Source organism: Diaphorina citri, unplaced genomic scaffold (genome assembly GCF_000475195.1).
Source record: "Diaphorina citri unplaced genomic scaffold, Diaci psyllid genome assembly version 1.1 scaffold536, whole genome shotgun sequence".
Classification (NCBI taxonomy): domain Eukaryota; kingdom Metazoa; phylum Arthropoda; class Insecta; order Hemiptera; family Psyllidae; genus Diaphorina; species Diaphorina citri.
Genome location: NW_007377970.1, coordinates 1 through 136,454, shown reverse-complemented (window position 1 = coordinate 136,454; position 136,454 = coordinate 1). Strand labels below are relative to the sequence as shown.

General features: G+C 35.3%; 6 protein-coding genes across 11 annotated transcripts in view; 5 read left to right on the top strand and 1 right to left on the bottom strand.

The window, feature by feature from the left end:
* LOC103509853 (protein vein) overlaps positions 1 to 15,810 on the top strand; it is a 28,075-nt gene extending 12,265 nt beyond the window's left edge. Inside the window, exons 2-5 of the mRNA XM_008474485.3 lie at positions 10,577 to 10,739; positions 11,228 to 11,361; positions 12,011 to 12,116; positions 13,207 to 15,810. Of these exons, the coding sequence (XP_008472707.1) occupies positions 10,577 to 10,739; positions 11,228 to 11,361; positions 12,011 to 12,116; positions 13,207 to 13,321 (518 nt within the window). The 3' untranslated portion in view covers positions 13,322 to 15,810. The remainder of the gene's footprint in view (positions 1 to 10,576; positions 10,740 to 11,227; positions 11,362 to 12,010; positions 12,117 to 13,206) is intronic.
* A 3,501-nt stretch (positions 15,811 to 19,311) lies between these two features.
* LOC103509849 (histone-lysine N-methyltransferase Suv4-20) lies at positions 19,312 to 25,612 on the top strand. Of its 3 annotated transcripts, none has more exons than XR_003391692.1 (2): positions 19,312 to 19,546; positions 25,456 to 25,612. XR_003391692.1 is itself a non-coding variant. In XM_008474482.3 (2 exons), the coding sequence occupies exon 2, from the start codon at positions 22,284 to 22,286 to the stop codon at positions 23,223 to 23,225; it is 942 nt and encodes a 313-aa protein (XP_008472704.1). In that variant the 5' UTR covers positions 19,312 to 19,546; positions 22,252 to 22,283; the 3' UTR covers positions 23,226 to 24,891. The 3 variants fall into 3 exon arrangements, 2 of the variants coding, with proteins under 2 accessions (XP_008472704.1, XP_017299827.1); XM_008474482.3 differs by lacking the exon at positions 25,456 to 25,612 and adding an exon at positions 22,252 to 24,891; XM_017444338.2 differs by lacking the exons at positions 19,312 to 19,546; positions 25,456 to 25,612 and adding exons at positions 21,543 to 21,625; positions 22,252 to 24,891.
* Positions 25,613 to 32,772: 7,160 nt separating this feature from the next.
* Positions 32,773 to 84,517, top strand: LOC113467724. Its single transcript, XM_026824071.1, has 2 exons — positions 32,773 to 33,590; positions 83,908 to 84,517. Exon 2 carries the CDS (start codon positions 83,939 to 83,941, stop codon positions 84,515 to 84,517), a length of 579 nt encoding a protein of 192 aa, XP_026679872.1. The 5' UTR covers positions 32,773 to 33,590; positions 83,908 to 83,938.
* A 2,386-nt stretch (positions 84,518 to 86,903) lies between these two features.
* On the top strand, positions 86,904 to 106,038 carry LOC103509851. Its single transcript, XM_017444336.2, has 2 exons — positions 86,904 to 87,398; positions 103,216 to 106,038. Exons 1-2 carry the CDS (start codon positions 86,909 to 86,911, stop codon positions 105,759 to 105,761), a joined length of 3,036 nt encoding a protein of 1,011 aa, XP_017299825.2. The 5' UTR covers positions 86,904 to 86,908; the 3' UTR covers positions 105,762 to 106,038.
* A 6,306-nt stretch (positions 106,039 to 112,344) lies between these two features.
* On the top strand, positions 112,345 to 119,987 carry LOC103509850 (epoxide hydrolase 4-like). The gene is made up of 8 exons (XM_008474483.3): positions 112,345 to 112,868; positions 113,569 to 113,693; positions 113,904 to 114,182; positions 114,409 to 114,560; positions 114,800 to 114,990; positions 115,111 to 115,166; positions 119,177 to 119,199; positions 119,842 to 119,987. The coding sequence occupies exons 1-8, from the start codon at positions 112,647 to 112,649 to the stop codon at positions 119,985 to 119,987; spliced, it is 1,194 nt and encodes a 397-aa protein (XP_008472705.2). The 5' UTR covers positions 112,345 to 112,646.
* A 70-nt stretch (positions 119,988 to 120,057) lies between these two features.
* LOC103509848 (serine/threonine-protein kinase hal4-like) lies at positions 120,058 to 130,680 on the bottom strand. 4 transcript variants are annotated; one of them, XM_026824073.1, is made up of 7 exons: positions 130,436 to 130,680; positions 126,868 to 127,033; positions 126,150 to 126,251; positions 125,009 to 125,156; positions 122,398 to 122,454; positions 121,410 to 121,466; positions 120,058 to 120,565 (listed from the first exon to the last, which is right to left on the bottom strand). In XM_026824073.1, the coding sequence occupies exons 1-7, from the start codon at positions 130,520 to 130,522 to the stop codon at positions 120,412 to 120,414; spliced, it is 771 nt and encodes a 256-aa protein (XP_026679874.1). In that variant the 5' UTR covers positions 130,523 to 130,680; the 3' UTR covers positions 120,058 to 120,411. The 4 variants fall into 4 exon arrangements, with proteins under 4 accessions (XP_026679874.1, XP_026679873.1, XP_017299823.1 ...); XM_026824072.1 differs by lacking the exon at positions 130,436 to 130,680 and adding an exon at positions 129,573 to 129,713; XM_017444334.2 differs by lacking the exons at positions 121,410 to 121,466; positions 130,436 to 130,680 and adding an exon at positions 129,573 to 129,711.
* Positions 130,681 to 136,454: the final 5,774 nt, after the last annotated feature.

Sequence of the window (136,454 nt, the reverse complement as noted above, 5' to 3'; positions counted from 1 at the left end):
TCGAAAGTTCTTTAGCAGCTTTTACCTGCTTTTAGGGTTGGTTTTCCCTTCTAAATGGACCGCTCTATAGAACTTAAAGCGCCCTTTTTGACATCTAAGTCCCTCTGCTCTCAAATAACCCAAGGTGTTATAAACGTTTCTTCGTGAACTAAAACGCCGAATCCCTTTTTGGTCTCTCCGATGGAAAAAAAGAAAAAAAAAAAAAAAAAAAAAAAAAAAAAAGTTAGTACATTTTTTTATTGTTAGTTTCCTAATAACGGTTCCGTTAGAGGGTAAAGTTTCGGTTATGTCCGTTACGTTGTAACTCTTCTTCTTTTCTTTTACCATTGGGACATATTACATCAAAGGATTTAGAAAATATATGAAAATCAAAGAAAATATATCAACGTGGCGAGACTATTCGCAATGCCCGTATACACATATACAGGGTGTCCCAGTGCTCGCCTGTCTCATCGTCATTATCATTACAAATAACGGCGTCATGCATGAGTAACGACCGCTCTCTTCTACATGTCTCAGCAGAAACGAGAAGAGATGGCAAAACAGATTGCCATGGTCTCGGGTCAATGTTCCGTAATTAAGTGTGAAAAACAAATTTCCAAGAAAAACTCGTCTTAAATAATTAAAGAAAATCATTGGGTTTTTTTGTTGTTGTTTTTCTATTTTTTGTTTCTCTTGTACCAGGACGGTGCCCTAGAATAGAAAGATGTCAGTTGCTAACTGTGCTTCTGGAGAGATTAATATTGAAGGAAATCCATTTCCCTGTTGCATCTCGAAGACAGTTTCTTTTCTCTCATATCTTGCTATCTATGAGTGGGTACTACCGAAAATGGATAGGTCCATTTTAAGTAGGCATGAAAAAAAGTAATGCAGTGTTTTTCTAGACGACATGTGTCATGAAGGCACGAAATTCTCAAAATAACAGCAAGAACAGAAAAATCGCCTTTTAAAAAAATGTGAATTCGAAATATTTTTCTTCTTGAATGCTATTTTTATACGACGTGGGTGCTGGTGAAAGCTGTCTTCTAGACTTGAACTCTGTAGACAGAGACATAGTTTTATTTCTCAGTTGCAAGTCCGTTCGACGCCGCTTTATCGATTTCGTTTCGTCTCAATGCTGATAACCGACAATAAAATGATACAAGTTTCAGCAATGTGCCAAAAAAATATTCGAGAATTGATTGTTCATCATTTCTTCTTATCATAACGTAGTAATGAGTAGTATTTATGAAATATATTTCGTTCTGGCGATGGCGTTATATCCATTGACCTTTGTGATGGGGGTGATGAGTAAACTTTTGAGCTTTACAAGGAAGGTCCTGGATTTGCTTTGGTTGTCTGACAAACAATCTGAAAGCCTTCAAAGCCAATCCTCAACTTGTTGGTAATACGTGTATTTGAGACTCTCGATAGGAAGGTCGTAGTCTGAGTTTGGCAGATGGTATTCGAATTGAATCTGCTTTCTTTGGATTTGAAGTATAAGTTAGCTAATACACTTAATACACTTCGCCAATTATAGTAACAACCTTATTTTTGTAAGCATCCTGATTGTAGACCTCAACTATGCTAATAGAATTGTAGACCTCAACACGCACACGAAGTACACACATACCAAATCTAAACAAATCGTTACCATTTCGCGAAATATTGTCAATGTTTCGTAACCAGGACAATACGCACGTTTTCAAATGTGCAATATTGCTTTTTCCAATGTTTGCACACATTTAGCAGTTCGAAGTGTACAAATTAATCCATTATCCCTAAATTTCATTATCTTCTCTACCTAACAAAAGTGTTATTCTATTACAAAGGGGTGACAATTTATTGGTAAATAATGTTTACTTATTCGGATTAGAAAAGATTTCTATAAAGTAAATAGTACCAACCTACCCCGGTGTATATCTTTATTTCGGTCTCTATATGAAAACATTACTAAATTGATAGATTTATCACCAGTGACATTTTTATTAGACAATTTTTGGAAAATAATAACATTAAGTTGAGTTGAAAAGTTGTCACAGAATTTGACCCAGACATGTTTTGTATGATCAACATCAAGTCCCCTTTATTTTGGTTATTTAGATCTGGATTACTTGCTCACTCTAAAAACTAGAAGCAGTTGCAAAACATTAATATTCCTACAAAAAACCTTCGCCACATTATTATGCTCACTGGTTTTGGTAAATATTTACCTTGCTTTGTTTTAACCTAGGAGCGGGTTTGACAACCTTCTTGTTGAACCTTCAGTAGACGGCATTTGATAAAAAGAAAATCAGCGAGAGAAAAAAATACCTACAAAATGTTCATGAATAGATAAATAAGACATCTTAATAATATACATGATTTTTACGTTTAAAACAAGAACGCTCTGTGCGTTAGACAACGCCCCCAAACTATTTTTTTCTTCAAGTTAATATCTCAATTTTAATTTTTAAAATTTATACTTTACCCCTTTCACTACCAGAGCTTCATTAATCATGATCTCTTTTGCTGACTGACTACCTTTGACCACAATAGTAAACGCACACAAGACAAACAAAGAGAAAAGTCAACTCGAAAATTTTACAGACGATTTCGGTAATATTGTCCAAGTTTCGTTGATAAAGTCAGCCGGATGTTACAATTTATTTTCATCCAAAGTACAATTGTTTTAGCCTTTAAATGTTATCTCTGACAGTAGGTATCTAGCTGTCCACCTAAGTACCTGCTCATTATACTTGTATTTACAACTTTTGAGCTACAAAAAAGCCACGATTTAATCATAGAAAAAAGAACTCAAGCTTTGAAAAGTGGTCAAGAGGGAGTTAAAGAGTTAACCATCCACTTACATTGAACAATTTTAAAGTATTTTGATGTACAATAAAGCAGGAGTAATAAATCACTTGTGTGTACAGGAAAATCACTTTGCTTTATCTTCTTTTTTGCCTGATTTTTGCCCGGTGAAAGTGCACAAATGATAGTTTTCTACACTGAAGTGGTTGAATTTGCTAATCTGTGGAAATGAGAGGACTTGGAACGTTTTCTTCTTTCATCAAAATATGGATGAAATTCATACTTACCTATAGTTATAAATGCTTCATCAATAGAAAGCCTCAAAAAAGAGATGGGTTTTCCCTACGAAGATGGGCATACTCGTATTAATCTCTTTTTCATGGGTGCCTCAAAATTTGATTTTTCTAATTACTCACCAAAGATCCCATATCTGTACAATAGGTACTAGCACAGATCAATACATAGCAAGTTATCGTTGCAAAGTACTCTATGACAAGTGATATAAATGCTCCACACATTTGCATTATAAGGAGGATACCTACTAAAACTTACTAACAAGTAGTCTACCAACCGAATTGCCGAACTTCATTTTACAGGTACTGAAATCTGCAGAACGTTATAAGAAAACCTGTTGGTAGCTCCATAAACTTTTAAAGCCCATCATAAATTTGACAAATAGGTGTCTTCCACATCCTATTTTTGATGGTAATCGTAGAAACATGTTCTTCCATTCTGCATGCAAAGTCCCACTTTGCAAGTTCCACTGTCAGAATCTGTTCCCAGTTCCGCAATTTTTTTTTTTTTTTTTTTTTAGTATCACTAGCGTTCTGTTTGTTTAGTATCTTAATTAGAATCTTGCGTAATATTTATACATTTCTGCTCATTATTCCATTGTTTTCAAAGATATTATGATTGAGACCTCAGCTGCTTCTAGTCTCTCTGCTCAAATATTAACGGTTAGGTTAAACAAATTTGAAAAAGGAAGATAGTCTTCTTATCTTATCTTCGCTTTATGTCTTGTCTTGGCTTGTCAGCTTGGAGGACTTGGACTTTTGTTCTACTTTCTCTTTGTTTCTTTTTCTCTCCTTTTAGCTAAATTCCCTTTTTTTCTGGAATGTGTGCGAAGCACATCTGAAAAACAAATCCGATCTTTCGCTCATTTTCCAAGTGGCGCAGACTTGTCATTTATGGTAATTGTTCTTTCTCATATCTCTTACTTGTCTGTATAATTTCTTCTGTAAGGTCGAGGTCAAAGGTTAGGGTTATAGTATTTTGTAGATAGATAGGTCTGCGTCTTTTGGCTTCTCCTAATGGGCCAATCAGAAATTCAATATGATTCTGAATATCCCTTGAATATTATATTGGAGGAATTCGGATTGTACATCTATGTGCAATTTTTCAGATACATCGTATCTTGTTTTGGTATTTTTCTGGTTTATAAGCTTTCATTTTGCATAGTAACGTCTATGATATATCTAGAGATTGTTTTCCCGTATGTCTATACCGATGGCCTCTGTTTCTATAGCGTTGATATGCAGGTAGGAAAACTGTTGCAGTCTTTGCTATTAGTCTCAATGAAGAAGATGTCGGTGATTTTTTCTACTTTTTTTACTACAATGCTGGGGCCACGTCTATGTAGAGTACTATTGTCATCATCATTACAACAATTTCTATTTCATTGACTACTGTTAAGTGAACAAGAGTGTGAATTTCCTCAATTTCCCCGAATCAAAAAAAAAAAAAAAAAAAAAAAACAATCTGTCACAGGAACTAAAACATTCCAGCTACATAATGCTAAAAAAAAAAAAAAAAAAAATACAATCTGTCCGATATACAAAGCTGGTATACCGGCTAACTTGTTCCATGTAGAAGAAACTTCCACGGTAATACCAACCTCATTATCAATTGGTTCTGGCGTACGGGTTTTTCGTCGATACAGGATGTATGAAAAATGATGAATGGATGACACAGAAAGGTTAATGTGTCTATAGGGTGGATAATTAGATTCTTCGTGGTGGTAAATGAGGTTGTCTTTAAGGTTGGGTTTTGGGGTTTAGCATCCTCTTATTTTATATTCATTTACCTACTTGAACGTTTCTTGTTTTGGGTGCTCTCGGTGAATTCATGAAATCTTTTTCATCATTACAGCGTAAGAGTTATTCTTGATTCCTGATATTGTTGCATCACAAAAAATAAATATTAAATAAAAATAAAATCATCAAGTAAACTGGGACTGGGCTAATAAGTCAGACGGGTCGGACCCTAAAAGTGCCTCCAGATCAAAACCAGATCAAATTTCATTGAACTTTACAATAAGTTTGCCTAGAGTTGACTTATTTTTTCAGGTAGACTAGACTTGCAAAGAACCGAAACTCCCCGCAAACTCGAATGGGTTCTAATTTAATGGGCACGGTGCAATCAAACAAAATGGTAATAATGATTCTCGGTAATCCTTATATTGAAAACATCATAATTTAACAGTTTGCCAAATTATGATATGGTTGCCTGGGGGCATGCAGGTACCATTGGGATAATCAAACACATGTGGTAATTACTTTTCAACTATAGGTAGTTTCTACAATCTGTAAATACGAGAAAACATCTCAAGAGCTCTTCCACATGTAACAAGGTTGTAATAATTAAGTCTCATTACGACTCATTAGAAATGGAAGTGGTAGGAATAAGTATCTGTGATTGTTTGTACCTATGCAACTCTTACTACGGAGGCGCTTTCTTTCAATCTACATAGCCTAATCATTTGAATTGTAAACGTACTTGTCTCGACAGTATGTTTTCAATAATTTTGTTAATAAAAGCACCTATTCTACTCATTTCTCTGCGCCTCTTAAACATATATTTGTCAAGTGATAATCCTACTTTTAGAAAAATTATAGCTACTTCACTGAAAATAAAGTAAAACGATCAATTTTCAATAACCTAACGGGTCTCCCTCGAAACCTCCCGCACAGCAAATACAAAATACGACACTGTGATTGCACTTGTACCGTGTTTATTTATGAGTAAACAAAGAAAATATTTATTTATTTTAATAAAAACCTAATTAACTATATGATCATTAGTAAAAATGATTAAATACATATCTATAGGGTGTAGCCAATGTATTCTGGAACACCCTGAAATTTTACTGTGGAATAAAGTTTGGAGAGAAGAGGGTGCTTAATACAATAGGAAAAAAAACTAGCTTAGATATTTATGATTTCAGTTTTTTTTAGTTTGTTATTAAGTTATTATGTATAATGGGCATTTGCAGAAAGAATTTTCCGAACTTTTGGTGCTCAAAAAGAGAGCATTTTTGGCTGTGAAACTATAACTTTATAATTCTCTTTGTATTTTAACCCCCTTCGGAAAGGGCTTCTGAAGCCGTTCTAATTAGTTTGGCCCCAATCTGTTACCCCCTGTATGGTCTTCTAGTAAAAGCTGTGTTTTATGTACAGTAATGATAGAGTGGCCTATAGTGAACCCTCTGGCAAGTGCGACTTGTGGCTTGTTTACATAATGTTAACCCATTTAAACCCAATGAACCTTTTGAGCCACGAGCTTTTCAGACCAATGGACCCGCCGAAGTACCAGGGCTAATCAGTCATTAAGGAGTAGAATTTTTTTTTTTTTTTTTTTTTTTTTTTAGCTGAGTCCCCTTTAGGGATGAGATATTCATTTCTCAGCAAAGTCACAACTTTGGTTCGGGGTGTGTTTTTTGGGTCACAAGGAAGCTCTTCCCTATCTATGAAAACTCATTTTTGATCATCTGGCTTGAGTTACCGTCTTATCAGTTGCTCTCGTTTCTCCATCAAACCATCTCTTATCATTTTTTTTTCCCCGATCAAACTATATCTGAACATCAAACCATTTCACTTGATATCTATTAACTAATCCATCAAATACCTAGTTCAGTTGAAAAATCCCTTCTTCAAGTTCCTGAGCTTTTACACGTCAACATCATGATTTTCTTAACGATCACTTCCATTCTTGTGATATTGTCTTTTCTTCGTAGTTTTGGACGTGTTTAGCTTTAGTTAGTGGAATTGTAGACTTAGCAAAAGGATCGCTGAGACCTTCTCTTGAGCTGGGTTTCGAAGGTACCAGCAAAATAAGAATAAAATAATTGAAAACTGAATAAATTGAATGCTTAGTCACAAATTTAGTTCCCCACCTGATAAACCTCGGTAATTTACCGAGGTGTGACTTGACTTGGACTCGAACCACCAACCTCGAGATTCGTATTCCCACCGCGTTAACCACTACACCACTGAGGTCGGGAAGTCTGCCGAATAGAATAGAATATACCTTGTTAATCCTGCTGGAATAGGACTGAAAAGTCCCTTTACCCCCGCAGTCTAACCAAGGTATTTTGACATATTATGGGGAACACATTTTTCATTTTTATTACGCCGAAGGTACCAGTAAGTAGACTAATAAGTGAAATTTCGCTCGGACCAAAAATGCCGAACAAAATATGGGTTAAAGTCGAATTTCTCACGGCCTCCCGTCCTTGTTATGGCTCTCGTCACTTGGGACCACACACATCTCTCTTATGAAGATATTAAAAAATATAGAAGACTTCGGGCTGCCCCGATCTAAATAACGTATTATTTTTTAAAAGTATTTCATATAATATACGTAAAGTATAGCTGGTAGTACTCTGGGTACTTTGTGGCGGCTCAGGGATAAATTGGAAAATGGCCCTCCCACTCTTCCTCACTGTGTCTTTGATGTTGAGCCGGTCAAAGGTCGATCAATCTTCAGAGCGATCTGTAAAATGATTTATTTTCAAGTTTGCTCGAAATTATTAGGTAGGTATCTTTTAATCCAAGGGATATTGGAAAAGGAGCTTCAGTGAACGCTTTCTTTGTGGTTGGAATGTAGCAACAATTTTCCCTCTTTCTGGTGTGCAAATGCAAAACTTTATCTACCATGGCTCTTATTCGAGACAGTTGAGATACCCATAATTTTATTATTAAAATCCATTTTACTCAGAGGGAAAACTGGTTTTCATCCTAGAGAAAAATGGGTTCAAAATGAGCGTCCAAAATGTGGTGGGACACGAGCCCCCTTGACTGATTACTATTACTATACCTACATATCGATAACGTTAGAGGTAGTGCAAAGTTTTACCATACTAGGGATATAAAATGTACATGTGTAGAATATTTATATGAAATCCTCTATCTATGTATTTGTGTACTTTCAGGCCTTTTACTACTCGCCAATTTTCGGGGTTTCTTCAATCTACGAAAACTGTCTCTCTGGTGATCTTCTTTGAGAAGAAAAAAAGCCCTTGAAACCCTTGGTTCTGTGCAAAGTTAGGCCATAGTGAAGACATGTTTATTTTAATACATTTTTGACGAAATAATGTGGTGATAGTTGACGCGATAGTTGCTATCGTAAGCGTAACTAACTTCACTATCACCGAAATCGCGGTCTAAACTACCATTATGATAGTTCCTTTTGTAAACCATAATATGTTGTAGGTGTTTAATTTTGGGAGAAAACAGCAGAGATGTTACAGGTCAAATGTAAGTTTGGACTGATTTTATTCAATTAACACTAACTGACCTTATACAAAGTTGGTAAGCTAGCAACTATTAAACAGTAAGTACCTACCGTCATACTCTCGGACAATCGTGACAGTAAGTCAGTAACTATTGATTCGGAGGTTGCGGGTTCGAGTCTTGGTCAACTACTAAATATTTTTTGCCAAAATGGGATCTTGGTAGGAAAAGGGTCTTGCAGAGATGCAAGTATTGATGGACACTGAAGATCCTGATGCGCTTATCCTAATACTAAAACAAAACAAATACCTACTTGAAGCCTTTCGCTACTGCGACTTTAAATTTATTTGCAATACCTACTTTTCTAGGTTATTTTATTGATGGGATAGCTTTCTTTGTGGTTCTAGTTTGAAATTGGTGGAGATGTCATTTTTACTGCAAGGATTTACTACTACATTAGTGGAGATGTCATATTTCCTTCAATGAGAAAATTGAGATATTCACCAGTATCAGAAAATTGTAATGAAATTTGATCTTGAGAACTGCTTCACACTTATTAGTCCCCGTCTTACAATTTAGAGCGGTACGGACCAAGGCTGGGGATTTTTGAAAAGAGGAGACTTTACTAGGAGCCTGAATCCAAAACCAACTTCACACTTTGCATTTTGCAAATCACTAATAGCTGCATGGAAGATTTCTCCTATATTATTACGTTAAAGTTATAACTTTTGCAAAATGTAAGGTGCAAATTCTTTGTGGAATAGCACCCAGGTCCGTTGAAAAGCTGATTTTTCCTTATTCTGAAAATTTATTCAAGGTTTGTTCTGGTATAGAAAGGATTCCGTTCAGACAGATGATTGTCATTTCTCCTCAAGTCCTGAGCTCTGTATAATGGACACACACAATTCATAATACAAAATTAAACTTTTATATTATTAGTCGGAATTGTTGATCCAGTCGGTCCTTTGTGTATCCTCAGTTATGAACAACTTTGCCAAGTCTAGGCCAGTCATTTCTGATCTTTATCAGTTAAGGTCAGTATTACATTATCCAAGATCTTCAGTTTAGTACATCTGCTTGGACAGTGGAATAATTCCTTCGCTCTCGTCAATACTTACCTGATAAAATCTATTGACTTTGAAAATGAAATAATAATGTCTATCTAATGAATAAATAGAATAGAATAAGTACCTAAAATCATAATAACAGAATCTCGCTATTTTGATAATAAAAGCTAATGTATAGGTACTCCTTCACTATTAGTATCAAAATTGAAAGTATTTTTGTACCCTTTGCTAATTCAGTAATTACCTAAATTAGGGGTTACCCCTTACGAGGGAGATCTTAATCCTTAACCCTAATTGTTTTTGCTTTGTTTACAGTCTGAGTCTAGACATTATATATTTTTTCCTCATTGTTAGGGCTAAGCGGATACCTATTTTTGAATCTAGCACATGTCTTTTACTATCCTTATGCCTTCTGTCGTATTATGAAACCAAGTTTTCAAGGTTCAGCCCATAGAACAGTATGAATTTAATGTATTGAAACTTGGGTAGTTGGGTACTGTATTTTCTCTTCTTCGGTAGACGTAAAAACCTCTGATAAAAATATAACTTACAAGTAGGTTCTTGTTGATATGCTCCCATCAATGTTAGTTACAATGTACTTTTTTTTTCGTACATCAATCGTTCGATCAATTTTTTTTTTTTAGTTTTTATTTGAAGTCGCCTACAATTTACTTTGTTGCTTTGCACATACGTACATAATTGAAGTCCAATCTTTAATGTATTACCTCTGAGTAGTAGCCGTACCTATATTTCTCTATACTTGTTCATTCCTCATAATTAATACATACTGAGCTTTCATCTGCTGACTAAAATATTGCAAACCAGAACAAAAACATGTCAAAATAAATTTAGATCAAATGTGTACCTTGATGGCCTCACAGACCACCCAGTTACATTATGTCAAAGGGCTTGAGGGCTACAAGTTGGTGGGCCTAAGATTGTTCTCTTCCAGCCATTTACAAAGCTTCATAATATCATACGCGCATTTCTCTTTAATTACTTTGATTTTATGTAATTCACGTTAAAGATAGGGTGAGTATATCGATTTATTTTCCCTCCTAAAAATTATTTTCAATCTATAATTTTCGGTTTTTTTACTATCACCAAGGAAAATATTTTTAGATAATAGATAATATTAATTTTTAAACTAGTCTGCGTTACGTACTTTTTTTAGATTTTCCGCCAACACATTTTTTCAAGTACCTCTTTCTGTTTGTATGTTTTCAGTACATCCCATTGAAGTATCTGGACTTAGGAATGTCTCAGTAAAATTAAGACAAAGTCTTAGGCTGGTGTGTCGATGTAAGGGCAACCCACTCCCTGCAGTATCCTGGTTCAAAGACAACGTAGAAATCACCACGAATAAGCGACTAAAAATACAGTTTAAAAAGTAAGTTAATTCACTATACATAATTATTGCACTAAATTTGTACTCGTACGTGAACATTCATGGAGAAAAAGAGAGGAATTAATAATTTTAGTGGATGTGCCAAAACTCCGCATGTACGAAAACGTTTACTACAAAAACTGAAAGGAGAAAGATAAGAGTTAGGATAAAATCACCAAACTTCCTCAATACTGAATAGATGGGTTATTATTCTAATGGCCGATATTACCACTGAGACACAACAGAGTGTCAAGGGTTTTCTTTGACGTCACCCATTTGATTTACACAGATCAGTATTATTTCTTGAACACTGAATTTAGTGAAAACTCTGTGTGGTAAGATCGGGCATAAGTGGATTTTTCTCGTGCTTTTCTAGTCAAGTTTTTTTCCTCCAAGTGTAGGGATGGTAACTTTCTACAGGGTGTCCCCAAACCCTGTACACTTCACGTATTAATTTGTTTTCACTCGTGTGTTTTTGCTCGTCATTTCAGAAAGAGATCGACCCTGATAATAACACGAATCCGTTCCGAAGACGCTGGTCGATACGAATGTAGAGGTACGGGAGTACACAAGGACGTAGTTTCAGCCTTTGCAGAGGTGTCCATCAACTTGAGGCCCGATAACAGTAAGTATTTTGACAGATTGATCATAATTGGCTAGAAAATTTTTACGAGTGGATGCCCTTCGCGCTCAACCTTTGCCATTTCTTTAACAAGGGAAATTTTAGGCTGCTATCCTCCCTGTTCAAAGTCCCCCAGCCAGACTAAGCTCGTCTACTCCCTGTTCAAAGTCCCCCAGCCAGACTAAGCTCGTCTACTCCCTGTTTAAATGTGCCCCAGCCAGACAATAATTTACTTATGTAAACTATTATTATACCTTTACATTTTAAAATTTCATTATTTCATACTTTCGTGGAATAAGTTACAGGTAATGTCAGCAATGGCAAAATCGCAATCTATGTTTAAATGTCCTAATTCTCTTCTCAATGGCCAGCCTAGTTAGCTTAGTTGGTAGCGCGTCTGCCTTGTAAGCGCTAGACCGCGGGTTTCATTCCCGCCCGAGGCGGCTGTTATCCTGAACGGATAGTGTTCGTTCTCGGAACGGCTGGCTTTCTTCTATCCTATCTTTTTCCTCTCTTCGATTTCGGGACGATAAGACCTTAGCAGTTACAGTTCTCTCTATCAAACCTCTTCCTCTCTTCTCAATATGTTAACCAAATTTGAAACTTTTCATTATAGAAGCGTCTTCCGTCGTATGATTTGGTTTTGTTCCAGCCACCACACTCTGGCCCTTAGTGGGAGGCCCGTGCCCACTTGACTCATATTGTTTGAACGGCGGATCTTGTACTTACTACGACACGGTGGGCGAACTTGTATGCCAGTAAGTATTTGTCAATCGTTAAATCGCCATTGATAACCAGACTCAGGTTGACAATAATCGATAATTCTCTCCATTTCTTTGATATGACGAAGATAATTCAATTTTCAAATTTCCCCTTAAGCTATGTCCACACATAGTCGACCGGCTGTCGATCGACGAGGTGAATCTATGTTAGTATGTTGTCGAGGCAGTGTGGACGGTCGATGTCAATCGACGGTCGACCGGTGACTATGTGTGAACTGTGGACAGACCTTTAGAGAAACCGTCGCGACCATTCGATTAATAATGTGGTTGTGAATCTAGCTTCTTGTTTCTTTACGTTTCGAAAATTTCGCCCGTTGTCTTCACATTATTTTAACACGTAGATAATAATAAAATCCAACACAATACTCTGAATACTCTCGTACTATTTCGTAGGAATTTTGGAATATGAATTCAGTGATCTTCTAGAAATAGATTTATTTCAAATATTAAAGAGAAAAATACCCGCGGCCTGGAAGTGTTGAACATTTCAATACGTATTAAATCTGTTCTACTCATTTGATTTGATTACAATCTAAACATTACTGCACACTGTGAACTTGTATCGCAAGATTTGGGACTCAATAGACCTCTTTGGTGTGATGTATTTTCAGCTTCATTTTGAGTTGGAAAAAAAAGATAAGGAAAGTAAAACTAATATTCGTTGAATGTATGAAAATGCCTCAACTTTAAGGAAAATCCGAAGAACAAAGATAGATACTTCATTCTCTTGGGTAGATAAATTTACTATACCCATCATCAATAGTTTACTTATCCACTGCTCCAGAAGCAGAGAGATTAGTTCTCCTCGAGTTGGGCTATTGGGTTTCCAAGAAAATCTGAAAATTCTATCATAAAATTTGGCTTCCCCTCCTCCCTTATCTACAAAAATCGATACCTACCACCAAATATACCCGAGAACCGGGGTGAACGACCTGGTATTCCAGAGTTAAAGCTCCTTGAAGGAAAAAAATGTGCATTAGTGTAGAGTTTTATGGAAAATATGAAGGAATAGACTTCAAAGATCTTCTTATTCAAGATGATCCCAATTTCATTTCCTCTGTTCCAGATGTGCCGAGGGCTACAAAGGACAGCGGTGTGAGAGTAAGGACGTGTACAATCGGAGCAGTATGTACAAGCCGTATTTTTGTAAGCTGGGCATCTCTGCGTCCTACTACTGTTAAGGTCTCTCGCGGACGGCGCGGTAGATGCAAATGTGATAAAAAATGACGAACCACTGCACTAGGTGACAAGAGTGGCTTTGTCAGGAGGAATGATGGTGTAAAAACACAGAACACTCTGATTGTCTTCAAAATGGCCAGTCTTCAACATGGTTGAAAGATTGTCTCTTGAAGCATAGTAAGCTAAGGTTTAATCAAAATTACGAGTTTAATCAATACTTATTTCGTGAGTTGATGTGAAGGGAAAAGTATAAAAGAAAGTTTTTTAGGTCTCCTTTGCGTATCTCCTTTACTATCAGGTAAATTTTGATAAAATAATTAATCAAAATATAAGATCGCTTAAACTTAGCAACGAATGTATTTTCCGAACGAGGTAACATTTTCGTAAGAATTTGTCTCGTTTAAAAGATAACGAACCGAAAACGATGTGTTTTTACTGATTTGATCAGTAGGTACGTACCTACATTGTTACTGCAATAATTATTTATCTAGCTTTGATGCCCAGATCTTAACGTATCACTATCTCATCTGACTGAATCTGACTTAAGATTAAGATCTATTACTTTTTTCCAATTTCCAATAAGATATTGAAAATGAGAAAACCTGATTTGGTTTTAACGTCTCACTTTCAAGTAGTTCATTTCTCACTTTTGAGTTTAGAGAGAAGATTTTCCTAAGGTTTTCCGGATCTTAGGTCTGAGAAACTGAGTCGATTAGGTAGGTACATAGTTACCTGCCTACCCGAAGTCAAATTAATGATTTTATGCAATAATTATTGATACTTTTTGTACTCTTTAATGCTAGGTGCTAGGTAAATTTTCGTAGGAAATTTCTTATCAATTTCAAAAGTTGAAGAAAAAGCCTTGCTCTATAAAAAAATTTACAGTCTCGCAAAGTTTTATCGTAATAATAATGATTTTTTTTTCCAAGGGACAGCCCTGGAATTTCATCCTGCTCCTCAATTGTTCTCAAGAGGCTGAGTGCATCCCAACATATGCAAAAGCCCGTGTGCCCGTGCTATCTTAAAACCTGCTTTAAGTATAGGGATTCTTCCTCTTTGTACGAAGATTCGACAATCGTTTAACTAATGAGTTATTAAACAAATACCTAAATGTACCGAAGAAATGAACTTTGCGAGTGCACTATAAAATTAGGCTAATTGTAGAATTTTAATAGATGTTGAATTATAATAAAACTCACTTAGCTATATTATTGAAATGATTTTTTTTCCTTCTTTTTTTAGCATGGATAAAGGGGACCGTCCAAATATTTAATTACTATAAAAGTAAGTAAAAAATCGTATTTATGAATTTGTGAATATCATGACCCTAATTCAGTTCATAGTCGCTGCAAAAGAAGAACACAACAGCAAATAGAAAGAAAAAAAAATACCTATACGTATAGGTGGTTGAAATTTCATTTCGCAACTTTACACTTATTAAAATTACCTACAGGTAAAAATATAGGCACGGTTATTCTTTTTAGAATTTTTTCTGATTGATAGAGATTACTAGCATATATTTGGATGGCTCCCAACCGTTGCCCATATTTGATACAATTTTTATTTGCAAATGTCTGCTTTGTTGAAATGGAATCGAGTTGATACCGCTATAGTGCAGAATTTGGGTTTCATTCAGATCATCCTGAACTTTGACTCTTCCACATTGGGGGCAGATCTATTTTGTTTTGTTTATTTTATGTAAATTGATTTTATTTGTACCCACCAGAGTTACACAGTGTAAATAGCCCTTATATTTATTGTAACTATTAATATAACAATTTTACTATTACAATAATTTGAAATATATGCCTATACATAATTTTTAAAATGAAAATATATTAATTCCAGTTTTAATAATACTTTTTTATATATATTTTTATTTAATTTTACCTTCTGATGTTTAATTAGTAAATTTTTGATTTCTTTTACCACATTAGGTACTCCTAGTAAATTCTTAATATTATAATCTTTACATTCTTAAATACCTACAGCAATATTTTGACTGTAAGAATAAATTAATTATTTTAGGTAAGAAATTAGAGCATGTTTGAAGGGATTTACTTTTTCTTGTAAACTAGTAGCTCACAAACTTGTTTAAATTTAACCGTGAGCCTTCTCAATACATTTTGTTGGAGAATTGAACATTATTATTACAGTAGGTACTTGATTGTTCCTTCAGCAATTCTGCATTCACGTATGTCTAAATATTTGCTAGTTTGTATTTGTATTTTTACATTCGAAGATGCCAATCTGCTGTCTACTATTAGCTATTAGGTCTATTAGCTAGGTAAGTAGGCACCTACTTCATTGATCTGTAGGTGAGCTGTACGCATTAGGCAATTATATTTTAGGCCCTTTTTACTATAAGTAGTATGTTCTTTATGAGTAAACTCTTGCTAAATAGATGTCCAAAATTTATTCAATTAAAATTTGAAATTTTGTTATTTAAAAAAAATATTAAATAGTCAAACGAAATTTTCCAATCTCATTATTTTCGAGTGTTTTCTTTTTACTCATCTTTGAATTCTAGCGCTACGATTGTTCTTTGACAACTTGAGGTACGAGAAGTGGTCATACTAAGAGAATCTCAGATGCTTTAAAGGTAGCTACCAAAATTAGCAAAATAAGTCTCCTGTGGGACTCACAGAACTTTATAAGTAGGAACTGAATATTACGTACTTACCTTGATGGGCAAATAGTTACCCTTCTTACCTAACTGCCCACTGAAAATTGATTTGGCTAAAGGTATCCATAAAATACGGTACCTAAATTTGGTCTCTTGTCATCCTGATGTAGGTATAAGAATCCCTAGCGAGTGCTTATACGAGAGTACATTCTTGTCAAGTTACGAACTTTTTTTATCTTCTCCTCTGAAGTAGGTATCATAAATAAAGTGTTAATTGAAAATTCAACCCCCAGCATTGACAATGGCACTAATTATCACTGTGGTATGCCAACACAACGCAGAGTGAAATATTTCTGCTTCTAATGTATTTCATTGTTAGCTTTAGGTTTGTGGTCGCGATTACATTCCTCACAAGGAGAAGCGAACGTAAAAATATCTCTGGAATCCCGCATTGTTGTTTTCCATGTTGTTTTTATTTAATAAAAATCTGACATAATTACTTAATTTAGTATATAGAGAAAAAAAAAACAACGAACAATCAATCTGTTTCTACCTAACAACTTGATTTTCTGTAGAATGGACGGATTTTAAACGGTTAAACACGTGTGCCTCAAATCGAATTCTTATTCGGTACGGTTAGAAAAGCTGTCAGTGACAAACCCCAGACCCAGTTGTGAGATGAGACCATATAAGTCTGTTAAATCGTCTACTTTGAATCTTTGATACGAATAATAAAATAGCTACCGCTGTTTCAGAAGACTGAGAAAATTATACCTAGTAATATTATTCTGCTTGTTATCTCGCACTTTGTGATTTCGGCCACAATACTACCTAGGTATGGGTAGATACAATCTAATACAAATATGCGGACAAAAAATCCCTAACTGAACCTACGACCTACGAATTACCAAACCTACCTAGTTTACTCTTGAACACAAGTTGTACTTATCAAGACTTCCCAGAGAACTTGATAACATAGTGTGCTTCAAGCTACAAAACTGTTGTTCTTCTTCTCCAAAGATCGATTTGTCTCGAAGATTTTTTTCCCTTAAAATGCTTCATTATTTGTTGGATTTTAACATTTTAATTATAAACATAAATGGACAGTGGTCTAACACTGGTGACAATATTCCACTTTCTCTATTCAAAGTCCTAATACGGAATTCGTATCACTTTGTGCCACTGGCTATGGGAACATTATTTTTATTTTTATTGAATGCGTATTTTACTTGTGATTGTGAATGTTGTGATGTTAACTGAATTAAACGTCAAAGTAAAAAAAAAAAAAAAAATCATAACAAAAAAACAATATACCTACTTACCTATAACATCTAGAGCACTACAACATACTTCTTGCCTGGGAAGGCTACTGCTTCTTAGTACAGGTACTTACTACGATAGTAGTAAAAATGAAAGTCCGTAAACAGTGGTACCCAAACGGTTATGCCTATAAAGGGACTTGTAACTACAAAGGTCATTGAATCACCCCCCGAGAGTAAAATTACGTTGGAACTAATAGTATAAACACAGAAAAAGATTTGGATAGTTGGATAAAATGTCAGAAGTCATGGGAAAAGAATAGATTACCTACATTGAAATGGGGGTCTTTTCTGACGAAATTCCTGTGTGCGGAGTCCAGTATGTAGGACTACTCCACCCCTGGGGAAAGAATAAGACCAACTCCCAGATTAGTCTCATGTTGAAATGCACTTTGGTCTTCTGCGCAAAACGTACAAAGACGTAAATTCTTCATGAGCTTTCGTCGTCCGAATTTGAGTGGTCAAGAGCACTGACTCTCAACCTGGAGGTGCTGGGTTCGAATCCACGGCCAGGGCGTAAATTTTCTGACCAAACGTCCAAATATGGACCAAAATTAAGGCGAGTGGATTATAGCCCTAATAACAATAATTTTAGTGGATGGGCCAAATCTACCAACTTAATTATCCCATAGGCAAGTTCAAAATTGAGGGAAGGGGTAAGATACGAGTAGATAATTACCATATTATTTTCCATTAGTGGATAAGTCAAAAGTACCATACACATCATTAATTCGGTAAAAGTAGACCATTAAATTTGGTAAGTGGATTGATGCGTTGGGAAATTTTACGGTTAAAACTGAACTTATTTTAAGGGCTCAGGGTGAAATTCAGTAGTTGAACATTGAATAGACAATAGACTTTTGTCCTCCACACGTCATGTGGTCTGTATAGTAGCATGCCCATTCCGTAGTATGTCCCTCATCAGATGAGCGAGAAGAGACACAATGCTTCCCTCTTATGACAGTACCTAACACTTAGAAAAATTTACCTACTGTCAAAATCGAGTGCAACAATAATAGTAGTAGCCTACTGCTGGAGTAAAGGGACTTTTCAGTCCTATGCGAGCAGTATAAATAAGCACTATTATTATTATAATAATGTTACTTGCAACAGTTATATTTACATGCCTAATATTAATTAATATATTGTTTTTTTTTTTTTTTCTTTGCTATTCTCTATCCAGATGGTTATGAGAGCAAGGAGTCATCAAAAAAGTAGGCTACGTTGCCAAACATATCAAAGGTGCAACAGTAGAAAATCTTCAAAAGAGGAAGGTACATTACACAGTGCTTCCTCCCACATTGCACAGTGATTCAACCTCTTCAGCTTTTTAAAAGAGACAGTTTATAAAAATAGACCTTTACCTTAATTGCAACAATGCAAGGAATTCTTGCATTCTGATTGGTACTTTCATTTTGGGTCGATGACTCCTTGCTCTCATAACCATCTGGATAGAGAATAGTAATGCTTATCGAGTGCATTTTTTTTTTTTTGCCAATTTTGGACTCGAACCCTTGACCTTTTGCATGGTAAGCAAGCGTGTTAACACTGGAGGGCATCGAGCAGGTAGACTGACTGAGTAGGGAAGTGACAACTTTCAAACCGCATAAAACTGAAAGCAAAAAGCTTTTTAAATGAACTTTTGCTTTCCGCTCCACTCTGTCTTTAGCCTAGCCTAGCCTAGCCTAGACCGTCTCTGAGCATACTTACAGGAGTGACAAACGCGAATAAAATAAAAAAAAAATCTTTGAAAGAAAAATTGAAGAGAATCAAAAGAGTCCAGATTCTTTTCCGATAATGAATCAATCGAATCGTGATTCAGTAATAATATTAATTATAATAATAATACCCGTACGTACCATTTAGAAGCGTTCACAACATAACCTCTCGAGAGTCTCATTGACAAAACTTTTGACCGTATAGGAGGACTCTTTCAAAAACGATTGATGTGGCGCTCTCTGTGAGAAAACTACGGAACTAATCTGTTCTAGCTGTTTCTTTGGTTTTGTGCTCGTTGAATCCATCAAATGTGTTTTGAGTTTTTCTAACTAAAATTTTGTAGTCTTCATCTTGGGTTTCTTCGTTCTAAAATTAAAATAATTTATCTTCTTTTGCGAAAGGAAATATTCTTTGATAATACAAGTAATTATGAGTTTAAACACCTCAAAATCATTATAAAGAAGTTCAAATTGTACACATCCACCAAGAAAATTGGTACCGACATCATTCAATTGCATAGGTAACGACCTAATGGAGGATTGCTGAACTTATGTAAAAGTTTTGTAAGTATGAAATTCATTTCATTTCTTAAAGAAATTGCCTTCCTACTCGCAAAACTGATTCGGGATTTTTGTTCTGAAGATCTATTTGTCCAATTTTCACACATAAAACATTGCAAATTGTTTCTTTAATCACTGATGAAAATGGTGAAGATACAACCAAGTCAGTATCTGATTGATTTGCTGAAAAAGAAATTGAGAAAAGTATAATTTCATAACAGCTCAGATACTTTAGGAAATATCTCTCCTACTAGTCTTGACTATTATATTACCTTTTACTGTTTGTAAGCAATTAATTTGTAATTAAGTAGGTGGTTTGTCTATAGTAATAAATTATTGATATGGTCTTCTACAATTTTAATCCTAAATAGTCCCAAATATTTTCTGTTCCATTGAAATGTATCGGTCTTGTATTTGCCAATCGGTTATTGTAAAATCCTTACTACGTTAATATCCTGTCCATTACAAGACATCCATGGTAGTTATTGTACATCCTTTTGAGAGATGGGCACTTTGATAAGATTTAATAGAATTTGTTCATTTTCCATCTGTACGCAGCTTACAATTTACAAATGCAAAGTTAATTGAACAAACAAAGGAGCAGTGTGTTCTGTGTGTAAACTAGGGAAGCTATGTTCAGGTGTAAATAATTTTCATTTTATGTTTTGTCACTAAAATTATGAAAGTTTGTGCTTATGAAAGTTTGTGGTACCTGGACTTTTTTTAATGAGGGAATATTAAGAGGTAGGTATATCACACATCAGTAGCACACACTTTTAAATTAGGTAGGTAATATGAATTCACAGCCTCAATCTCATGACAACATAATTTGTTCATGAAGAAGTGAGTTCTGAGATGATTTTGTATTTAGTTTGTCATATTTTTATAACATTTTCATAGAGTTTAGTTTTTACAACTCAGTCTCTTTGAAATTAGTGTGTATGGGGAAAATTTAGGTGTTTTTCTGGTCGTTCCGCAATAACTTATTAATAGTTTGTTTTTGTTTTGTTTTGATGATATTTAGACAAATTAGGCATATTTTTTTTTTTTTTTTTTTTTTTTTTTTTTTTTTTTTTTTTTTATAATATCCATTTTTCAAACCAAATATTTTATTTCCTTCAGTTTATTCGATTTTTTAAAAAAATTTTTAATAGGGTTTTTTTTTTCCTCCCTTTGCGCCCTTGTTTTTTTTTTTTTTTTTTTTTTAAGTGGCAATTTTAATTTTATAATTAATTTATTATTTATTTTTGAAATTTGAAATCTTGAAACTTGAATAGCTGTGTCAACTGTCAACATTTATGTGAGATACAAATCAATTAATTTCATTGTGACTTTCATCTAACTGTTAATCCTCATATAACAAATCATTTTGAGTTTACTTGCTTATATTTACTTGCTAGCACACTCTTGCAGACTATTTAGTTGTAAGCTCCTTTTTGCATTTTTTTATGACACAAATAAAGTGAATAGAAAAACCAAATAAAATGAATAAAATAATTTTTTATTTGTTAAAAAAAAAAATACAGCTAATGTTTCACATTCAAAGAAGAATTTATTCTTTTAAATTTTGGGCGCAATTGGGTGTTTGGTGGCCTTTGATAGTACTTACTAAATCACAAAGCATTTTTTTTTTTTTTTTTTTTCTTCTTCTAAAAGGTTGAAGAAAGAAAAAAACAGTGTACCTATGAGGCTTGGTATTTCCATTTAAATAAATTATCTTTGAGTCCAAGTTGTCCAAGTAACTAAAATACCAATAAATAAATAAATTAATAAAAATAAATCTAAGAAAAAAATACCTAATAACTATGGTCAAGCTGAAAGAAAAGTCATGTTGGCTAGCTACATCTAGATAGATACTTTTTTGTCAGTTGGACACTCAAGCAAATCAGTGAATTGAATTTCATTTCTACACTGCATTGCACTTATTACTATACTACATTTACTACAATAGAAGCATAACTTTGTTATCAAGATTAACATTCTGTTAGCACGAGTACATATTTTTCACATTAGTTCATACCAAGTGCTAGTAGGAAATCTATTACATTCGCCCACATAGAGAAATACTACTTATTCATGAAGGTAATTGACAATGAAATCTATAGTGCATAATTTAATTCTACATGTACCTATTCAATTGGCCTGTCATTTGTTAAATGTATGTACTACCTGAATGCAGACTCTGTAGTATAGTCTTTTTTTTTTCTGGCCTTCCTTTGTTTTCATTTTAGTAAACTGTTTTGATGCACTCTGTGCAATGAGTATGATTCCTACATCCAACAAATTGAAATTTAAATTAATTTGGGTCAAAAAAGGAAGAATAAATTATTTATGTATCTACTTACTACTTATATTTTTCTTTGTACCAAAACATAACAAGTACCTAATCATAACAATAATATAGTTTGTCCATTAACCTGCCTTTTTTTTTTTTTTTTTTTTTTGTACATCCCAGCTTTCATAAATCTGTAGAAGCTTAACCCATCCTTTTGGGCTTTTTGTGTACAAGCTCTATTAGCTCAGAGGTTTAATATTGGACGGATTCTTGACATGGGTACCCAGCATCATAGGTATAGCTATAGAATTCAGTACCTACCTGAATTAAGTAATTTTATTTAGGAAAGAAATTTCTTTGAAAGTAATGAATTTCAAGTAATTTATTGTTGGTTTTCAATGTCTAATAATTACTTTTCTCTGTTTTCTTGCAGGTCAGTTAGATTATAGTGTGCCAGTAGCCGCCATGACCCCTGCTGAACTTTCAACCAATGATGATCTCGCCACAGCCCTGGTTGTGGACCCACTGCTTGGATTCTCTACTCACAAGATGGACATCAGCTTTGAACCTCTCCCTATTGACGAGAGAAAATTCAAGAGTATCATGAGTACATTCATCAAGCACCACAACTATGAGGAAACATTCTCAAGTCTGGTGTCGAATGCCTTCCAGTACCACCATGTTCCAGCTGCTGTCAAAACCAAATCATTCAAAGAACACGTGTTTCGATACTTAAATGTTTTTACTAATGAGTCTGGTTTTACTATAGAACCCTGCTACAGGTATTCACTAGAAGGTAATCGCGGTGCTAGGATTGTGGCCACTAGGAAATGGGAAAAGAATGACAACATTGCTTATTTAGTAGGTTGCATTGCTGAACTGACTAAAGAGGAAGAAAAGCGACTGCTACACACTGGTCTCAATGACTTTTCAGTCATGTATAGTTGCCGTAAGAACTGCGCTCAGTTATGGCTAGGTCCTGCTGCCTATATCAATCACGACTGTAGACCTAATTGTAGATTTGTAGCCACAGAGAGAGACACTGCCTGTGTTAAAGTTCTAAGAGATATCGAGCAAGGTGAAGAAATAACTTGTTTCTATGGCGAAGACTTCTTTGGTGATAAAAACTGTCTGTGTGAATGTGACACTTGTGAAATTCGAATGAAAGGTGCATTTGCACAATCCTCTGTAGAGCCTCAAACGACACAACCTTCTAGATATTGTTTACGAGATACGGACATGCGTCTTAACAAACGAAAACTGCACAAGAAACTAAACAGACTGCTACTAGCCTCAGACAAAAATGACACAAATAGTTCTGATAACTCGAGCAAATACTCGTTGGTACAGTGGAATAATAATTCCAAGGAGAATATCTTTGACTTGGGAACATTCCCGCTCTTCTGATACATTCGTAACAATGTGGACTTTATCTGTCGTCATTTCCCCAAGTGGATTAGGTAATTTTCCTGCTGAACTGTTTTCTATTCCCTCATTGTTGTATTTGCCATCGTCCTACTTCCCACTTATCTAAATCAATCCTTGCCTTATTCCCTCATTGTTGTATTTGCTATCGTCCTACTTCCCACTTATCTAAATCAATCCTTGCCTTGGTTTGTTACAACATCTCTACCTACCACCACTGTCCTATGATGATTTTATTTTAATCTTCAATTTTATCAACAAACTGCCTTCTTCGCTCATAATGCCAATCAGCATAAAATCTTGCGCCAATTAGAAAACAACTGAGGAGTGGCAGAAGAAAATGATTAGTTTTCTCATTCTCATTAATAGTAAGGTGACATTTTAATTTAAATACCGAGAGTTGCTCCAGTAATTCCTTGAGTGTCGTTATGCTGCATTTTATTTTTTACTCCCTTCTCTGATCCTTGCTGTTGTTAAGTGTTAGTTGTGTGTGTTCTTATGAGTTCCACTGTGCCACTGCCAATTATAGGCCCCCTTTTGTCACTTGTGTTTCAACCCCGCCAATGTTCAGGGTCATTCATTCAAGGGAGATACTAAATGTGTGTCATACTTACAAGAAAAGACCAGATGTAATCCTGGCGCTTACGTTTTTATTCAAAAATAGGTACATACGCCATATTTGTGAATATCAGTTTCAGCTTTTTATTCGCCAACTTAAAACTAACTACTTCCTTAATTTTGGTTACTAAAAGTAATTTGAGAAATTACCCGATTTTCTCATACCATTAGAGTACGTTAATGTCAGGATTCACCACTGTGTTTTTACCTCAATATTCGTTGGTGAATTTTATTTCATACATATTTTACTTACAAAAAGTAGGTAGTTTCTCTTGGTAATTTCTCAAAACCTTCATCAATAAGTATAGGGGATTTTTTGTTATTTCTATCATTATATGCAGAAAAAAACCCTAAAACTACTGGAATTGACGGCAGTCCCCTCCTCAGTAGCTTGTTTAGTGGCTAATGTGAAAATTATTCTGTGTACATAATTAGTTGAATTAAATGAAAATGTAAATAAGACAAAAGTGAAAAAATTGACAAAGGTACACCCTGATTGTACTCTCCACTCCCTTTGAAAATAACTCTCATTGAAAACATTGATTTCATTGGAAAATAATATAGGATCATTTTAGATTTTAAGTATTTTAATCTTCGAAATTATTTTAAACTTGAAGTTTCATTTCAAAATTTTAAATTCATTAGTGTTGAATATTTCGAATCTATTCTTTTCTTTCTTTTTTTTTAATAGTTCTATCCAAAGCGTAACTAATTAATTAGTTTAGTTTATTGAAAAATAAATCACTTTCAATGTTAACATTGATGTGTGATTCGAATATACCACCTGATATAACTAAATTTACGCACTATATTTTTTAAAGGCATTATATTATTTAATGGGGTTTTGTGTAGGTACTCAGTTTATTCTCAGCCTAGTAATTGCTATTATTCCTCTTTGGGCTTTTTATACTAAAGGCAACGGGTATTCTATTTCTTCTGTGGTGTTAGAAGGTTCCTCTTTTTCCTTTTAAGATGCCCTGACAATCTCTAATAGGAACTCCCTATATTCTGTTCTTCACAGGTTCGCCACATTTGTATCAGAAGTACTTAATTTAAGAATAATTTTTCAACACTTCTAGAACAAAATATTTTCGTCTGCGTACGAAGAAAGTTAATCGAAAGAAAAAGTGAATATTATACATAATTTATGGTAAATAACATCTGCAATATATCTTGTTCAGAATGTAATTTAAAACTTTGAAAACTTTTCCGATCTGATAAAAATTTTATCGTATATTTTATATTATTATTAGTATTATTAATAATAATAATATTTTTTAAAGGAATTATTTTCTGTTTGCAAAGTTTTTGAATGATAATAATAATTTGTCAAATACCTACCTCTAAAGTTTATGAAGTAAACAGTAAAAAGTGTTTGAGAACTTGTGTATCTACTTTTCTATTATTTTTCCCAAGGGAAAAACTTTATTGAATTCTAGATGATAGTATCGATAAGTAACGTTCGAAAAAACATCTTGGTCGCTTGAATACCGTGTTCTTCTGTATCTTCAAATCTGTGAAGGTCAAAAAGGGACTAGGCTGGTTTTTTTTTTTTTTTTTTGTTAATTTTGCTTTCATGTCATTTTCTTTTCAGTGGAACAACAATCCTGAGGGGGCTGGGAAAAGCTAGCAGCAACCGATTGCCCATATGATTACATTGGTGACCCGTCCGGATACCAACATATCACATCGCATTCAGTCTTGTCCTTTTGAAATTCCGGTGGAGCTTGAGCCAAATACAACAAACAAAATAATATTTTAAGACAAATCAACAGAAATGAAATTTTCAGCGGGATTCGAACCCTTCACCTAGCAGCTGACTGAGAATCAACCCCGTAAAGAAGTCATTCCTCGTGGTCACTCAACCGCGATGAAAAGTTCCATGGGAAATGGTCAGACGTTCTGTCTGGCTTGCAGGGGTCAAACACCATCACAACTTCCCCGAGTCGTACAACCTGTAGTAAAATGTACACATGTTGTTTGTAATCAGGACTCGAAGATCCTTCATGTGTAACAAAAAAGGAGAGGGTTTATATCTTCACTTTCAATAGATGTTCCCACACTATTAACCTTGGTACCCACTTTTGTTGGATTTTGGGGTCTCTGAAATATTAAAAAAAGGCAAAAAAAAAAAAAAAAAAAAAAACATTTAAAAATAGTAGAATGAGAAATAATTGCAAATGTAGTTAAATTTAAAATTAATTGAAATGCACTTTGAGTTTTTAAGTCAACAATAGAGATAAAAAGTTGTTAATACATAATAAATAAATAATTAAACAAAGTGTAAGAACTTGTGATAAAAAAGATAATTACGAATCTTTTTCCGTATTTACATTTCCATATTTTGAAATACTTATTGTCTATTTTCAATCCAGTTTATTGTCGTAGAAATTAATGTAGATTATTTTCTAGGTGGTGATTACGAATTTCATTGTACATATTTTAGTTCTTTACTTTAAGATATACCTAAGAATTTCTTTTAAAACTCGTATGTGTGATTATGGCCTATAAGAACAAATGGGTAATGTGAATATAAGAAAATGTAAAGATCAAATGGTTACTTATAACTACTTCAAGAGGATCCAGTCTTTAAGTTAACAACTTTTGCTAAAAACAGCTGTTAACACCGGAAACCTGATTTTCTCATGACAAAAAAAAATAGTGCTTTCCGCTTAAGGCCGTAATCACTTCTGTAGGTAATAGCGCTAGATAGCTTCTTATATTATTTAGAACAATATTAGTTTTTCTTTTAACCCATTTCCTAAGTGAAAATTTCAAACTCTTTGAAGGATAATATGGTATCAGATTTATCACTGGATAAAACTTGCATGATGAGAAGTTACGCTTTATAAGGTAGAATTTATTTTTGAAAAAATAGAGTATGTAATTCATTATTATATGATTTCCAATTTTATTTTTATACCATGTTAGTGTATTAGAATTTAGGAGTAAGCTGAAAATTGAAAGTTCGTCGTGTTTTCTATTAATTATCATTATCAGTGAGTCGAAGATCTTGAAAGGTGATACCGACATCCACTTCATTTTCATTATGCCTCTTTTAAAAGCTTTTTAATATCTTCAAAGAGTTTGGTTTCTTTTTCTTTATTTACGTCTATCTTTTTTCCTCTTTTGACTGAGCGATGGGATGAGAATGTTGCCAATTCTTAAACAAGGGCCTCCAAAAGCTGATTTAAACTCTACAGCTTAATTTAGGACAGATTTCCAAATTGACAGAAATATCTTTCTCCAATAACGCTTTTGTTTCTGTCCGCCCAACACAGCTTTCCATTCTAAAGGTAGCATCACACAATATCGCATCAATAATTTTCTATGTGACAAATTCCTCTGCTATATCATATGAACCTACCTTGAAGTTAGAGTTTATTCCTAAGGCTGGAATTGGAGCTATTCTCAAAGTTCCTATGATTTCGATACAAGCCTTTGCAGGCTGGGTTAAGTTCTTACATTCTGGCATTAGGTGGAATTCAAGTCCTCACTCTAAAATCCACTTGGTGAATTTGAACTGAATTGTTTCTGAATAGAAAAATAATTCTCACCCATCATCAGAAATTTAGTGATAATACTGGGATGTATAAACTTATCTTCTTACTTGCATTTCCTCCTTTTTTTTCAGTGTTATAGGTATATAGATCTAACAATTTTAATTTAAATTAACTACTTATGTTATTTGAAAATAACAATAACATTTCCACCTCTATGAAGATTGTGATCGTGTTTAATTCAAACTGTGTTTCATATTGAAGGACTTTGAACAATTCACTGTTTATCTTGGAATTATTTGTACATATTTGGCTTTTTTCATTGAGATAAAATAAATTGAACTGTTGGAATTTAAACAAGCTCAAAAGCGACTTGCAGATATTTGACCAACATCTTAGGAAGTTCATTATTTTTTAAAACAAAGCCTACAATTGCAATTTCGTAATCCTGAATGGCTAAAACTCTTTTCTTCGTATCTTTTAACCATTCAAGTAATGTTTAAAAATACATTTTCAATTAAATGAAAATTACTTGAACAAAAAAGTCCTTAAGACACTAGAAAACTTTTCACCCAAAATATTTTAAATTTTAATCTGTACCTTTTGTCTTTCATGAAGAATAAAAAGTTTGAATTCTACAATAAAATATCTTAAATTTCGAGGAACTTATTCATGAGATTTACTTTCCGTTACTTCTTTTAAAAGGACTGCTACTTAACTGGATGGTAAAATCTTCAAGGCAGGTCTTGTAAACTAAAGGCTGCGGGTTCAAGTCTTGATCCGGACAGAGAGTCCGTTCTTTTTTTTTTTAATTAGCTGAATCGGCTCGCTCAAATGTTATATCGCGAAATAAAACAAACGAAAACGTAAATTTATGAATTTATGTCCGAAAGAAATTTAAATAATACTGCCAAAAAATAAATATTATTTCTTTCATGTAACAATATGATCGTGTTTTAGTCGTTATTGTGTATTTTAACTTTATCATGTATGTATTTTATGATTTTTTTTCTTTTATATGTTAATTATTATTTTATTTTTCAAATTTTATTTTTATTTATTTTACTGTTTTAATTTTTTTCGATCCATTGTTCTAAGTAATATGTATAGCAATTGCTATTGCTAAAATAGTTTTATCAATTTTTCATACTTATTTTAATTTCTCTATCACATAAAACGTATTTTTGATTTGTCAAAAACGAAGTTTTTTTCTATGTTCAATTCTATGTCTTAATTATATTACTTCAATAAATACTGTGAATTGTTTTTTTTTTTTTTTTTTTTTTTTTTTTTTTTTTTTTTTTTTTTTTTTTTTTTTTTGTAATGGGGTTTAAACTGTATAAAGTCAGGGTCTTTAGAATCTTTTTCTGTTTACTTTTTGTTAAAAAGAATTTAGTAAACCCATGTGAAAAGGGATTAATTTATTATAACTTGTGGCCGGGCTCACGATCTTAGCTTAAACTAGATTTAACTCTTTAATTAAAAGTAATCTGATTGGCTAAAAAGTTTGAAATCAACCAATCACATTAGTTAATCCCAGACTTAAAATTAAACCAAGTTTAAACTCGGATTAAGTCCCGGCCATGAGTGAGCCTAGCACTTAATATTTTCTCCTTGAAGAAATGGTGAGAAGTGTATTCAGCACATCCACTAATATCAGTCAAATGAAAAGTAGAGAGCGAAAAAGAAAATAGTAAATGAACCCTTTGAATCATCATAACCCTTCCTTAAACCGTGCTAACCAAGGGTTAACGATGGTTTCTGGATTGTATTCTTCAGGTTTGAGAGCTCAGGATCTACTTTGTCTACCGGTAAGTTAGTATACCTACAACTATACCGAGGACAACATGTGTTTAGCTCAGAAGTTTTTAGTTCTTGTTTATCGAGCGAACGTGATTTTAACGTGTGAAATTGTGTTTTATTAGTTTATTATTATATTTTTAACGACTTTTTCAACAAAATATATCCTATAGCGATTTTTTTGCCTCCCTTGTGTGGAAGATAACGATTTTCTTGACCCATAGGCAATAAAATATTCAATAAAATATTAGTTTAGTTGCGAGTGTTTTTCTGGTTATTTGAAGTGCAATGTTTTTCCCTAGAATAAAATAGGTATTTTTTTACTCTGTAAAATTTGAAACCTAATGAAATTTTAACAATGTTTTGAATTTTCTAAGTAAAAAATGCTGACCTAAAAACTGCAAACAGTGATGATGAGAGGAAATGGGTAGTTCTTTTTTTTTTTTTTTCATTAAATGTGAGTATGATGCTTTGACATGGTTTTAAAGTTTTAAAATAGGTAGGTACCTGCTAAATGGATTTTTTTAGGAATGAATAAAACAACGAAAGTATGTACCTAGGTAGGTAGTTTCTTACTGTATGTATTGGTTTTATTACTAGAGTTCAATTACCAGCTTCCAGACTAGTGAAGTTGTCTGCTGGACTGAAATATCCCTAGATATCTTGGATCATAGTATGTATACGTAGGTCTACGTATGTAAACTTAAATACCTAGAGCTAGACATAAGACAGACTTATCTATCCAACATATAGGTACCTAACTTTTCTCTTTCATCTTAAAACCCCTTCACATTCCAAATCTCAGGTGTTGTACAATATTATAATTTAATAATACCCACAGGCTGATACACTCCGGTCTGATGTATTCAGCCTAACTTGGTAGGTACCTAGGCTCGAAAAAATACCTAGGTACTCGTTAATTAGAAAGGAGAAGACCCTTACTAGATATTACTTTCTATTATTGTATTTATCTTTCTATTATTGAAACTACCTAATCGTCTTTAGTTTTTAATAAAATTGAGCCAGCAGCAGAGTACGCTCAATGGGCACTAAATTAAGAAATGTGGTAGGGTAGGTATATAAAAGAGCTTCTTTCTGAGAATCCTAAAACACTTCTTCGCCTTTTCCCGTGTTTACACGGCGTCGGCGTTTTTCGTCAGCCCTCAATCAGCCTTAGGGTAATCACAGAATCCTTCAACACTCAATAAAGAAAAAAGAATAAAAATAAAACACCAGTTCTCGGTGGATCACTGAAAGTATTTGGACAAATGACCATCTGTGCACAAATCACTCACTGCTGCCCATTACCGGCCCCCAAAAACTTTTCTTTCAAATAATCATTGGTTACTGTTCGCCAATTTTGGATCCTGTTATTCCTGTTGGGACAGATTAACCAATGATTTAAATTATCCGCAAGGGCATTATGTAAATAAATACAGATTATACAGCTCTGCGATTGCTAAACCCAGTTATAAAGCAGTAAACTTGTGTGATTAGTCAATTATACTGCCAGACCCCCTGCTAATGTCATGTTCTACAAAACAAGTAGTAATTTGTACCTACACAGCTGTTCGGACAATGTTGTCTTTATAGGGTCAATCTAGTGAAACTTAGTAGAAACAGTCGATTTTTAAGGCAAAGAAATTAATCATCCTGAAATTGGACAGCATTAACCAGAAAAGAACTATCCATAAAGCAGTTCCCCTTATGGATGGTTCTTTTCTGATTAATGTTGTCCAACTGACTGTCAAAACTTTTAAATAAAACATCAGAAAAACTGCTTTCTAAAATACCATTATATTTTGTATATGCAGAGTCTGGTTTGCCTGTGTTGGGTGATAGCCCAACGAATCAAACGATTGTGTTTTATTGCGGACTGAGGGGGAATGAACACCTTCCGAGATGAGGGATAGATCCCACCGGGTTAATAAAGTAAAAATCCTGTCGGAATGGATTTTTACTTTCTATTTTTTATAATTCCCTGAAGTCCCCAAAAATCGACTTTTTTTTTCTGATACGATATTTCGTTTCTAGACGGACGAAGGTTCATGGAGGCATGGAAGCACTTAAATCAGTTTTTATTTCCTCTTGAAATTTCTCATTATTATTAGAAATAATTATAGCAAAATGTAATAAATGTTAGTGTTGAGAGTCGAGATATTCGACCATAGGTCATTTCTATTGTAGAGTCTTGAGTCACATTGGAAGATTATTCAGTTATTTATAACTTCAAAGACTTCAACGAACTCTTTGTTTTCGACTTTTCGAACAATTTTTTTGACCGTCTTTGGTCTGTAGAGTGGATATTACCAGGGCTGATGAGGACATCAGATGAGTCCTCATTATAGCTTATCTTTCTAACTTTATTATTGAAAATCAAACAAACTCGTTATCACACCTGGATTCAATTCAAACTTTCAAATTTTCGACAAAAATTTCTTGTAAACTGTCTCTTTTCGCTTCTGTATGGTTGAGTGATTGATATGTCAGGTCAGGTTGTACACAAAATATGATAACCAGTGATGGATTCAAAGCTCACACACAGACTTTCCTGTTTGAGTGGGAATGTTACGGTTGAAGAGTTCCATTCTAGTGTGTATCTATCATGGCAGAGAGAGAATTAACACCTAGGCTACGGAGGGGCTTTGGTTTCCGAGGGAATTCTAGGAGGACATTATCATTATACATATAAAGAACTTATTATTATTATTTTGTTTTTTAAAGAGGTTTGATCGAGGGAACTGTAACTGCTAAGGTCCCGAAAGCAAAGAGAGAAGGAAGACAGGATAGCAGAAAGCCAGGCGTTCCGAGAACGAAGCTTATACGTTCAGGATAAAATCCTCCACGGGCGGGAATCGAACCCGTGACCTAGCGCTTACAAGACAGACGCGCTACCCTCCAAGCTAACTAGGCTGGCTCTTAGATTGCACTCTTCGCCAAAGTAGCATGGGTAATTTTATACAGAGCAAAACAAGAGGAAAACAGTGCATGATTAGTTATTTCTAGTACTATTCTAGTATTCACTATTAATTCTAGTAGGTACCTACTATTCTAGTACTCGCTCAGAAAATGGCTCGACGGAGCCACAAATCAGTAAATGCCCTTGATGTGTTGAAGATGTGTACCAAATTTCATCAAAAGAGGACAAACTGTCGAAGAGTTATCCTGGAACAAACAGACAAACTAAAACCAAATACAAAATCGTCGTATTACAAAAGAATTCACTTTGTAACTTTCTTTGTTTAACGATGTGGTCAAACTCTCAAACAAGGATACAATCCTATGCCTTGGTAGAGATTCGAACCACCTCTCGTTTAACCACTGTGCTACAGAGGCAAATGAACTTATCATACAGTATTACAGCTGGAACATGGAACGTTCTTTGAATTCCCAACAGATTTTGATAACTAGCGATTCAACTAATTGAAGTTTATGACAGAGTCAAGCATCAAAATCATTAATTAAGAAAGATTAGCCAGTAGCATAGCTATCAGAACTGAGTTTGGGCGGTAATAGTTCTCGAATACTTCTAGGCAAGATTCCATAGCAAGAATAACTAGGTAGGTATGTCACTGTTTTAGGACTTTCAAGTAGGTATAAGTAGTGTTTTAGACTCTCAGCTTAGGATCAAAAGTCCCATTATTAATAAATACCAGATATTAGGTAGGTACTTATCTGGAGATTCTGAAGTCGAAAACTGAACTTTTTACCTACTCTTACCAGGGTAAAAGTTTGTATTATTGGGAGTGTAGGTAGGTAACTATTTTAAACCATCAAACCTACTTGAGCGCACATTATAATACATTAATAAATAAGTATATACATAATTTTTATAAATAAATGATCTCTCTCACTTTTCAGTACCTATAAAACAATTAAAACATACCTATTTATGTAAATGTGTAAAAATAGACACCAGGAAGACAAGAACCTTGTAATTTATTGCTAAACACACATTTGCTTATGAATTATGAAGTGAAATTCATTCTACCTTTTTTCTTTTGAATGTTTGAACGAAAATCCAATAACAGCATTTGTTTAACTAGAAAAAAAGAAAGTTCAATTTTTCTTGGCAAAAAAGTTGTTCGGAAATTCTTGTAAAGGACCTACTGCTAATTTTACCTTAAGTAGGTACCTTTCGTTCAAAGTGACTAAAAATACTAAAATTGATCTAATAGTGAATCTTTTTAAACAGAAAACCTGGTAGAAATTGATTAAATAACGTTCTCTTGAGTGAAATAAAGTGCACATTTACCAATTAAGTGAAATAAAGTGGACATTTATCTTTTTGGATTGGATACCTAATACCCAACTCTACCCGTGGAATATTCCAAGGATTTTGTGGTTCCACCATTTCCACTAGTCAACCGAGAAAGCCCCTGGGTTCACGGATTGGTGTTCGATTCTATAGGCTTCTTCATTTGAAAAGGTGAGGAAATTTGTTTTTGTCTGGTACCTACACAGGTAATAATCCTGCAATTTGTAAGATTATCCGTATTTTTGGATTTTTGTGAATCTGTAACGTTGCTTAAATAGGTACCTACGTATCATGAATACCTACCTACCTAAATACCTTTAAAAAAATAATAATAACAAATAAATAAAACCTATAATTTTGCAGGGCAATACATATTATTTGATTTTTATCTAATTTAAGGGATATGTATTGACTATTTATTCAAAATCAAGGTTTTACCTCTTATTTTTTTATAGATCTACACTCAAGGTGTTAGCTTTCGTGAGTTTGTATGCCTAGGTTGTATACCTACTTGGTAAGTAAGTAGGTAGGTATTCCTTGTTTGTTTGTTTGTTTTTTTTTGTTTTTTTTTTTTTTTTTTTTTTTTAGAAGATACGAGTATTACTCTAATCAGATCTCTCAGGGGACAAAATTTTGAGTTTAATTTGACAAATAAAGAAAAGTACCTTCGTTAAAAAAAAAAAGTTTGTATGTACCTACTTTGAATTCGCTAATTAGGCCGAACATTCTTCAAGATATAAAACAGTTGACAGGGAAAAAAGTAAAAATCAACGAAATTACGTACCTTACCTTTCATTTAAACTTTAAACTGATAAGGTAGTGTGTTTTAATTTTTCCTGTAACTTTGGATTGTTGTAGAACGGATACTTACAGACGATTTATTTTAGATACCTATTTTTATTAGATAGTGGGGGATAAAAAAAAAAAAAAAATATTAGTAGATATGTACCTAATGATTTCAGTAGATCCTATTTGAAAGAACAACGTGTTGGTGGATGTGCTCTGTGCACATCTCACTATCCCTGCACAGGGAAAAATATTAGTGGATGTGTCAAGTTCACTTTTCTAAAGGCTGCTGCTGTAGCAAAATGAATTTTGGGCTTTAATGTTGCCAGATTTTCCGTCTAGGTCTAGGGTTTCTTGGGGTGCGGCACTTGTTGATTTATCCGTAAGACTATCGAAGCCCTTTCTGCCGTCATCGTTACTTAGACACTGGCCTGTTGCCAAATGGTCAAAAGAATTAAAATTTGACTGGCCAGATTTGAATCCAAAGTTTAAACTGATTCGATTAAACAACCAATTCGATTACTTAATCCAAGGAGTTTAACTCGGTTTAAACTCGTAGTCTCGGCCGTCAGTCAGGTTGGCTTCAGAACCTCTCAATTACTCCATCAAGTATTCACATAATTATTCCTGGTGCGTTGCATGTTTCATGGGAAACAAAGACTTGTCTCGTCTTGATGCTTGCTTCAAGTTAGGGTCGGTTCTACAGTCTAATGGTAAGGTGTGTCCACACATAGTCGACCGGCCGTCGATCGATGATTGAACCATCCACACTGCCTCGACAACATAGATTCACCTCGTCGATCGACGCTGGTCGACTGTTTTGATTCACCAGTGTTTGGTAACCTCTGGACAATTACAAGTCCCTTTTTTGCCGGCATCGGTAGTTCCCATAAAGTCTCGTTTTTTGGGTACTTTTTCTAGTTCTTCTTATTCCTCACCTTTTCCCGTGTTCAGACGGGGTCAGCTTTTTTCATCAGCCTCTTAATCAGCCCTAGGGTGATTGCTTTGGGCTGACATTTGGTTTTGGCAACAAAATTTTTTACGAGTTACGATGCCTTTCGCACTCAATCTTTGCTACTTCTTTATCAAGGTTCTCGGATATCAGTCCCGAATCTTCTCCGAGCATTCTCAGACCAAACACTTTAACATTGTAGACCAGGGGGTTTGCCTGAGCATTATGTAATGTGAGATCTGAGCAGATTACTCAATGAACAAGTGGTTGATCGATAAGAAACAGTTTAATCATAATCAATCGAGGTTACTTCATGAGACCTGCCTACATTTCTGCAGTGGTCTGGTCACGGAGTCTTTTATGGGGCAAGATGGACAGTCGATTCTCGGAGTTGATTCTTTTGGCCTTTTTGGTAGGGAACCTATTCGCCTGTGATCTTTTTTTCTAGGGAAACCATTCCTTTGGTTAAAATAAATGAACAAAAATCGAGGGGCTTTTTGCATGAAAATAATCAAAAATAGACCAACTTAAAGTCAACATCAAAATGTATACCTTAAAGGGAATTTATCTAAAAATTCCTCAGGCTGATGATATTTGGGAAATTTTCTACCATCGTAATAACCTTTATTTTAGATACCTATTTATTATTATTTAATATTGATCTCAAACAAGTAAGGAATGAAGGAATCACTTCCATTCCTTAACTGTGATATCAGGAGAAAACGCGACCTTGGACAAAATCCTTATTGAATTAAATTTTGCATCACAACTTTCTTTCTCAAGTTCTACTTTTCAAGAAATATCTTCAGAGATGGTCTGGTGCATATTAAGGTGCTCTTTACAAGTGGGTTATAATATTACTCAGAGTAAGTCCAGTAACAGTGTCAAATATTAATATCAAATGTCAACGAAAGAAACCAAAACTTATTCTAATTTCAGAGCTCTCTCATGAGTTGAAACAATGAAATGTTGAACTGAGAACAGGGCAGTTCTTAAGGATTCGGGCCCTGGCACGCCAAGAGACTCCAGAGCTAGCATTTCCCCCCCCCCTAAATGTACGAGTACTTGTCTGGCTGGGGGGACTTTAAACGGGGAGGATACCAGCCTGAAATTTCCCTTGCTAAAGAAATAGCAAAAATTGTGTGCGAAGGGCATCCACTCGTAAAATTTTGTACCCAAAACGAAATGCCACCCCTAAGTAATCATCCTAGGGCTGGTTGAGGGGCTGACGAAAAACGCAGACCCCGTCTGAACACGGGAAAAGGCGAGGAAGAAGAAGGAGGAGATGAAGAAGATCTAAATGTACCTAGTATTCTTGTTTGTAACAAACAAAGAAATGTTGCAATTAGAGGCCCATTGTTGGAATTCTTCCTCTGGGCCCCCTTAGGCTATGAACGCCCCTGACTGCTGAAAGTTTCGAAGTCCGAGCTCTTTGAGGTCGAAGGTGCACAGGGAGTGTTCCAAATGATATGGGTTTCTCGCTCTCCTATATAATTATTTCACTTGTCATAATATTACCATTGTTCTTCTTTCAAATGTGTGTTTAATTTATGTTGGAAGATGTTTCTTTGTGAGGATGTTGTAACTGATACTTGTAATGAGTTCTTGTAACGGATATACTGTTCCTGTTGGTTTCAAAAGCTCCGGATTTGTAACTTGAACTTGAACTTGATTGAAAATATCTGAAGATTCTTCAAAAATAAGAACGATTTTTGTTTGGTTCGTAGGTAGATATGTACCTAGGTAATACTTAGCAAAAATTTTGTTCTTTATTTAACCTTTTGGGGTGAACGTATATATTTATATCACAATTTCAAAGAAAACATTAAATATCTACTAAGTCTAGGTATTCCATATAAAGGGACATTTGTCTATTTTCAGTCCCATTCAACAAGCTTATTCTATTTTCTATGAAACCCATTTAAACTTTTCAAAAGCAGTGCTCTGTGCATAAATTGAGCTTCTTCTGAGGTCATAATAAGGTTATAATTGCCTTTGTTTTAATTAGCATAGGTCGAAGAACACTGTCTGATGTAGATTATTAAACTCATCTCTGTGATCTCTGTGCTATAAAAGACATGCATCGGTTACTGCGAATACATACTGAATTAGTTCCATCTAAAAGAAGATCTAAATTAATACCTACCTGAAGACTGTTAACGTTATTTTTTATACACTTGGAAAATATAATTACCTATGTATTCGTACCTATATTTTCCTTGTGGTTTCATATCTTATTGTTTGACCTAAGCTAATATGATACTGCTGTTTTCTGAAGGAAAACTGTGCATGAGGTTTTCGTCTACTTCTGGTACTTCTTGTCTCACTTGCAGTTGTTCGACAATACTTTTTCAGACTTCAATTCTCCTTCTGTGTTTTTAAGTACCGCAATTGAGTGTTTGGGTCTAAATGCTACCATTTCACATCCACAAAACCACAAATGAATCTTGATGAACTTTCCCCATCTTCGATATTACATAATTATTAATGAAACAGCTAATCAATTTCCAATCCGATTTAAAAAATAGTTCTCCGACATAAATTAACATTCCGACGAAGTTTTGTCTCGGAATTGTCTGGAAAACGATTTCTCGAACAATGACGTGAAATGACTTCTAAATGGTTTCCATATTACCAGATGTAATGAATGAATTAATGCATTTATCGGACGAAGCTTGCAATACATTCCGATCTAAGAGATCTAGGTAATCTTAAGGTTCTCATTCATTTATCGATTTATCTTAGAGACAGGTGGATCGGTTCTCAATTTCTCATGAAATGGCTTATCTTACCCCCAGGTCTAAGAATTTCTAGCAAACTGTGTACAAACTTTGTGCTGACAGCATTTAAGCCAAAATTTTCTTCTCCACTAGAATTTTTCAAAGAGATTTTCGCACATTTTCACCATTCCATGTTGTTCCTTTGTTTCTTCATAGCATCCTTGACTTCTCTTCTCTTCCTCTTTTCTTGATTCTTTTTCATTTCCCCTTCCTTCGTCACTAATTTCAAGTATTCCTTTATGATGAGCTTTTTCGCTGAGATTCTTAACAACCTCAGAATTTTTGGCGAAATCCGCTCTTTCTTCGCCGTTCTAGTTTGTCAAGCAGAAAATTTTGTGTTGCCGGAGTTGTACGGAATTGTATAGTGAATTTAAGAGAATAACAGATTATATACTTATACCTACCTATTTATTTACTTATTTTGACTGAAAAAGGCTGATTTACATTCTTTCCATTAGTGTGGGTCTTCAGTATCTTTCCATTCTTCAGTTATGAATCCAAGCCATTAGATTCATAACTGAAGAAACTGCAGTTGGGACCTCACCAGCGACATGAAATAGTTTGACTCAAAGGAAGGCCCTTTTGTAAGATTAAGTTCAAACAATTGATGCCTTTTTTTGCCTGATTTACACCAGGCCAATTTTCTGGCACGGCACCAACTAACACATTTGATGCTTCGACTGGAGTTGAACCCATGCCCTCCCGTTTACCAGGCGAGCTTCTTGAACACTTCACCACAGTAGATATTGCTGTTACCTGTAACAACAAAAATAGAGAAAATCTACTGTGACAATGAAAATAGTTAATGAAAAATTCATGAAAATATGCTGGAGATCTGTATTTCATTTTCCGAATGTACGTATATTACTAGGTATTTTTTCTGAGCTCGTTATTTTAATAACCGCAGAGCAGTTGCATTGGAGCATTTGAGCTGAAAGTATCGAGAGACTGCAGGAAAGAAAACTCTCCTCTTTTATCTTAACCCTCTGGAGGAGTAAAAAAAGGTATTTTTCATTCGTCTACGGAAGTATTTCGATCAAAACACCCGTGACGCTGAATGTGTTAAGTAAAACTTCAGCAAGCTTTTATATGAATGCTTGTCATAAATGTAACTGCTTGATTAATATACCTACTCATATCTCATACCTTACCCTAAATTTTGGATAGGAGAAAGCCAGCCGTTCCGAGAACGAACATTATCCCATCAGGATAAAATCTGCCCCGGGCGGGAATCGAACCCGCGGCCTAGAGCTTACAAGGCAGACGCACTACCAACTAAGCTAGGTAGCTAGGCTGGCTGGATCCAGATTTTGAAATCTTTCATAGATTCTGGCAACTGTCCACAACCACAACAAAATGAGACGCTGCTGGTGTTTAATAAATAATTCGGACTGGATTTAAGTTTAAGACGTTAGACTTAGAAATCCTGTCAAAATCAAGCCCCTGGATGTAAGCTTGCGTGCTAACTGGGAAAGATCAGAACATCATCTACTTCTGGGAGATAGGGGGAAAACATTACACCACCTCAAACCAAGAATTTACAGATGAAAATGTTGTCCACCGAGGTACATAAAAATTCATGGACAACAATCAAACTTAATTTAGAACAATTGAAATTTTTCAAAAAAAAAAAAATAATAATAATAATAATAAAACCTTATGTCAGATCTAGATGTAAATACTAGGTAGGTACATTCTTAGAATATTTCAAGTTCGAAATACCTTTTTCCAGCTCTCCCATACAAAAGTCGGAGTCCATTTCTTATACATCGGATACTCGATATATCGAAGTTTAAAAACATCGATGTATCGAACATCGATGTTTTCGTCTCGATGTCCCAACCCGAAAGTAAAAAACAAAAAAATAGGTATGTACATTTTAGTATAAAGTTTAACCATGGCAAAAAAAGCGATAGAAATGAATAGCTCACCCCTACCTAAAGGGAATTTGGCTAAAAAAATCTGGTGTGAACATCACATCCTTTATAAACGAAGGATTCTTATTTGGCTGTTCTTCTACAATCTAACGTAACTTTTACAATATCCCTAACCGTTTTGTCAGTACAGCTGAAAACCGCCAAAGAGCGTAATACATATCGTACTGTTACAGAAAAATAAACGAATTCGCGAGTGTTTTTACTAGACCTAATCTTTTACGAACCCGATCACGCCCACGTATACGTAACAGTACTATGTAGTCAGCAAATGTGACAAGGATGCAACACGAAACTTTTGGTTAAAATCGGTGTCTACAATCTAACGTAACTTTTACAATATCCCTAACCGTTTTGTCAGTACAGCTGAAAACCGCCAAAGAGCGTAATACATATCGTACTATGTAGTCAGCAAATGTGACAAGGATGCAACACGAAACTTTTGGTTAAAATCGGTGAAAAAAAAAAATGTTTTGGGGAAAATACCTACATGTTAAAGAACCGGCTGGCCTAACCTCAGTAGGTACCTTCTTTATTGATTATCTTATGTACTCGTATGTATCAATATCAATTAATCAATAAAGTCTTCAAATTTATACACAGCAGATCTTCTCTCACTCTTGAGTCCGCTATGACCTTTGAAACTTCTACCTGTTGATAGAGTCTCGACACTGGCACTGTTTAGTTTGCTATCCAAGATAACTTTCTGTGGGCTCTCTAGCATGTTGTAATAGTCGTGCTTCTGAAGCTCATGGAGAGCTTTTGAACTTTGAATGATTCTCTGCTGTCTTAAGATATTGATATAGTCTAATTGTTTCTTAAAACCTGCAACACAAGTTAGACAACACAGTGGATATTGAATATTATAAATTATAATTAATGCAAGAAGAAGAAGGAGACGACGAGATGAAAAAGAAGAAATAAAAAAGTTGCTCCTTTTTAAAATCCTTCCTTGATATCTCTACAGACTCCGGCCCACCATCAGCTCGGATGAATTAATTGTGCTCCGTCTTCTTAGTCTAGTTAGTTACCAGCCGTTACACTTACCCTGACACCACTGAGGTTGGTCACTTCACTTACCCTGACACCACTGAGGTTGATCACTTCACTTACCCTGACACCACTGAGGTTAGTCACTTCACTTACCCTGACACCACTGAGGTTAGTCACTTCACTTACCCTGACACCACTGAGGTTAGTCACTTCACTTACCCTGACACCACTGAGGTTAGTCACTTCACTTACCCTGACACCACTGAGGTTAGTCACTTCACTTACCCTGACACCACTGAGGTTAGTCACTTCACTTACCCTGACACCACTGAGGTTAGTCACTTCACTTACCCTGACACCACTGAGGTTAGTCACTTCACTTACCCTGACACCACTGAGGTTAGTCACTTCACTTACCCTGACACCACTGAGGTTAGTCACTTCACTTACCCTGACACCACTGAGGTTAGTCACTTCACTTACCCTGACACCACTGAGGTTAGTCACTTCACTTACCCTGACACCACTGAGGTTAGTCACTTCACTTACCCTGACACCACTGAGGTTAGTCACTTCACTTACCCTGACACCACTGAGGTTAGTCACTTCACTTACCCTGACACCACTGAGGTTAGTCACTTCACTTACCCTGACACCACTGAGGTTAGTCACTTCACTTACCCTGACACCACTGAGGTTAGTCACTTCACTTACCCTGACACCACTGAGGTTAGTCACTTCACTTACCCTGACACCACTGAGGTTAGTCACTTCACTTACCCTGACACCACTGAGGTTAGTCACTTCACTTACCCTGACACCACTGAGGTTAGTCACTTCACTTACCCTGACACCACTGAGGTTAGTCACTTCACTTACCCTGACACCACTGAGGTTAGTCACTTCACTTACCCTGACACCACTGAGGTTAGTCACTTCACTTACCCTGACACCACTGAGGTTAGTCACTTCACTTACCCTGACACCACTGAGGTTAGTCACTTCACTTACCCTGACACCACTGAGGTTAGTCACTTCACTTACCCTGACACCACTGAGGTTAGTCACTTCACTTACCCTGACACCACTGAGGTTAGTCACTTCACTTACCCTGACACCACTGAGGTTAGTCACTTCACTTACCCTGACACCACTGAGGTTAGTCACTTCACTTACCCTGACACCACTGAGGTTAGTCACTTCACTTACCCTGACACCACTGAGGTTAGTCACTTCACTTACCCTGACACCACTGAGGTTAGTCACTTCACTTACCCTGACACCACTGAGGTTAGTCACTTCACTTACCCTGACACCACTGATCTTACGTAAGCCTAAAAAAAAAAAAAAAAAAACAGATCTCTGAAACATTGAGGTTTAAGTGAAACAGGAGCTTTTTTTACTTTCTATTACCCTTACGTATAGGGAACCTATACAAGGTTTTAGTATTGCAATCGGTCCAAATTTTCAAAATCGGGAAATGTGTGGAAATATCCGTTTTGGGGTCCCTGATTCCAAAAAAGTGGTTTTTAGCCCATGGTCTGTACGTACGTACTACAGGTTTAAATGGGAAAAAGTAGAATGTTGTGAACAAAATATCTCAAGAACGGTTTGTCGTAGAGCGATGAAATTTGGTATGCTATCCCGGTATGGTCCAAGGACGCGACTGTAACAATTTGGTAAAAATCGGACAGTCACTCATCCAGATATCAACCAAAGTCAATGTTGCTTCGAACTTCGGACTTAGAAAATTTTTCAAAAAAAAAAAAAAAAAATCAATTTTTTTCATACTTTATATGATTCCTTATCACACTAGGAGTATTTTAAGATAGGAAATTTTCGGTCGAAAATTGACCGCCGTAGGCGGTCGATTTTGGACTTAGAAAAATTTTCAAAAAAAAAAGTTCAATTTTTGGACACTTTTTAATGATCCCTCATTACACGGGGAGTATTTTAAGATAGGAAATTTTTGGTCGAAAATTGGCCGCCGTAGGCGGCTCAGGCTCGGGACTTAGAAAAATTTTCTTTTTTTTTCAAATACGTATTCCGCAAATGTAATAGAAAGTCGTGTGATGTTCACACCAGATTTTTTACTTTCCTTATCCTATAGGAAGGAAAGTAATGTAATCGGGTCAAATTTTCGATGGTCAGTTTTTAGTGCCAAAACACGTTTTGAGGTCCCTAGAGCTTAAATCCAAAGTTTCAGCCATTGGTCCGTGTGTGTGTCTGTCTATCTGTGTGTCTGTATGTCTGTAAACAAAATATCTCGAGAACGGTAAGAGCTAGATACTTGAAATTTGGTATGTAGTTCACAAATGTGACAAGGATGCAACTCAAAACGTTTGGTTGAGATAGGTGCTGCGGTTGGGGGCATTTTACCGCTTTTTGCGAAATTTGGTATGTAGATGTCAAATGTGACAAGGATGCGACACGAAACTTTTGGTTAGGATCGGTGCAACGGTTGGCGGCATTTTACCTCTTTTTGGCGGTTTTTGGTGTAATCAATATCTCGGGAACGGAGTCGGTTTGGTGATGAACACATGCAACCAGTGTACCGGATCCAGCTTCGTAACCGGATGCAGAAGAGTGGCGAGTCCTTGCAGGAACTCCATGCTGACATCGAGAGATTGGCCTACCTATCTTACAGCCATAGCAACCCGGAACTCCTGAATTCTCAAAACGTGTTTTGGCACTAAAAACTGACCATCGAAAATTTGACCCGATTACATTACTTTCCTTCCTATAGGATAAGGAAAGTTGACAAAGGGAACAGTAACTGCTATGGTCTTATCGTCCCGAAATCGAAGAGAGAAGGAAGACAGGATAGGAGAAAGTCATTATTGTATCTCTTCTCGCCCATCTGATGAGAGGCATACTACGGGATGGGCATGCTACGACACAGGCCACAAGCGTCTAATGTAGCAGTAACTGCTGTTCCATTGCTACGAAATAAAAACGGCGGTGGAACACTCATCTTTTTTTAAAAAAAAAAACTTATTAAATAAATAAAATAAAAATAAACAACTAGACCATCTTACAATAACTCTAGGCCAAAGGGCCTTTGAACTGAAGACATTTCTCAAGACCTTAGGATTGAAACATTTTCAAAAAAATTTTGTAAAAATCCGCCCCGGGCGGGAATCGAACCCGCGGCCTAGCGCTTACAAGGCAGACGCACTACCAACTAAGCTAACTAGGCTGGCGGATAAGGAAAGTAAAAAACAAAAAAATAGGTATGTACATTTTAGTATAAAGTTTAACCATGGCAAAAAAAGCGATAGAAATGAATAGCTCACCCTAGGGTTGGGACATCGACATCGATGTTTTGCAAATTTTGTAACCTTCGGTCTTCGCGTGTTCTTCCGTCTTTTCCTGTGTACTATAAGTGTCGGCTGTTCTGAAATTTTGTAACCTTCGGTCTTCGCGTGTTCTTCCGTCTTTTCCTGTGTACTATAAGTGTCGGCTGTTCTGCTACCTACCTACCTACCTACCCTCTACTGGGCTTTCAACATAGCAACGAGTGTCCATGATAAAGTAAGTCTAAATTAATGTTTTGACCATTGCAATGAACTCTCAAGAATATGTAAGTAAGCAGCAGAGCAGCACCCTCTCCATTCTCCATGGAAATCAAAATACCAATGTTTTGACCATTGCAATGAACTCTCAAGAATATGTAAGTAAGCAGCAGAGCAGCACCCTCTCCATTCTCCATGGAAATCAAAATAAATACCGACCGTAAAGCATCCAAAGATCCTTGGAGTTATTTGGAGTTACATTAGAGTCATTAGACAATATGCTCGCCTTCACAGAACACATAAATCTGGCTCGATCGATAAAATAAAAAAAATCTGGTGTGAACATCACACGACTTTCCTTATCCTATTGAATGATGCTTATTTGAGTGTTCTTTTACCCTAACTTTTACACTATCTCTAACCGTTTTGTCGCTATAGCTGAAAACGATTGGTGTTGATGATGGTGTCTTTGTCTTTACCCCACAAACTGCCGGAAATTGCTTTGGATAGAGGTACATTATTGTACTTCTTTTTTTTACTTTCCTTATCCTAGATTAATATTGTTCGCTACATTTTATTCCTTCTCTTATCTCCCTTTTATTTCTTCTACTCCCGATTTTCTTATCTAATCCCCCTTTTTTTCTATTTTTCTCCTGCTACTGATACTAACCCTTTGAGTCTTGGCTGATTTCGACCATTTTGGAGTGTTTAAGTTGCATTGCTTTTCAGGCAGTTTGAAAGCTATTAGCAGATCCACAAATTACTTTGAAGATACGGGGACCAAAGGTGTAAGGTATCGTTTTGCTGTCTTTTAGTGCCAAAACACGTTTTGAGGTCCCTAGAGCCTAAATCCAAAGTTTCATCCATTGGTCCGTGTGTGTGTCTGTCTGTAAACAAAGTATCTCGAGAACGGTGGATTTGGGGGGGAAGTACTATATAACGTATCTAACTCATTTTTTTTGAAAATTGGACTCCCATCTTTTTTCCCGAGGGGTCTTCAAATGTGACAAGGATGCAACTCAAAACGTTTGGTTGAGATACTTTCCTTATCCTATAGGAAGGAAAGTAATGTAATCGGGTCAAATTTTCGATGGTCAGTTTTTAGTGCCAAAGCACGTTTTGAGGTCCTAGAGCCTAAATCCAAAGTTTCAGCCATTGGTCCGTGTGTGTGTCTGTCTATCTGTGTGTCTGTATGTCTGTAAACAAAATATCTCGAGAACGGTAAGAGCTAGAGACTTGAAATTTGGTATGTAGTTCAAATTCAGCTAAAAAAAAAAAAAAAAAAAAAAAAAAAACGGACGGGCTCAACGGACGAAAAGTGTTGGCATGCCACAAAGCGTTAATCTCTGAAGTGTTTACCATGTTACTCGAACATAATTATAAGAGCAGTGAAAATTAATATGATACATAGCATCATAATTTTCCCCCGTCCTTCGCTTTCGATATACGAGACATAAACTTACAATAAGACCTGAGCGTACTCGAGAAGTTAGAAAGTCGAGTAGGAGACTTGTTGGGAAGAGTGGAAAAGTGATAAGACGGCTACATTACTACGAGCGCTATATATATTTCTGTTGACGTAACTCAAGGAAACGGACAGATGTTTATTTAATTTGAAAACGTATTTGTTTATCTGATAAATGTAGGTCATCAAGTTCTGAATGACGCTGAAGAAAATGTATCTAGTAATTTGAAGAAAAATGTATCTACAGTCGAACCTGTCTAAGTGGGAATCCAAGGGACCGACAGTTTTTTCCCACTTATCTAGGTTTCCCAGTTAAAAAATTGTCCCACTCAGAGAGGTTGCCATGAATAGGCCACGATTTTTTTCCCAGTTATCCAGGTTTCCCACTTAGACAGGTTCGACTGTACTAGTAGTCGCTGAAGAAAATGTATGTAGTAATTTGAAGAAAATGTATCTGAGTAGTAGTTGAAGAAAATGTATCTAGTAATTAAAGAAAATGTAGCGATTGAAGAAATTTTATCTGCGAGTAGTAGTTTAAGAAAAATGTATCTAGTAATTGAAGATCGACCGCAAAATAAGATTTAAAGTTGACCGCAATATAAGCCCTAAAATCGGAATAATGATCTCCAACGGTCTTTTTCCCTCCAAAATAAAACGGTCACTCGTTCAAATACGCGACATGTTCGACGTAACTTAACTTCAGTGTTCTCGTGTTTCAAAGACCGCTCAAAACCGCAAGTTCCTCTCTTAAGTTGGGGGACCAAAATGGACAGGTAATATAAGGTTGATAAAACAACCTGTCATAATATTTCAGATACCTACTCGTTTGTATACCTATATTGTTGTATTTTGTGTAACAATATGTTGTTACCATCTGCCACCTGTTATGTCAGATTTGTCTTCAAGAAGACCTTCTAACCATGAATGAATGCATTATTAAACACTCAGTGGCTCAATGTTATTATTGATGACTTATTTGTGATTTATTGGTTTAGTTTTGATTTATGATACTAGTTAATGATTTTATTGTGTAAGCTTTGACTGCATTTCGCTGAAGATTTTCAATCTCAACTAATGTAGAGGATAATTCCATACCTAGGCCCTAGGCTGATATTGAATTCATCCCTCCTGATTACTAGGCGAGAACCTCTACACCACCGAGGTAGGCAAAACAGAAACCCCCTTGTCTAGAGATAGGTTGAATGGATAAAGGCCAGATTAGGTATTAAATTATCTAGGTTATCTCGTGTTGCCCTAATACCCGAAACAGTTTCATTTCTCCTTCTTCACCCATTCGACGTAACTTAACTTCAGTGTTCTCGTGTTTCAAAGACCGCTCAAAACCGCAAGTTCCTCTCTTAAGTTGGGGGACCAAAATGGATAGGTAATATAAGGTTAATAAAACAACCTGTCATAATATTTAAGATGCTCGCTTGTATACCTATATTGTTGTATTTTGTGTAACAATATGTTGTGTTACCATCTGCCACCTGTTATGTCAGATTTGTCTTCAAGAAGACCTTCTAACCATGAATGAATGCATTATTAAACACTCAGTGGCTCAATGTTAATATTGAACCTGGCTTGAATTTCGTGAACTTGAAAAAGTGAACTTGGATTCTTTCATAAAGAAAAGCCAAAGGCTTGTGGAGTTTTTTTTTTTCTTTTGAAAAAGAGTGACCAAACAAGAGGAAAACTTTCGTAATTCCGCCCCGAAATTAACTTTCAGATAAAGACGTTACACATATTTCCACAAAGGACTAGAAAATGCTCTGCCAAAGTTTATCAAGGGCAAAAAATTCTCCTGGCATTTGAAAGAGACAAAAATTATCTTTTCCCTTTTCCTCTTTCATTCCTGAGAAATGGGAGTCTTCTCATAGCAATGAAAAATGTGGTCAACGCGTAATGTGAGGGGTGGGGGGATAGGGGACCCCACACATCTTTCAGTATAAAGTGATTTATTGGTTTAGTTTTGATTTATGATACTAGTTAATGATTTTATTGTGTAAGCTTTGACTGCATTTCGCTGAAGATTTTCAATTTCAACTAATGTAGAGGATATAATAATTCCATACCTAGGCTGATATTGAATTCATCCCTCCTGATTACTAGGCGAGCGTCTTAACCACTACACCACCGAGGTAGGCAAAACAGAAACCCCCTTGTCTAGAGATAGGTTGAATGGATAAAGGGCAGATTAGGTATTAAATTATCTAGGTTATCTCGTGTTGCCCTAATACCTGAAACAGTTTCATTTCTCCTTCTTCACCCATTTAGGAGCTGTATTACATTTTACATTGTCTTAATGTCTTTCTAGCGAAGAAAATCATACGCAAAATTCATCCAGTCATAATATCTGCCAATTACTCAGACTTTATAATAACGTTTGGATCGATCTTTTGGTTCCAATCTTTCATTTGCTTACAGAAATCCAAAGTTGAAAGGTCCAAAGTTTCTCTTTTGTCGATCAACTGACCGATCAGACCTCTTTTTTTTTCAACGAGAGTTGAAAGAATCATGAGAGCTGTCAAAACTCTAATAAATCTCACAACTTAATCTGCCTGCCCTGTGACATTTTAATTGGTTAAGCTCGACCTCTCAACTTTCAAGCTATCTTTCACCACCATTTTTAACTTGGCGGAGTGAACTGCTCTCTTGAATGGCAACATTGTAGCTTTCTTTTGTTGGACGCCTTTCAAAAATGATATTAATTTCATCCAGAGTGATGGTATTAATATTGTTCGCTACATTTTATTCCTTCTCTTATCTCCCTTTTATTTCTTCTACTCCCGATTTTCTTATCTAATCCCCCTTTTTTCTATTTTTCTCCTGCTACTGATACTAACCCTTTGAGTCTTGCGGCAAAGCTCCAGGAGGGACGCAAAGCCCCAGGGGAGTCGGCAAAGTCCCAGGAGGGGGCGGCAAAGTCCCAGGAGGGGCGGCAGAGTACCAGGAGGGGGCAGCAAAGCTCCAGGGAGGGCGGCAAATTCCCAGGAGGGGGCGGCAAATCCCCGGAGCGTGCCGCCCGATTCGGGGGAACCGTCTGAACACCCCGTAATCCGGGGCTGACGATTATAATCGTAATCACAAGTATGAATACAATTACATTTGTATTTATAAAATCATTATAATTACAATTGTAATCACATTTTTTCCTGTGATTACGACTGTAATCATAATTACTTTCTATTACTACAGTATAGCGCTATACTGTAATGAAAGTATTGCAATCGGTCCAAATTTTCAAAATCGGGAAATGGGTGGAAATATCCGTTTTGGGGTCCCCTGATAATGAAAGTATTGCAATCGGTCCAAATTTTCAAAATCGGGAAATGGTTGGAAATATCCGTTTTGGGATCCCCTGATGTCAAAAAAGTGATTTTTATCGGTCCAAATTTTCAAAATCGGGAAATGGTTGGAAATATCCGTTTTGGGATCCCCTGATGTCAAAAAAGTGATTTTTAGCCCATTACGTACCCTACAGGTTTAAATGGGAAAAAGTAGAAAGTTGTGAACAAAATATCTCAAGAACGGTTTGTCGTAGAGAAATGAAATTCGTACAGGTTTAAATGGGAAAAAGTAGAAAGTTGTGAACAAAATATCTCAAGAACGGTTTGTCGTAGAGAAATGAAATTTAAATGGGAAAAGAGTAGAAAGTTGTGAACAAAATATCTCAAGAACTGTTTGTCCTAGAGAAATGAAATTTGGTATGATATCCCGGTATGGTCCAAGGACGCGACTGTAACAATTTGGTAAAAATCGGATAGTCACCCATCCAGATACCAACCAAAGTCAATGTTGCTTCAAACTTCGGCGACTGTAACAATTTGGTAAAAATCGGATAGTCACCCATCCAGATACCAACCAAAGTCAATGTTGCTTCAAACTTCGAAAAAAAAAAAATCAATTTTTTTTATACTTTATATGATTCCTTATCACACGGGGAGTATTTTAAGATAGAAAATTTAAGTCACCCATCCAGATATCAACCAAAGTCAATGTTGCTTCAAACTTCGAAAAAAAAATATCTGGTGTGAACATCACACGACTTTCTATTACATTTGTAGAATACGTAGGTATTTGAAAAGAAAAAAAATGTAATAAAAGGGAAATTTGTTGACACCGGAGAGTATCGAACCCGCAAATTTTTCAAACTTCGAAAAAAAAATATCTGGTGTGAACATCACACGACTTTCTATTACATTTGTAGAATACGTAGGTATTTGAAAGTAAAAGTTAGGGTATAAGAACAAGAACACCCAAATAAGCATCATTCAATAGGATAAGGAAAGTCGTGTGATGTTCACACCAGATTTTATTTCTTCCTTTCTTCTCTCCCTCCATTTTCCCCTTTACTCCCCATTTCTAAATGATTTCCTTTGACCTGACGTCCTCAAGTGAGCAATCTAGGAGTCAAAGGCACCGAGATCAAAATAAATTACAATTTTCCTTCTTTCTCACAATTGCCACTTTCGCATTTATTAAATAAATTTTTTTATATAAATCCCAACTTTTCTCTGTGAGTCACGTACCAAAGGAAGGGGAAAATTAAATAATAATAAACATTATAATACTATAGGTATGTACATAAATATTATATTATTATTAAATAAACTGAAACCTACAAACAGTTCTATTTATTGCATTTGTAAGCATAAAAAATAGAAAGTAAAAAGAAAAGAAAAAACTGTTTATTTCCCTATTTGTCTGGTGGGTAGTCTAGTACCTTTTAGGCACGAAATACTTGTTTTCGATGTATGACGTCACGACTGGTAGATATTTGACTTTAGGGACTACTTTTTTTATGATAAATTAAAATAGAATTTTCTATCTTTTAAAGATACTTTTTCAGAGTTTGACCGCTATTGTGTCTTCTTTTTTTTTTTTTTTCCGGTAAGGCGCTTTAACACTAGCTACGGGGAGTAGTAGGTCGTTCGCGCCGACTCCTTGCGTGGACTAGATCATGTTGAACAGGTTGGTAGATTTCAACAACAACAACAACAACAACAACAACAACAACAACAACAACAACAACAACAACAACAACAACACAGGTCCACTTAAACTCTCATCATAGGTACAAGGTAGGTAGTTAGGTACAAACACGTAAGTCTACTTACTTGTAATGATTAAATACAAATTCCTATGCAAATTATTTTAGCATTCAGCAGTTTGATGAGGTCCTCAGTGATTACATGAGTGAGCGGATGTGTGTTACATGGATAGCTCTAATGTCTGACGTCTAAATTCTAAATGGTCTAGAAGTCTAGGTCTATTACGTGATTGGCTAATAGGGATTGTGGCTGGTCGGCTTGGCAGAGAAAGGACTGACTTGCGATTTTAATGCTTAGTTTTTTTTTTTTTTTTTTTTTTTTTTTTTACTAATAACCACATGGAAAATATGTACAAGGCAAGGTTGAGAACAAAGTCAGAAATCATCAATCTGTAATGATTTGATCTTAGCAAGCGCAATTTCCCAGATTTCTCTCGATCACCAAATTTGGCATTTCGTGGGTATTTCGCGAAGGGCAAGGGAGACGGTCTGGTTGCGAAAGAAAGCTAGTCGAGTCAAGAAATTCGATGACCATGCGGTCTTGACTTCGGACTCTTGAATCAGAGATTCCAGGTTCAAATCCCACATAGAGCAATTTTCGCTACCTGAATGACGCGAATGTAGAAATCTACCCAAAATTATAATAATCACTCGGTTACAAGCTATTTCTTAACCGGTCCCGGTTCAGTAATTTCAACTCGTACTTCCTTTCGGGCTCTCTCCGCAACATATGCTCATAAAATCCGTATCTTCCGGTAGCAACAGACACACAGGTAGGTAAAAAAAAAAAAAAAAAAAAAACATAGGAATCTTCCTCCTCACATCCTCTCTCCAAGAACTCAGATGTACACAAAGGGTCATAATTAAAACTCGATCATAAGGAGAGAAAAAACTTGAGGATGGTAAAAAAAAAAGAGGAGATTTAAAGATAAGATAATGAGGTAAACTGTTCACACGCAGGTGACAGGCGTGTTTTTTCGGGGGGGGATAGGATTGAAGGAGCGAAGTGAATTTTATGTTTTAACTTGATTTTTAAGGATTTTGTTTGATCCGCGATTATTCTCAAACCGTTTGTCCGCTTTAGATTAGGTCTGGTAATTTGGTAAACATATTCTAAATATTTTAAGGAATTTCCCATTTCTTTTCCGGTCCCGTTAGGCATATAGTGGTGCTTTCTGAGCGATTTTTATAGTTGACTGTAATTATTTTATGTCTTACTTCTCCTTTTTCGTAACCCTTTTCCGTGTTCGGACGGGGTCGGCGTTTTTCGTCAGCGTCTCAATCAACTCTAGGGTGATTGCTTTGGGCTCACATTTGGTTTTGTCTACACAATTTTATACAATCAAGTTTTACTATTTCTTTAGCAAGAGAAATTTTAGGCTTGTATCCTCCCTGTTTAAAGTCCCCCCATCAAGAGTTTTAAAGTCCCCCAGCCAGACTTAGGTATGAGTTACAATAGTTGTAATTTTGTTAGCAAATTCTTCAGTGTGTATTCACATTTCGTCATTTTTCTCGCCATTACATCAGCGCTGCATTTGTTCGAAGCTATAAAAGTGTTTTATAGTTTCATTCCTTTTCAATAACATAAAAACTTCATTGCTCTTTTCTCTATTTATGGAATTTCTATTTTGTAGCGATAAATGCACTTTTGAAGCTATCGTGTTGCAAAAATTACAATTAGTTTTTCGTCCCAGCAAACATGTTTCGTTAAACGGCTTTATTTGAGTTGGATTTTCATGTTGTTTGAGTTGGATTTTTGCGTAGGTGTTGATTGTTATTGTTCAAGGGAAAAATGACATTGTTTTCCTGATATTAACCACCCATGAAATGCGCTTTGAATGTTCCGTATGCATGATTGTACACATCCCAAGTTGGTTTCGAGAAATGCACGACGGAATTGAGAGTATTTTTAACGAGTTGTGACTGTATTGTTGGAAAACGAGACTGTTATTGGATTATTTCAATCGTTGAAAGGCTAGGAAAATCAAATAGACTATACCTACAGATAGATTCTGACGTGACTTTGTGAAGGTTCATCCTGAAAAGAAGAACACCAGTAACTTATACCCTTCACAGTTGTTTTCAAAGAATAGACTTTCACCAAAGTTGGACACTTTGAAAATTGATTCAACAGAAATGTTGTATTTAAGTTGTACGGTGTTGTACAAACACATCAAGTGCACGCAACAAATAACGCAATGTGCTTGATAGAAAAGTTTTCTCTTTTTTTTTTTTTGCACAATCCTCTTAGTAATTCCCCCATTTCCTTCTTTCTTCTTCGCCTCTCCTTTCCCCTTTTTGTTTTTCTCTACTTCCTCTTTCTCCTTCTTATTTTCTTCTTAATCTTTATTGTTCTCTTTCTTTCTTTCTCGTCATCTCATCCACTCCCTTCTCCTCTTCCTCATATTCCGAATTCTCCTTATTTTCGCCTTCATTCTTGTTCTTCTCTTTGTCTTTTTCTTATTTTTTTCCCCCCCTCATCTTCCTCCTCCTCTTCTTCTTCTTTTCCTGTCGTTCTTATCTACCTCTTCATTCTTGTTCTTCTCTTTGCCTTTTTCCTATTTCTTCTTTTCCTCCTCCTCTTTCTCCACCACTTCTTCTTCTTCTTTCTCCTTCTTTTCCTGCTTTTCTCCTCACATTCCGAATTCTCGCGCCCCCTTTTTCACCTAAACCCATGCCTGGTGTCTGTGGGTTTGAAGTGGTTTATTTTGAATACACCCTCATTAGATCAGCGCTGTCAATCTTCTCGTGAAAGATGAACAATGGCCTCGCGAGAGTTCTCAGAGGATATTTTATAGATTGCTTTCCAATATTTACTGCCATCTAAACTGCTCTCTGTCGCCACTTGAGTTGTCTTGCGATTTTGTGATGACCAGTTGACCACTATTAAATTTTGTAGGACAAGGAATACCACAAAGGTATAGTTACGTCCACGAACTTTAACTGTCATATTTGGTGGCAATAAACCAAACCTGAGTATACTAAGTACATAATATTTCCGTATTATTGCAGAATCCACAGGTTCTTCTTCTTTTCCCGTTCCAACAGTTTTGGCGTTTTTCGTTGTTACAGCCTTAGTACCGTTGGTAAATTCCTGTGCACAACACAGGCATTTGAAAGGCAGAAGGAAAGATCCTTACTTTAAGTTACTGACAAGCTTGTTCATTATTTAAAGATGTTGTGCGAACACGATCAAAAGCTTTCTAAAGGTCAAAATGTGTTTCAATTGTTTCCAGAAAGTGTCCTCAGCTTTAATTCAATTTCATCTCGAAATGAATTGTATTTCCCTTTCTAAAAGTTAATTTTAGCGACGAGCTCCTTGGCTTTGTTGTCTATTCATTTTGAAAATCTCAGAAAACCTCACTCCTTTTTTGCGTAGGGCTTCAGGATTTTCGCGAAACTTTCAGAAGTGTAATTCTTGTTCTAATTCTTTTATTTGAAAGAAAAACATTTTTTTTTTTTAGTTCATACCTACTTACCTATAAGTAACTCGTAAAATAAATATCCTTTAATAATAAAATTTCTAAAAATATTTTCTTCTTCTGCTGATGCTGCAAATACTGTTTCAATGAACAAAAGATAAGTATTGTATATTTGTTCAATAAATTGTTGATAATAAATAAAGCAAGGAAGCATGTACACATTTATAGTTATTGCATTTCAGGAAAACCCTAGGTGAGAGGAAAAATCTTGACGCTTTTATTGCAAAAAGTGGAATATTTTCCCCCCAAGTTTGCAAAAAATATGCCTGAAACGTTGCGTTGTCGTGATGGAAATATTAAACAGATATTAAATTAAACATTTCATTGAGAAGGAAAAAGGTTTCGTGCTTAGAAATGTCTCTTGATATAAATGAAGTTTCAAGACAGCCCACGTCTGTGGTCGAGTGGTTAAGAGCTCCCGACCTGGGCGGAAATTTTGCGGCCAACTTTGCTGATTTTTATTCAAATTCTCAAATTATATTGAGGATTAAATTCCATACCTCGGCTGGGATTGAACCCACGCCCTCCTGTTTACCAGGCGAGCGTCTTGATTACTACACCACCGAGGCAGTAATATATTAATTTCTATTTTTTTCTTTTGTCTAACAAGATTTTACCCAATTTTCCTGTAATCATTACATCCGGGTATCTTCTCACGTTCTGGTTTCTCTCCCTAGGGAAAACCTCACCCCCACACTTCCGAGCAATCCAGAAAACTAACCCAATAAATTAGTCCGCACCGAAATAATGTCTGAGAAATTTTCCCAAATTTTTGGCTGACCTTCGCTTCTCCTCCTTTTTTCCTTCTTCTTCTCCTCCTCCTTCTTCTTCTCCTTCTCCTTCTTCTCCTTCTCCTTCTCCTCCTTCTCCTTCTCCTTCTCCTCCTCCTCCTCCTCCTTCTTCTTCTTCTCTTTCTCCTTCTCCTCCTCTTTCTCCTCCTTCTCCTTCCTCTTCTCCTTCTCCTCCTCCTCCTTTTTCTTCTTCTCCTTCTTCCCCTCCTCCTCCTTCTTCTTCTCCTTCTCCTTCTTCTTCTCCTCCTCCTCTTCCTCCTTCTCCTTCCAGAAAATTAGTGTACGTGCCTCCGAAGAGAGAAGTTTCGAAAATTTTCCATTCATAACCTCCCTTCAAGTTGAAGAATTTTTTCCTCGACTGTTTTATTGGAATTGGAAAATAAGAAGAAAGGAGGAGAAGACGGAGGAGAAGGAGAATAAAGAAGAGGAGGAGGAGGAGAAGGAGAAGAAATAGGAAGTTGCCAGTGTATTGCGAACAATTTAATTTTTTATTGAATAACTGAACAGCCCATAGGAAGTTAGATGTCGCGAAAGATCTTCCCCCAACTTTCTGTATCAAAATAATGTATGATTAGGGTAGGTACCTTCGAAGTTGTAATCCGGAGGGCTTAGGTTCGAGTCTTAGCAGTAACACAAAATTTTAGAAGCGTAGCAGGCACAAGTCCATTTTCGGTATTGGTGAACTGTGATCTATTTTCAATTGTGTTAAGCATAAATGCTTGTCACAAATGTCGTAACCCGATTAATATACTACGCTAAATTTCATGACTTGACTTGGACTCGAACCACCAACCTCCAGATTCAAAGTCCACCGTGCTAACCACTGCACCACTGAGGTTGGCTCTATTTTGAGAATTAAAAAAATTGTGGGCGTCAAAAATCAATATTCGGTATTGGTAAATTGTATCTAATTTGAGAGAAAATTCCTATTTGTCTGAACAGCTAAAATGTGTAAAAATAAACCAATACATTTATAACAGGGTATTATTTCTTTTTTATGAGTTTGGCATACACGCTTCATTTGCTTTGTCAACACGAGATCGTTAAAAGGCGTTTATTTGACGAAACGAGTATGTATCGTCTTTTAATGGCACAATGGTAAAATATCGACTTTTAATGGCACATTATGCCATAAAACGCACAAGTGCCATAAGCCAATAAATGGAGTCATAAAATTTGCATAATTTCTACTCAAAAGAATCTGTAACAATAAAAATCGAACATATTAGAACGCTTTTCACCTTTCTTTGGCCGAATGAAGAGTAAAATTCTGTTTTGTTTGACGACTTTTCGTTTGATTGACTGCTTATTTGTCTGTCTCCCTCTCTCTCTCTCTCTCATCGTCATCAAACTACTTTGAGAGGTCGTGAAATGCTCTCAACTTTGAATGCAGTTCAGACACACACACAGGTAGGAAAAAAAAAAAAAAAAAAAATGACATAGGAATCTTCCTCCTCACATCCTCTCTCCAAGAACTCAGATGTACACAAAGGGTCATAATTAAAACTCGATCATAAGGAGAGAAAAAACTTGAGGATGGTAAAAAAAAAAGAGGAGATTTAAAGATAAGATAATGAGGTAAACTGTTCACACGCAGGTGACAGGCGTGTTTTTTCGGGGGGGGATAGGATTGAAGGAGCGAAGTGAATTTTATGTTTTAACTTGATTTTTAAGGATTTTGTTTGATCCGCGATTATTCTCAAACCGTTTGTCCGCTTTAGATTAGGTCTGGTAATTTGGTAAACATATTCTAAATATTTTAAGGAATTTCCCATTTCTTTTCCGGTCCCGTTAGGCATATAGTGGTGCTTTCTGAGCGATTTTTATAGTTGACTGTAATTATTTTATGTCTTACTTCTCCTTTTTCGTAACCCTTTTCCGTGTTCGGACGGGGTCGGCGTTTTTCGTCAGCGTCTCAATCAACTCTAGGGTGATTGCTTTGGGCTCACATTTGGTTTTGTCTACACAATTTTATACAATCAAGTTTTACTATTTCTTTAGCAAGAGAAATTTTAGGCTTGTATCCTCCCTGTTTAAAGTCCCCCCATCAAGAGTTTTAAAGTCCCCCAGCCAGACTTAGGTATGAGTTACAATAGTTGTAATTTTGTTAGCAAATTCTTCAGTGTGTATTCTCTCTCTCTCTCTCTCTCTCTCTCTCTCTCTCTCTGTTTGTTTTTTTGGCATACAACTCTCGAAAGTTTTTCGAAGTTTCATTGATTTGGTAAATAGGTATGGAAAGGAAACATGATCAGAATATAACGGAAATTTTCTGTCAGGTTTCAGAGGGGCCTGAGGGCAAAATAGTCACAAGTACATGATGAGGGACTGACGGTGTCATTGGCAGTCTTCTAGGCACGTTTCCCTACTGATATCACGATCTATCACGCACATACCCTCATAGAGAATATCACATTTCCAAATACCATTGGCCCCCGACCCCCGGCGAAATGCAAGAATCCCTCTAAGTGACGGAAAAAGGACATCCGTTTTGAAGACTGCTACGTTCAATACTTTCCGAGTAAAAAAAAAAAAAAACCTTTGTTTTTTAGAAAATAAACTAATTACTATGTTTACTGAAACCACAAGTTCGGGCTTATTTCCGTATCCATGGCTGATGCTGTTAAACAGAACATCCTAATCCTAACTTCTGGTTTTAAAACTCTAGGTTTGGTTTATTTTCAAAATATTGGTGGATATACTAGGTTACAGGTTCGATTCCCGCCCGAGGCGGATTTTATCCCAAGCTTCGTTCTCGGAACGGCTGGCTTTCTCCTATCCTGTCTTTCTTCTCTCTTCACTTTCGGGACTATAAGACCTTGGCAGTTACAATTCCCTTTGTAGCGATAAATGCACTTTTGAAGCTATCGTGTTGCAAAAATTACAATTAGTTTTTCGTCCCAGCAAACATGTTTCGTTAAACGGCTTTATTTGAGTTGGATTTTCATGTTGTTTGAGTTGGATTTTTGCGTAGGTGTTGATTGTTATTGTTCAAGGGAAAAATGACATTGTTTTCCTGATATTAACCACCCATGAAATGCGCTTTGAATGTTCCGTATGCATGATTGTACACATCCCAAGTTGGTTTCGAGAAATGCACGACGGAATTGAGAGTATTTTTAACGAGTTGTGACTGTATTGTTGGAAAACGAGACTGTTATTGGATTATTTCAATCGTTGAAAGGCTAGGAAAATCAAATAGACTATACCTACTGATAGATTCTGACGTGACTTTGTGAAGGTTCATCCTGAAAAGAAGAACACCAGTAACTTATACCCTTCACAGTTGTTTTCAAAGAATAGACTTTCACCAAAGTTGGACACTTTGAAAATTGATTCAACAGAAATGTTGTATTTAAGTTGTACGGTGTTGTACAAACACATCAAGTGCACGCAACAAATAACGCAATTACGCAATGTGCTTGATAGAAAAATTTTCTCTCTTTTTTTTTGCACAATCCTCTTAGTAATTCCCCCATTTCCTTCTTTCTTCTTCGCCTCTCCTTTCCCCTTTTTGTTCTTCTCTACTTCCTCTTTCTCCTTCTTATTTTCTTCTTAATCTTTATTGTTCTCTTTCTTTCTTTCTCGTCATCTCATCCACTCCCTTCTCCTCTTCCTCATATTCCGAATTCTCCTTATTTTCGCCTTCATTCTTGTTCTTCTCTTTGTCTTTTTCTTATTTCTCCTTTTTCCCCCTCATCTTCTTCCTCCTCCTCCTCCTCCTCCTCCTCCTCTTCTTCTTTTCCTGTCGTTCTTATTTACCTCTTCATTCTTGTTCTTCTCTTTGCCTTTTTCCTATTTCTTCTTTTCCTCCTCCTCTTTCTCCACCACTTCTTCTTCTTCGTTCTCCTTCTTTTCCTGCTTTTCTCCTCACATTCCGAATTCTCGCGCCCCCTTTTTCACCTAAACCCATGCCTGGTGTCTGTGGGTTTGAAGTGGTTTACGTATTTTGAATACACCCTCATTAGATCAGCGCTGTCAATCTTCTCGTGAAAGATGAACAATGGCCTCGCGAGAGTTCTCAGAGGATATTTTATAGATTGCTTTCCAATATTTACTGCCATCTAAACTGCTCTCTGTCGCCACTTGAGTTGTTCGATAGCAGGAGGCAGTGGCGGGTTAGAGAGGCGGACACACTGAGGAAAAAAACTAGGGTGCCGGCAGCCTAATCGGGTGATTGGGTTCCGGCACTCTGATATTGAATTCTATATCGGGAAGCTCGACACTATAAATTTTCTTCTTCTGCTGATGCTGCAAATACTGTTTCAATGAACAAAAGATAAGTATTGTATATTTGTTCAATAAATTGTTGATAATAAATAAAGCAAGGAAGCATGTACACATTTATAGTTATTGCATTTCAGGAAAACCCTAGGTGAGAGGAAAAATCTTGACGCTTTTATTGCAAAAAGTGGAATATTTTCCCCCCAAGTTTGCAAAAAATATGCCTGAAACGTTGCGTTGTCGTGATGGAAATATTAAACAGATATTAAATTAAACATTTCATTGAGAAGGAAAAAGGTTTCGTGCTTAGAAATGTCTCTTGATATAAATGAAGTTTCAAGACAGCCCACGTCTGTGGTCGAGTGGTTAAGAGCTCCCGACCTGGGCGGAAATTTTGCGGCCAACTTTGCTGATTTTTATTTTTTTTTCTCCTTTTTTTTCGTCCGTTCACAATTTGCCTTAGGGTGATCCCTTTAGGGCTGACATTTGGTTTTGGCTACAAAATTTTACGAGTGGATGTCCTTCGCACTCGACCTTTGCTGATCCTTTAGCAAGGGAAAATTCAGGCTGGTATGCTCCCTGTTTACAGTCCTCCGGCCAGACTAGGCTGGTATACTCCCTGTTTAAGGTCCCCAGACAGATCTAAATAATAATATTAATATTAAAAAGATAACAGAACTATCTACAAGCAGGTATGCCGTATTCTATTCCCTTCTACAATCTTCATTCAGCAGACTTGAATTTTCCCTAGGAATTTTCCCTCCCAAGTTTCCATCTTTTAAATAACAAGCATTTGTATTTCAACTTCCAGAACAAAAGAAACTTTAAACACCGAGGTAAGAGGACTTTATGGTATTTACTGGTGGGAAAAACAATCAAGTTCTTGCTTTTTTTTGTTCTTGTAATAATTGGCTGCAGCTTAAGGAATTTTTTACCCATAACTTGTTAAGTGTTAGGGAAGGGGCAAGAGTCCTTATTTTACCCATAACTTGTTAGGGAGCAAGGGTCCTTATCCCCTTTTCATATGAAATATCGGACTGATGAAGTTTGGGTCAAAAAATGACGTCTCTACTTGAGTCCGTTGCATGGCAGGAATTTTTTCAACTCAATTTGCTTCGATTGGATGAGCAATAAATAAATTGTTATCAGTGTTCGACAAGAAATTAAAAGAAATCAGAATGAAAATTGAGAAACGATATGAAATGAAATTCCTTTTGCTCAAATAAAAATTAGTGGATGTACCCAATGCACTTTTAACAATGTACCTACCTACCTAAGTTCCTTCCTATTGGACTTGGGAGAAAACAATGATTGGCGGATGTGCTAAGTAAAGTTCTTTAGAGGGAAAATTTTTTTTTTTTTTTTTTTTTTTTTTAGTTGAGTTTTGTTGGTTTGGTTCTTTTCTGTTTAATGCTGTTCTTTAAATACAGTAAATACTTTATCAGTTTTCCTGGAAAGAATAACAATTTCTTGAGAATGCTAACCGTTTTCTTGGGTATAAAGTTTCCCCGAGATGTTAGTTAACAGTAGTTTCCCTTAGATTCTAACAGTTTTCTGAAGTATGTTTACAGTTTTCTTGGGTATAAAGTTTCCCCGAGATTTAGTTAACAGTAGTTTCCCTTAGATGCTAACAGTTTTCTGGAGTATGTTTACAGTTTTGAGTATATTTTACAGTTTTCTTGGGTATGTCATGATTACAGTTGGATATGTTTACTGAGAAAATCCATACGTAGAATGTAAGAATGGAAATAATCGGTCCCAAAAGGGCAGTAAGAAAGTGAAACGTATGTCAGAACGGTGAAATTTACTTTTGCCCTCTCCTCAGTTCTGTGTCTTCTTTTCCTCATCTCTCCCCATTTTTTTCTGTTATTGTTAGTTCTTTTTAGTATTCTGTCCTCAATTTGGTAGGTAACCCTACTTTTATCCGAAGCCACTATCTATTGTCCTTTGGATTTTTGTTTTTTCCTCTTTGGGGTCCTATCCCCTTTTTGAATGTTACCTTTAAAATTGAAACTGGCATCTCCACTATTAGTACAGCAGCAAGAACAACGACAGCAGCACCAGCAATAAAAACAACAACAACAAAGCAACATCGACAAAAACAAGGGTTTCACTGTAAAATCCAACAATAAAAGTACATTTTTCCAGCCGCCACTGGCAATCTAGAAAGAAAACAACAAGTAGATGGTAAATAAAAATACTTATTTAATCTCTTCTCGTTTCACAAGTACCTTAAAGCTCGGGGATAAGTGTTTTCACCTTACTATAAGAAAACAATCTCTCTAACTCGTACCCCGAAGTCAATTTTTTCCCCGGCAACTTGGTTCCGAAGTACGGATGCATTTTAACGAAATTCGCGATGGAAAAGTCAGTGGAAAACTGCTTGAAAGAAGAAGAAGGAGACGAAGAAAAAGAAGAAGAAGAAGAAGAAAAAAAAAACAGAATAATGACTTTAAAAGCTGTATAACTGTGCAGTGTACACCAGGGGTCTTCAACCTACGGACCACAGCCAGCGGTCAACACTTTATATTCTTTCATTTTTTTTTAAATTATTATTGTTCTGAATAATTAAACTGACATCTCCCCTTTTTTACGTTTCTAAGTTAGTGGCCCGCGTCACGTCACAAAAAGCCGACTCCGAGGTTTAGGTGTAGGAGCGAACAGCAATAAGGATGGGGTAAGCTTCTACGAATCTAAGTGCCCCTCGTTCTAAGTTTGCTATTACAGGCCCTGGAAAATAAATTTGGTCCACAAACTCAATAACGTTGAAGGCCTCCCCGCTGTACACACTTTTCAGAATTCTTGAGCTTTAACTACCTACATGCTTCACACATTCATCAGTTTTGAAGCTTTGAGTTACACGTGTATGGAAAGCTTGCAACAAGGCTAGACGTTCTTTCCTGTCAGAAAAGTTGTGAGAAAAAGGGAATAAGAAGAAGAGGAGAGGGAGGGTGAAGAGGCAGAAGAAGGAGGAGGAGAAGAAGAAAAAGAAGAGGCAGAGGAAGAGGCAGAAGAAGAAGGAGGAGGAGAAGAAGAAGAAGAGGCAGAGGAAGAGGCAGAAGAAGGAGAAGAAGAAGAGGAAGGAACGGTAGAATTGGAATCTAATATTTGTTTAGTTAATAAGAGAGGAGGAGAGAGAGTGAGAGAGAGAGAGAGAGAGAAAGAGAGAGAGAGAGAGAGAGAGAAACTGCATTCAAAGTTGAGAGCATTTCACGACCTCTCAAAGTAGTTTGATGATGACATTATTTAAATTTGACTTTTTGGAGCGGAAAGAAGAAGAAAAAGAAATATGATGGTAAAATCTCGGTAAAAATCCGACTGTGACACTTAAAAATGACCATTGTTATCTTTATATTGTTTCATTGTTATCTTTATATTCAAAAACCATTAAGTTCTTTCTTTGTAACAGAAAATTAACTTCATTCATTCTTTTAAATCAGTGAATATTAATTATCCTATTAGACTTGCTGTGATATTAGGTACCCAAATCTTATAAAAGTATAATATCTAATGTCCTTGAAAATAACCTAATCTTGGTGCCTAAAACATTGTTTAACCACAAAGAAGATCTGAAACTAAAACTTTAGAAAACACATTGAGTAAAACCACTTCCAAATTCAAAGCTGTTTTACTCAAAACTCATTTTCCGCATTTATTTAAGCCCTTCTGAATAAAAACGTTGTACCTCCTCATGGTATATTCAATTTAATAACCTGATGAAATCTAAGCGCCTTTTGAAGAAAATTAAAAAGGCAAAAGATAACTTGACCTGATATAAAAAAAAGAAAAAACTTGCCGGAAAAAACTAGTCCATTTTCGCCGAGAATACACTCGTAGTTTTTATAAATAGTTTAAATAGTGGATGCTGCCAAATAACTTTTTACTTTTTTTTACATAAACGTGCTCCCATCGCCAGAGCAAATAGAGCAATAGAAATTTAGTAAACGGTAGGACACATTGTAAGTTTGTAACTAACTAGTTGGACTTCTCTGCATTTTTGTGAACGACTGTACCAAATTTAATTTTCTTCATTGAGAGAGAAAGAGGGGGAGACAGAAAAGGAAGGAGAGAAAGAGGATGTGGTAAGGGAAGGAAGAAAGAGAAAAGGAGAAGGATGATAGATGTAGAGAAAGTAGATGATAGACTTTTTTTACATAAACGTGCTCCCATCGCCAGAGCAAATAGAGCAATAGAAATTTAGTAAACGGTAGGACACATTGTAAGTTTGTAACTAGTTGGACTTCTCTGCATTTTTGTGAACGACTGTACCAAATTTAATTTTCTTCATTGAGAGAAAGAGGGAGAGACAGAAAAGGAAGGAGAGAAAGAGGATGTGGTAAGGGAAAGAAGAAAGAGAAAAGGAGAAGGATGATAGATGTAGAGAAAGTAGAGGATTGAGGGTAGAGGAGGAGGTACAGTCAAAACGGGATAAGTGAGGAAAAATTTGAGAAATTTGGTTCTATTATTTGAGGCAATGTTTCAGGTCAGGTCTATTTAATTTTTGTCCTCTTTAAAAGAAGAGAGAATTTACCTCTATAATTGAGGGGAAATAAATCAAAGTTATACGTATTCTATCCGACCCCTGTAATTGAGGGAAAAGGAAGGAGAGAAACAGGGGGTAAGGGAAAGAAAGAGGGAAGGATGAGAGGGAGAAGAGTTTGACACCTCTAAAATGGGAAATTTCTAAGAATTTGAAAGATGAAAAACTTTCAAGACTCACAATCATGGACTCTTGACTAAAACTTCTCTCAGGAAAGCGAAAACATCACCCAATTATCCAAGTTTGACTGTATGGAGGGTGGGAAAATAGGAGAGAAGATTCAAGTCAGGTAATGTACATGAGATGTTCTGGATTTGAAGACGCTCCCCAAGTTTCGACGCTATAATTTATTGTCGTGGAGAAGAAGGAGGAGGAGGAAGTGAAGAAGAACAAGAAGAGGAAAGAGGAGAAGACGAAGGAGGAGGAGGAGGAGAAGAGGAATAAGGAGGAGGTGGAGAAGAAGAAGAACAAGATGAAGGAAAAGAAGGGGAAGAAGAAGAGGAGAAGAGAAAAGAGGAAGAAGATATCTGATGAGGACAAAGACGAAGAGGAAGAAGAAAGATGTAGAGAAAGTAGAGGATTGAGGGTAGAGGAGGAGGTACAGTCAAAACGGGATAAGTGAGGAAAAATTTGAGAAATTTGGTTCTATTATTTGAGGCAATGTTTCAGGTCAGGTCTATTTAATTTTTGTCCTCTTTAAAAGAAGAGAGAATTTACCTCTATAATTGAGGGGGAGGAAAAATATGAGAAATTTGGTTCTATTATTTGAGGCAATGTTTCAGGTCAGGTCTATTTAATTTTTGTCCTCTTTAAAAGAAGAGGGAATTTACCTCTATAATTGAGGGGAAATAAATCAAAGTTATACGTATTCTATCCGACCCCTGTAATTGAGGGAAAAGGAAGGAGAGAAACAGGGGGTAAGGGAAAGAAAGAGGGAAGGATGAGAGGGAGAAGAGTTTGACACCTCTAAAATGGGAAATTTCTAAGAATTTGAAGGATGAAAAACTTTCAAGACTCATAATCATGGACATTTGAATAAAACTTCTCTCAGGAAAGCGAAAACTTCGCCCAATTATCCAAGTTCGACTGTATGGAGGGTGGGAAAATAGGAGAGAAGATTCAAGTCAGGTAATGTACATGAGATGTTCTGGATTTGAAGACGCTCCCCAAGTTTCGACGCTATAATTTATTGTCGTGGAGAAGAAGGAGGAGGAGGAAGTGAAGAAGAACAAGAAGAAGAAAGAGGAGAAGACGAAGAAGGAGGAGGAGGAGAGGAGGAAATAAGGAGGAGGTGGAGAAGAAGAAGAACAAGATGAAGGAAATGAAGGGGAAGAAGAGGAGAAGAGAAAAGAGGAAGAAGGAAAAGAAGATGAAGGAGAAGAAGATGTCTGATGAGGACAAAGACGAAGAGGAAGAAGAAGAACAAGGAGAAGAAGAGGAGAAAGAACAAAAAACACAAGATGAAGAGGAAGAAGAAAGTGGGAAGAAGAAACTAGAAAAGTTGAGAATTTGGAATCAAGGAAAAGGTCAAAGTTTACCATTGAGTTTCATGCCAAGGGAGAGCTATGAAGGTTGCTAAATTGTGACATGTAATTAACATAACACTAAGAATAATTTCCTTTCTCCTTAATCTAGGTTACAATATAGTTATAATGGGAAAGCTCCTCTTGTCTCTATTTCATAAAACGAACTTTGTTCTCCAACACATTGCACTGTGGCGTTTCTCTTGGCCTTTTTCTCCTTCTCCTCCTCCTCCTCTTTCTTCTTCTTCTTTGTAATTAACATAACACTAAGAATAATTTCCTTTCTCCTTAATCTAGGTTACAATATAGTTATAATGGGAAAGCTCCTCTTGTCTCTAAAAACGAACTTTGTTCTTCAACACATTGCACTGTGGCGTTTCTCTTGGCCCTTTTCTCCTTCTCCTCCTCCTCCTCCTCCTCCTCTTTCTATTATTTACGAAAAATTAAGAATAATATTTCTTATTGGTTAAGTACAAAGCATGAAATGAAATAACTTCTCATAGATAAGTAAGTGGAGTAGATTTTATACTGAACAAAATATTTTATAGACTTTCCCCCTCTAGCTTAGAGTCCTTTAATGAATTCTCCTAAACTTCACCTTTCACTATGTAACCACTTTCCTATTCCATGAAGAATTCCCCACAGATTTTTCCCCGTAAAAAGTGTGAAATAGGGGTGTGTAAAGAGTGAGTGAGTTAAAAAAAAATGACTACTTTTTTCAGTGGACTACTCGGTCAATGAGGTAGATCCTAACTCATTGTACCAGGTACAGTGTACGTATAGGGATAGGGAGTTGAAGAGTAAGTTACATCTGACTCATTGACTGAATAGTCTATTGAAAAAGAGTAGTTCGTTTTTAATAATAACTCACTCACTCACTCTTTACATATCTCTAGTGTAAGAAATTCTTCGTGGAATCTCTAAAAGAAAAGCTTAAACTAGCCAAAAAGTGTGCCCGGGCGTAAGTGAAAATATCTCCAAAATTCGATTTAAAAAAAGAAATGGCTCATTATCAGCGATAAAAAAAAAATCGCTCATTATCAGCAATGGAAAAAGATCGCTCATCACAAGTGATGAAAAGACGCCATAGGGCTATCACTAATGTTCTTCACTCTCACTGCCAGTCTATACTTGGTTATTGTCACGGTACTGGAGTCACCTAAAACTTGTAACTCACTCATCAACTTGCTATACATAGGTATAGGGCAGAGGTTTCCAACTAGCGGCCCGCGGGCCACATGTGGCCCGCCAGACCATTTTTGTGCCCCGCGAAGCTTTTTGGAATTTGTACAAACTTACCTGGAAACTGACCCCCTTTAGTGTTCAACTACAATTAGGAGAATACTTTGTGAAAAATTTCGCCTGCGGCGCTCAAAATTCGATCGGACTGCATTTCTGAAAATTTGGGGGGGGGTTTCCTACAATGCTCCTCTATGTACATATGTGGCCCGCGAAGTACCTCCCAATGTAACATGTGGCCCGCATACACATGGAAGTTGGAAACCCCTGATCTAGATCCTCTATGTACATATGTGGCCCGCGAAGTACCTCCCAATGTAGCATGTGGCCCGCATACACATGGAAGTTGGAAACCCCTGATCTAGTACATACCTACCTATTATCCACCGTAAAATTAGGACTCATTAGCGCATATTCTTTGGTGCCTCTTATTTTTAGTATAAATGGTGGATGCGACAAATGTACAATCTTTTAGAGAAGAAAATTAGTGGGTTGATAAGAAATACCTATCCAGTATTATGCTGTCGACGGTGTTCAAACCCGGCCTTCCTGTGTGCTATCCTACCGTCATACCCTCTTATAGTAGAAAAATATTTTAAATTCCACACGGTTTTGAAGGAGAAGGCAAATTGTCGAAATGTTTATTTAAAAGGTTTGTTTCTCTGATAAGCATACTCGTATTACCTGAATACCGAATACATATATTCAACCAAACCATTAATGATCACTCAGCCAAAGAAGCACCTTAACTGAAATCTAATTTATAGGTCTACCAATACTAATCGATATGTTAAAAAAAAATCTAGCCTCTTAGAAGGAAGATTAAAGTCCTTACTTGTTTGACTAAATAGGTTTTATCTAAAACAGCCTTGTAGACTAAAATTTCGACACGAAATTTCTTTGCGACCATATGCTCAAATTCCCGTAGGGACGGACCCAGCTTGTTTTTTCTTCCTGAAATAGATTCTCCCGTTTTCCCGCCTCTACATTTTATTCCTTCTTGTTTTCTGGGATAATCGTGTGGGAGGTAGTAAGTACGTGTTTTATTTTACGGAATATTTTTTAGGTTGTTTACTTTATTCCCAGTTCCTTTCTTCATTACCTCTTCCTTTTTCTCTCCTCCTCTTCCTTCGTCTCCTCTTTTTCCTTTTTCTACTCGTCTTCTTTCTCCTCATTTTGTCTCCTCTCCCTTCTTTTCTCCTGTTTTCTCATCGCCCTCCTTCTCTACCTCTCAAAAATATGTGACATGAAAGAGCCAAACTAGCTGCATTATGTACAAGGTATAGTGTGCACCCATTAACCTTATCTCTATGCTTACAATTTTCAGACATATTAATGTCTCCGAAATTTTAAAAAGGATTTTTTCCTCCTTTTTTTTATTTTACCATTTATTTTATTTGATTTTTATCATAAGAGCTTGGTACCTTCGTTGGAAATAAAATATTCTTATCTTACGTTACTATAGTACGTTATGACTTGTGTTCTACTCGTAAGCTAATCCAAATGTAACCGAGTTTAATTAAGATAACAATAATGCCTCCTCGTCCTCCTCCTCTTCTTCTTCTTCTTCTTCTTCTTCTTCTCCTCCTTCTTCTTCTTCTCCTCCTCCTTCTCCTTCTTCTTCTGCTCCTTCTTTTTCATTCAAGTCAAGTAAATTTACTGATCAACATAAAGTAGGTACGCCCCTTTTGTTGACTGATATCTGGGACAATGTACTAAGCTCCAAGACCCAGTTGGGTTATAGACCCAATGTATACTTAGATTCCGATGTCTTTATCAAAATCCGGACCTTACTTCTGCGGGAACCTTCTACCCTAAAAGTAAAAGATTATCACGAACTCTATCCCCCGTGTGTGTATCACAGATTCACAGAAGCTACCTCCCGGTGTGAGTGTCTAACTGCTCATGTCAAAACATATATTCAACATAGGTAGTATATTGCCTATGACTATGAGATGTCCCCATTGTCCTTAATGATAGGAGCATCTTCGATACCATGGGCCGGTTCTAGGAGCAACTCAGCACTCAGTTTTTACTTTCATTACCCTTACGTATAGGGAACCTATACGGTAATGAGAAAGCATTGTTACTATTGACATGTATGGAAAACGAACACTGTTTCACTTTTTGTTAAAGGATAAAATTTATTTATTTGTTACATTAGTTATACAGAAGGACTAGTTTCGCCTGTAAGGCATCTTCAGCAATAAACAAATGGCAAAAAACTCGGTTTTTACTTTCCTTATCCTATTAGGAAGGAAAGGAATGTATATCTCCACGCGCAGAAAATATTGGTGCCTACCTACGCTATTTTCATTTATTTTATATTTATTATTATTATTATTATCATTATTATTATTATTATTATTATTATTATTATTATTATTATTATTATTATTATTATTATTATTATTATTATTATTATTATTACTATTATTATTATTATTATTATTATTATTATTATTATTATTATTATTATTATTATTATTATTATTATTATTATTATTATTATTATACACGACGCTCTTCCGATCTTCCACGCGCAGAAAATATTGGTGCCTACCTACGCTATTTTCATTTATTTTATATTTTTTATTATTATTATTATTTATTTTTTGCGCGCGTGTAGGTATGAGTCGTTCGTAGAATAAGAGCCGGGTTGTATATTTTTTTACGTTTTTCTTCCTAGAAAGCCCGTCTTATTGACTTAGTGATCTCGGCTGGTAGGTAATGAGAAGATGTCAAATTTAAGAATTTCGGCGTACTCGTGAAGATATCTACTTGAGTAGCTACTTGTAAGTGAGTTAGAGCCAGTTTCCACTTGTCGTTCGGAAAAAAAATCGTATTGTGTGTAGTGGGAACAATCTCATTTAAATTACATTGCCTACAGGACATTCGGAAAAAAATCGGGTGAAACTCCCAAGTGGGAACGAGCTCTTAGTGAATGAGTGAATTTTTTTATTCAATGCAGTTTTACACTTGTCGTTCGGAAAAAAAATCGTATTGTGTGTAGTGGGAACAATCTCATTTAAATTACATTGCCTACAGGACATTCGGAAAAAAAAACAGGTGAAACTCCTAAATGGGAACGAGCTCTTAGTGAATGAGTGAATTTTTTTATTCAATTCAGGTAGTATTCTGACCACTAAAAACATAGAATGATAGAGTCTTTAGTGGTATCGTAACTTGGGACATCATTGTCAACATAGTTCCATTTACAATTTGCCTGAAGAGGTTGCCTGTCGTCAGGTTTCAGGTAACATGTTCAATTGTTCAGAATGCACCGGTTCATGATATTGACAGAATGTACAAGCGATGACTTACATTATTTTTTTGAAAATATTTCGAAAACCTAGTGTAATATTGGCTGTGTGAAACAGAACTCCCGTATAAAGCGTGTATAACGTAGGTATATCATAATCATAACGCAGGTATTGTCCAGTGTATAACAGAAGTCAGTGGGGCACTCGGGACCCTTGCAGTTGCCAAAATGTACCTTTTTATTTAAGTCAAAATGTAACTTTGCTATTTTCAAACAGTATTGTGTGTAACTGTAGGTTCCCTTGCTTACTTATTTACATTCTGTGTCCGTCTGTTAAACACAGTTTTAAGTTTTTCCAAAATTCGGGGCATGTAGGGTTTTGGACGCTTTGGTCCCTTGCTAAAGAAATAGCAAAGGTTGAGTGCGAAGGGCATCCACTCGTAATTTTTTTGTAGCCAAAACCAAATAGGCTGATTGAGAGGCTGACGAAAAACGCCGACCCCGTCTGAACACGAGGAGAAAAAAAAGGAAGGAATTTTAATTGTGTTCAGCATAAATGCTTGTCACAAATGTCGTTCCCTGCTTAATGCACTTCGCTAAATTTTATGACTTGACTTGGACTCGAACCACCAACCTCCAGATCCGAAGTTCACCGCGCTAACCACTACACCACTGAGGTTGGTGAACACGAGAAAAGAAGAAGACCATGTAGGTACACACATATTTTTGGCACCTTTGATTGGTCCAAGGGTTCGATTGACAAAAAATATTTGAACCCAAACCGACTTCTCTGATGAATTGGACTGTAGGTACTTTGGTACCTAGGGTATTCGCTTTTTTTTCTAATATAACTATAATATAGTGTACTTTATCTATATTTGTACTTATTACTTTATCTATGTACGTAGTTGTACTTGTGCTGTTGTGTCTACTACAAGAGTACTTAGACGATATCAACTTTTAATGCGGTCAAGGCTTTTTTTTTTTTTTTTCACATTTTCTCACACAAAATAATGAGCTCTGATCTTGAAATTTGTCGCGACGACCTATGAACTCAAAGCGAGAAAGTTTCAGGTAACACTTCAGTCGATCATTTAAGACCGGTTTTAGCGTTATCTATGTTAAGCTACGCCGAGCAAGGCCAATAAATGGATGGGTGACTTAAAGTTAATTGACTAATTGTGGGATTTTTTTTTTCTCATTTTCTCACACAAATGAGCTCTGATCTTGAAATTTGTCGCGACGACCTATGAACTCAAAGCGAGAAAGTTTTAGATAACACTTCAGTCGATCATTTAAGACCGGTTTTAGCGTCACCTATGTTAAGCTACGCCGAGCAAGGCCAATAAATGGAGGAATAAAGGGAGAACGGGCTCTAGTCTTGATTGTCGTTTGTCTGTCTGTTTGTTTGTTTGTTTCACCATAAAGTAAGTAAGTACCTATCGATGGTTTGAGTTTAACAAGAAAATGGCTGTTTTTTTTGACAGCTTAAAAATGGAAAGTAAATAGTCAATCAATATCCAACCTATTGATAGAGTGCAAGGTTAGGCAATAAGCAGGCTATATGGGGGTACCTCCTTGACAGTCTGAAATCTAAATACAGCACACACAGGTAGGCAAAGCATACTAATGTATCTCTACCTATTTATTCTATGCTGTTTTATGTGTTGTGTCTATTTATGCTGGTTGATACCGAAGCCTCATGGAAGGTACATTAACACCAATGATGTGTTCTGGTACATTAGTTTATACAGGGTCTACTGGGTCCAGCAAATAATTACCCCCACTATGTTATAGAAGAATTCTCTTGCTAAATAAATCGCAAAAGGTTGAGTGCGAAGGGCATTTACTCGGAAAACTTTGTTTAGCCAAAACCAGTTGGCCTCAAAGCGATCACTGTAAAGCTGATTGAAAGTCTGATGACAAACGCCGACCCCGTCTGAACACGGGAAAAGGCGAAGAAAAAGAAGAAGAACACTGTGTTATAGGAGAACTCTGAACCACATCTTTCTGACTCCCCACATGGAGAGAAAAACTAAGATGCCGGAAGCCTAACCGAGTGACTGGGTGCCGCCACTCTAATATTGAACTCTACAATATCAGGATTTACTATAGAATTCCAATATTTACTATAGAATTCCAACACCCTAAATAATGGGAAGTGAGAAATAACTCAATGATAGAGTTCTTCCACCCTAAATTTTATAAACTTGAGGCACCCTATCACTATTTTTTTTCTCAGTGAACTTTATATTTTACCACTCAAGTGGAGTCACAGATAAGGTTCGTTCTCGGAACGGCCCGCTTTCTCCCGTCTTGCCTTCCTTCTCTCGTTTTCGGGACGATAAGACCTTAGAAATTACAGTTCTCTCTATCAAACCTCTTCAAAAAAGTACGTCATCTTTTCTCTCAATTCTTACACCCTTCTTTCCTCTTTTCTCTTCGTCCCTGGTGCGAATAAATTTCATCCCCCCTCCCCTTTCCTCTCAAACACTTGTTTGTTGCCTCACGTGGTGCATTAGCACCCCATCTTCCTCCCCAGAGTTTCACCCAGATTCGAGATTTACCCGAACACCGAACACCATAAGGGTTTAATACTGAAATCGCTTGAGTATAAGGGAACCTTGAAATCGAGATAGAAAACTTGCGTCAGAAATTCTCTTAACCCTTCCGAGAACCGGAGGTCAATCAGTGGCGGCTACAAATTCATTCAGACAATGTGGAAAAGTTTGCCCTAAACTTGTCAGTATAACACGTTACCGTTTGGGTGTTATCTATTCTACAAAATCGAAAGATTGTCAGCGATTTATTGTTAGAAATTGGAAATCTAAGCTCATGTAACCACGCCCACGCCGTAGGCAAATGGCTTTAATTGGGTTATGTCCCTTTCTACTCGACCTATATTAACGTTAACAATGTATCTAGAAGCTTGAATTCCAATCAGGGTTAAGACAATAGGAGTATAGTGGCCGTAGGCAAATGGCTTTAATTGGGTTATGTCCCTTTCTACTCGACCTATATTAACGTTAACAATGTATCTAGAAGCTTGAATTCCAGTCAGGGTTAAGACAATAGGAGTATAGTAGATTAGTAAGATCCAGTACCTCTATTTACTCAATGAACTTCTAATGGTACAAAGTTACGCCCAGTTATTAGTGGGTGAGGTTTCAGGCCCTTGTTTCATTATTACACAACATCCCTAGGTATCTAATGAGTTTCGTCTTAATGTCAATTTTATTGGCAGGTTAGCCAAGCCTAATTTGATTTTTATCGAGAGATCTGTGAAGATTTGTACTGCAAATACCCTTGCAGTTGCCAAAATGTACCTTTTTATTTAAGTCAAAATGTAACTTTGCTATTTTCAAACAGTATTGTGTGTAGGTTCCCTTGCTTACTTATTTACTTTCCGTGTCCGTCTGTTAAACACAGTTTTTCCAAAATTTGGGGCATGTAGGGTTTTGGACGCTTTGGTCCCTTGCTAAAGAAATAGCAAAGGTTGAGTGCGAAGGGCATCTACTCGTAAAATTTTTTGTAGCCAAAACCAAATAGGCTGATTAAGAGGCTGACGAAAAACGCCGACCCCGTCTGAACACGAGAAAAAAAAAGGAAGGAATTTTAATTGTGTTAAGCATAAATGCTTGTCACAAATGTCGTTCCCTCCTTAATGCACTTCGCTAAATTTTATGACTTGACTTGGACTCGAACCACCAACCTCCAGATCCGAAGTTCACCGCGCTAACCACTACACCACTGAGGTTGGTGAACACGAGAAAAGAAGAAGAAGACCATGTAGGTATTAGGTAGGTACACACATATTTTTGGGACCTTTGATTGGTCCAAGGGTTCGAGTGACAAAAAATATTTGAACCCAAACCGACTTCTCTGATGAATTGGACTGTAGGTACTTTGGTACCTAGGGTATTCGCTTTTTTTTCTAATATAACTATAATATAGTGTACTTTATCTATGTTTGTACTTATTACTTTATCTATGTACGTAGTTGTACTTGTACTGTTGTATCTACTACGAGAGTACTTAGACGATATCAACTTTTAATGCGGTCAAGGCAAGGAAAAATATGAAAATGCAATTTTCCCAGCAGTCTCTTCACGCTCGCCTGGCTTTTGGAAATAAAATTCTATGTCCCGTTCATTGTTTTGTCTGTTGTTTACTTTAATATAGATTACCAAGCTTTTGTACTAGATGTCCCAGGAGCTCAATTGCAAATTGGATTCGTAACTGGGGGAGCTGCGGTTTGAATCTCAGGAGCCACATAAAAAAAGAAAATGAAGAGAGAGAGAGAGGAAGTGAGAGAGAGAGAGAGAGAGAAGAAGAGGGAGATTATTTGTAAGGTTAAGTTGAAACAAATTAATTCTCTTTGTTTCATTTACCATTGAAGAGGAAATAGAATGTTATGCTCATTTATGCCTCGGTAGCGTAGTGGTCAAGACGCTCGCCTGGTAAACAGGAGGGCGTGGGTTCGATCCCAGCTAAAAACGGCGGTGAAACACTCATCTTAAAATAATATATAAAAAAATAGGAACAATATTTACCTGAAATAAGAAAAAAATCTCTTCTTAATTCTTATCACGAAGATGAGCAAGGTGCAAGATCGAAATGTCAAATTGAAGAAAGTCATGTTCAAATTTCAAGTTTCACCTACCATATCAGTATACCATATTTAAATCACCTACCATATCATCAGTACCTATACCAATGGTAAACCATATTCAAATCAAGTTATTTTAGTAGAAATTAGTTGGGTACTTTACAAGACACCTAAAAGTATCGAGCCTACAAAGCAGGGGTGCTCAACTCATGGCCCGCGGCTTCTTCGGGCCCACAGAGTAATTTTTAGTGGCCCGTGTTTCGTGAGGTCATTTTATACCACAGTAATTCTTTCCGCATCTTTCTTTTCTTTTTATAAGTCAGGTATTTTCTGAATTGAGTTATTATTGTGTTTCTAAATACTCAATTATGTTTGCAATAATGGCCCGCGGACAGTTTGAGATTAAGTGTGGCCCACAATCTCAAAAACGTGGAAGACCCCTGACTTTAGAGACTCTACAAGTATACAATCTGGGTATAGGTACTCAATGATGTTCTTACAGGTATGAAAGTTTTGTCGCTTTCATGTCTGCCTAACCTTAAGAACTATAAGAAGCCCCGAAGCTATGTTCTGTGTCATTGAATAGCAGACTTTTTGCCTCCTTGGAAGTTATTTTCCTCCCCGTTTAGAAATTGAGGGCTTTCAATGAAAGAAGGCGCTGAACCAGCTTAGACCCCTTTTGGATAAAATGACTTTTCTAATGAAGAATATCTTTGGGAATCGGCCCCAAAAAGAATCATGTTGATATCTCCAATATTCATCAAGATAGATTTGGTAAAAAGCCTCGCAATAGTTTTTAATGGAAGTGGAAAACTTTAAGCTGTTTTACTTAAATCAAATCATGAATTCTTTATGGTAAAGCAGAGGTTTTTCACAACTTTAGTGGATATCACAATGCCTCCTTTGCAATTCCCTTATTTCAATAATCTTTTTACGATGGTAATGCCGCCACTGGTCGCTACTCGATTAAAGTAGCTACTCAATTGTCCTCGCGAGGCTGAGTGCATCCCGAACTTTAAGCACAGAGCCGAAAAAAACTTCGACCGCCCGAGAACCCGGGACCTCCGGCGTGCAAGCCTAGGTGTGATACCCACTAGGCTGTTTTACACAAAACTAAGTAACTCGATTTTCGTCCATAGGTTCCCCTTGAATAGAACTCTTCAAATATAGGAATATTAGGAATGCCTGAAATATTTTACCCCAAGAAATTTATTCTCTATTTTTCTTTCTAAATAACGATATTGTTTAACTTTCTGCCAGCGTTGTTAGGTTGTTGTTTGGTAAATGACAAAAACGATTCTCTACAGGGTTTACTAAATCCATTGTAAATCCTTAAACCCTTGTAAATATCCAGATTATGACCTTTTTTTGCCACCCTACCCTTAAAATCTATTTCTTTTAATATAACGTACCTAGGTATGGCCAAAAATATTCTATTCTACATACTAATACCTATGAACAAACAGATTACTGACCGACCTCAGAATTGCAGATTCCTTTTCTTTTTTGGGGGGTAGGGGCTTCCTTTGAAGTGGCAGGGTTCTCCTGGAGGAACTCTTTCACCCAACCACTATTTTTTTTTATAATAATTTAAGTAAACTCCATGAAGAGTAGAAGAACTTGAACTACTTTTCAACTGACTTACCTTCCAGTAAGTTTCCCGACTTTGAAAAATCGAAAACTACCCCTGTATATGCTTTTTTTATATTATTATCCCTCGAAAAACTTGTGGCATCAATGATTAGTCACATTATTATTTATCACCTTTTACCACACAGAATTTACGTAACCAAAGTTCCCCTTGTAAATATCTAGATTCTAGCGGATGTAGTTGCGTTTTCCATTTCCCTTTACTGTACCTTCGTTTTCATCTGTCCTCAATTTCCAGCCAGTGGAGTGTTGTGAGCTTTTCGAAAGGGGAACCTGTTCTTTTAGGTACACAGAGAGAAAAACTAGGGTGCCGGAGCGACTGGGTGCCCGCACTCTAATATTGAACTCTATATCAGGAAGCTCGACACTTTACTGTAGAATTAGAACCTAAATAATGGGAACTAACTCAATGATAGAGTTCTTCCACCCTAAATTTTATAAACTTGAGGCACCCTATCACTATTTTTTTTCTCAGTGAACTTTATATTTTACCACTCAAGTGGAGTCACAGATAAGGTTCGTTCTCGGAACGGCCCGCTTTCTCCCGTCTTGCCTTCCTTCTCTCGTTTTCGGGACGATAAGACCTTAGAAATTACAGTTCTCTCTATCAAACCTCTTCAAAAAAGTACGTCATCTTTTCTCTCAATTCTTACACCCTTCTTTCCTCTTTTCTCTTCGTCCCTGGTGCGAATAAATTTCATCCCCCCTCCCCTTTCCTCTCAAACACTTGTTTGTTGCCTCACGTGGTGCATTAGCACCCCATCTTCCTCCCCAGAGTTTCACCCAGATTCGAGATTTACCCGAACACCATAAGGGTTTAATACTGAAATCGCTTGAGTATAAGGGAACCTTGAAATCGAGATAGAAAACTTGCGTCAGAAATTCTCTTAACCCTTCCGAGAACCGGAGGTCAATCAGTGGCGGCTACAAATTCATTCAGACAATGTGGAAAAGTTTGCCCTAAACTTGTCAGTTATCTCTATGCTTACAATTTTCAGACATATTAATGTCTCCAAAATTTTAAAAAGGATTTTTTCCTCCTTTTTTTTATTTTACCATTTATTTTATTTGATTTTTATCATAAGAGCTTGGTACCTTCGTTGGAAATAAAATATTCTTATCTTACGTTACTATAGTACGTTATGACTTGTGTTCTACTCGTAAGCTAATCCAAATGTAACTGAGTTTAATTAAGATAATAATAATGCCTCCTCGTTCTCCTCCTCCTCCTCCTCGTCCTCCTCCTCCTAATCCTCCTCCTCTTCTTCTTCTTCTTCTTCTTCTTCTTCTTCTTCTTCTTCTTATTTTTCTTCTTCTTCTTCTTCTTCTTCTTCTTCTTCTCCTCCTTCTTCTTCTCCTCCTTCTCCTTCTTCTTCTGCTCCTTCTTTTTCATTCAAGTCGAGTAAATTACTGGTCAACATAAAGTAGGTACGCCCCTTTTGTTGACTGATATCTGGGACAATGTACTAAGCTCCAAGACCCAATTGGGTTATAGATATAGACCCAATGTATACTTAGATTCCGATGTCTTTATCAAAATCCGGACCTTACTTCTGCGGGAACTTACCTACCCTAAAAGTAAAAGATTATCACGAACTCTACCCCCCATGTGTGTATCACAGATTCACAGAAGCTACCTCCCGGTGTGAGTGTCTAACTGCTCATGTCAAAACATATATTCAACATAGGTAGTATATTGCCTATGAGATGTCCCCATTGTCCTTAATGATAGGAGCATCTTCGATACCATGGGCCCGTTCTAGGAGCAACTCAGCACTCAGTTTTTACTTTCATTACCCTTACGTATAGGGAACCTATACAAGGTAATGAGAAAGTATTGTTACTATTGACATTTATGGAAAACAAATACTGTTTCACTTTTTGTTAAAGGATAAAATTTATTTATGTGTTACATTAGTTATACAGAAGGACTAGTTTCGCCACCGAAGCGAATACAATAGTCCGTCCACTATACCTTTTATTATTAGTAATAATAAAGGAAGGACGGACTAAAAACGGCGGTGAAACACTCATCTTAAAATAATATATAAAAAAATAGGAACAATATTTACCTGAAATAAGAAAAAAATCTCTTCTTAATTCTTATCACGAAGATGAGCAAGGTGCAAGATCGAAATGTCAAATTGAAGAAAGTCATGTTCAAATTTCAAGTTTCACCTACCATATCAGTATACCATATTCAAATCACCTACCATATCATCAGTATACCAATGGTAAACCATATTCAAATCAAGTTATTTTAGTAGAAATTAGTTGGGTACTTTACAAGACACCTAAAAGTATCGAGCCTACAAAGCAGGGGTGCTCAACTCATGGCCCGCGGCTTCTTCGGGCCCACAGAGTAATTTTTAGTGGCCCGTGTTTCGTGAGGTCATTTTATACCACAGTAATTCTTTCCGCATCTTTCTTTTCTTTTTATAAGTCAGGTATTTTCTGAATTGAGTTATTATTGTGTTTCTAAATACTCAATTATGTTTGCAATAATGGCCCGCGGACAGTTTGAGATTAAGTGTGGCCCACAATCTCAAAAACGTGGAAGACCCCTGACTTTAGAGACTCTACAAGTATACAATCTGGGTATAGGTACTCAATGATGTTAGATGAGCAAGGTGCAAGATCGAAATGTCAAATTGAAGAAAGTCATGTTCAAATTTCAAGTTTCACCTACCATATCAGTATACCATATTTAAATCACCTACCATATCATCAGTACCTATACCAATGGTAAACCATATTCAAATCAAGTTATTTTAGTAGAAATTAGTCGGGTACTTTACAAGACACCTAAAAGTATCGAGCCTACAAAGCAGGGGTGCTCAAATCATGGCCCGCGTCTTCTTCGGGCCCACAGAGTAATTTTTGGTGGCCCGTGTTTCGTGAGGTCATTTTATACCACAGTAATTCTTTCCGCATCTTTCTTTTCTTTTTATAATGATCAATTTTTTACTTTCTATTTACACTTTATTTTCTTGAAAGAACTACCTAGTTACTAGTCAGGTATTTTCTGAATTGAGTTATTCTTGTGTTTCTAAATACTCAATTATGTTTGCGATAAGTTCACTGTTAATGGCCCGCGGACAATTTTGGATTAAGTGTGGCCCACGCGGAAGACCCCTGACTTTAGAGACTCTACAAGTATACAATCTGGGTATAGGTACTCAATGATGTTCTGACAAATGTTGAAGCTGAAAATACAGTATGCGTAAACTGTGGCTCAGTAACCAATAGTCCTGACAATAATTTATTCCAATCAGAAATATTGCCGAGCTATGATTCCACAAAAGAACTATAAGAAGCCCCGAAGCTATGTTCTGTGTCATTGAATAGCAGACTTTTTGCCTCCTTGGAAGTTATTTTCCTCCCCGTTTAGAAATTGAGGGCTTTCAATGAAAGAAGGCGCTAAACCAGCTTAGACCCCTTTTGGATAAAATGGCTTTTCTAATGAAGAATATCTTTGGGAATCGGCCCCAAAAAGAATCATGTTGATATCTCCAATATTCATCAAGATAGATTTTGTAAAAAGCCTCGCAATAGTTTTTAAGTTTTTAATGGAAGTGGAAAACTTCCAAGCTGTTTTACTTAAATCAAATCATGAATTCTTTGTGGTAAAGCAGAGGTTTTTCACAACTTTAGTGGATATCACAATGCCTCCTTTGCAATTCCCTTATTTCAATAATCTTTTTACGATGGTAATGCCGCCACTGGTCGCTACTCGATTAAAGTAGCTACTCAATTGTCCTCGCGAGGCTGAGTGCATCCCGAACTTTAAGCACAGAGCCGAAAAAAACTTCGACCGCCCGAGAACCCGGGACCTCCGGCGTGCAAGCCTAGGTGTGATACCCACTAGGCTGTTTTACACAAAACTAAGTAACTCGATTTTCGTCCATAGGTTCCCCTTGAATAGAACTCTTCAATTATAGGAATATTAGGAATGCCTGAAATATTTTACCCCAAGAAATTTATTCTCTATTTTTCTTTCTAAATAACGATATTGTTTAACTTTCTGCCAGCGTTGTTAGGTTGTTGTTTGGTAAATGACAAAAACGATTCTCTACAGGGTTTACTAAATCCATTGTAAATCCTTAAACCATTGTAAATATCCAGATTATGACCTTTTTTTGCCACCCTACCCTTAAAATCTATTTCTTTTAATATAACGTACCTTAGGTATGGCCAAAAATATTCTATTCTACATACTAATACCTATGACCAAACAGGTTATTGACCGGCCTCAGAATTGCAGATTCCATTTCTTTTTTGGGGGGGAGGGGCTTCCTTTGAAGTGGCAGGGTTCTCCTGGAGGAACTCTTTCACCCAACCACTATTTTTTTAATAGTTTAAGTAAACTCCATGAAGAGTAGAAGAACTTGAACTACTTTTTCAACTGACTTACCTTCCAGTAAGTTTCCCGACTTTGAAAAATCGAAAACTACCCCTGTATATGCTTTTTTTTTATAATGTTATCCCTCGAAAAAAAAAGTTCAGGTATCTTGTCGCAAAGGCATGCAACCTCCTGAACACGCTACATTTCTACTGAGAGAAGACTTAACCTACATTCTGGTGGTAAGTTTGGTTTCTTAAGGTTGTAGCTTTCCTTTTTAGCTTTTAAAATATAAATCGAATACAAACCGATGTTCTTTTTTTACTTTTTAATCTCAGAAAATATTTATAAATAGTAGAAATAGTTTATCCTTGAATAGAACTCTTCAATTATAGGAATATTAGGAATGCCTGAAATATTTTACCCCAAGAAATTTATTCTCTATTTTTCTTTCTAAATAACGATATTGTTTAACTTTCTGCCAGCGTTGTTAGGTTGTTGTTTGGTAAATGACAAAAACGATTCTCTACAGGGTTTACTAAATCCATTGTAAATCCTTAAACCATTGTAAATATCCAGATTATGACCTTTTTTTGCCACCCTACCCTTAAAATCTATTTCTTTTAATATAACGTACCTTAGGTATGGCCAAAAATATTCTATTCTACATACTAATACCTATGACCAAACAGGTTATTGACCGGCCTCAGAATTGCAGATTCCATTTCTTTTTTGGGGGGGAGGGGCTTCCTTTGAAGTGGCAGGGTTCTCCTGGAGGAACTCTTTCACCCAACCACTATTTTTTTAATAGTTTAAGTAAACTCCATGAAGAGTAGAAGAACTTGAACTACTTTTTCAACTGACTTACCTTCCAGTAAGTTTCCCGACTTTGAAAAATCGAAAACTACCCCTGTATATGCTTTTTTTTTATAATGTTATCCCTCGAAAAAAAAAGTTCAGGTATCTTGTCGCAAAGGCATGCAACCTCCTGAACACGCTACATTTCTACTGAGAGAAGACTTAACCTACATTCTGGTGGTAAGTTTGGTTTCTTAAGGTTGTAGCTTTCCTTTTTAGCTTTTAAAATATAAATCGAATACAAACCGATGTTCTTTTTTTACTTTTTAGTCTCAGAAAATATTTATAAATAGTAGAAATAGTTTATAAAAAACACGTGTCTGTGAACATAGATAACTTTCGATGAAAATGGTGCGTAGGTAGCATGGATTGAGAAGTAATGATGTCGTATTAAACTCTGTAAGTAAATTTAAATTGATACTTATTGGTACTGTTTTTCTACTTCTTTAGATGATAATATTATAAAGGAAAGACATGCTATGTCGCAGACAAATCAAGCTAAATATAAGCAGCTTTTAATAATAATAATAATAATAAGACTGTAACCAAGATTTACCTCGGCACCGCTTTGCAATACTTCAAGGCACATTCTTTTTACATCCATGCCTGTCCAAGGACGGAAAATTTTGGTTAGAAAATTTCCTCCCTGGCCGGAATTAGAAAATTTTTGGTTAGGAAATTTCCTCCCTGGGCGGGATTAGAAAATTTCCTCCCTGGCCGGGATTAGAAAATTTTTGGTTAGAAAATTACCTCCGGCCGGGTTGAGAGCCAGTGCTCTTGAGCACCTTTTACCGTTTACTAATTAGTTAGAAACAATATTATGCCTCGGTAATTCGAACCACCTTCTCCTTCCGGGATTAGAAAATTTTTGGTTAGAAAATTACCTCCGGGTTGAGAGCCGGCTCTCAACCCGGAGGTAATTTTCTAACCAAAAATTTTCTAATCCCGGCCAGGGAGGAAATTTCCTAACCAAAAATTTTCTAATTCCGGCCAGGAGGAAATTTTCTAACCAAAATGAGCACCTTTTACCGTTTACTAATTAGTTAGAAACAATATTATGCCTCGGTAATTCGAACCACCTTCTCCTCACAGCCACCTCAAATTTGAGCGTGGGCTTTTCACGTGCATCCTTGTTTATGAATTTCTGGAGGTGAACTTAATTACTTGGAAGAAATAATCCCGTCTCCCATATCAGGCTATTTTAGGTCTCTGAAAGAAGATATCTATATCTTGGAAATTACCCACTTTGTATAACATCGTCTGCCATCTTTCTATATAAAACTAGTCAACACATTGACTTTGATTTATTTTTTCTGTCTTCAGAAAAATAGCCCATCTTCCAAAGACTTGCTTTAATTTTAGGTTCCTTCCTTCTTTTTAAGATAGGAAAATCGGTTAAACCAGCTCTTAATGTAAAGGCTGAGTGTGACCTGAAATAACCAGCAATTTAATATCCCAGAGTTGTTGTTGTTGTTGTTGTTGTAGCGTAGCCAAATGTTTATGGCAGAATAAAAAATGTCCCAGTCAACCGTCCAGATGTCGAATGCTTTAATTTTAGGTTCCTTCCTTCTTTTTAAGATAGGAAAATCGGTTAAACCAGCTCTTAATGTAAAGGCTGAGTGTGACCTGAAAAAAACCAGCAATTTGATATCCCAGAGTTGTTGTTGTTGTTGTTGTTGTTGTAGCGTAGCCAAATGGTTATGGCAGAATAAAAAAAAATGTCCCAGACAGTCAACCGTCCAGATGTCGATGTTTTCACCAAATGACTCTTCTTCCATAACCCTCCTCGTGTATAAGCTACGGAGAAAATTCCTTTGTGGATTTTCTTATTGAATGTTTCATACCTAATTACCTTCTTATAGTGGTAAAACTGTGAAAGTTTTGTTCTCGGAGCAATAGAAAACACAAGTACCAAAGCCAACACAAAAGAATGGTAAACCAAAGTTCTTTAAGTTTTATGGGGATGGTGGTTGGTGGTGTCTGATATTAATGGAGAAATGTTTAAATCAAGACCCGATGGCTGGCAATTTAAATCAAGACCCGATGGTCTTGATTTAAATTGCCAGCCAGGTGTAATTATTTTTCTTTTGATGTAAAAGTAGAACATTCTGTTTCTCCAATTTCTTTATAAAAAAAAGGAATATCATTTGACCTTATTGCGTTTTCTTTCATGTTCATCGCTATTAGAACGATATAAGAAGGAAGATTTACACCACTGCACTTTATGTAGGTACCTATATGTACAGTGTACAGACTTTACTGAAGCAAAACGAACTGACTGTAAATAAAATGCTAAAATAGCCTTTCCTTATTTGATAAAGTCACCTATGTACATTGTACAGACTTTACTGAAGCAAAACGAACTGACTGTAAATAAAATGCTAAAATAGCCTTTCCTTATTTGATAAAGTGAGACTCCATTTATGTGATGACGCCACGAGAAAATGGCAATAAGACAAGTTTCTATTTATATCTTTCTTCTTTTTGTTTCAGAATGAATGAGCCAAAAGTTCATGTTTGAAATATGATGGAAATGAATAATGAGAACATAGAGTATGCCGATAATGAATCAACAAATGAATATGTGTGGAAGAAGAAGAGAGCTGTAAATTCGAAGCAAAGAAGAGAAGATACGTTTTCCATCCGGTTACGAGAAAAAATCAGACAAAAAATGAAGAACACTCAAAATCCAGACTCCGGTACAGAGATCGAATGGAAAATACCCACCAATCATGAGTCTCCTAGGAATGATATAGTCATTTCTAATGGTTTCATATTCAAAAATGATTCAGAAGAATATAGTGATTCTCTAAGTCCTCGAGCGCCATTAGCAGAAGAGATCAGTTTCTCTGAAAACAATTCCATTGATGAAACTTTTACAGTCAATGATGACAGGAATATCACGTTTACTGTAAATGATGATGACGATGCCACATTGACTCCAAATTCATCAATGTCAGATAACGAAGAGTTTCAAATTGACAACATAGAATTTGACCAAATACCTGAAAATAAGTCTGATGTAACGATCGAAAGAATAGATCAAACAAAACCAAATACATTGGAAAACCTTCAACTTGTGCCATCCAGCTCTAAGGGTTAGGTGGTAGAGAACGCCTAAGGCGTTAACCTCGCCTAGTGGTTACCTTCCACTCAAGAGTCTATTATTATTATTAATAGGTACCTACATATATGCTGGCATTGCTGGCTCTTCTCCTCTCTTCTTCTTCTTCTTCTTCTCCTTCTTCTTCTCCTCCTTCTTCTCCTCCTTCTTCTTCTTCTTTTTCTCCTCTCTTCTTTTTCCCCTTCTTCTTATTCCTCTTTTTCTTCTATTTTTTTTTCTTTTCCTCCTGCTACCCGACTACGTTTTGACATGTAAATGCGAGAAAAGGGTGTTCTCGAGTACATCCAGACTTGGCAATATTTGCTTTTCCTAAACACCTATCACCACACCGGGCTCTCAGTTCACTCTGGAATTCCAGAACATTTCAGACTGACAAGGCTAGGACAAATGCCACAGCGAGAGTGCAAATAAAATTCCCAGTTAAGCTGGCGACCCATATTGCTGTCTGTAATGAAAATGTACAAGCTTACAGGCTTACAGAAACCTTTCCAGGAACGACTTTGCCATTCTCTATTCACTACGTTGTATTTCATTTTGTTTCATTTTAATGTATGTTAAGCTGGCGACCCATATTGCTGTCTGTAATGAAAATGTACAAGCTTACAGGCTTACAGAAACCTTTCCAGGAACGACTTTGCCATACTCTATTCTCTACGTTGTATTTCATTTCGTTTCATTTGAATGTACTTTCAAATTGACAACATAGAATTTGACCAAATACCTGAAAATAAGTCTGATGTAACGATCGAAAGTATAGATCAAACAAAACCAAATAAATTGGAAAACCTTCAACTTGTGCCATCACCAAATGATCTCCCAGCTCAGCCTAACCTCATTGTTTTAAACAGTGAATGCCAAGTACTGAATTTATCTCAAGAAAAGATTTTCTCATTACATTCTTCATTCTGCCCTTTGGAACTAGAACTTTATTTTCAAAAATTTCTAATTGCAACAAAAAGTGATTTATTTTTCCTTCTAAGTGATTTTGCTAAATTTATTCGTATATTGATCACCGATAACAGATTAATTTCACCGTATTTTTTAGATGATTTTTCGGAAATGAAATACTATTCTAGTCATTATTCTTTCTCCATGCAGTTATCTCTCAGTCTATTTCTCGACAAAGTATTGACCAAGCTAATCGATTTCAAATCTGAAGAATCAGTACAAAGTAAACGAGAACGAGCAATTTTACGTGATGAAAAAATAGATTTTATTAAATGCATCAATAGATATGCAATGGAGAACAAATTGAAAAGCCACGAGTTGTTTGAGCTAGTGATTAACACAATTAGCAAAACATTAAAGCATGTAGAAAACAAAAAACTAGTGAGTGATGTGGAACATTCAATAGAGCGAAGAGAATGGACATGGACATCAGATACTAGTGGGTGTATGGCGGCAATATTGAACGATGCGCCAGCGTCGGAAAAACAGCACATTTCTAGGTTAGGGGCGCTGGAACACTTTCAGTCATCTTGTGATTTGCCATGTGAAAAGTCCATTTTTCCAAGTTGTTTTGCTTTCGATCATATTAAATCGACTCTCTTCCAATTTAATGGTAATTTAGAAAAAATCAAAACCCTTTCTAATAAAAGTGTTACGGTAGTGGAAAAAGAAAATGTCTTCCCCGAGGAAAATTTCGAAAGCTCGAGTGAAATTATTTGCGAAATTTTCCAACCCTCTGTTGAATTAATTTCAAATTACCCGAGTAGCGATGAAAGTGATAACAGCGCTAGATTTGTTGATCAAGAAACACAAGTGACAAATGTTGAAGCTGAAAATACAGTATGCGTAAACTGTGGCTCAGTAACCAATAGTCCTGACAATAATTTATTCCAATCAGAAATCTTGCCGAGCTATGATTCCACACCTTTGGTATCCTGCCAGGAATTGTTGGAGCCCAAACGAAAATATTCGAATAATGAATTAGTAGTGAATGAGGAACAAGATGTGATAAACAATAATTCTAGTGAAAAAGATCAGGATAGTTTTAGTGAAATTCAAGACTTGATCGAGAAAGGAAATTCGCTAATCAAGAAATTTAATTTCAATTATTTAGAAATTTTGCAAACGGATAATAAACTAAGAGAAGGTGTTGAAGATTTAAATTTAAATCAAACATTTACATCATATGAAAAATCGAATTCCATTTTCAAATCTTTGAGAAATGAAGATCTCAAAACTATCAATGAAAATGACGAAACAGAGTGTTCAGATCTAGAACCAACACTTGAGATACCACCTGAGGCAGAAAGCCACTCGTTACACGAGGATATGAAGCAGAAGAAAAATAAATCTGAAGACGCGGAGACCATGAGTACCTCATCTGAAATGTGTAATGGGGTAGCAACTCCTATTACCGAGGATATGAAGCAGAAGAAGAATAAATCTGAAGACGCGGAGACCATGAGTACCTCATCTGAAATGTGTAATGGGGTAGCAACTCCTGTTAATGTAAAACCCATCCTCAAAACTAATATTAAACGTCAGCATAGCAGCGGATCAATGAAAAAACCGAAAAAGAAAAATCACGTGCAATTTAACGAAGCGCTAAATAAATTCTTTGATGCAGATTATGTTATCCTGATACGAGATGATGATGAGTACGATGGTGATATGATAGGCTGTGATTGTGAAGATGACTACTGTTTTGAAGATTGCTACGAAGACTATGAAGATTATAATGCAGCGAAAAGTTCTCATCAAAGTCAACAACAGAAACAGAAATATGATCTATGTGCAGCATTTGAACCTCCCATGGAATTCGTTGATCAAGTAACCTTGAGCCCACCTGATGGATACAAAGATTGTAGTCCTCACCATTGTTTTGATCAGACTGAACACCAACATCATCAAGGTAAGAATCAAGAATCTCTATTATTCTAAACCCATAAGTCTCATAAGTGTGCCCGGTGTCAATTGTTCTACTCGTACCGTACATACGAGTATTCTAGTCAATATAATGTGTAACAAGTTGTACTAATACTCAACCAAGTTCATATTTATATCACACCCTAATTTTTCAACATTAATTTTAATATGTTATTAGGAAGTCCAGCTAGGCCGGAATTATAGTAAAGTGCGGTAGCAGAGCCCTTCCTATTTTTTGGAAAAACAAAACACAATATAAAGCGTTAACGTAGATACATTAGTAGAGAGTGACTATGTTTATTTCCATAGTGATAAATTGATATTAAACATTAGCTAACCGTACTGATGGGAACATCAGCTCTCTAATTTAACATAAAATAAATCCATAATATAATTGAAGTTCAAAATTAAAATTCTTCACTCTGTTTTACAATTTTTTTGTTCCTATCTGAAAGTTCTCACATCAATTTTATTTTTAATCCTATGATGTACATAGAATGCGTGTGATTATAAATTTTAATACTTACAAATCAACTCATTATGAGCTTGTTGTGTAACGAAAACATTAGGTATATATTATAGGATAATACTTACAATATCCCTTACCTACTGAAAGTACATCGTTTTCTATTATCACTTTTTTTTCATGTGTTACACAAATAGTTCAGTCGAAGTTTTGTTTTTCAGTCGAAGTTTACTTGAACAAACTTTAAACGTCTAAAAATAAATAATTTATAACTATTTTTTCAATAAAATATAAAAATATTATTAGTTTCTTTGAGTCTTAAACTGAAAATATTAAAAATATAAGTACCTATGTAGGTAGTTAAGTGATAATCATCATCATATTGCTCAATCAGTAGATTGGTTGGTGTGTTTGTTTGTTCGAACTTTATGTGTGTGTTGTTCGAAATTTATGCCTGGCCAAACCGCTCATCCGATTGCTATGAAACTTTGTGCACTTATTGCTTGCACTCCCGTGAAGGTTATAGGCTATTTTCCGGTTCGTTTTTGTTAAGCTGCGCCGAGCAAGACCACCAAAAGGATGAGTGAATTATTTCCTACAAGAACGGCCATGCCTTAAGGATTAACTAGCAGAAATAAATAAGAGAATATAATAAAAGAATATGTTTGAACGGAAAAATAGCATCCCAGGTACGTAATTCATCTACATACCTATACTTACCAGAAGTTCAGAAATAAGTAGGTACCTAAATGTTCCTACTAAGTTTTCCGAAACGAATAGGTACCCACTTACCTATCTGTGGCAAAATTAGTGGAGATGCCAAAAACCCTTGTAATATTGTTCGAAATTTATGCCTGGCCAAACCGCTCATCCGATTGCTATGAAACTTTGTGAACTTATTGCTTGCACTCCCGTGAAGGTTATATGCTATTTTCCGGTTCATTTTTGTTAAGCTGCGCCGAGCAAGACCACTAAATGGATGAGTGAATTATTTCCTACAAGAACGGCCATGCCTTAAGGATTAACTAGCAGAAATAAATAAAAGAATATAATAAAACTGATGTATAAATGAAATACATATTGAAATAATTATGTTTGAACGGAAAAATAGCATCCCAGGTACGTAATTCATCTACATAGCTACTTACCAGAAGTTCAGAATTAAGTAGGTACCTAAATGTTCCTACTAAGTTTTCCGAAACGAATAGGTACCCACATACCTATCTGTGGCAAAATTAGTGGAGATGCCAAAAACCCTTGTAAATAAGATCTACGGATTTTGACCTTCTTCTTCTCCTCTTCCTCCTCCTCATAATAGTAGTTATGGATAGTAGGTTGTTACATCAAGAAATGCTAAGTATACCTACCCCATTACCCATTACATGTAACCTGTAACGCAATATTTCCAATATCAGCTCCCATCAGTAAAAACCTTATCCATCGACCCAAATCTTGGTTTGACTGGTTTATCGCACCAGGATATTATATGATAATGTTCAAGTTTATTTCTGGCCTATTCAATAATCTGGTACAAAGCAGCTATCAATAAAATAGCATAGGAAATGAGCTGAGAACCTACAACTATCTCAACCCTCACAAATTAGCTAATACTAAACTTGATACGTAGCTTGATACTAATCCTATTCCTATGTAATCTATGTATTAAACTGCCTACATATCAGCGAGTTGCATGCGTGCACTTATCTAATAAAGTAATAAATTACGGATGTGATAGTTCTAGCTGAATTTCCTATTGATTGTTGAAACAAAGGCTTTTATAATGAATCAGTCTGGTGAGTAAACACAGTTCATGATATGACTGCAATATCTTCAAATGGAATTAAAAGCGATTAAAACTTCATTGAAAATAAATTCCAACATGGAGCTGCAACATGTTTGTATTTTATCATTTTTTCACTATTTTATTTTTTTCCCCCGTTTTCATACTCGGACAGTTTTGCTATTTGCCTTTTCAGAGTTTTCAGTTTACACCCCCTCCCGAATCGGGCTTTTTCTCGCTCGTACCTAATATCTTATCCACTCACACTTTCCTCATGGGAAAAGTGACATTTTTGCTGACTTTAGGGGACATGAATTTGGAGAGTTAATTTGATTTTGAACCCTTTTTTCAGCGTGAGAGATAATTGAAAATTTGCAAAGAATCCAATTAAAAAGGCAAATACGAATAACGATTTAATGTATATGTATTTATTTTCTACTGTGTACTTTTAATCAAATACTCTTAAGACCTTGTTTAGACTCCTGTTGTAAAGGGACTTTTCAGTTCTATTCGAGCAGTATAAACAAGGTGTATTCGAATTCTACAGGGTGGTTCGTGATTTGCGAACCACGCTTATATCTCAGAAACGGCTGGGAATTAAGGAATGAAATAAACGGCATCATGTAGATGAAATTTTGATGATTAAAATGGCTTTTTTTAAATTTGCAATTTTTTTTGCAAAACGGCCCATTTTTTGCCAAATATAGGTCACTCTTATGGGAACCCCCATTTTTTAATTAATTTTTGGAATCAGCATAAAATTTTAATTGAAAAAATGTATTCACTCGAAAAAATTTGCTCTACAAAAATTCTGTACAATGTGAGAAAGAAAAACAATTTCTTAATTCTTTCTTTAATTTTTGTATTATTCACTTAACAATTTCAACAACAACAAACAAATTTATAAAAGCTGTTCAAAATGAGATCCATCTGTTTGTACACAGTAAGGCATTCTTCGCTCTAACTCAGGACCAACTGCGTTATTTATCATATCTGGGGTCACTGACGCACACAAAATCGCGATTTGTGCAAATTTTTGTAGAGCAAATTTTTTCGAGTGAATACATTTTTTCAATTAAAATTTTAAGCTGATTCCAAAAATTAAATAAAAAATGGGGGTTCCCATAAAAGTGACCTATAATTGGCAAAAAATGGGCCGTTTTGCAAAACAAATTGCAAATTTAAAAAAAGCCATTTTAATCATCAAAATTTCATCTACATGATGCCGTTTATTTCATTCCTTAATTCCCAGCCGTTTCTGAGATATAAGCGTGGTTCGCAAATCACGAACCACCCTGTATATTGGATCAGTTGGAAGATGGTTTAGTTGGATGATTGGGTTTTAAGTAGGTTGTGGATTAAATGAACTGTCCTGTTCCTAATACTGTCTTTAACTTCTCTAAGATCGGATTTTTTTAAAAGAAATTTTCAATATGTTAAGCAGGAATGGTTGTCCCAAATCGGTTTTTTTTTTAAAAAAATTTTTAAAATTTTAAGAGGGAATGGTTTTCCCTTTTTTTTTTTTTTTTTTTTTTTTTTTTTTTTTGCTTCCTCCCATGTCAAACAGACCACAGTTTTTCATCAAATCTTGATTGTAGATAAGATAGAGAAAAATTCGGGTACATTTAAAAACGAGGTAGGTGTCTACTGGAATAATAAAACAGGAAACTTAAAGGAAGAAAATTTTATTTTTTGCTCAAAGATGTTTTATTTTTATTTATTTTTCTCGCTCCAAAAACAAGACGTGTATTGCAAAACTTTATGCTTTACTAATTTTTTTTTTAGTTCGGATTTTTTTTCTCATTTGTGCTAATTTAAAAATGCAGAAAATGCTAAATTATTACATGGGACTTTTCATTCCGGATTTCGAGTTTTTTGCTTTCTCGACTCGACTTGTAATAATCACCCCCAAAGAACCAGCAGCTTGAAATGCCGTTCTTACACCCGAATTTATGAATGAAACATCAGTGACAACTAAATAAAAATGGAGATTAGACACCCATCACAATTTTAATAGGAATTTATGAACTTTTTACCTTTTTCTGTTATTTAGGGTTGAATTTCCAAGAACTTCAAAATGAAATAATTTTTTTCTTTCTTTTTCTTGTTCTTCCTCTTCTTCCAATATGTAGGTACCTACTATTCAATTTCATATAGTATAGGTAAGTGTCTCGTTGTACTGCTAATTCATAATAGTAGTTATGGATAGTAGGTTGTTACATCAAGAAATGCTAAGTATACCTACCCCATTACCCATTACATGTAACCTGTAACGCAAAATTTCCAATATAATATCAGCTCCCATCAGTAAAAACCTTATCCATCGACCTAAATCTTGGTTTGACTGGTTTATCGCACCAGGATTTTATATGATAATGTTCAAGCTTATTTCTGGCCTATTCAATAATCTGGTACAAAGCAGCTATCAATAAAATATCATAGGAAATGAGCTGAGAACCTACAACTATCTCAACCCTCACAAATTAGCTAATACTTGATACGTAGCTTGATACTAATCCTATTCCTATGTATTAAACTGCCTACATATCAGCGAGTTGCATGCGTGCACTTATCTAATAAATTACGGATGTGTTAGTTCTAGCTGAATTTCCTATTGATTGTTGAAACAAAGGCTTTTATAATGAATCAGTCTGGTGAGTAAACAAACACAGTTCATGATATGACTGCAATATCTTCAAATGGAATTAAAAGTGATTAAAACTTCATTGAAAATAAATTCCAACATGGAGCTGCAACATGTTTGTATTTTATCATTTTTTCACTATTTTATTTTATTTTTTTCCCCCGTTTTCATACTCGGACAGTTTTGCTATTTGCCTTTTCCGAGTTTTCAGTTTACACCCCCTCTCGAGTCGGGCTTTTTCTCGTTCGTAATATCTTATCCACTCACACTTTCCTCATGGGAAAAGTGACATTTTTGCTGACTTTAGGGGACATGAATTTGGAGAGTTAATTTGATTTTGAACCCTTTTTTTTCAGCGTGAGAGATAATTGAAAATTTGCAAAGAATCCAATTAAAAAGGCAAATACGAATAGGTACATACATGCTGGCTCTTCTCCTCTCTTCTTCTTCTTCTTCTTCTTCTTCTTCTTCTCGTTCTTCTTCTCCTTCTTCTTCTCCTTCTTCTTCGTCTTCTTCTTCTTTTTCTTCTTCTTCTCCTCTCTTCTTTTTCTTCCTTTTCCCCTTCTTCTTATTCCTCTTTTTCTTCTATTTTTTTTCTTTTCCTCCTGCTACCCGACTACGTTTTGACATGTAAATGCGAGAAAAGGGTGTTCTCATGTACATCCAGACTTGGTAATATTTGCTTTTCACCACACCGGGCTCTCAGTTCACTCTGGAATTCCAGGGACAGGTTCTCGTATATCATGTTTTGTGCCTACAATCTACTCGTATGTCAGGGTTTGAACAAAAGGGTTGATATGCATTACTAACATTGTCCCGAATTTTTTCTGGGACAAAAACGGAAATTCCGGACAAAACGCCCCAAAATGAAAAACTGAACGGGACGCCGGGACACCCCCTGATGAAATTCGGGACTGTCCCGGCCAATTCGGGACGTTTGGCAAGCCTAACTATGATTCAACTTTGTGGTTATTACAAGTCTTTCCTACGTTACGTTCTAAATGAAAATATCAATTATTTTTTTCTTTGATAGGTATTTTAACGCCATGAAGTAGGTACCCAGTTCATAAGAGGTTCCAAGGTATATTTCTTTTTTAAACTTTATAACTTCCAAGTAGGTATTTCTGTGATAGACAGGGGTTTCGCCCTCCATTCGACGACAAACCACCCGCCTCACATTAACCTCATGCACCTAGACTGAATGACGCCGGGAAAATATTGTCCATCCGAAGTGTAACGTTGCTACGAACACAGAGTCTTTCTTTTATCAAGCCCCAAGCTCACAAAGTTTCACCCATTTCCAAACTTTCCTATGACAGCTACCTATGGGTAATGGGTGCACCCTACATTGTTCCCGTAGACATAAACTGTCATAACTGGTTGGACGGAAGAGAATGCCCAAGGCATTAATCCCGCCCCTTAGTTGGAATATTTTGTAGATAGTTTATTTTATTATCTATTTCATTTCTTTCTTTTTTGTTATTAATTTATTATTTTGTAATTGTTTTTTCCTCTCTTCTTTTGTTAATATTGTTGTTCTGTATATATTTATTGTACCTATACCTTTTATAAATATTCCAAATAAAAAGAGTTAAATAATAATAATAATAATAATAATAATAATAATAATAATAATAATAAACGTCTCTATGGCAGTTTTGGGGAACATTGAGCTGTCAATCCTGTCGGAGGATGCATTTTTACATGTCCAGGAGCACACTGCAACAGTGAAGGGTTGACATGAACCAGGAAATACCTATAGCTTATTTATTCCTTCTCATATATTTTCGATACAAATACGTATACATCAGGGAAAAAGCAGATGGGAGAAAAGAGATAGATCTAAATTGACAGGAAGAAAAAAACCCGAAGATAGAGAGAAAGAAAAAGGAGAAATTTGTTTAATGAAAATTCCTCAATGATATTGAAGATCTGCTCTCTCTCTCTCTCTCTCTCTCTTTCATGAAAGGTATTAATCCTCTCTCTCTCTCTCTCTCTCTCTCTCTCTCTCTCTCTCTCTCTCTTTCTCTCTCTCTCTCTTTCTCTCTCTCTCTCTTTCTCTCTCTCTCTCTCTCTCTTTCATGAAAGGTATTAATCTTTTCAGTGGATGTGTTCCTATTCCAGACTTTTCTCACAAGCTGAAGTTCGTGTTGCATTTCTTCAGATTTCTTCTTACCCCTATGTACTCGCAACTTAGTAGATAAGTAGGTTTTAGATAACGTGGTTTTTTTGGCACATCCACTAACAAAGGTATACGTTCCCTATCCTCATTCTGTAATGGTAAACAGACAAGTTGATTCTTTTGGTACATCCACTAAACTTACCTTGTTTCTTTTATACTTTCTTTCTTCGCTATCTTTACTCAATTTTTCCTAACTTATTATTATTTATTATGAATACAAATAGGTAGGTAAGATATATACTTTCGCATTTTCCAATTTTTCCCTACTCAAAAAATAACAATAATAATGAAAATAAAAAAACGGAATTGTAGAAATGAAATTATTTTGTAAACAAAATCTTCTTTTGGAATCTATGAACGTAGGTTGAAATGATCTCACGAGTTGAGAAAAAGTTATTTAGAAGAAGAAGAAGAAGAAGAAGAAGAAGAAGAAGAAGAAGAAATGAAATGGAATGGAATCCTCTTAAATATTGTTCCCAACTCGTGTTTATATTTTGAAAAACAAAGTGAAAATCGACCAACCAAAAATAATAAAAAAGTTTCCAAAAAATAAATATCATTGTTTTTTACTTTCGGATATATTTCTATTACGTTATTTTCTACGAATTGGTTAATTAAATTTGCCTGAAGTTTGGGGAAAGTTTGGTTGTTCAATATGTACCCCTTCTCCCGTCCTTCTGAGGTTAAAGGTACCTAGTTTACGTGTTTCTTTTATCTAAATTAACATTTCTGGTGGGATTTTCCACAATAAAAAACATGATACCCAGCTACTAACCCAAAATTGAACAAGTGATCTCAGGGTTGTAAAATTTACCTACAGTAGTGCCTAATTAATTATTTTTCCCTCTTTTTTTCTACTCTCAAAAAGTTCCGTTTTTTTCCAAATCGAAAAATCTTTGCAGGCCCATCTCTAAAAACTCTGAAAAAATCTTTGATATTAATTTTCAATTTGCAAGGAAATTGATTCGGGTACCTATTCGGGTTCAAAGTTCAAATTCACATGACCCGAAGGAAAATTTTCACAATAGAAAATCTGGATGTTTTTTTTTTTTGTAAGTTTTACCTGGGTGAACATTCAATTTCACTGTTTTGTGCTAACACAAAAGAGAGGTGTTCATTTGAATTTTTTGCTCGTTTCAATTTCCCTCGAGAGAAAAGGGTAAAAAAAACCCCTTTTCAAAACCAACCCTGAACAAACTGTCATAGAGTTTCGAAATTTTATCAGCGAAAACATCCCGGACGGATTTTCTAAAGGGTTTATTTTCGAAAAAAAAAAGAGAGAGAGAGAGAGAGATAATAGAAAGCAGAGAAGTTGTGCATTTGAAGTTTAGTAAAACTTTTCCTTGGTTGGCAAAAGCGGCTAACTGGATAAAGCTGAATGATAATGTCCGGAGTGATAATAATGTAAACTGGGGGGAACTTTGGACGCCCCAGAGTCCGTCGAAACATATTGAAGACTCCAGCAGATATATTTGTTTATTTAGACTCTTTTTGGGGGGCTGGCTGGGGGACTTTGAACAGGGAGTATATCAGCCTGAAATTTTCCTTGCTAAAGACATCTAGCAAAGATTGAGTGTGAAAGCAATCCGCTCGTAAGAGGGCATCTGCTCGTAAAAAAAAAATGTAGCCAAAACCAACAATATTTTTTCCCGTTTATCCAGGTTTCCCATTTTAGATCTCAGTTAGACAGGTTCTCGTATATCATGTTTTGTGCCTACAATCTACTCGTATGTCAGGGTTTGAACAAAAGGGTTGATATGCATTACTAACATTTTAGTAGTAATGATGAAAATAATAACTCATAATGGTGGTAGTAGTAATAATAATGACACTAATGAGACTTGAGGTTACGTAATATCAACATTTCTATTCGACTTTCAATGAGTCAGACGCATTGAATGAGCAACTTTTGCACCACGTGCTCATTGTGCTTTGCAGTTTGATAGAACTTTATTGTTTGGCTTGGCTTGTTTGCTGTCGATGTGCGAGTATATGCAAGGAATATACAAGGGACCATTGGATCCCGAAACCTCAAAATGTGAATATTGAAATTCTACATATTAAATTTCACGTTGAGATAATTAATAATACTCAAAATTATCGGAAAAATAAATTATAATTGATACACCCCCAAAGAACCAGCAGCTTGAAATGCCGTTCTTACACCCGAATTTATGAATGAAACATCAGTGACAACTAAATAAAAATGGAGACTAGACCGACACCCATCACAATTTTGATAGGAATTTATGAAATTTTTACCTTTTTCTGTTATTTAAGCTTGAATTTCCAAGAACTTCAAAATGAAATAATTTTTTTCTTTTTTTTTTCTTTCTTTCTTTTTCTTTTTCTTCCTCTTCCTCTTCTTCCAATATGTAGGTACTATTCAATTTCATATAGTAGGTAAGTGTCTCCTTGTACCGCTAATTCGTAGTGTCAAGAAGTGAAAATGGGAAATCACGCTTTTAAACAAGAGAAAAATCTCTCGAGAAGCGAAAAGGTCGAGATTAGAAATGTCAATATGGAGAAAAATGTGCAACTAAAAAACAGAGAAAAGGGGAGGAAAAATAGGAGAACGAGAGGAACCCCCCCGTGAAATGTTCTAGTGAAAAGTTTCAGCAGAATCTGTCGCAAGTTTCATTTATAATGTTGCTGTTGACAAGTTAACCCGTAAAGAAAGTACGAAGCCATATCAACATTATCAGTCATAATCTAAAATTTCGGACTCCGGATAGGTATTTGATGAAAATGAATGTTTCTTTGTGTCACTATGATTAGGCTTGCCAAATATCCAAAATGTCGATTCGGGACGCGAATCCGCGAACATAATTAAGGGACCATTGGATCCCGAAACCTCAAAATGTGAATATTGAAATTCTACATATTAAATTTCACGTTGAGATAATTAATAATACTCAAATTTATCGGAAAAATAAATTATAATTGATGAATAATTTATTATGTATCAATTCAATGGAAAGACACAAAAGTAGATATCACCTACTATCCTTTATTTAGGCAGCTTTAATTTAATTTATTTTGTGAAATATTTTTAACCTTACGCTATACCCTTTGAGACGACGTAAGTTAATTTTACTTTATGAAATCTATCGACCCACTTCACCCCCTACGGTTCACAGAAACTTTTCATAAGAAAACAAAGTAAAAATGATACCGGTGTACCTAATTTCAGTAAATAAAGTATAGGTATTGGAGAAAAAAAATAGCCAAAAGCATTTTCGAAAAAAAAACCTTTTAGAGTACCTCCTCTTTATCGTGGAAGTATAACAATGAAGAAGGTTGGGGGTTATTTTCTACCCTGGTAAAAAAAAGGAAAAAATATCCAGGGATGGAAAAGCCAAGCTTCCGTTCTATTTTTATCTGAGAAAGTAAATTTTATTGTGCATAAAATACAATGAATCGTCTAGCTATAGAGTCAATGATATTTTATTTAACAATCTTGAGAATAAAAAAAAAGTAGCAATTAAAGGAAAAAAATCAATTGGCTTAGAAATATTAGTGAATAAATAAATAAACAATCACCAAGTTATAATCACAGAGATGTTGAGTACACTTACACATAAAGGTCCACGAACACTTATCCGTCACGGATACGTTCCGTCACCTTACGTCTAGCTTGTTCCATATAACTTTACATTGGGTAAAATACCCGACCGCACATTTATCCAGCACGGAGACGGACAGTAACCGGGACGGATAAATGTGCGTGGACCTTGGAAAAATTAAGTGAAATAAAGGAAAATACCTGGGCCTCATTTCACGAAAGTATGAAATGGAATTTTAATTGTGTTAAGCATATTTAAATGCTTGTCACAAACATCGTTCCCCGATTATTTCACCTAGATAAATTTCATGACATTACTTGGACTCGAACCGCCAACCTCCAGATCCAAAGTCCAACGCGTTAACAACTGCACCACTGAGGTTGGTCGAAAGTATGAAATGATAAAAGTTACAAGTGTAAAGTTCCAAAAGTTGCAATAATTATGTAAACTTGTAAACTACTATTAGGTAGGTAGCTCGTATAACTTCTACTCTAGTGATTTTCATTGGTCCATACTTCCGTGGAACGGGCTACTGTAGAGCTTGTACTGTTGTACCGAATTCTCACACCTTCAGCCTTCTCTCACACGCCACTGGCTGTCTCATCTTTTCAATCTCTCACAGAATGCACGAGCTAAGTAAACACTCTGAATTCGAGAGCAAAATAAAATGTTTAAAAAACTGCTGTTGCAATCAAACAAGAAAATCTTGTGTTGACACAGTAGATGTCTTCCTGTTAGGATGGGGAATGCCAGGGACACTCGTGTCTTTTATGCTTCCAATAGGAAAGAGGGAATTCAGGGAATGCGGGAGACAATATCTACAAAATAATCTAGTAGGTCTAGACCTATAGACTATTCGATAACAGAATGACTGGAGAATTATTGATAACTAGCTGGTCTGACCTGTGATTCTCTAGAAAAAAAAAAGAAAATAACAAAGAAAAACATTATACCTACGTTAAATTCTTAATCGAAATTCCTGTTATTCATTATTTAAGTCCTTTTTTAAGGTAATTGCTAATTAATTAGGGATGAAATTTGAATTTTCAGAAAAATAGATATTAATTAGGTACGTGTACCCTATTTTGTTACACGCTTTTTGGAAAAACTGCTTCTAATTTGGTTCTCAAAACTCAAGATCCCTTGGAAGTACTTACCTCGAAAATTTTCGTCTCACCCAGTCCTGATTTTCCAAGAGCTAAATTCCTTTTTATTTCATTTCTCCAAATTTCTCGCTTTTTCTATTCCGCTCTATCTTTTTGACTTTCTCCACGCAGGGTTTCGATAGCTTAACTTGTCTCGCATTGCAAATTCCCCCTCCTCCCGAAAAAAAAAAAAAAAAAAAAAAAAAAAAAAAAAGGAAACTTTTATCTCCCTGAGGTTATTTGAGCAGCCCCCCATGATTTTTTCCCTTTTTTTTCGTGGGAAGTTTTTGATACAGGGTTTTTGTGCAACAAATTCTGTAAAAATTCCGATAACTAATAACGGACTTTGAAAAAGCAATGACCGAGAATGACTGGAGTTATAGTCAAAAAAGATTTGTTAATACCCACGGACACTCGGCACATCCACCAATTTTCTTCTCTACGAGAGAGGAAAAAGTGAATTCAATACATCCACCAATTTTCTGATCTCGAGGCGAACAGTGAAGAGTAAGACTAGCCCCTTTTCCCGACATTTAACGCTCCCGTGTAAGTTCACTAATGTTAAGCAACGTTTGGCGTTGTTGGTACCTGAACGAGGTACTGGGTACATCACATGCTGACGGTTATCTGGGGTGTACATTTAGCCTAGAAAGGACAATCTAGAAAGCTGTATTGAATTCCGACAAATTGGCCTGATAGAACACCAATTACGTAATTCATTAACGTTTTGATAGCGGTAAACACAGTCGAAAAAAAGAGAATAAAATATAACAGGGGTGAGAAGGCCTAACGCTGAGGTTAGAATGCCTCGAATTCTCGGAACTTGAACCTGCGCACTTCTGTTTACTAGGCGAGTGCCCGAACCACAGGTCGTTATAGAGCCAGACGAGCTAGTTATTTATTTTGTACCGGGAACAGATATCATTATCAGCTCTCGGGTCAAAATGAGAAAAATTCCCAAGAAAATAATAGACAATGCACGGAAGTTGGATTTGAAAAAAACTATTGAGGATTCACGCTTGGAGTAACTCTCTTCAATTCGTAGGTGCATAGATAGCTTTGGATTATAATGGGACTCCTAGGGGCTCTGCACCTTCAATGCTTCATTCGGAAATATTTCGAGCGGTCAGGTTCGATTTTCAGAGACAACTAATCCTAACTTCTGATCTACATAAAATTATCTTCAATTGTTGTCCAATCCCAAAGCATCTTCTTATTTGTGAGTACGCAAAATCAGATTACTCATTTGAGTAGGTAGGTATCTAATCAAATTCAGATTACAAAATTAGATTACTTATTTGAGAAGTTCTACTTGCGGTTAAGGCGCTAAGTGGTCAAAGTGCAGACTTGGTAAGCGGGTAGTCCGGGGTTCAAATCCCAACCCAAGTTTGGAACTTTGGAAGTAGGGTTGGGTGGCAGAGAATATCTTTGACATAGACTGAGTTAACTTCCCTCCAAGAATAGAATAGAATAGAGTAGAAATACCTCGTTTATCCTGCTCAAATGAAACTATTATTATTTCCTAAGGGTACCTACAGTAATACGAGCATTGTTCTACCTAAAATCCTGAACAAGAACGGATCCATCATTTTAGTTTAACAAGCCACATTATAAATTAGATTTCTCAAATAAGTAATCTAATTTTGTAATCTGAATTTGATTAGATACCTACTCAAATGAGTAATCTGATTTTGCGTACTCACAAATAAGAAGATGCTTTGGGATTGGACAACAATTGAAGATAAATTTATGTAGATCAGAAGTTAGGATTATTTAGAATTTCTCCTCCTCCTTCTTCTTCTTCTTCTTCTTCTTCTTCTTCTTCCCTTCTTCCTCTTTTTCTTCTTTCTTCCCTTCTTGTTCTGCTTCTCCTCCTTCTTTTCCTTCATCTTCTCTTTCTTATTCTCCTTCGTAAAGTTAAATAGTTTCCAATAAAACCTATAGCTTGGAACAGACAATATTTTCCTGTAAAATCTAATTTATAATGTGGCTTGTTAAACTAAAATGATGGATCCGTTCTTGTTCAGGATTTTAGGTAGAACAATGCTCGTATTACTGCAGGTACCCTTAAGAAATAATAATAGTTTCATTTGAGCAGGATAAACGAAGTATTTCTACTCTATTCTATTCTATTCTTGGAGGGAAGTTAACTCGGTCTATGTCAAAGATATTCTCTGCCACCCAACCCTACTAATTTAGTCAAAACTCCCAAATGATTGTAAATTTCCAAACTTGGGTTGGGATTTGAACCCCGGACTACCCGCTTACCAAGTCTGCACTTTGACCACTTAGCGCCTTAACCGCAAGTAGAATCAACTGTGTTATAAAGCGGTATATAAACTGAAAGGCAATCACGTCAAATTTAGAAGGAAGGTTTTCCCCTCGCAGCTTCTTCTGTGCTGAAAAATAATTTCCTCCTCAACGGAAGCTGAGAAAAATGTGTCTGATTTTGTCTCTGAAAATCGAACCTGACCGCTCGAAATATTTCCGAATGAAGCATTGAAGGTGCAGAGCCCCTAGGAGTCCCATTATAAACCAAAGCTATCTATGCACCTACGAATTAAGGAAGAAGGGAAGAAGAAGAAGAAGAAGAAGAAGAAGAAGAAGGAGGAGGAGAACCTAGCATAAGTCTTCTGCCAGATATATTGCATGAAATGAACGGGAATATACAAAGACATGTAAAACTTTTTCATCGGTTAGTTTCAATCTTGTTATCGTCAACAACGTCAAAAGCTGTCTGTGTATTTGTGGCATAAACTTATGTCGCGTTGTGTTTAACACATGAACAGCCAACATTGATTTTGTCTCAAGACGAAGCTTAAAATAGATGCAGAATAAAGAGGGGAAAACGAAGGATAAAATACTATCTTGAAGGGATGGAATGAAAAGCAATTAATGATGAAGGCAAAAAAATGCAGATTTTTAATACAAAGGAAGATAGAGTGAAGGTTTAGAGAAATGCAAAAGGAATAAGCTAAGAGAGGAATCATAAAAAGAAAAGTTGAAAAGTCCATACATAGATAGCAAGAGACATTTATGGGTTGAATTCCAAAGCGAAGACAGTTGGGGAAATTCCAAAGTTAAGTTGGGAAAGAAGGATTCAGAAATGTGAAGTCTGTAAAAAAAATATTGCAAGACTCAGTGACGACGCAAAATTAAAAACGACGATAGAATAGAATTCCTAGGTAGTTTCGGAAGATTTTTTTACTCTAAAATTTAAATGAATATTAAAGGATTTTTTACATAAAAATGGTATGTACTGACAAATATAATGAAATGTAGATTATTTTTTATTTCACAAAGACCTCCTCCGTGTTAGTTGTGCCTATCGTGTATTAGTTCTAAAGTACCAGAACCTTTGACTTTTAATTCTGTTGTATCGTGATGTAATACGTATAGATTAGAAACTAGTGCTCCCATTAATGCAACATGTACACACAGCAAAAGTGGAAAGTGGAGAGAATGGCAAATTTGTCTGGCTCTGAACAGAAACATTTCAATCTTGATTAAAAATTTGTATTGTTTAACTTTGTGTCGGCACGAGCATTTTTTTGTTTTTTGTTATTTTTTCGAAGAAGAAAAAAGGAAATGTCAAAAGTGAAGATTACAAAAAACCCTCGGAAAAACGTATACAATATCCATGGGCGTTGGGTGTGTTAACATAATGAACAACTGAAAACAACTCGTCTGCTCGTGCTCTGAACAGACGTGAACCATTTTATAATTATTATTACTTCTTTTTTCACTCTTGCTTTCCCTCCTTGTAAAATGGTCCCTTTTTTTCTTTCTCATTCCCTTTCTTTATTCCTTCTTTTGGTCTTTACATTTCTCATTTTCGTACCACTACCACTAATTTTCATACCACTACTCTGTTTCTCTTGTTACTTTTAAATTTGCTTCATCCACCTTTTTTTATATTATTATCTATATACAATCTAATTTGGTCCATTTTATTATTATTTTATAAACTGTGTGAAGCTAGATTGCTAACGTGTTCTTTGCGTTCTCTTTTTGTTACAGAGTCCTGTGGGAATGTTGAATGTGCGAAAAGTAAGAGTCCTAACGAGGATAATAGATACATTGTAGAGACTCAAACTATAACCATTACCACTGTGACAGACAAAAGAATAGTTCAAGACAACAACCAACAAGCAGTAAGCACAAAACCTGAAGGTATCTTGAAACATAGTTCACTAAGTAGTAATAAGAGTAATGCAGCAAACCAAAGAAGAAATTCAACAGAGAGAAATTCCATTTCTTTTGAAGAAAAAGAACCTGAGTGCAATCATTATGAAAGTTCAAAAGAATCCAACACCATAAACAGCTATCCAAACCCAACCATTAACACCAATGTTAGGAAGAATTCAGCGGTAGGTCAGCTGTTTCCTGGTCAGAAAATTCCACCTTATTTGCAATTTGATAGATCACCTGATTCTGAAACGAGTGATGATCGGTCGTTTAAACTAGAAGGAAAATATGTCGTACCAGAAGATTCATTGAGACTTCATGACATGAGTAGGAAATCCAAACTGTTCAACATTATCAGAAATAAAAATAACAGCTATGATGGATCCAGTACTAATGTTAGTGATGAGGAAGATATCCCTCAGAATGAACTCATTCGGAAAACTATACAAAGAAATACTTTACGAAGAAGTTTACAAAGGCATCCCAGAGATAGAAAGAAGAAAAAAGACAAAAATTCGGAAACTCTAGTTGAGAGAATTAAAAAGTTAACCTGTGATATTGATGAACCAATACAGACTGAATCTCTTGATGCCAAAGAAGAAGCAAAGGAAGGAAAGTCAGATGAAAATAAAGAGAAAGATAACAAAGTAGAATATGAATCTGTGCGTTGCAGTCCATCAGGAGAAGAATCTCCTCATGAAATACCATCAGAACACAATGATAAAATCGGAAATCCAACCGGAGTGTCTTCCACTTACCGAAAACTGACTGATCTGTTCTCAAGACGTTCAGGTGATAAAAATGACAACTTGAATTATCATTATCAACAGTCATTACAACACCAGATTTCACCTCCAGACTTGGGAAATGGACAAGATGATCATCCTAAGCTAGTCGCTAGGCATAGTATTACATCAGAAGCTAGAAGGCAGTTCTTGTCCAGTTTAGCTCCCCTAACAGCTTGTGTTACGGGACATCTGGATGAATCACCAATGGTAATGAGGGACTTGACTTTAAGTTTACCACATGACCGAACCTCTATAGCTAGCACAATGTCTACAGGGACTGACTATAGTTTAGAAGATATTGACAAAGGCTTGAAAAATGTTGAAGACAAGAAATCCGGAGCCCCTCAACCTGATGTTATAGCAGGGACACCGGCTGGAGATTCCAATATCAATGATGAACTAGCTAACTTTGTACAACAAGATGCAAGTAGAATTGAAAAGATTAAGAAGAGATACAGTGGAGGAACTGCTAGTAACTCTATGGCAGGTTCTGATGATGAAAATGATGACTATGGATTCAACCGTCGTCCTTCAGTCAAAGGAATTAAACCAAGGTTTGGATCTACCAATGAAATCTTACAACAGATTCAGTCACAGTTGGAACCTCCCGTATTAGCGTGTTCCTCCAGAGTCGGTAGTCATATGACGTGGCCATATTATATTCCTGAAACTGATTCAAGATCCAATAGTCCTGGACCGATCACTATTCTATCATCAGATGGATATGCTGTTGCTGAGAAATCTCAGGATGAAGCGCAGAGGGGACACATTTGTCAACAACAGAAACATGTTGTATATACCAGTTCTAATAATGTACAACATGTGATGAGGCTAGGGGGAGATCCAACACGTTTACCTAATGTGAGTATGATGGTACCATACCAAACAGAATTTGGTATCCCTGGCGAGTATTTGAATTATAGTCATTACAATGTATATCCTCACAAACCTATGCCTGACAACGTTGTACAAATGAGAGTAGCCCCTCCTCCTGACATGAGGATTCCTCATCATATTCATCCAGAACCTCATTACTCCACTCAGCCTCTGCCTCCTGGTACTACCTCAGTCATTAGGGTAGGCACAGGACAGCAGCAAACTATCAAAGTTCCTTGTCCGGCAGGAGGCCCTGTGCAAGTTCATTTATTAACAACGAGAAGAAATGAAAGTCCACAGCGGGGCGGACCTCTACCTATTAATTCTCTCTATTTTCAACAAAATCAACAGCAAATGGTTGTAGCAAGGGGGACCCAAACAGCTTCCATTTCATCTTCGTATTATATTCCACAAAACGTAAGAGCTCCTTACATTACACCCCTCGTGAACGGAAATCCACGAGGTACCATCTATCCTGACTTTGCCAGTAAAACTAACAACAATTACGCCACCTTAGCTCTGCATAGATCTTCACCTGTATCTTCTGTTACCTCATCACCTACTCGGAAAATGTCTCATCCTAAAACTTGTGAGCGAGGTGTACCAGAAGGTGCTGCCACTACTTCGTTTACTAATGATACCTCTCCCATAGAAGAATCTCAGGTACCTTTAACCACAGAATCCAACTCTGTATACTACACGATGAATGTTTGACAATACCAGTATCAAACATACTGGGGTTCTTATGCAAACAATGCTAATATTAATAATTCTTTTCAAGGTGCTTCCGAACAAAATTGATCCAGAGGACTTGTTTTTCAGTATTATCTACTTATTTTCGAGTTATCTTTATAGTTTATTGAAAAATGATATTGTACATAGGTACCTTTAGTTCTCGGAAAATCTATTTATTTTTAAATGTTAACTGTTATCCATTATTGTTGTAGAAAATAATGTAGACTATTGTCTAATGTGATTATGTTTATTAGCATTCTTATTTTTTTTTTTTTTTTTTTTTTTTTTTTAAGCAGCAAAATATTAAGAACTTTTTCCTTTTAATTTATTCATTACTTACTCATTAATTGATTTGTGAAGAATGAAAAATAACAAAACGAGGGAGAGACTATTTTTCAAGCTGTTTCGAAATTTCAAGAAAATAAACGAGAGTTTGAAAATGTAAATCTGAGCCTTTGGAGGGGGGATAAAAGGAGCCAAATAGGAAAGTATAGGTAGATAGGTATCTACCCACCTACCACAGTGAAAAGTTAAAATCCTTTCTAAAATGCCAATATAAATATTACAATTTACCGATATTTACCGTTTATTAGCATTCTTAACATTTAGAAATGTACTCGTAGGCATATCTAGGAATACCCTATGAAATAGTTCCGAAGATACATAAATAATAATTGATTTCTTCACTTAGATATACCTACCTACATACGTGCTCATAGCAAGCACAATAAACTTATGAACCAAACATTTCCTCTTATAGATATTCACAACATACTTGCCTACATAAAACAAAGGAAACAAACATGTTATTCGCTTTCGACTTCGGAAGCAGGTATACTTTTGTTAAAGCCAAGCTAAAATGCCTTAAAGTTACAGTGTCAAACGCACGGTAAATACATAAATTATATTAAAGCTTGCAAATGTTATAGGTACCTACATGTAATATAGATACCTATTCTCGTTAGGCAACATTAAAGTAAAGTTATTTCCTATTTTTTTAAAGATCATAGAGTTAGAATTATGTAGGTACCTACTATTTGAGACCATAGATAGAGCAGACTAGAGCTGTTAGACTATTCACAAAATATTAGAGTGTCCAACATACTTACCTATAGTAAAACTTGTTTTATTTTTTTTATTACTTTTATTAGGTAGATAACTATTGTTGTTTTATTTTTTTGTGAAATTTAGATGTCTGTGTTAAGTTAACTATCCTTGGGTATCCTAAAACCAACCTGAAAATCACCACACAACAATGTAATGAATTACATTGGTAAAATTTCAATTTCCAAAGAAGAACTGAGTTGAGACTTTATTGGTACACCTCCCATTTGATTGATTAAATAAACAATTAAAAAAAAAAGAGTAAAAATTAATGAGATCCACCAAGGAATTCGAAAAACCTGTTTGAGAAATCGATATTAGTGCTGAAACCTAGCGGAATTCTTCGTTACTTTTTGAAAAGATCGTTTAGCGGCCATCATGATTTTCATTCATGCGAGAGTGACATAAGTAGGTACATGAAGGAGAAAGAAATGTCAAGGTCAAAAATACTACGATGTTTACTACAAAGATTATCACGTGATCACAAGGTCGTCACTATACTACGAGTACTAATTAATTATGTTTGATGTTTTTCTTTTTATAATGATTAAGAGTAAAAATTAATGAGATCCACCAAGGAATTCGAAAAACCTGTTTGAGAAATCGATATTAGTGCTGAAACCTAGCGGAATTCTTCATTACTTTTTGTAAAGATCGTTTAGCGGCCATCATGATTTTCATTCATGGGAGAGTGACATAAGTACAGGAAGGAGAAAGAAATGTCAAGGTCAAAAATACTACGATGTTTACTACAAAGGTTATCACGTGATCACAAGGTCGTCACTATACTGCGAGTACTAATTAATTATGTTTGATGTTTTTCTTTTTACCTATAATGATTTTACCTTTCCAACATTTTTCTTTCATGTTGTCGTAAATGGTTAGTTTTTTAATTGGTTGTGAAAGGTTCTTATTTCTTTTTTAATCCCTTCTTTTTATCATGATTTTTTTCTACTGAATAGGAAATGTAAATAAGTAAACACGGTAATTAAAAATTAGAATATAAGTTCGCAAGTTTGATGGTGTTAATGTTAAAGAATAGGGAAATGGAACACTGCCTGGTATTGTACCATTTCCCACCATTACCACCTGAAAATTGCGAAAGGAAAATACGACTAATATTGTTCCATTTTCAAACCAAAAATTACCCATGGGTATATCAATTGAGTTTCATCCACAACTTCGGATTTTTTTCTGAAGAAGAATGTTCAATATAATGAAATTATTTTAAGAGATTAAATAAACGTCAAGAAGGAGAGAGAAGAAATAAAGTGTATTTGGCACATCCACCAATTTATCTTCTATACACGGGGGTAAAAAGTGAGAGATAGAGATGTAAAGGATGAACAAAGAGATATGAATGAATGGAAAAAGAATGAAAGACAGAGAAATATGATACAGACGGAAGCAGGTTACTCAGAAGGTGATAAAAAAATGTGTCGGAGAGAGAAAGAAAAAATGTGGGAAATACAGAACACAAGTTACCAGAATTAGGACAATTCCATTGAAACGAAGAAAGAAAAGTAGGTTGAACCCCCTTTATCTCTCCTGCCATTCCTTTATTTCTCTCCTCTTCCTTTATCTTCCCTCTTTATCCCTTTATCTCCCCACCTTATACCTTTATCTTCAATATCTTCACTTCTGTCCCTTATCTTTACACAACTCTCGTACTTCTCCCGTTTTGCAAGGTTGCCCTTTAAAAAAAACTTTTTAGTCGACTTTTTTCTTCCTTTTTTTTATTGCAGCAAATGAATTTAACTGACTTATCATTTTTCAATAATAATAATATGAAAATAATGAGCTCAGGAAATTTGATATTTTAAATTTCACCCAAGCATAATAAGAACCTCATTTTTCTCCTTTAAGTGAATCAGGCAAAGTAAATTCCAATTTGGTTCAAGGTACTTTTTCCTTTGCCAATACATATTGAAGGAATTAAGTACATAAAAGCTATATTTTATCTTTAAAAGAAAGGATTTAGAAAAGTGAGCACTATCTGAGATTTAGGTCAGAACGCTTTTTTCTTGCCTGTTTGCCTGCGAGGTACATAGATACCAAGACGTAGGTTTTTTTTTTATTCATCATTTCTTTCTTTATCATTTCTTTTTTTAGACTGATATCATGAACCTGTGGACTTGACCAAAATAATCCTTGGGATTAGGAATGTAGGTAATTGTGACAGAAAGACCAGAAAGTTAGACGTTTTATTTGCCTCCTTAGATTAAATAGTAGATACCCAATTACCCCTTGACATGTGTATGTTACCTGTAACAATATTTTATGTTTGTTTCAACAAAAAATGTCTACGTTAAACGTTTTTGTTTTTCTGTTGTATATTTGTGTTTAGCGCAGACTTCTTTAGAACTTTAGAAATCATGTAAAGTACATCCCTAGTGTAAATGTTGTAAGTTATTTGTTTAAATGTGAACTAATGTTTATTTGGGCAACCGAGCTAAGAAACCATTGCCAAGTTTTTTGAGATTGATTTAAGTATAGCGGATGGCCAAAGCACTCTTTCTGTTCTTGTTTTTCTGTAACTTTAGAAAAGCTTTTTTCACAATGAACTTACGATCGTAACTTCGAAGTAGAATGACATCTGATATTTATAAAATTTCTACACATTTTCTACTACATAAATGTGAACTAATGTTTATTTGGGCAACCGAGCTAAGAAACCATTGCCAAGTTTTTTGAGATTGATTTAAGTATAGCGGATGGCCAAAACACTCTTTTTGTTCTTGTTTTTCTGTAACTTTAGAAGAGCTTTTTTCACAATGAACTTACGATCGTAACTTCGAAGTAGAATGACATCTGATATTTATAAAATTTCTACACATTTTCTACTACATACATATTTATTGTCTTAGGTCAAAACATCAACCCCTATCTATACATTTTCCGTTGAAGAATCGTGTAAGAAGATTATAGGTAACGTATGTAGGTATACCTTCCTAGAAATAGGGTGAGTATAGTTACCTACATTTGTTTATAGGTACTGCGCGGATAGGAATAAAAAGTCCCTACACCCCATTTGTCCGGGATAAAGGGACTTTTGGAACTAAATTTAACGTACCTATCCTACTTGAGATAAACTTCAAGTAGGTACAGGTAGATACGAAACAATAATAGTGGGGTTTTTTCGTCATCCAATTTAAAATAAAATTGTTAATATTATAATGTTGATTTTTCTCAAACCTATTTTGTCTACCAAAGATATTTTTTGAATCGTAAAAATTAATTATCTGTTATAGGAAATGTAGTAGGTAGGTTATATTCGTGAAAACGTACAAATTTAAAATTATTATGAAAATGTATTTTCTTGTTTAGTTTATTTATTTAAAGTAAAATAACTGACAGAGAGACATAATCATCCAAAAAAATTATAAGTGACTTTTACTTTGAAATTTAGGCCCACAAAAGTATTTAAATATTTAGAAAGCAAAATTAACAAAGAACTATAAAAAAAGCACTTTACCCATCAGTTCAGACTTAAAATTATTATGAAAATGTATTTTCTTGTTTAGTTTATTTATTTAAAGTAAAATAACTGACAGAGAGACATAATCATCCAAAAAAATTGTAAGTGGCTTTTACTTTGAAATTTAGGCCCACAAAAGTATTTAAATATTTAGAAAGCAAAATTAACAAAGAGCTATAAAAAAAAGCACTTTACCCATCAGTTCAGACTTATTAACGATCCAGTGTCTATAAATGACTATAAAACTGGACATAAATTACCATTGAACTCTGTTCCTCAGTGAATTCACCAGAATTAAAAGACGCAGCTAGGTTGACTGATACGAGAGACCTTGAGAAGTAACGAGAATACCTAGCAGTGAACTTTCTTCTCAAATTTCACATTTTTATGAATAAGATAAATATCGAGCTACTCTTTTTTCTCTCTTCCTTGTTCTTCGTTTTCTCCATTTTCCATTTTTCCCGAATTTTCCCTCTCTTGGAAGACTCGAAAGCTCAACAAAGACTTGGAACTTTTTTCCCCGAAAATTAGGTACCTACTTTGTTATTTACATTTTTTTTTTAAGCAGCAAAATATTAAGAACTTTTTCCTTTTAATTTATTCATTACTTACTCATTAATTGATTTGTGAAGAATGAAAAATAACAAAACGAGGGAGAGACTATTTTTCAAGCTGTTTCGAAATTTCAAGAAAATAAACGAGAGTTTGAAAATGTAAATCTGAGCCTTTGGAGGGGGGATAAAAGGAGCCAAATAGGAAAGTATAGGTAGATAGGTATCTACCCACCTACCACAGTGAAAAGTTAAAATCCTTTCTAAAATGCCAATATAAATATATTACAATTTGCCGATATTTACGATTTGCCTGATAAAATTGTTGATTATGTTTTTCTAGTAGGTAAGTAAAATAATAAAATTACGACCTAATTTTCTTTTAACATTTAATTGTATAAAGTTATTACTAACTATGTAGTTATGTATATTATAAAAAGTCTATATCTTCATTAATTTTCCTTTCAAATGACTTTCCTCTAAGTATACAGTTGAAAAAACAAATAGGTAGATTATATAGCTAGGTACCTACGTCAAAAGGGTTTAATTGTTTATTTTTATTAGGCATATATTTAAATTTCTATATCTTATACCTAAATAGTAATTATTTATTATACTCTTAACGTTTACATTCTTCAGTACAGAACAATTGAATTGTGAGAAACTTTATATTGTTTAACAATAAATAAAAAATACCTATTATTGAAAAATTGTATCGAAATGTGTATCCATCTAATATTTTTTTTTTTATTTTACCTATTTCTCCTTAGATTGATAGGATGCGTTTATTAGCATTCTTAACATTTAGAAATGTACTCGTAGGCATATCTAGGAATACCCTATGAAATAGTTCCGAAGATACATAAATAATTGATTTCTTCACTTAGATATACCTACATAGGACCGAAAATGTACGATAATTCCCATTGTTGCCTCACTTTGAAAAAAATCTACTATCCTTTCACTTTTAACCTCCTTGATATGTGAGAAGCCAGCCATCAATACACAGTTGAATGTGCATAAAAAGTGCATTATTACGCTATTGTGATTGGCTATCCAAATCCAAAATGCATTCAGAAATCACCGTTGTAAACAAGTGGTAACTGTTCAAGTTTTGTGATAAGTGGTGAGTGGTGGTGAGTTTTTTTTTTTAATCAAAGGTTAACAGAGATAACGGTAAAAGTTGATAAGAATGTTTCAATCCAGTCCTTGTTTTAATCTGTTTGATGGAACAAAATGGGTACTAAATGATGGGCTTTGGTACAAATTCGCAGCAAAAGTTGTGGTGCTAACTTCACGCACCTGAGAAGCCAGCCATCAATACACAGTTGAATGTGCATAAAAAGTGCATTATTACGCGATTGTGATTGGCTATCCAAATCCAAAATGCATTCAGAAATCACCGTTGTAAACAAGTGAACTGTTCAAGTTTTGTGATAAGCTGATAAGTGGTGAGTGGTGAGTGGTGAGTTTTTTTTTAATCAAAGGTTAACAGAGATAACGGTAAAAGTTGATAAGAATGTTTCAATCCAGTCCTTGTTTTAATCTTTAAGCCTTTAATCATCTATTTCTATAACACTGTGGTTTTCTTTTCTATTTGTGGAGTGTTTATTACCATCATGAACTTGAAATTTTGACGGAAAAAATCACATGGCCATTCCAAAGACCTCAAAAGAGATTTATCTCAACAATTAATAGTTCATCTATTGATTGCATGACTAGGTAAATAAAATGTCGGCCGCGTTTGATAGCTACAACTTCAGAATAGTAACAATATCATTTCTTGAGTCAATCAAGATTCACATTTTCTCATTTATTTGGGGATTATGGACATTGGTAAAACACATCTTTTGGCGATTGTATGGGAAACGGAAAGTGAAAGATGAGAGGGAGAATGCTCCCACTTGTTTGGTGGATAATTCTTTTGGTCAACATCTTTATGTCAAACTCAAGGTGAGTAGCTATCAGTTCAAAAGTCATTTTCATGTTTCCTTTTATTATTATCTTTTTCTTTTCTATTTTTCACCTGCCTTAGGCCCGAATTCGAAGCTCAAATCGGACGGTATGATGAAGTTCATGTTTCCTTTTTTCAATGTAGTGTTACAGCACCTCTTGTACCTATGCAAAAGAGGGTTTCTTTTTTACAGGCTTTTAGCATCTAATCCTGAACGGAAATGAAACACTGAAAGGTATGGTGTAATAGTTGCCTATGTGATGCAACTCTTGTATGCATTGTGGTATATATATATAAAAAAAAAAAAAACAAACAAACAAACAAACAAACAAACACAAACAAACACATTTGATAAGACCTATGTAGGCAAATCCTCACCGTTCATGTTTCCTTTTTTCAATGTAGTGTTACAGCACCTCTTGTACCTATGCAAAAGAGGGTTTCTTTTTTACAGGCTTTTAGCATCTATTCCTGAACGGAAATGAAACACTGAAAGGTATGGTGTAATAGTTGCTTATGTGATGCAACTCTTGTATGCATTGTGGTATATATATAAAAAAAACAAACAAACACAAACAAACAGATTTGATAAGTACCTATGTAGGCAAATCCTCACCTGATGACTCACTTCATGTAATGAGTCCAATATTATTCAAATCCAATTCATACTTACCTATCTTATGTATTTTTAATTTTCAGGGGGTTAAGTTTCACTATGTTGATTCTGGAGACAAAAACAAGCCTGTGATTTTATTTCTACATGGATTTCCAGATTTTTGGATAAGTTGGAGTTCTCAAGTTCCTGCTTTAGTTGAATATTTCAGGTAAAGGTGAAGAGAAACCCTAAGTTTCACTATGGAGGTAATAAATTTTCTGGGAATCAAACTCTATAATAACTTTTTTTTTCTATTGATATTTAGATGATATTTAGTAGTCCTTAATATTTGGATCTGTCATTTAAATTTAATTTCAACGAAATTGCGTATGTAATCATAATAATAATATTGTATGTCTTTGATTTCCACATATTTCAGGGTGATATGTTTAGACTTGAAAGGATTTGGTGATTCAGATAAGCCTTTGTCTCGAAGTAACTACAAAGTTTGCATTCTGCTTCATGAACTTCGTAACTTCATTTGTACGCTGAACATTTCATCTTGTCATGTTGTGGGACATGATATTGGAGCTCTTCTTGGATGGTACCTTGTGTCTTTGTATCCTCAGCATGTGAAGAAATTTGTTGCCATCTCTTGTCCACATCCGAATCTGTACTGGAACCAACAGCTTTCAAAGAATTGTTTATTCAACTCAAGGTAATCATTACATTCATCTGTTAACATTAACAAGCTCCAGAGTTTAAAAAAAAAAAAAAAAATCCCAGACATATGAGAGATATTTCTCCTGTATTTTTTTTTAGTTTATTATTATTATTTTTTTTTCTCCCTTCAGATAACCATTACAATAACCTAAGTACTGTACACAAGCAAAAGGTTCTGTGCAAGGGGAGGTATATTCAAGGTATACTCTTTTCTCTTCCAGATGGATTCAATTCTCCCAGCTCCCTCATTTACCTGAGCAACATGCACTCGACTTTAACATTGTCAACAAATGTTATCAACATTTATCGGCCAATGATAAGTACAAGAGAAATGCTTACCTTGATGCCTACAAATACACATTCTCTAGGAAAGGTAAGTAAAATAAGTGGCTATAAGATTGGTTTTAACTGATTTGGGAGATTTTAGGATTTAAAATACATGGTGACTAGCTGAGAATTGAAGTCTGCAGTCCCTTTGGCAGGAACCAAAAGAAAATGAATTATTAGCAAGTGAGATAAAGGGATTACATGTCCTAATTCAACAGTTCAAATATGTATTTACTGAAACAGATAGTATTCGGAAATTATCAATACATGTTCTATTTGTTTCAGAGGACTGGACAGGACCTTTAAATTATTTCCGCAATTTGCCATTCAACCGGCTGAAAACTGCGTCCTCCACAAAATCCGAAATCAACAAAGTCAAAGTGCCTGTTCTGTTGCTAACCGGGAGTGCGGACAATTGTGTTTCACTGGAGAGCATTGTAAGGTCCACGGATTTCGCTGAACAATTCAAGCTGAAAATCATTGACAACTCTTCTCACTACCCACACCAGCAACAGCCTGACCAAGTGAACAACTTGTGTGTTTCACTGGAGAGCATTGTAAGGTCCACGGATTTCGCTGAACAATTCAAGCTGAAAATCATTGACAACTCTTCTCACTACCCACATCAGCAACAGCCTGACCAAGTGAACAACTTGCGTAGAAAGTATCAGAGAAGAGTCGGGAGTCAAAGAGCGAGTTGAAAAAAAAGAGTAGTTCCTTTTACTGAGTAGCTCAGTTGGGATTCGATCCCAAAGATGAGTCAGAAGTCGCATCTCTACATAGGATTGACTATTTACATGCTTATAAAGCTTGGTTTCTTTCAGTTTTCGAAGTGCCCACTTATTTGTGTACTTGTAAGAACACAAGGAGTACTTAATGGCGAATAATGTCCTTGTACTTACGAGTATAAGGGTATTATTAGGCATCATTCTCTCCGACAAATATGTTAGTCTATCAAAGTTCTTTATCCCTTCAGGATCTCAATATCCTCCCATTCGAGGAATTTCTCAGAAAGAAAACAAAAACAAAATGAAATATTGTTGAACACATTTTCATTGGTAAGATTTTTTTATTTTATTTATTAAAATAAACAATAAAACAGCATTAAAGAAATTAATGTTTTAAGGAAAAGAATATTAGAAGTATTAAAACTAAAAAAGTTACAAAATTATCTTGCGAAAATAATAATAAAAGAAATAAAATTATTGGCACTTTTTTTTAATAAATAAATAATTATCTCTTTAATGATCTAATCGTCAAAATTGCCTTTTTAGGTAAAAGGAATTATAAATATATTTTTTCAATAATGGTGTAATCCTCTTTAATTCCCCTTCTAAAATGATCTAATAAGAACACAAACGATTTCTGCGTCCTTTTCTCTGTGTTGATAAAAGTTGAAAATTATAATACAATTATCGACTCGACATAGTTTTACCTATGGAGGAAATGAAACTTTTAAAACTGCCATAAGAATAATACAAATATTTCTTTTAAGTATAGAGGTGATAGAGAAATCAGAAAATAATAAATTTGGAATGTAATTTTCTTGTGCGTCAGTAAGCTTTACCTATGGAAAAAGGACTAACTTTTCAAGATATCCATCATTTATGCCTTATTAAAAAGGACAAAACTAAAAGAAATTGTCACTTAGATGTTATGTACATTATTTGACTAGATTTCACCGGAAATCGTAATAACCAATAGGTACTTCTTGCTTGCTATTCAGAGTTTTTTTTTACGTCTAAGAATGAGTGAAATTGCCTACTATTTAGAATTTATGAATGATTAGGTAAACGTGATGAACTGATTTGAAAACTAAAATTTTCTACAATTTAAAAACAAATTTGAGAAGATTATGACAAAGACAACAAAGAATGTTTGACATTATCTTTGAATAGGTAGATATTATGCCTATTTGTCTAATTAAGATATTTTTAAATAAGATACTACTTCAAACGTAAAAAAGTACAATTCAAAGAACAAACAATTCGGGAAAAACAAAAAGTACACAAAACATGAAAATTAAACAAAAAATCCAATACGAAATAAAAAAATATAATGTATCAAATTGTTATAAAACTAAAATAGTACACAACTTTCTTTTGCCCTCGGCTTTAGACTTTGAATGGTGAAAAAATATATTTATATAAATATTTCCCTTGTTTTAGAGACAATAACTTGTACTGTTCTAGTCATTAGCATGATTATTATAGATATTGCAGTACTAAAAGAATATACTAGCAACATTTTATGAATTAAATCAGCATTAAGTACTGAGAACAATACTAAAGGCTATGCTCAACAGAGAAATACTCTCAGACACATTTCAAAAGAAGAAGAATTGTTATTTATTTCCACATGTACAAAAGAAGATATCAGGAGAAAAAATATTACAAAATAACTCTCAGACACATTTCAAAAGAAGAAGAATTGTTATTTATTTCCACATGTACAAAAGAAGATATCAGGAGAAAAAATATTACAAAATGATTATCTTTTTCTTTTCTATTTTTCACCTGCCTTAGGCCCGAATTCGAAGCTCAAATCGGACGGTATGATGAAATGGAAACCAAATGATCGAGTCTGTACAGAAGACCACCAACAATGTTGTCTCAAAAGCTTTCTACTTTGGCCCATCTCAATCGTGAAGCAACGAGACAGCCTAGTATGCCTGAAGTCTCATTTCCTCAGTCTTTTTAGGGCCCAATAAGCCTAATTATGAAGTCAGATTATTTAAAGATTTTTTTATGGAAACCAAATGATCGAGTCTGTACAGAAGACCACCAACAATGTTGTCTCAAAAGCTTTCTACTTTGGCCCATCTCAATCGTGAAGTAACGAGACAGCCTAGTATGCCTGAAGTCTCATTTCCTCAGTCTTTTTAGGGCCTAATTATGAAGTCAGATTATTTAAAGATTTTTTTTGCTTTGCTATTAATTCCGAATCTATGGTCTAATGTTAAAATGAATTTTGACGTCTGCACAACAGCAGATGAAAAACGTTCAATAATAGCCGTCAACACAAGACTAAATCCGGGGAATTTGCAAAAAAATCTTTGGTTTTTACCATGTTATTATACCTACGAAGTGTTTTCAGTATAGGATTCAATATAATCTTGGTTCATAATTTGGCCTTAATAGTCCTCAGTGACTGAACTAGTGCAAAGAATGGTTTTCAATTCAGTAGATGTTATATTATTTTCATCATGCCTTTTCACGTCTTATTTGCACTGGTGATATTATTAAGTGTAGGAATTGAAACTTCACAAGCAGTGTATGCTAAAGATACAGGTTTCTTCTGTTCATGTGTATTTTGTGCTCTTATTTTATGATCACTGATATTATTTATTTATACTTTTCAAGTAGAGTTTAGAAAGTTCCGTTCATATCTAGTCCTAAATAAATATAGTGGGTATTCTCTGGTTTAAGATTGTTAATTATTGTGGAAACCTAATGAATTTAAATTTATTCTGTACATTTCTTCTCCTTTTTTTTATATCTTTCTGTTACCATCTTTTTGCTAATATTTCATTAGGTATTTCATCTTCTTGTAGCTCTGATTACTCTCATCCTAGGAAAATTTGTATTCCTTCAGTTCACCTCATCTTGTCAAATCTTGAGCATATATTATATCTTTCTGTTACCATCTTTTTGCTAATATTTCATTAGGTATTTCATCTTCTTGTAGCTCTGATTACTCTCATCCTAGGAAAATTGTATTCCTTCAGTTCACCTCATCTTGTCAAATGTTGAGCATATCTTCTGATTAATTTTCACAAACAACATTCTTACGCTTATTTTACACATCAATCATGTTTACATTCCCAAAATATTCCATGGTTGTTAGCTTGTTTTTGATTCAAAATTCAGCCATATTCTTTTAGTTAGTTTTAATTATTGTATCAGATATTTTATTTATGTAGGTAGATGATTATATTTTTTATAGGGGATTATCTTCAAAAAGACTGTACTTTTTACTCTTCACTAGAGAATAGTCCCGAGTTTATTTAACCTCCGTTTTGTACCAAAAATTCTAAAGAAAAGACTGAATTTCGTATACCTTTATATAACTTTTGCTCAGTGTAGGTATAAGTAGATTTTTTTTTTTTAATAAAGATTGGTTTTATGATACCTTAATCATTTGAAAAGATAATAAGCCTGAATTTAATTTCAATACATAATCTCGAATTTGATTGGTAGATGTCGATTACATCTGTAACTTTTTAAACTAGGAATAGAAATAATAGCCTGTGTTATTTCTCCTAAACACCCTATGTACATTTTATAGTCTCCTGTTCGTTCAAATCATAGCAATACGTCAACCACAGTGTGATATGTACGCCTTTGGATAGTAACTTTAGTAAGTAGGTACACTTGTACCTGCAAGAGAAACAATTCAAAGTACTTTAAAATGTCAATAAAAAGGGGATAATTACGGGTAGTAAAGTTGACGTCTTATAAAAAAAATTGATTATGTTTTTCTAGTAGGTAAGCAAAAATAATAAAATTACGACCTACCAGGGGATTTGTGAGAAACTTTATATTGTTTAACAATAAATACAAAATACATCTAGTAGGTAAGCAAAAATAATAAAATTACGACCTACCAGGGGATTTGTGAGAAACTTTATATTGTTTAACAATAAATACAAAATACTAACAACTTGTTACTCAACTTCCTTATTGGTAAGAGCTTCCAAGAGATCAGTTTACCCCCAATAGCGAGTTTTTATCGATTTTTCGCTACCAAAATTAGCGTCCCACCAACTGAAGTCTTTAATGTTATTTGGCAAAGACTTGTTTCTGCATGTGTGGAAACGAGTTTTTTGCCAAATAACATTAAAGAGTTCGATTGACGGGACGCTAATTTTGGTTGCTAAAACTTTAATGTCTTTAATTTAAACTTTAATGTCATCAACTAGCAGTTAGCAGTCCATAAACAGTCTTTCAACCATCATTAGCTAGTAGTCTTCCATTAAAAGCCCAAAAGAAAAGGTATCACAGTAGCGTTAATTTAAAAACTCCATTTGTGAATTACCCATTTTAAAACTTCTTGAGCCACTTCGCATTATCAACCTTATTTTATGATATGATATAATGATATATCCTAATATAATAATCTTTTGCAATATTTCGCAATCGTCATTTTTCAAACAATTATATTGTTAAAAACAACGAAAATATCTCTTTAACTTTGTGAATTACCCATTTTAAAACTTCTTGAGCCACTTCGCATTATCAACCTTATTTTATGATATGATATAATGATATATCCTTTTTTATCCCTCGTTCGGTATTACGAAATTTTCTTTTTGTGTGTAATTTCAGATGAAGATCAGGTGGACTCCAAGCAAGTCAACCAGCAAACAGGACTAGTGGGTAAAATGTACGGAGCAGTTAGTAACACTGTGAAATATGGAAACCATTACAAAATGTATTTACAAAACGAGACAACTTTCTTGTCTATGAGTTGAATATCATGACTATAAAAATGTCAATGTACAAATACTTCGATACATTCCACTGAAAGTATCAACATGAATTCCAGTGCTAGTAAATTTTCCAACAAAACAGGAAAAGTTTCAGAAGGAGAAACAAAATAATATAATAATCTTTTGCAATATTTCGCAATCGTCATTTTTCAAACAATTATATTGTTAAAAACAACGAAAATATCTCTTTAACAAAAATAACAATGGTTCTTCTTAAGAAACACAAAAAACAATTAATTCTTTAAGAAAAAATATTAATACTTAACAAGATATTAGTAGGTTTTATTTTTTGTCAAAGAAAATTAACTTTACCGAAAGGCTTTTTGTTTGGTTATTAATTTTCTTTGTTAATTGGTTAAATTCAAAATGAAAATATAAAATTCTGGATCACATTTGTAAGGTTCTACTACAATCTGAATGGCGCTTTAGGGTCGGTTGGGGTCGATTTCCTGGACAGTCCAGTGAGGGTATCTGAGGCGCCTGATGATTTACGTGCTAGTTTGGTTCCAGAAGTCAATGAGGAGGACACTGGGGTTGATGAGCCGGACGGAGTTCTTGGTCTGAAATATGAAACATACATTAATAATTAGAATTTAAAAATGTCAGAAACTAGTCACAAGTGACCGCTACGAAAAGTTGAATTACACTTGCTCTTAAAGGTGAACGAACAAGGTCAGAAAACTTTAAATAGGTACCTCTTTCACGCAATAAAGATGGATATTTCTTTAATGGTCTAATTTTTCGTAGAGGTTTTAGTACCTCCCCTTCCCATCATTTCATAGTTTAGTCAGTTTAGTGTATTTCCTCTAGTTCAGCGAGTTCATATTTCTTTGTATCAAGATCCTCAGAAAACTTTAAATAGGTACCTCTTTCACGCAATAAAGATGGATATTTCTTTAATGGTCTAATTTTTCGTAGAGGTTTTAGTACCTTCTCTTCCCATCATTCCATAGTTTAGTGTATTTCCTCTAGTTCAGCGAGTTCATATTTCTTTATATCAAGATCTTTCAACTTATTTTAGCGAGCATTTCGTTAAAAATACCAACTCAAAACCCGAGTTTGAAGCCGAATTCCCATGTCAAATCAAAATCGCCAGAAACACCGCTAGTCATGGGACCAGGCGAATAGTTATCCAAATAAGCGAAAACTTTCGGTAGTCCTACACACAACGTTTGCCATGTGAACCAGACCCTACTATACCTCACATGTATCTGAATTATCTTTTACCTTGGTACCAAAACAGGTATTTGAGAAGGTCTCCTAGCTAGCCATTTCGTTAAAAATACCAACTCAAAACCCGAGTTTGAAGCCGAATTCCCATGTCAAATCAAAATCGCCAGAAACACCGCTAGTCATGTGAACCAGACCCTACTATACCTCACATGTATCTGAATTATCCTTTACCTTGGTACCAAAACAGGTATTTGAGAAGGTCTCCTAGCTAGTGGAGGTTTATTCCAACTTCACAAAATATAGCAGCATGAAAAGAAGTTTTCAACAATTGTTAAAAATGGGGAAAAAATTAAACGTCAGATAAGAAAACTTTTAGACGAGTCTTATTATCTGCTACATGGGAGATGAAAGTTTTTATCACGTCAAACTTTTTTAAAAGCATCATGAGATGCTTCTTTTACGAGAAAGCGGGGGGAAGTGAAATTCAGCAGCAGCGTGCCAGAAATATCGAACTATTCACACAGCATTCAAGGAGTTTAAAGGAACTTTGCATTTATATCGTCTCAAGAGCTTATCTTGGAAGGACACAAGCTCCCTCTAAGGATTTTGGCACGACAAGTGAAATTCAGCAGCAGCGTGCCAAAAATATCGAACTATTCACACAGCATTCAAGGAGTTTAAAGGAACTTTGCATTTATATCGTCCCAAGAGCTTATCTTGGAAGGACACAAGCTCCCTCTAAGGATTTTGGCACGATAAAAATAATTGAATTGAAGGACTGGTAAACAAGCAATAAGATATAAACAAGTGTGGTTTGCAATAATGCTGGCATAATTGCAAGCAACACAATGTCAGAAAAATATTGCCCCTTAAGCAATAAGATATAAACAAGTGTGGTTTGCAATAATGCTGGCATAATTGCAAGCAACACAATGTCAGAAAAATATTGCCCCTTTACGTACGAGCCGCTTCAAAGAGCTGAAAATGGGATTCTCTTTCTCTGGTAGGTACTACCCTTTACGGTAGTTCAAAGAAATACTGTCAAACCTGTCTAATTACAAAAGTGTTTTCCAATTATAAATGAAGGGGCCACGATTTTTCCCCTCCCGTTTAGCCAGGTTTCCCATTTAGAAGGGTCCCAATCAGACAGGTATTATCAACGAGTAAAAAAAACAACAAAACATGAAGAATTAGAAACAATAAAATGAATGTTAATTACCTAAGTCCAGAACCAGATAGCGTGGGTATACTTGATGCACGATGAATACTGTTAGACCTATAAAATAAATGTTAGTAACATTACGTTAGTCCAGGGTTAAACAATGTTATACATTAACAGGCAGAGTTATAATTAAATTAACCGGGACCACAATCCAAGGTTAAACTTGGTTTAAGTTTAGTAAACTAAGTAAATTCTAAGTACCTCTAGAAATGAATAATCTGATTGGATGATTTCAAACGTTTTAATAAATCAGTTGGCAAGTCTTACATTTAAGCTCAGATTGAGGTCCCGGCTACAAATAGAACAGATAATATTAGGTACATCTAATCTAGAATCTACAGAGCATTTGCTATTTAAGAATTCTTGAAATGCTCATTTAACCCAACAAAAAATTACTTCGATCTACATGTCCTAATTATCCATAGCATCCTTTTTCCTACTACATACTCATACATGACATAGATAACAATGTTATGGTTACCGCATTTACGAGGCCAGATTAGAACATTTAAATTTGACCAACGAAATATAACATAGAAAACATATTATTTATCTAATTATGATTACCGATTTTTACGAGGCTACTGTTATGACGAACATTTAAATTTGTCCAATGGAATATTTTACCTTGCAACCATAAATACTCATCCGTAAAACTATGCTAGGTAATGGTAACAACCCAGATTTAATATTTGATCAAAATAAGACGGTAGATGTGGAATTTAATGTTTTTAGTCGGATTCAGATGAATAACAAGTGCAATGATGCTCTTCACTGAAATGGATCGAAAATAATAAATTGAAGTTTTTTTCCCCTAAAAAATTGCAATTGTTAAAGCTTTGGGTCGGACTTGACTAAGGCTTGGACTTGGCTAAGGAGTTCGCTTGGACTTTCAATGCCTTTGAAGCAAATTTGAAGGACCCTACTAGGCCTCGAATTCTAATCCCTTAAATTCTGAAACCCGAATTTTAAATTTTGTGTCTGAAACCTTCCAAGCCCCCTAAAAAATTGCAATTGTTAAAGCTTTGGGTCGGACTTGACTAAGGCTTGGACTTGGCTAAGGAGTTCGCTTGGACTTTCAATGCGTTTGACGCGAATTTGAAGGACCCTACTAGGCCTCGAATTCTATTCCCTTAAATTCTGAAACCCGAATTTTAAATTTTGTGTCTGAAACCTTCCAAGTCTCCAATATAATTGCCTAATTCCCTCTACTGTTCCCACAAAATGATTACTTCTTAGTAGAGCAAAACACAGAATCCCTACGGTACTTATTCTTCCCCTTCATAAAATCCCACTCTTTGTTTCCAAACTTTTTTATCTCGTCAATCAAAAGAAGGTCACTTGTCTTGTGCGCCCTAATCAAATCATACTCAATACCCCAGAGACCGGAGGTGTGTTCATTTGTTCGGAAACAATTCACAACAATTCGAACCGATGTATTTAATTTCTCCGAATTGAATTTCATTCTTTATAGTTAACGAAGAAAAACTTTTTTCCCTCCATTGTTCAAACATGTTCGACAGCCAAGTCTGAGATAAATAGTTTAGTGAGGAGGTACAGGGAAGGCAGTTAGGGTACAGGGAACTGCAAAGGTAGGGTACAGGGAACTGAGGTAGGGTACACAGGGAATAAAGAAAACATTGGGAAACAAACCGTGGAACAAAGTTTTTCGAGGTCAATTTAATTACTATATTGATTTCTATACAATAGAACAATTAACGTTTCTTTGGGTTTAACTACATTTAAACGAGACAAGTAAAGAACTTTTGGATATGGAGGTTATTTAAGAATCTAGTTGTTGTATTTTCAAAAGGGGTCATGGAAACCAAGAAGGACTTATTGATCTAATTATTCTAAACCCTGAAATACAAATGCTACACTACTAGTACCCATCAGAGTACATTGTTTACAGTTACATCCACTAGGCGTGATATTTGTTAGTGATCGTGTAGTGAATGATTAACTATATCTTTGCTCCCTTAGTATAAAATGAGATGCATATTATGGGATTATGTTTTACATTATAAGTTTAGCCAAGAGTTTTCGACGTAACAACAGGAATTACCACACATTGAAAGTGTATTTTTCAACTTTATTTTACTTATCCCATACGTTTAGACTTGGATTGTTGAAAGTGAGTTATTTTGACCAATTTTCTGTATTGTCAAAAACTTTTGGATAAGTTAAGAGGCGTTATGGACTTGTAGTATTACTGTGATTGTGACTTTTGTTAGGGTAATTTGTGAATTTCCTCAAAAATAACCACGATTTTAATTAGATCCTGAATTTAGGTTACTACTGCCCGGGCCAGACTCAGCGATTAAACTATGATTAACTTTTAACCTTGGATTAAGCAATCTGATAAATTGATTATTTTTTACCCTAGCTAATCAGATTGCCTAATCCAAGATTAAAAGTTAATCGTAGATTAATCTCCGAATGTGGACCTGGCCATTAATCTATGAAATAAAATATTACAGATTGCCTAATCCAAGATTAAAAGTTAATCGTAGATTAATCTCCGAATGTGGACCTGGCCATTAATCTATGAAATAAAATATTAAATAATGATTTTGATGATAAGTAATGCAGTGTTGCCGCTACTTACTTTGGTGTTCCGTAGCCCGAGGGGGAGCGTGACCTCGATGCGCTGTTGCCGTTGTAGGACGGTACCCCGAGCTTATGAGGCGTGGTGGTTCCTGTACTAGACCGGGAAGATGTAGATCTTCTCGGGATACGACTGGGAGTGCCATCGTCTGGAAATAGCGGGAATTTCGTATATTAGCTTCGAAGGACTATCAAGGAGGGTATATTATTATTTGGCCTATTTCCAAAACCATAATAACAAGGTCAAATTCCAAAAGATTGGTTCCGAGTATCAAAGAATATATGAAAACACGCAAGACCTAGGTTAGACTCTGGGGATATAGTAATGTAATCGTCTGGAAATAGCGGGAATTTCGTATATTAGCTTCGAAGGACTATCAAGGAGGGTATATTATTATTTGGCCTATTTCCAAAACCAAAATAACAAGGTCAAATTCCAAAAGATTGGTTCTGAGTATCAAAGAATATATGAAAACACGCAAGACCTAGGTTAGACTCTGAGGATATAGAAATGTATAGCATACACAAAAAGTCCACTCTGAGACTTAAGTGTAGGGGCAACCACCCCAAAAGATGGGTTAAAGCGGGGGTATAGGGACTTTTCAGTTTTATCTCAGAAAGATAAACAAAGTCTATTCTATTCTATGTAGCACATTTTTTCATTGTGATGAAGGTCTTGTTCGCATCCTGTTTATTTGGAGACAGTATCCCATGTTGATTCCAGTGTAAAATTTCCAAAATGCCTCTTAGAAAGCAACGATATAGGTGCTTGTTGGATGGAGACAGTATCCCATGTTGATTCCAGTGTAAAATTTCCAAAATGCCTCTTAGAAAGCAACGATATAGGTGCTTGTTGGAATGTGACATGTGACCATATATGGCATATCACTTTAAGTACTCTAACATTGTTAGTACCTATTGAGTAACTGCCGAAAATGGCCGGAATTCAAAATTTCTTCAACAGGTTAAAAAAATTGTATTTAACACGTAGAGTATATGGCATATCACTTTAAGTACTCTAACATTGTTAGTACCTATTGAGTAACTGCCGAAAATGGCCGGAATTCAAAATTTCTTCAACGGGTTAAAAAATTTGTATTTAACACGTAGAAAGTGTTATGAATTAGTAACTAGCTTCTCACCTGTGCTATCCAGAGACAGATTTGACCCGTGTCGACTAGGCGGCTTACTTCCCGTCCTACTGGGAGGTCTGCTGTTGTTTCGACTTCCTGGCAAACTGCCACCTGAGAAATGATATAAAATGATTAGCTTTCAAGTGAGGAAGGACATTTGTGACTAGCATTCTGAACTCAGTTAAAACTACTTTTTACCAGCTTCCGTAGCCGAGTGGGTATCAGACTAGGCTTGAACTCCGAATGTCCCATGTTTGATTCCCGGCGGAGTCAAAGTTTTTTCAGCTCTGTGCTTGGAGTTCGGGGTGCACTCAGCCTTGTGAGGACAAGTGAGTAGCTATTTTAATCGAGTAGCGACCAAAGGCGGCATTATTAGTGTAAATTGATAATACGAGTAGATGAAAATCAATAGTAAAGGAGACACTTAGATTACATTGAAATGGGGGTCGTTTCTGACGAAATTCCTGTGTGCGGAGTCCAGTATGTAGGACTATTGCACCCAAAGGAGACACTTAGTAATACTGTGATACCCACGAGAGTTGTGAAAAACATTGAAATGGGGGTCGTTTCTGACGAAATTCCTGTGTGCGGAGTCCAGTATGTAGGACTATTGCACCCAAAGGAGACACTTAGTAATGCTGTGATACCCACAAGAGTTGTGAAAAAGCTCTTTGCTTTACCACAAAGATTCATGATTTGATTTGATTGATTTGGAATGCCTTTTTACCTGAGGCTATGCTGGATCGGGTTCTGACGGTAGACGAGGATGGTTTCCTCAGCGGAGTTCTGGAATAGGAGGGGGATTCATTGTCGCTCAGAGAGTCCGGAGTCCCGGCTGAACGGTTGACGCCTGTTCTTCCCATGGGAATGCTCTTTGAGCTCTTCTCGCGAACCTGGAGATCGCGCGGGGGAAGAAAACAGAGGGACGCAAATGAGTGGTGAGTTCAAGGGAAACGGGTTGTTTTTGATTATCTATCTTCTAAGTTTCTGATTAAAAATATGTATTACTTTCCAATTTCCTAATTATAATTCAAAAACTACTACGGAAAAACATGGGACTTGCCGAAAGAGCCAGCTGCATATGCCGCTAATTTACTTCTTTCAAAGGATAGGTACCTTCTTCTTATTTTAATGTACCTTTATGCTCCTACTTTCTTCTATTATCTATTCATTCTATTCTGTACTGTACCTTTTATTTATAAAAGGGTACCATTATTCTTGAATTTGATTTGGCAAATCATCGCAAATATTTATAATTTTTCATTATAGCAAAATTCAATCACACTTTAATGAGAAGATTTTCATCTAAGTACCTTTGTCCTTCTAGCTCTCGAACTTTCGACAAAACGTTGTCTTTGATTGGAATGACCTACAAGCTACCGAACCAACGAATTTTGGGGTAACAGCGACGACCCTTCGTAATAAAGCTCGTTAGGGGAAAACGAAATTTGACATCTAGTTTTGACGGATAAAAAATGTGCTAACAATGCACAAATTGTGTAAATTGATGAAGAGTAAAAAACAACTGTCTAGACAATTTTCGAAGAACGAAGCTCATGTTTTTGATACATTCCTAGAATAACTAAAATTAAAATGGGAACATAATGTTCTTTTTCCTAATGGTACCTATGCAGCTATGTAGGCTAAAATTTCATTGGTTTTTTGATCCACTTAGCGGAGTTTTCTTCTTTTATAAACTAGAAAGTTGTACTTGACCAAATGAAAGAAAATTAATGATCCACCCACGGTTTGTTCCACTGCAAGTGAAACGGAGCTGGAGTGTTGAATCTCAAGCTATTTGTTCATTTATTGGAGTACGGGCGAAGGTAGATTCTACCTCTTCAAATACTCCATTTTTGATCCACTTAGCGGAGTTTTCTTCTTTTATAAACTATAGAGTTGTACTTGACCAAATGAAAGAAAATTAATGATCCACCCACGGTTTGTTCCACTGCAAGTGGAACGGAGCTGGAATGATGAATCTTAAGCTATTTGTTCATTTATTGGAGTACGGGCGAAGGTAGATTCTACCTCTTCAAATACTCCTATCATTTCTCGCCACAGCTCCATTTGGATCTATGGTTAACGGCAGAGCTAGTAGCAATTTGTGACTAATTTTAAAGCTTTCGCGCATTCAGCTAAGCTTTCACTACGAATCTATGCTGTGCTTTTTATGATAAAATTGTAGATAAAAGCTGACTTTGCATCTGTGATTCTGCTAAAGCCAAAGAAATAATGAGAAAAGAACCGAAAACTATTTTGAGTGAAATAACAAAAAGGTGTGCACGGAAGGAAAATTGGATCGAAATTGTAGAGGTGGTACTTACAGTAAGAATAAATTAGAAAATGAGATTGAAAAACCTTTAGTTGAATTTGTGCATTAAAAAAGATTTTGACAAAATGTTATAGGTATTCTGCTGTGCTTTTTATGATAAAATTGTAGATAAAAGCTGACTTTGCATCTGTGATTCTGCTAAAGCCAAAGAAATAATGAGAAAAGAACTGAAAACTATTTTGAGTGGAATAACAAAAAGTTGTGCACGGATGGAAAATTTGATCAAAATTGTAGAGGTGGTACTTACAGTAAGAATAAATTAGAAAATGAGATTGAAAAAACATTTAGTTGAATTTGTGCATTAAAAAAGATTTTGACAAAATGTTATAGGTATTCTAGGTAACATTTATGTACAATGTTTGGTGAAAATGACAGGGTCTTTTTAGTTCTTTTCTTGGACAAAACAATCTTAACACATTAATAACATACTTTTTAGGGAGCTGTAGTGGGTATGTATGTCTGAATTTAGTAGGATTTTAAATCATAAAAGGATTTTTGATAGGTGAGATATTCGTATGAACAAAAATGACAGGGTCTTTTTAGTTCTTTTCTTGGACAAAACAATCTTAACACATTAATAACATACTTTTTAGGGAGCTGTAGTGGGTATTTATGTCTGAATTTAGTAGGATTTTAAATCAAAAAAGGATTTTTGATAGGTGAGATATTCGTATGAACGACAGTTTAGAGAGGAGTTAGAAAGTATGTCTTTAAAAAAGTATAGGTACTTATAGAAAAAGTCCAAAGATAAGAAAATTTACAACTTAGAAAACCTTACCTACTGAAAGATTCTGTTTATGTAGCAATAAACATATTGAAGAAATGTACTACCCTAAAAAACTCACTTTCAAACCTTTGGACAATTTTCGAACTCATGACTCCCGCCTTGTGAGACACTCTTACCTTAAAATCTTCTTCATTTACCTTAAATTCTTTTTCTTTTTTACCTTCAAATCTTCTTTTTCTTTCTTTTTGCCCTAAATTCTCCTTTCTTCTAATTGGTAGGCAAGTTCGAAACACTTTCAAAGGTGTGGGAGTCAGAGATAAAATCAAAACTAAGACTAACTATCTAACTAATTTAATAGAAAAAGATTTACCCATTGATAAGAAGATCTGTGACTATAAGTGTGTCCCATATGAAGCGGATAAGAACAAGGCAATTGTTCCTTCTGTCTTAAACTTTCGAATATAGGCATCAATTCAGCAAGATATTCTTCGGCTATTTGAGAAAGTTAGATATGCAAATGAAGAATGTGAACAGTTAATTATTTTTTTTTTCATTTTTTTTTTTTTTTTTTTTTTAAAGTACGTTGTAAAAAAATAATACCTACACGGTATTAGACGCAACTTGTTCTTTTAATGTCAAACAATGATAAATTTAAACTTGACCTGTGGTACACTTGCAATCAAATCAGCAAAAAACAAACTAAAGAAAATGAAAAATTTCGTAGGTTTTTGAATTTCCAAAAATGATCATCTAGGTTAAAAAAGCAATAACTCCATGGCACTTACCTTCTCAAACATAAATATAAGAAAGAAGGGGTCGGTAGGTATTTGGGAAGGATAGGACGAGAGGATGTGGGGTCAAATCAATTCGAAGCATGCCACACAAGAAATCAAAATCATATCAAATCTAAGTACTTACCGCTGATAGAACTTATCGCAACTCATTCAATATGTTCAATAATATACATTTGGGTTTGTATGGATCATACTTACTGTACAGATAATATATACATGCAGAGCAGTTACTATCAAAGCTTGACACCAGTAAAAAATACAACAGGTCCGACACACGAGAAATGTAGAGGACATGTTGTATTTGCCTTATGAAGATGCTGAATTAAATCAAGGATTCGAAACCAAATTCAATTCAGCAAACTCATAGCACGGTGGAGGCGTGATAGGAAGTAAAATGAAGAAGACCAAAGTAAGAAAAAGCAAGGGATATGTAACAAACCTTGGTAATAGGTCCCGCATTGGAAGCTACAGAGAGTGACCTTTGCTGATTGGGTGAAGGGCTTGATTTTGGTTTAAATGCTGACATAGTCTGAGACACTCCCTCAGCAAGAATAAATTGCTCTCGAAGCTCAATATTGGTGCGTCCTTTAGCTGTGAGTTTAGGAAATAAGAAAAATGTGGAAGAATTGTTTTAAGGAGAAAATAAAAGAGGGAGGATGAGAATTCCAAAATAAAAAAGGGTGTAGATAGAGTAGAAAATAAATCGAAAATAAAGACAGAGAAGGAAGCGAGTGAAAGAAGAAGAAAACCAAAAACAAAACAAAATCATGAGAAAACAAACCAAAGAAAACTTAAAGACAGAGAAGGAAGCGAGTGAAAGAAGAAGAAAACCAAAAACAAAACAAAATCATGAGAAAACAAACCAAAGAAAACTAAAAAAAACTTAAGCTAAGAAATAAACAAAAATAATATATGAGCATTTAGAAATAGTGAAGGGGAAAAATGAAAACATGGCAAATATGTAATTGGTATAATAATGATCATGTATCAAAAGTTTGTGTGTTGGTCCTTCATTTATAAAGGAAGTGTCTGTTCATATAGAAAGTGGCAGTGGAAGAGTATAAAGCTGTAGCATATTATTCAAAGCAAATAGAAATAATTCTTCATGAGGTACATCTAAAATAGATATTTATGTACATATTCAATTATTCAAAAGAAATTTTGACAAAATTTGGGTACATTGAGACACATTTTAGTGATTCAATAAATAACAACACGTAGAGGTTCAAGGGACAAAGATGGGGATACGAAATAAAACACGAACAGTAGCAAGCTCGGCGGAATCTCAGAGATCTAATTTTGAGAGATTTCAAAAGGAAAGATGAGAAATTAGAAGGACTTGGGTATCTTTTTTTCAAAAGGAATTGACCTTGAACTGTTTTTTTTTTTTTTGGCAAAAGGAAATGGCCTTGAAATATGGTTGGGAAGAACGTTTGCAGAAATCGAGAAGATGGCAGCAGATTGACGATGAAATTAAAGGAAATGGATGGCGAAATAAACGCGAAACAAAGATCTACCTAGGGTAGATTGGTGTGGATTTCATGGGAATCAAATCCAAAGAGTACCTGTTAAGGAAAGACAAATCAAAAGAGCCAGTGAGGAACTTTGATAGTGGATGATAGCTAAGAGAACATAATAGATAGGTTCATAGGTATAGGGATTCCGGGATGTAGAGTCAAATGTCCCGTTACAAACGTAAGTGAAGGACACGACTAGATGTAGATGAAAAAGGAAAGACTACAAGCAGATGGAATCTATCTTCTAGAAATCAAGGATTTGGTTTCCTTTGAGAAGCCAACCGAGTCTACCACTGTCATTTTGATACATGATAATTATACAGGGTACATTGAACACAACTCAAACACACGGTTAACTCACAACGTAGTCAAATGTCCCGTTACAAACGTAAGTGAAGGACACGACTAGATGTAGATGAAAAAGGAAAGACTACAAGCAGATGGAATCTATCTTTTAGAAATCAAGGATTTGGTTTTCTTTGAGAAGCCAACTGAGTCTACCACTGTCATTTTGATACATGATAATTATACAGGGTACATTGAACACAACTCAAACACACGGTAAACTCACAACGCAGGGTGTAAAACAGAAATAAATAGTATACTAACGGATATTCCTGAATTCTGAACTGAACTCTTGAGCAAAAGGTTAATGCCTAGGGCATTCTCTACCACCTAACCCTTGAAACTATTGCTAAGGGATCAACATCATATTGAATTTTGTTGGAGTTTAAAAATGGATCTAAAATGTCTTAAACAAGAGGACGAGATTCGTTACCAGAGATGGGATTCGAACCGGCATCTCTTGAAGTGTTTAAAAAGTAACCTTGACCAAATGGAAGGATCAAATGAACTATTTATAGATTGTGATAAAGCTGTAAGATTGTAGCAATAATTTTTTTTTGGAAAACAATTGAAAAAGAGGCAGATAATGATAAAAAGCAGAAAGAGTGCATATTTTGGTACCTTTATCTAAATATTATGCAGTTCATCTTTTCATTTCAAAATTATTTACAAATTTACACGTATTTTTATTACAGATTTCACTGGTATGAAAGATCTAAATCGGAGGACTGAAAAACCAATCGCCTTCCATTCAGCCAATGTTAAGTCTGATCCGGACCCACCCCCCTTACTCCCATTATTCTTGGAACATACGAGGAGCATTTTCTCTGATGAACTAGATATCTAGACAAGCAGAACTTTATTTCTGTGTTACACAATTACGTTCAAAACAAGTTTGAAATACCTACAGAAAACTCATGCTCGTTTCAACACAGGGGGGAAAACGAAATAAATTCAAAAACAAAACAAAAAAGTTTGAGCAAAAACTTTGGAAACAAAACTTTCCGAAAGAGAAGAAATTAATTCGTCCATTTCAAAAAATATTGGTGTTACACAATTACGTTCAAAACAAGTTTGAAATACCTACAGAAAACTCATGCTCGTTTCAACACAGGGGGGAAAACGAAATAAATTTGAAACAAAACAAAAAAGTTTCAGCAAAAACTTTGGAAACAAAACTTTCCGAAAGAGAAGAAATTAATTCGTCCATTTCAAAAAATATTTTTCTCGTTTACCCAAATATGCCTGCTTACCTCAGTATAGGACCGTGTAAGAAAGTTGAATATTTTTGACTTGGATTTTCATCTACATTTATTTGAAATTTTCATGGTATCTACCAAACTTTGAAGAAACTGTAATTTGAGCTCTAATTTAAATAAGTTCATAAATGGCCCCTTTTAATAAAATCAAATCTTATAACTTAGCCAATACAAAGTTAATTTTTATATTCACAAACTGCATGGACTACATTTCATCAAATTCAAACTCACATTCGTCCACTGGGTCTTTGACCGCATTTAGGCCCACGGACATATCTGGGTAATACAGAACTTACTAATGTTGAAAGTTTATCATCAGGGTAGTTGTATATTATGGTCATAACAAACACAACAGTCGCAAAAATCGCAGAAAGTTTTCCACTAAATTTCTAAATGTTCCCTAACCTGAAATTAATGATGGGGTTTTATTTCTTGGGAACCGAGTTCTCGTTTTTCTTCTACTCAGGTACCTATATTAAAATTGAAAGCCATCAACCATAAAAAAGAGTTGAAATTAGCTTTTATCATTAAGCCATTAGACTAACACAATTCAAAATCTTTCAATTAGAATCCGAATTGGAAAACTAATCAATCTGTGATGCAAGTTCATATTTTAATATGGCTGTCAAAGTTACTACAGCAAAAGGTAGAGCTATTATTTTCAGTTTTTATTACTTTTTTTCTACAAGAATTAAATTTTCTACAATGTCCAATTCCAGGACAAATTAAAGTCTATCTTCAAGTATCTACACACTATTCATCTTCGTTGGAAATACATGCGACCAACGTTAAACATGCCAGGTTAGTCACACAAAAGCAATTACCCATAATGGTTAGTAAATTAACCCAACCAGGTTCCTCTGGCCAATCATGATGCAAACATGCAACTAATAGGCCACCTTGGGGGAGGTGGTCCTACGGTTTGTTTTAAGGGACTTCCAATTTCTTCGTCAACCAATTTTCATTTACCCAAATATGCCTGCTTACCTCAGTATAGGACCGTGTAAGAAAGTTGAATATTTTTGACTTGGATTTTCATCTACATTTATTTGAATTTTTCATGGTATATACCAAACTTTGAAGAAACTGTAATTAAACTGTAATTTGAGCTCTAATTTAAGTAAGTTCATAAATGGCCCCTTATTTGTGGGGTCAAATCAATTCGAAGCATGCCACACAAGAAATCAAAATCATATCAAATCTAAGTACTTACCGCTGATAGAACTTATCGCATTTCATTCAATATGTTCAATAATATACATTTGGGTTTGTATGGATCATACTTACTGTACAGATAATATACACATGCAGAGCAGTTACTATCAAAGCTTGACACCAGTAGAAAATACAACAGGTCCGACACACGAGAAATGTAGAGGACATATTGTATTTGCCTTATGAAGATGCTGAATTAAATCAAGGATTCGAAACCAAATTCAAAATTGTTGAGAAAAAACGAAAATAGGAAAAACATAACAGCATGCGAAACGAAAATAACGAGAGAAAAATTAAAATAATAAAAAATGGATCGAGATTAGGAAAGGGAGAGGAGACAAGGAATTGGTTGACACCAACAAGACAGGTAGACAGAAGAAAAACACGAGCAAGAGGTAAACAAATTAGTAAATACTCTCCAGTAGTTGGAACACTTGGGGGAGTACCAATTTGGGAACAACACAAAGCTAAGTTATTTTACGTGTGAGAAAGTAAATGTTGAAACTGGTGGTCAAATCAAAACTAGAATCGCAATTTACGACTACATTAGAATACTGATTTACGTGAGTTTTACTTTGAGGATTTCCATTTTTGAGAGCAGGTACGGATGTGACTAAGTGTAGAGGAAATATATTTGATTAGAAATATTTAGTGATCTTAGAAGGGGCTAAAATGTTCTTGAAACTGGTGGTCAAATCAAAACTAGAATCGCAATTTACGACTACATTAGAATACTGATTTACGTGAGTTTTACTTTGAGGATTTCCTTTTTTGAGAGCAGGTACGGATGTGACTAAGTGTAGAGGAAATATCTTTGATTAGAAATATTTAGTGATCTTAGAAGGGGCTAAAATGTTCCGAGTTCTCCTTTGTAACAATAAGGGATACTTGAACTCAAATAGGATAGAACTAAATAACTAGGTAGTGGTTGTTTCGTACGTATCAACGAATTTACCAAGGAAAATATAGAAATCTAAGGGATTTAGATCTCAATAAGGAAAGGGGAGATTAAAGAATAAAAATATTTTCAGTACCAATTCTTAGGCTGTTTTCTTGAAATCCAATTTCAACATTTTGCCTAAAGTTAGTCCAAGACATACAACGTGACTCACATTAATATCATTTGAATCTGTTATTTGCTTTTTTGTTTAGTGTCCACAATTTAAACGAATGTTAATAAGCAACAACGCATAAGAGAATATTATTAGGTTTAGAACAATTAATTTAAATTTTCGGCAAATGTCTCTAAATTCACTTGTTATTACAGTCTTTCATCTAAGTAGTTTAAACTGAATTGAAATGCTTACTAATAAATCTGATCAGTATTTGACCAATACAATACGAGATCTTTACATTTAAATGAAGTTTAAAGCAGACAAATTTGGCCGTGATCCTTAGGAAAAGTTTACATTAAGCATATAAATTGAGAGACATTTACGTTTAGAATATGAATTCCTTTGTCAATTTTTGTAACATTTAATGATTGTTTTAATCAAGATTTTAATAACCGAGGCAAAAACCCATACACATAATGACAGCAAGGTGAAACATTTAGGGGATTCGTTCTAACTTTTAGATAAAGTCCTTCCAAGCGATCTTGACAAGTTTCGGAAAACTCATTTTTACTTTCCTTTTTACTTTTTTAATTTCCGTAGAGCTATTATTTTCAGTTTTTATTACTTTTTTTCTACAAGAATTAAATTTTCTACAATGTCCAATTCCAGGACAAATTAAAGTCTTCAAGTATCTACACACTATTCATCTTCGTTGGCATAGCCTTTTCCTATTTAAATAGGGTCGGCGATTCTTGTCAGTCTCTTCCAGGAATCACTACTACCTGGGGAAAAAAATCCCAGACCTAAATAAACCCTAAATTCACTTCTTGACCGCGAGAAAATATTAGACCGTTAATTACTCAATAAATACAGAGAAGGTGATGAACGGATAGTTTGTGCTTGACATTTTACAGAAGAATTCGTTAGTGTACGAGAACCTAGTATGATACATTTGTAGTTTGAGACACGGAAATACAGGGTAGAATAATTGTGATAAATGAGAATATTAATAGGTTAAGGCGGTTGGTACAGAAAATAATTGGAATATTTTTGTGAATTCAACATTT

What these genes read in the sequence shown, in the direction of transcription:
- LOC103509849 (XM_008474482.3), top strand. Translation starts at nt 22,284, where the DNA reads ATGACCCCTGCTGAACTTTCAACCAATGATGATCTCGCCACAGCCCTG.
- LOC113467724 (XM_026824071.1), top strand. Translation starts at nt 83,939, where the DNA reads ATGATGGAAATGAATAATGAGAACATAGAGTATGCCGATAATGAATCA.
- LOC103509851 (XM_017444336.2), top strand. Translation starts at nt 86,909, where the DNA reads ATGAAGCAGAAGAAGAATAAATCTGAAGACGCGGAGACCATGAGTACC. An exon ending in TGAACACCAACATCATCAAG is followed by an intron (nt 87,399 to 103,215) that starts GTAAGAATCAAG and finishes TTTTTGTTACAG; the next exon opens with AGTCCTGTGGGAATGTTGAA.
- LOC103509850 (XM_008474483.3), top strand. Translation starts at nt 112,647, where the DNA reads ATGTCGGCCGCGTTTGATAGCTACAACTTCAGAATAGTAACAATATCA. An exon ending in ATCTTTATGTCAAACTCAAG is followed by an intron (nt 112,869 to 113,568) that starts GTGAGTAGCTAT and finishes TTTAATTTTCAG; the next exon opens with GGGGTTAAGTTTCACTATGT. An exon ending in CAGCCTGACCAAGTGAACAA is followed by an intron (nt 115,167 to 119,176) that starts CTTGCGTAGAAA and finishes AAATACTAACAA; the next exon opens with CTTGTTACTCAACTTCCTTA.
- LOC103509848 (XM_026824072.1), bottom strand. Translation starts at nt 129,671, where the DNA reads ATGCCTATATTCGAAAGTTTAAGACAGAAGGAACAATTGCCTTGTTCT. An exon ending in ACAGATCTTCTTATCAATGG is followed by an intron (nt 127,034 to 129,572) that starts GTAAATCTTTTT and finishes CGCGATCTCCAG; the next exon opens with GTTCGCGAGAAGAGCTCAAA. An exon ending in ATACCTGTTTTGGTACCAAG is followed by an intron (nt 120,566 to 121,409) that starts GTAAAGGATAAT and finishes TTCATATTTCAG; the next exon opens with ACCAAGAACTCCGTCCGGCT.